Below are 112,294 nucleotides of genomic sequence, written 5' to 3'. Positions count from 1 at the left end.
CCCTGGCCCCACATTCCTGAGAAAGGGCTTATGCCTAAAACGTCGACTTCCCTGCCCCTCATTTGCTGCCTGACCTACTGTGCTTTTCCAGCACTTTTCAACTCAACTCTCCAGCATTGCACTCAATGTCCTAGGCCTGTTCAGATGTCTGGTAACAGCGGGGAAGAAGCTGTTCTTGAATCTGTTAGTACGTGTGTTTAAGCTTTTGAATCTTCTGGCTGACGGAAGAGATTGGAAGAGTTCATAACTGGGGTGGGAGAGGTCTTTAATGATGTTGGCTGTCTTTCTGAGGAATAGATTGAGTCAATGAATGAAATGAAATCAAGTAAATGAGCACATAACAGAAGTGAGATAACCTCTCGGGCCCATCTCTAAGAGGTTTGTGAATTCTGAACAGTGTTACTTTGAGGATCATTTAAACACCTCAAAATGACATTTAGGTGAGGATCCACATTATGACAAAGCAAAGTGCCCTGACACATTCCCACAAATGAGCAGTGTTCAGGTCGGAGAGATTGTTTACAATGAGCACAGCTCTTTATAGAGAATAGAAAGATGGTCTGCGTTAAGATAGAGTTCCCTAATCACTCGTGCTCAAACTGTGAAATACTGCACTGAATTACTGTCACATGAATGAATGTTTTGCTCCGACTCAGCACATCTGCTACCAGACCAGTAATCCTCAATACCCCACCTCTGACATGTGTTTTACAGCTTGCTAAGGCAGGCTGTCTGTTAAAAATACAAGCCGGATAGGCCCCAGGTTAAGGCCATGTTAAGTGGCCCAGCAAGGACAGCATTATTGACTGTCTAGAGAAGAAAACCCATCAGTCCTTGTAGTAAATTCTGTATCCAAGAGTAGAATGGGGATTATGGACAGAAGGTCTGTCAGTAAGAAGATTGGGCCACAAATCAGACACAGACTGCTGGGGGAGACATGGAAACAGTTAGCATTGCTACACAATGCTGGAAAGTGCAGCAGTTTGAGGGCAACAGGCACATTTTCAAACTTCTACATGAGGAGTTTGATTGGGGTCCCTCACCTCTCGTCAGGGACTGTTGTAACATTACTGATTGATTGTGGCAACTGGTCAGCAGACTTCATGATCCGTGTACCATAGAACTAGCAGGTCAATTATGATGCAAAAACATTTTTCATCTGGCAGTTCCCCATTTTGTACATTAATGTTTTAGCACTGGAATGTGGACATGCAGCCCTTTACTGAGGATGCAGATGATATAAGTTTTATGTTGCAGTTGTAGTGTGTGGATTGACAGAAACTGTCGATTCTCCTGCTTCCTGACCTGCTGTGCTTTCCCTGCACCACCCTTTTCGACAGAAACTATTCAATGGTCCTGTTCAAGCACCCCAGAAATGACAGTGCATCTGAGGTCTGCTATTGAAGGGCTGTATAAAACATGCACCATATATTCTGCACCTTCTGTCCATCACACCCTCTCCTTTTCAGGTTTGGCTGGAGAATCTCCTTGAGAATTACTGTGAGACAGCAGCCCCTGTGGAACAACCAGCAGTTAATGTACTGACGTTTCTGTCGATAGAGAAACATCCAGGGGTTTTCACTCCAGTGTGAGATTAAAGAATGGGTTAGCATTTAAGATGAACAGGCTGTTCTTTTCCTTCCACTTGTAACTCCCCTGCAGGAAAAAAAATTCAACTGGAAACTCTGGACAAAATTTCACACAGACTCGGTGATGTTAAGTAAACGGTTTTATAATACACAGTTTTAAACAAAATAAGTGGCCATTGTAAAAAGCAATACTGCAACTTACACAACCCTTACGCCAGGATTTACATCTCTCAGCCCCAGGAACACTGGCAGTCTGACCCAGTCTCTCACACAGCCCTTCCTCCAACTAGAAGGGGTACTCACTCCACACAGAGGCTACTGTAGCCACTTCGCCGCTCATGGGAACTAAAGGCAGGAATGGTGTACAGTCTGAGACTATCACAGCGACATCGGTACTGGACTCCAGCGTGCCTCAGACATCCCGAAACTAGCCAGCAGCCACGTGAGAGGCTAGGTCAATTTTTGCAAGCTATTCAACCTGGGGGAAGCAACACACACACACATACGCACACCTCTCTCTCACTCCACATTAAACATACAGGGTGGGGAAATTTCCCAGTACGTTCAGCCACACTGTTGTATTGAAAATAACTGTTCCTCGCAAAACTCAATCGCAACCTTCTCCCTTATCTCCACGTTGTTAATATTAATTTAGGGTACTGAAACAAGTTTTTAAAACAAGGATAAAAGCCATCGTCTGATGTGCACATGTCCCATTAAGAGGTTTTGAAGCTTGGATCAGTGACTTGCGCCCGTTTGTATGAGACATTTCCCTCAGTGCTGGCAGCATGGGAGCCAGAGCAGCCTGTTCTGCACATACTCAGCTTTCAAATGTGGTACAGTAAAGACTGGGTCTGAAAGGGGAGAGGACACAAAATGCCAGAAGCCACTGCCTCAGTACAATGGAGCCACAGGACTTTGTATCTAGGAACAGCACTGGGATTTGAAACATCGAGCTATTCATTAAAGCTCAGCAACTGTCAATTTTCAATCATATTCATTCCAACCATTCTGGAGCTCCCTCCCAAACAGCTGGGTGTCCCTATCACACATGGACAGCAACCATTCAAGGGCCATGCCCACATCCCATGAGTGAATAAAAAAAATTCTATCTCAATCACTTTCTAGGGCCTTCAGGCTACAAAATAAGCTGTCTGCCATGACAGAGCAACTGTATACTGGACAGGAAGTGGAGATCCTGAAAATAGAGCGTGGCACTGAACACTTGGAACTTGAACTGTGATCAATGTTGTAGCCTCACCAACTAGGATTCACCATTCTCTGTCAGGAATCTCCAAGAGGGAGCAGCAGAGCAGGTCTGTCTGTGTGATGGTGCAGACCAACCCCAGGGAAGTTGGTGGGGAACCACAGCATAGCAGCCTGCACTGACAAGAGTGTGGGCTGAATTATGTTACACCACTCCCTCAAAAACAAGGCCCCATTATAACATTCAAAATATACTTTCACACAAAATAACGTACAAATCCCACCATGAACATCACTCTGGGTGACTGTGAGTCTGTCGGAAAGTTAAAGGAAGCAGCAAGTTTGTTTGCACAGATGTTCTGGGACACAGGGCCAGAGCATTAACTTTTAGCACTGAGCAGATCCAGGCAGCAACCTACTACCAGACTGAACCCCACCATCATCACTGGCCGGTCATTATAATAACCTGGTCTCCAAGGACCAGCTTGTTGGATCACTCTGTTTTGTCCTCTTAACAGAGACAGAGGGGTGTTTCCTGAAATGGCACCTGAAAATGCGTGAGAGTTCTCCAAGTGATAGACATTCTGGATTTTATGGTAATACTGGAGTGAGATGTTCAATCAGAGGCAAGACAGAAAGTGGCAAACAAATCAACAAGGAAGGAAGGGAGGCATCTTCCAGACGGATTATCTACAGCAGGAACTATTATTCAGCTTGCTTTATGTACCCTGGAGCCGGTGTTTGGAAATAATAGACTCAAGAAGGGAGAATCATCAACCTGCAGAGATCCAGGCCTGTAATCACCCATCTTTACCCACAGCAACGCCTCCTTCCACACAAGTATAAACACACAGCTGTATTTACAAACAAGATCCATCACTAACACTCCCCCTCTTAAAATAATAAAGCTGCATATAATTAGAAATCAAGGTGAAATCAGCAGAGCTCATTATGAACCCCACCCAATTAATAAATGCATCCAAATACAGATAAAAACACATGATGTGAACAGTACCTTGGTGTCTGCTCAACTGTGGACAGTCATGAACAGAAATGGGGAAGGCTGACACAGACACTGCACAGCGATAAGCGGCTGTGAGGCAGCTGTATGTCCCCTGGCTCTCTTCATGGAGAGAGACAACAGTCAGCTGCCTCACTATCGGACTATCACTGGGCTACTTCCTGCCCCTCTCGCATATTGCTATACGCCAGGAACCCCGTGACATGGCCCTCTGCCCAACATAGTGACTAACAGGCAGGACTGCACAAGCCCGACAATTATCACGCACAGGCCTTCCCGTGACCATTTACGGGGACAGTGAAAGAGCATAGCCCTGCCTCAGCCACCAGGGAACACACAGCAAAGGTAACCTCACGGACAACCAGGATGGATGCATTTGCTGATAAAGTTCTGCTCTATTGGCCACTAGGAGCTGAACTGGACAGAGCAGAGTCAGGCACACAGCTAGCGATGGGCACAGACTTGAGAACTGCCAGCTTTGTGTTGTAGGATTCCCATTGAACCCCCTTCAAATAGCTGCTGCCTGAGGCCCTGGGCTGCACAGAGTCTAACCTCAGCATCTGCTGCCCAGCGAGAAGAGATTATAATGGATATCTGGATATTAGGAATAAAATCTGAGTAATTTCTCAGTGCTTCACAACTGTCACTATCCTCGGCAGTAAGGCTCCACCAACGGACCAATCAAGTTGCTAAGATAAAATAGGCACTAAAGCAGTGACGTTAGCCCTTGGGGTTAGAGTTCATCACTTTCCAGACTTCATGTAGGAAGGAATGGCTCCACGGGCAGTCAGTCCTTCAAACCGTTTGTAGGTGTAGTTAATGAAGACCCAGTCCTTGTTCTTGTAGTCGGTCTCTGAGTGGTTACTCACTGCAACTGGAGTGAAGGAGAACGTTAGGAATTGCACACGAGAGAGAGCGCTTTCAGATTCCTGAAGCAAAATGCACTCCAACTTATATAGTCGGTACATTCCACCTGAACCCCGGTCCTCTCAAAAGTGCTCACTCCCAAGCAATGACAGCTGCACTCAGCAAGCTCCAGTTAACAGAACAATCCATACATCATGCAGCCCCACCCCGGAAATCACACCCAAACAGAGCCCTCAAGTGGATTATCGCGCTCAGTGTTGTCACTGGGTCTATTTAGTGAAACTACTTAACAGGGATAATTAATTAAACTAAGCAAAGACTCGACAATCTTTTGAAATTGCTCGCTTTTATACAATGTGGAGCCTTGGGTACTTGGGGCAGCACACGCCCAGCAGAGGGCCAGCACTGTGTACAAACCTGCCTGAAGCAGGGTAGGAGAGAGGCCAGCTGCACACTCACAGCCATTTCCATTAAACGGCACCAAGTAGCAGAATAAGGTACCAGCATATTTTATAGCATAAGTTGTCTATTCAAGTGCTCAAAGCAAACGTTCTCCTAGGATTTACACTCCCGGAATAAAACTTTATCTTGGGATTTAACACTAATGAAATCCCAGTGACAACACTGATTCAGCGAAGAACAAATGTGTAAGTTTAGAACCAGAAGCTGATAGAGATTAGTTGTTCCTCTGGATACTGGCAGCACCAGTAACTGGTCCTTACAGACAGAGCTTAGAAAGCAGTGAAAAGAAGCCAAACCCAGAAACTTGCTGATCACGTTAGGACAGACAGTGGTTCCAGACTCATTCAGCAGATGGGGAGAGTCTCTCTGACTCTTGTATGCTATAAATTACTTCTCGGTTTCCCCTTTCACTGACAAATGATTTGCAAACTAGAGCACTTGCACAGGTCAACCACTCCTCGCTGACAACACCCGCAACCACCTTGTCATGTGGGAGAATCTGGCCCTCTGCTCCCTGACCATGACTTATCAGACAAGAGGCCAGTCCAGGAGCAGCAGACAGCAATGCTAACCTCCTGGAAATGCCTCTCCCAGTGGAACAGCATTGTCAGGGGTTTGGTTCACTGTACTTCCCCATTCTCCAAAACACAGAAGGAGATTGGACCCTCTCTCTGGGCCTTCCCTGCACTTGGTCAGAGGGCAGGTGCAGGTAAACCCTGCTGAGGGTGGCCCCAAGGCAGCACGATGGGGAGAAGCAATGGATTGTCCTGCTTTGATTCGATCCCTGCCCTGTGGGGAGCAGTGCTGATATTTTAGTCACTGAAGCAACTGCTACTGTCAAGAGACTGGTCTCAGAGGATGCACTTCAATAACAATAGCTAATGGAAAAGTCACGGGATTGGAATAGGGCAGGGAAGATTTATTTAAGTATTGAGGGAAGGGAAAGGAAGATAGCCAGACATTAACTAAATTGCTAAGTTCAAGGATCAGATCTCTTCTACAACTCAAAAACCAGAGAAACAAAGAGTTATAACCCAGCTTCCCCCCAGATGGAGCCAGTGTGAATGTAAGAAAGCGTAGGACCAGGAGAGTTTAGTAAGGGATGAGGGGAATAAAATGCAGGTTACCTGTCTTTGAGGACAGACACTTCTTACCACTACTTTCTAGCCCTGCCTGTGACACTCCTGAAGAAGAACATCAGAAAACACTGCGTCACATTCAAATACAACAGCTTCATAGAAAGACACCAATCCCAGGGTGGACTCTCATAACAGGCACAGCTAGTAAAACACTTACTGCAGCAGCAGGTAATACACAGTCCCCTCCACCAGCCATAGAATTCATTCCACACACACTCTCACTGAACTCACTGACAAGGCAAAGGTAAGACATGGGCATTGCCAGTGACACAGACAGTGTGGGTTCAATTCCCACACTGGCTACAATTAACCTGAAGAATTCTCCTTCTCAATCTCTCCCCTTGTCTAAGGTATGGTGACTCTCAGGGTTAAACATCACCAGTCATCTCTGTCCAACAAGAGAGCAGCCTGGGAGGACAAGGAACTGAACAATGAGGTAAACTGGAAAACTGCAGTGACTAATGGGGGAAAAACGCAATGGGTCAACTTCCTCTGTCTGAGAAGTTCTCACAAACTGTAGTTAGAAGGGGCACTCCAACTTCTCCCACAGCTGTGGAACTGGAGCTCAGCTTCTGTCGCAGTTACAATTGGGACAGCAACAAGGTTTCAGTGTGCCTCCCATCAACAGGCTCTCAGTCCCCAGACAGTGCCTGGGACAGTGTAAAGTAATGAGAGACCACTACCTTCCCAGTGACAGAAATGTCACCTCCCTTTTAGTGTCTTCAACACCAGTGTGAAGGAATCGTGTTCAGTGCAGACTAGTCAGACACTGACACTGGCAAGATAAGGCAATCTGTAGACAGGCAGTGAATCCGACTGAGACACACAAGCTGCCAATCGCTGTGGTGCCCCCTCCACCTTGTGCTTACTCTCTAGCCCTTCTACATTTTGCTGTGACTGATCGTCTCCATCTAGGACGCGGGGTTAGGATGTTAACTGAAAGTGGAAGACGGGGTTTGGAGTCACTCTGAGCCGATGTTCCAAAGTCACCCTTCAATAACCCAGACAAGAAAGTGCATGTCCAAGCAGTGATCAGAATGAGCCTCCCCTGATGTCAGGAAGATAACTCAACACTAAACTTATCCCAAACAGATTCATCGTCACATGGACTGTGCGTCTAACACTATCCACTGTAACGGACGGCTTTTAACTAAATAATGCTCTGTTGAAGCAGGAACAAATAACAATACAAAAAACTCAGAACCCATCTCCTGGGAGGGAACTGACTCCCTCCCTAAAGGACTGCTCCTTACCTGGCTGTAAGATGTCCGAATCAGGGAATTCATCAAAGTTCGATGTATCATCAATACTCTTTATTTCAATGGAGATGGCTGCTGGCCTCTCCCTGTCAGAGGGGAGAGATCGGATTAGAAACTGCAAACTGCTCAAAAAAACCGGGACACAGCGATCAGAAACCACAGAGAACAGCACAGCAAAATGTCAGCAGGTATGTGGCAGCTTCATCAGACACAGCAGAGGTGACCCAAGGCCAGCAGTACGCTCCTCGCACTGACCCGGGCATTCCCCACAGGGACCAGGGTGTGCAGCACATCCCAGCAGCCTGCAGGGACCAGTGCGTACCCTGCACCCCAGCAGCCCGCAGGGACCAGGGTGCTCACCGCACCCCAGCAGCCTGTAGGGATCAGGGAGTACCCTGCACCCCAGCAGCCCTCAGGGATCAGGGTGTTCCCCACACCCCAGCAGCCCGCAGGGACCAGGGTGCTCACCGCACCCCAGCAGCCCGCAGGGATCAGGGCGTTTCCTGCACCCCAGCAGCCTGCAGGGACCAGTGTGTACCCTGCACCCCGGCAGCCCGCAGGGACCAGGTCATTCCCCGCACCCCAGCAGCCTGTGGTGGAGGTATAAAGGAGCAGTGAGTGCACTACAAGGGAGCCAAATGCTTCTGCAAATTGAAAGTTGACAGTGGTGGTGAAGTCAGAAACAAGACAGTCTCTCCAGGAAAGCGAGTCAGAGTTCTGGAGCTGGGCTTGCACAAGTTAAACACTCTCCCACCTGATGTGCTCCCAGTCGACACCTTCAAAGAAGAAGTTGCTCTTCACATCTTCCACTCCATTGGCCCCAATTCTGGTCTCCGACTCACAACAGAACCTAAAAAGATCACAGGTCAGAGGGGGACATGTAAAACACCCACATCAAACTGCTCACAATGTGGTCTCCTCTGCACTGAGGAGCTGAAACGCAGACTGGGCAACCGTTTTGTAAAATACCTGTGCTGTACCTGTGAAAAAAAATCTCTGAGCTTCCAGGTGCCTACTACCTCAACATACCATCACATTCCCTAACTAACACCTCTGTCTCAGACTTACTGCAATGCTCCAGCCAAGCTCAGCACAAGCTAGGAGAATAGCACCCCATTTTCTGCTTGGGAACTCATCGCCTTCTGGGTTCAACTTTGCATCAAACATTTTAGGGCCTGAGCACCTTCTCCCATGTCCTTACCCCAATCTCCACCCACCAGGCCTTCTTATCACATGGACTGCTACCACACACAACCTATTCTCACTTCATCGGCCCCACTGGCAGCTCCATCGGCCCCACTGGCAGCTCATTACTTATTCCTTTCTTTGCCCCATTGCTGTTCTCTCTCTGGGCTCCACTTCCATCCTCTCACTCAGTTATCCCACATTCCGACCCAGTCTGAAACATATACCCCACTTTTCCCTAGCTACAATCAATCCTGAAGAAAGGTGAATGGATCTGAAACATTAATTCTGCTTTCTCTCCACAGATGCTGCCAGACCTGCTGAGTTTCTCCAGCATTTTCGGTTTTTCTACACTCCCTAAGCCAGGGCAAAATCACCGCTGGGGACAGAGTGTAGACAGGCAAAGATCAGTTCAGACCCATAAGGCAACAGCCTCCGAGCCACATCTCACTAATGACTATTCCTCACAGGAATCAATACAAGGGCTATTGCACTACAAGAGTCATAATGGCCAGTCTACCCCATGCTCACCTGACATCGCGCACATTGTCCAGCAGGGGTCAAGAGCATTGATTAGGACTGTTGAACCTACCCCAGGTAAACCCAGAGACCCTGTGACAAACTACAGCAGCATCAAGCTTTGGTACTGGCTTCATGAGAATGGGCAGCAAGGTGGCACAGTGGTTAGCACTGCTGCCTCACAGCGCCAGAGACCCGGGTTCAATTCCCGACTCAGGCGACTGACTGTGTGGAGTTTGCACATTCTCCCCATGTCTGCGTGGGTTTCCTCCGGGTGCTCCGGTTTCCTCCCACAGTCCAAAAACGTGCAGGTTAGGTAATTTGGCCATGCCAAATGTGTTAGGTGAAGGGGTAAATGTAGAGGCGGGTCGCGCTTCGGCGGGTCAATGTGGACTTGATGGGCCGAAAGGCCTGTTTCCACACTGTATGTAATCTAATCTTAAAAAAAAACCCTGTCTGTGCAGGGTGACAGCAGAGGTGCACATAATGGGAGAAAAAACACCAACTCAACAAGAGGGAACTGGCAGCATACATAGGCAATTCATGCACGTTATTGTGGTTCTGCTCGCCGAGCCGGGAATTTGTATTGCAGATGTTTCGTCCCCTGTCTAGGTGACATCCTCAGTGTTTGGGAGCCTCCTGTGAAATGCCGGAGGAAACATCACAGAAGCGCTTCACAGGAGGCTCCTAAACACCGGGGATGTCACCTAGACAGGGGACGAAACGTCTGCAACACAAACACCCAGCTCGGCAAACAGAACCACAACAACGAGCACCCGAGCTACAAATCTTCTCACAAACCTTGAACAATTCATGCATGTTGGAGCACAAGATAATAAACAGGTCATAGCTTTTTGCTACAGCACGTGGTAACTTTAGATATTCCTAGGGAGTGTTGCTGAACAGAGAGACCTTGGAGTGCAGTTTCATAGCTCCTTGAAAGTGGAGTCAGAGGTAGATAGGATAGTGAAGAAGGCATTTGGTATGCTTTCCCTTATTGGTCAGAGTATTGAGTACAGGAGTTGGGAGGTCATGTTGTGGCTGTACAGGACATTGGTTAGGCCACTTTTGGAATATCGTGTGCAATTTTGGTTTCCTTCCTATCAGAAAGATGTTGTGAAACTTGAAAGGGTTTAGAAAAGATTTACAAGAATGTTGCCAGGGTTGGAGGATCTGAGCTACAGGGAGAGGCTGAACAGGCTGGGGCTGTTTTCCCTGGAGCGTCAGAGGCTGAGGGGTGACCTTATAGAGATTTATAAAATCATGAGGGGCATGGATAGGATAAATAGACAAAATCTTTTCCCTGGGGTAGGGGGAGTCCAGAACTAGAGGGCATAGGTTTAGGGTGAGAGGGGAAAGATATAAATGAGACCTAAGGAGGAAATTTTTCACTCAGAGGGTGATGTGTGTATGGAATGAGCTGCCAGAGGAAGGGGGGAGGCTGGTACAATTGAAACATTTACAAGGCATTTGGATGACTATAGGAAGGGTTTGGAGGGATATGGGCCGGGTGCTGGCAAGCGGGGTTAGATTGGGCTGGGACATCTGGTTGGCATGGACAGGTTGGACCGAAGGGTCTGTTTCCGTGCTGTACATCTCTATGACTCTATATTCTCAATAATCAGACAGGTCTCCATCAAATACTCCCAGGATAGGAACAGCATGGTGTTAGATACAGAGTAAATCTTCCTCAGAAGAAGGTGTACAGTCAAAGCCTCAGTGTTATTTCCGGTCATCTTTACCTGAGAATTAAATCCTTGGCTTTCTCTGAAATGGGAACCTCTGGTGGGAATGTCAGGGTCTCCCTCCAGTTCATCACTTTCTTATACGTCTCCTGGGGGGTCTCTGAGCAGAAAGGTGGGTAGCCTGAAAACAAACAATTAGCAGGATTTAAGGCAGGGCTGGGTTAGCGAGGTGAAGCAGCTTCAGGGCCAGCATCCAGCCTCTGGGATATGAAACAGTGGTCACACGTGCCTCCCTCAACTGGCCCTCAGTTACATCTCCCCTCAGACTGGAGGGACCCATTCAGCATCAATCTCCTGAAGCAACCGGGTCAGCAGTCACTGGGCAGGGCAACAAAACGTTTGATTTGGCAGCTGAACGGTTTCAAAAGAAGGCTGCAATACATATGCACCTCACACACCAGTCACCGTATGGCTAGATTACACACACTCACATTACCATGCAGTTACACACCATATGGTAATTGCAAACACAAATTCCTTCATGAAGCTACACCACAGACAAAACAACACTGTCTTTCCAGTAAATCCCCCACACCACACACAGTGCTGCTAGCAATACCCTCTGGTTCTCAAACTGACATGCAAGACTGGTTGATTATAATGCTCTCACTGTGCAGCCATTTCTCAAGGATGGAAAAAAGCAACAAAAGGAGGAATGAAGTTCTCTTCCTGTGTCGGACCGATCAGTTATGCATCGTAGACCAGAGCAACCTTACCAATCAGCATCTCGTACATGATGACTCCAAGTGACCACCAGTCGCAGAGTTTGTTGTAACCGGTCTGCATGAAGACTTCTGGTGCGATGTAATCTGGGGTGCCCACAGTGGAGAAGGCCTGAAGGTAGGATGAGAGAAACACAACAATCCATGCATTGGGATCTGAACTGAAAGCAATCCTTAGCTCTGGGTCTCCCAGCTGCCAGGTAACACAGTCTGAGTTTCACACGTTTGGGGCACACAAGGCTATCAAGTATGACAGGCTGGAATTATAAACTTTGTCGTCAATAAATGATCCACGGGTGACAGACCAATCAGCTGCTTGCTGCCAGACAAAGCTCCATTGGTACAGAGCTCCCTCCTGGCTCCGGAGACTGGAGTCGCACTACTGCTTGAACAAGCAGTTGGTTAAAATTGTACTTCCAGTAAGCGTTAGGTGACTTGCTTTTTGTAAAAAAAAAGAGTGCAGCAATTCTTGGTTTTTAAAACAATTTTCTTCCCATTTCAGTCCACAGTAAAAAATACAGAAAAGTAAAAATATATAGCTAGTGTCACGCACATTTGCTACGTCTTGGAACAACAACCCATTGAGGCTGCCTAAGTTGTTAGGTGAAAGATCCAGCAATGTTATAAACCGGGCACAAGAGCCAGTTAATTCAGAGATGCCAGCTTGTGGACTAAATGAACGATAGCACGCCCACAGGACGGAGACAAAATACTACAGCAAGCACATCTGCTATTCAGTCAGCACTCCCAACTCACTGATGCTGGAGCACATACACATCACTATCAAGGTACTTTACATTTGAAAAGGTTAAAACACTCACAAAGTGGCTCTAACAATAAGCATTTTATTTGGGAAACTCCAAAACATGACCTTGAGGCCACACTGGGTGTTTAATAGAACCTGTGGACTCCTGCTGATTCAGACCACAACTGCAACTAGAATTCAGTGTTCAACCTGGGATATGCCACGGCAAGGTAGGATTAACTAGCTGGCAACCTGAGGGGGGTGAACAGGCAGTTGCGCATTAATCCCGGATGTTTTAATCCGATGTGACAGCATGACTTGGGACTCTCTTATTCACCTCACTGAAGAGGGCCTGAACCCAGCCCGTCAGGAGTACACTCTGTGGGTGAAGTGTCAGCCCTCAACCGTAATGCACGAGTCTGGGGTCACGTTCCCCTCCTCTTCCCCAGGCTCCAAGTCCCCCAAGCAACTGCCTGCACTCACCAGCTGCCGGCGGTTCCTCTTCCAGGTTTCCGCTTTTCGCTTTGAGTTCATGTTCTGGAAAGCTAAGAGAGGGGATAGTTTAGAACACACATTAGCTGATCACAAGCATTAAGGCAGCATTTACTCCCTCAGTAGCACAGCTTAAAGACATGGCACATCAAGCTGATGTTGCTCTGATATCAGACAGAGTACAAGCTCCTGGCTTCCATTCCTATTAAACCTGCTTTTCGAGTAAATCTTTTCAGGAATGTTTTTCCACACCTCTGCAGGTGTTGAGACTTGAACTCAGGCCTCCTGGACTAGAGGTAGGGTCATTACCATTTCACAAGGTACAGCATTACCAGACTGACGTGTGAAGTACTTGGAGCTAGCCCCTATTCCTGTTTAACTCTGTTCTAGATGGGCACCAGGAGCTGCACTCGGGATCCGGGAAAGGGACAATCAGGCAGGGTCCATACTGTTCATTCCCTATCCAGGGATTCAAACTGGACAGCGAGAGAGAGCGCGCATTAAAGGTCAGACTGCCAACATTCCCCAACTGACTCACCCAGGATCAACCTTTCTCTTGTTGTACAAAAGGTGGGAAAAGGTCCGGTAAACCATTCACAGCAGCAAATGTAGGCCATTCGGTCTGTTGAGTCTGAACATTATTCAGCGAGATCATGGCTGATCTGATAATCCTCAACTCCACTTTCCTGTATTTTCCTCTTACGCTCGATTCCCCTTACTGATTAAAAATCTGTCTAAAGCAGCCTTGAATAGACCTAACATCCCATCCTCTAGACCCCTCCGTAGTAAAGAATTCCACAGATTCACTACACTCAGAATGCTGCATGAAATGTGCTACCTCCCACTGAGATTTTGCCCTCTGGTTCTGAACTCTCCCATCGATCCTGTTAAGGTTACCTCAGAATCTTGTGTGCTTCAATAAGGTCACCTCCCATTCTTCTAAACTCCAATGAGTACAAGCCCAACCTCTCCTCACATGACAGTCCCCTCATACCTGCGACAAACCTTCTCTGGTCTGCTGCCAATGCCAGTTTATCTTTATTTGGATCAGGGTTCTAAAACTGATCACAATATCCAGCTTGGTTTAGTAATGAGAAGCATGATTTAATCGGTCAATCTTCCAAGCAGCCAGCACAGGGAGGATGGGCAGAATGTTCTCCTGTGCTGGATCAGCCCATAATGCAATAAATAGCTCCTGGGGTATTTGCTGACACCTGCAAAGCCATGGCCACTGAGAATCCCAGGAGGGGCAATGGGAGAAAAACAAATCCTTAACTATTTTCTCTTTTGTATAACCCTACCCACCTTCCTCCTCAAACACAAAGTCCCACAAAAGCAGCTAACATCCCTCTCTGGTAGCCACACTGTTCCATACCACAATTCAAATAATGGCTTTTTGCAAAACTCCACCTTGGGTGTTAATCCTGATTGCCAATCCTTCACTGAATGTACACTCCTTGTTCACCGTCATGGAACTAGTTACATGGCAAATATTCATTCCAGTTTTCAAATTTGCAGTGGTCTCTGCCAATCACTCTACGTCAAAGCTTTCGCACTCCAACAACCAAGAATACCAATGTTGAGTATTGTTTAAATGGAGAATGACTGCAGAATTCTGAAGTGCAGAGGTCCAAAGGGATTCTAGTGCATGAGTCACAAAGTTAGTACAAAAAATGATTAAGGCGGCTATCCGTTATTACAAGAAGAATTGAACGTAAAAGGAAGGATGTTGCATTCGAGTTGTAAACAGTGTTGCTGCGGCCACATACTGAGTGCAGTGTTGGCTTCCCTATTTCAGGAATGGTGTAAATGTGTTGGAGATGGCCCAGAGGAGGTTTACTAGGCAGACACCTGGAATGACCGTGCTATCTTATGAGAAGAACTTGGTCGGGCTGGGCTTGTGTTCACCTGAGTTTGGAACAGTGGGTGGGAATTTGATTTAAGTTTACGTGATCCTGAATGGTCTTGACAGGTGGATAGGAGGCTTCCCTTTGTGGGCGAGGGGGTCACTGTTTGAAAATTAGGAGTCTCCCTATTAGGGCAAGGATGAAGAATATTTGCTTTCACTCAGAGGGTGGTGCAACTGTGGAACACTCTATCTCAGAAGGTGTGAGATTATTGAACACTTTTAAGACAGAGATAGATTAGCAGGGGAATCAAGGGTTATCATCAGAATGTAGAATTCAGTGTATAAACAGATCAGCCATGATCTTAATGAACAGCCAAATATAAATGTCTGCTCAGTCTGTAACTTTATAACATCTCTCCTGTTACTGAGGATTTACACTGAAGATGTGAATCAGTAAATTCCCAACTATAAGAAGGGTCCATCCAATAGGACCCAGTGCACGAAAAGGGGGTGTCACCACGTTTTTGCATCTCTTCCATTCCACAAAAATCCACAATTGCGGATATTCATCAGGGCAAGGAAATCTGCCATCCTCACCTTGTCTGGCCTACATGTGCCTCCATACTCTCAGCAACGTGACCGACTCTCAACTTTTGTGGGCGGCACGGTGGCACAGTGGTTAGCACTGCTGCCTCACAGCGCCAGAGACCTGGTTCCTGACTCAGGCGACTGACTGTGTGGAGTTTGCACGTTCTCCCCGTGTCTGCGTGGGTTTCCTCCGGGTGCTCCGGTTTCCGCCCACTGTCCAAAGATGTGCGGGTCAGGTGAATTGGCCATGCTAAATTGTCCATAGTGTTAGGTAAGGGGTACATGTAGGGGAATGGGTGGGTTGCGCTTCGGAGGGTCGGTGTGGACTTGTTGGGCCGAAGGGCCTGTTTCCACACTGTAAGTAATCTAATCTTCTCTCTGAAATGGCACAAGCAAGCCACTCAGTTCAATGGCAGCTGAGGACAGGCAATAAGTGCTGGCCAGTCAGCGACACACAGGTCCCATGAGTGAATGAAAAGGCCACAGTAAGATGGATGCAGTCAGTGTCCTCTGATGCCCAATACCGGGTACTGCCTTTGTAAATCTCCAGCTAAATAGGGCTGAAGGAATTAAATGGTATTCGAGCCATACTAGGGAAAATGTAACTATCCAGGTGGTCAATTCCATAGTTTAACCTGTTAACCACAGTGATTCCACCCGTTAACCTATTAACCACACTGATTCCATACATTAACCTGTTAACCAAACCAGCTACTTACTGAAATCACTGGGCAAACTGTGACTGAGGTTGCGGTAGAATTCTGTTCTATGAGCCTTCTTCAGTCCCGTGCACAAGCCAAAGTCTGACAGTTTAACGTGACCCTAGAAAATACAAGGTAAACTCAGTCATCCGAGGGCAGAAATCTTTTCCCCAAAAGGTACAGGAGGCTGGGTCTTTACAGTTTTTTCCAAGGCTAAGTCAGGTAGATTTTTGATTGACAAAGAGTCAAAGGTTATGGAGCACAGGGAAGGGGAGAGAAGGCAACAATCAGACCTGCCATTGCCTTACTGATCGCAGGAGAAGACTGGAGGGGCTGAATGGCCAACACCCCATTCCTACACTGCTACATTGTTACAGACGAGTCCCAGATCCCACAGGCCGAGAGATTGATGAGATTTTGTACAGCTACTGCAGCACGTCAGCAAGGATGGAGTGTCAAACTGAGCAAAGACTGCAGTCAGATGGGGGAAGCTCAGAAAACAAACTCAGAAGTTCCCGGAGACTATAGTCGCAGATTTGAGAAGGTACAATCCTGCAAACCAGATTTTCTGCAACCATTACACTGCCAAACTCCAGTAGAGGTAGTTTTCCTATAACACACGTTTATTAAACACTATTTGTGAATTGCTGTACTTTCTTTTTAATAAAGCGAACTCCCATTGACCTTTACATGATTCTCATCCCCAGCACTAGGATGATTGGACGCCGTGTCGGCATCACATGATCAGTCAGCTCATTGTTGTGGTTCTGTTCGCCGAGCTGGGAGTTTTTATTGCAAACATTTCGTCCCCTTTCTAGGTGACATCCTCAGTGCTTGGGAGCCTCCTGGGAAGCGCTTCTGTGCTGATTCCTCCGGCATTTATAGTGGTGTGTCTCTGAGTCAGCTCATATGCTTTCTCGTGAAGAGTTTTGTGAAAGGTTTGTGCTAGTGGACTTGGAAAAGTATCTTTGAAATGTCCCTACGGCCTGAGGACAAGAAGCTGGGAGCAATCTGTTAATTTCTAAACCTAAGGAGTTGAGAGGAGAGTGAAATTTCACTGGAATTGACTGACAGTAAAAGGACCGTGTTGAGCAGCAACTTGACTGTTGTTTATATTAAGAGCTTTGCTCCCCCCTTTTGTTTAAAAATATGTTTAGAGTTAAAGAATATCTGCAGACTCACGTGAATCTGTTTCAGCGATTAATCACTATCGTAACCAATCGCAACAAAAATACCAGTACCGGGGTGAGGCCATGGTCAGTCAGCTGCTCAGAGTGCAGACCCAGGAAACTCTGCACATAGCAGGTGGGAGTGAGAAAGGCGGGTGGCACAGCATTACCTTTGCTGCGTGTGGGGAGATGTCCTGAGGCAGTGAGTGGGCTGTGCAGAAGAGATTCAGGGTTAGTCAGGGTCAGGTGCTAGCGAGGATGAGTGTGAGTGGGAAAGATGTTGCAGGAAATGATGGGTACAGTAGCAGAGAGGATACAGTGAGTGAGAGATATCAAAGAATAGATGGTGGCATTTTCACTGCAGAGTGGAGAAGGGCATCGATCTTCTTCCTACACTCTGTACATTCCTTCAGGTGGTTGAGACTGAACTGGCCTGGATGGTAACCCTAGTCCAAGTTGGCGTGGTTCCTGTAGAATGGCGTCCTCTGTTGGTCTGGGAAAAAAGGACATCCAGCCTCTGCATCACCCCATCCCCACCAGCAGCATCTCCATGTCAATGTCCCTGCCCATAGCCGAGCAGAGGCTGATAGCTAAGTTCGGTACCCATAGGGAGAGCCTCAACCGGGACCTTGGGTTCATGTCACATTACAGGTGACCACCATTGCACTATACACACACACACACACTCTCACATATACATGGACACAGGTACACACAGACACACACACAGACACCCACACACATCCTTATAGACACACACTCCCACATGCACACCCTCAATGACTTAAGACACTCTGCACTCACTACACACACACACAACCCCCAACCAAGACAGACAGACACACACAGACAAAGACCCACATGCACACATATATTTTGTGGGTGAATTTGTACTTGCAGAGTTACATTGTACTTTGCTCAAAAACTGCATACATTCATGTAGAACTCTGAGCTCAAAAACTACATGGATTTATGTAAAACTCTTGTTATCTCACTTTTTAGATTAGAATCAATCTAAACATTAGGTCATAGACAGAGAACACAGGGGGCTAACACCTTCAACATATTGTCTAGCTATCACCATTGTTAACAGCTAACCCGAGAATGCAACATTAAAAAAAGGGTTTTGTGATTTACACATGAAAGAAGTGAAACTATCACTGTATTCTAACAGATAATGTATAATTTCAGTTACATTACTCTGTAAATTTTTGCTATAAATTCTGTGTTAGGATTGAGCCCTCCACTATCACCTGAGGAAGGAGCGTCGCTCCGAAAGCTAGTGTGCTTCCAATTAAACCTGTTGGACTTTAACCTGGTGTTGTGTGATTTTTAACCCTGCCCACAAAGAAAGGCATCGATTTTGCATTGGCCCTGGACTTGGCAGAAAACATCAGGAACCATGCAGGGCAGCTCTGGGCTGACAGCTCTTGTCTGAGTGCACAATATCTTCTTACAGATGGTGGTGCACCATGGGTGTTGGTCAATTCTGGGATTTCCAGGAAGTGGTGAGTTGCTTTGCAAATGGCACATGGTACATGGTATGATGGGGCTAGAATGTGAGAGGGGGCACTGTAAAGTGATGCAGGCAATAAACCAGGTGGTAAAAACAATGACTGCAGATGCTGGAAACCAGATTCTGGATCAGTGGTGCTGGAAGAGCACAGCAGTTCAGGCAGCATCCAGCGAGCAGCGAAATCGACGTTTCAGGCAAAAGCCCTTCATCAGGAATAAAGGCAGTGAGCCTGAAAGCGTGGAGAGATAAGGTAGGGGTGGGGGAAAGTAGCATAGAGTTGCAGTGGGAGAGGGACTCCCTGAGATTCTTGTAGAGAGAGGAGGAAAACTTCTTCAAGGCAGGCATCCTCGCAAGAGGATTCGCAGTAGGGTTAAAATCAACGAGATAAAAACAATGACTGCAGATGCTGGAAACCAGATTCTGGATCAGTGGTGCTGGACGAGCACAGCAGTTCAGGCAGCATCCAACGAGCAGCGAAATCGACGTTTCGGGCAAAAGCCCTTCATCAGGAATAAAGCCTGATAAACAGGTGGGTTTTGTAAAATAAAGTGACAGATGTTCCCAAACATCATGATGTGAAACCCTCTGAAAAACTTGACAAAACTGACACTTAAGCGAAAGAAAAAATTAAGGTTCAGCCCTTGATCAGTCATTCATTCTGGGATCTGACTTGTGCAGTGTTTTCACAGGATGGGATCAGAAGACTGGTTAGTCTGTAGTGCAGCAGGTACAGTTGCCAATCATGAGTAATCAGCTGAGTACCATACAACAGGTCAAAATTTACTTAGACTGTGCTATCGTTTTGTGTTAGGCTAACTACTACTTTTGTTTCAAGTTTTACTGGTAGTTTTGGTGGTTCACCCCTAATTTTTCCCATTACATGATTTTCTATATCACAGCGTCACACAGGAACGCAACTACGGCATTAAAGGAGGACTATCTGGAGTCAGTTCAAGAGATGCAATTTGTGAACGGATATAAACAAAAAAAATAATAAACACCTACAGACTAGAATTCATCATTCAGTAAAAACCCAGGAGCTCTATTCGGTACCTTGCTGTCCAGCAGGAGATTGTCTGGTTTGATGTCCCTGTGGATGAAGCCCATCTGGTGGATGGAGTCGATGGCCAGTACTGTCTCTGCAATGTAGAACTGAGTTTCCTCTTCACTCAGTGTGTCCTTTTTCATCAGCAGCGTCATCATATCCCCTGTGAACAGAGACAGTCCATTCAACAACCCATTGGAGTCCAGGGATCACAGAAAGGGTCAGGTAACTGGTCAACCACTTGGACAGCACCCATCTACATCAAGCCAGAAACTCGACAGTGAAAATGGGAAAGGGCATATCTCAGAGTACAGCAGGCTAGTGCAGGAAGACAACCCATTTGGGAGTAAGTGGACACCTGATTAGTGTTTCTATTTATTTCCCCATCATTTACTCACTCTGTGTCCAGATATGAAGCATCATTTACCCACAAGATGTCTGGAGCAGACTCTAAATAACGGTGATCCACAGCTTGACCCTCCTGGAAAGGAGCTGAAAATGTGTTGCTGGTTAAAGCACAGCAGGTCAGGCAGCATCCAAGGAACAGGAAATTCGACGTTTCAGGCCAGAGCCCTCTATCAGGAATGAGGCCTCATTCCTGATGAAGGGCTCTGGCCCGAAACGTCGAATTTCCTGTTCCTTGGATGCTGCCTGACCTGCTGTGCTTTAACCAGCAACACATTTTCAGCTCTGATCTCCAGCATCTGCAGACCTCACTTTCTACCCTCCCGGAAAGGAGCCAGGTCTATACCATTAGGTTTGGGAAATGCACACAGCAGATGCAACATGTAAGTCAGTATGAGCAAAAGAGAATTGTGCTCAGAGACACGATAATAATAATGTTATTGCTAACAAGAAACACTGTCGCAGCCCAAGGGCCAAATTGCAGTGTGACTGACATCAAACTGACCGAGGTAAATTAAAAATATAAAATTGTGGGAAAAATCATATAGCAACAAAGAGACAATTTCAGTAGACAGCAACAGACGCTGTGGTAGGATATTAATGAAATTTAATGAATGAAATAAAATTGTATCAAAATCTCAGAGCATCATCCCTATACTGGCAGACCAAGGAGGCACACAGACTCATGGCAGTGATAATGTTAGCAGAGGCCAGATGGTGCCAAAGAATGGTGACATGGTGGCAGCGTGGTTCCAGCTCATGGCTGAGCCCGGGTACCTGACGGCAGAGGCAATAGCATCCCAGCTGTGGCAGTATGTGGAGAATGGGGGTACCAAAGTGTTTACAGAACGGGGAGCGGGCTGCATTTTTCTGGTGGCGAGGACTTTCCTTTTCTTTCGGCTGTTGCTTTTATTTCTGCTTCTTGTTTTTTTAGCCTATCATTCGTATTCTGAGATGGCACTGGAGGACGGGACTGTGTATACTTTTCACTGACCTCAGAGACTCGAGTACACATGACAATAACATTCAAATCTACATTACAGGCATGTAATTACGTAGGAATTTCATCAGCTAGATATTTTAGCAAGGTCCTAAGCCATGTAAACAATGGGCCACCCACCCATCTACATCTTGTGGGGATGAATGGAGTTGAATCTCTAAGCTGGTTTGATGGTTCTGGTGACGAGGAGCCATGAAATGGAGTGAATGGCACAAGGCCTTTTCCTCACACTTCATGGCGATGTTAACTCGGTTTGTTGACAGACTTTCTGATATTGAACTCATACAACTGAGATCAATATCAACTCTGTGTTCATTCCATCTGGGCAGCTGGTGTGTGGGAAGTCAGGAGTCAGTGCCACACAGAGACCTAGGGCCAGATGTAGTCAGGGTAAATTGACAAGTCACAGATGAAGCCTCAATAGAATAAGGAAGCTGAATGGTCATCAGTTTGTTCGGTTTTCTTTAGCAAACGGCCCACCTGACCCTCCCACTTCAAGTCAACTCAAATAATATAAATCCGAGATGTTCTGAAAGAAGGGGTCACATACTGATAACGCTTCCTAGGTCAGCAAATGAAAAATGTATCCCCTGCATGTGCTGCTCATTCAGTGTAAAATGAAACTGGTTAGAGGTTGCTACAAATCTTAAACTCCACGAATATGATGGATCAGCTATGCTCAATTTGCCCTGAGCACAGGAGATCAAGTGGTGATCTGGTTAAGGGGCTTCAGATGATTAAAGGGGTAAAATAGAGAAAAATAATTTCGTCTGGTGGGACAGCCCAGTACAGGGACATACAAGCTCCCAGTTTGAGATGGCCATTTCAGGGGCGATGTCAGAAAGCAGGGAGAGGTGATGGCCTAGCCGTATAATTGCTGGACTGTTAACCCAGAGACCCAAGGTCATGTTCTGGGGACCCGGGTTTGAATCCTGCCAAGGCTGGTGGTGAAATTTGAATTCAACAAAATTCTGGAATTAAAGAGTCTAACAACCATGAACCCATCGTCGATTGGTGGAAAACTCCATCTGGTTCACTAATGTCCTTCAGGGAAGGAAACTGCCATCCTTACCTGGTCTGGCCTACATGTGACTCCAGACTCACAGCAATGTGGCTGACTCTTAACTGCCCCTAGGCAATTAGGGATGGGCAATAAATGCTGGCCTACCCAGCAATGGCCTCATTCCATGAATGAATAAAGAAAAAAAACACTTGCCCACACAAAGGAGAGTGGAAAGCATATACATCACCCAAACAGTGGAGGTGGCCAGAGGTCAAGTGAAAATTTCAAAACTGAGATTAGATTACTTACAGTGTAGAAACAGACCCTTCGGTCCAACACGTCCACACCGACCCTCCGAAGAGTAATCCACGCAGACTCATTTCCATCCGACTAATGCACCTATCACTATGGGCAATTTGAGCATGGCCAATTCACCTAACCTGCACACTTTTGGACTGTGGGAGGAAACCCACGCAGACACGGAGAGAATGTGCAAACTCCACACAGACAGTTGCCCGAGGCTGGAATCGAACCCAGGCCCCAGGTCCTGTGAGGCTGCTGTGCTAACCACTGAGCCACCGTGTGAGTTTAGAGTTTGAAGCCAAGGTGGAAATGACAGAATTAACACATGGAGAGCTTCAACAATTACTCCTGTCCCTGGAAGCAGCTAAACCGTTATCAGATTGAAGTAAATACACCTCATACAGCAAGCCTGAGATTACACAGAGCCAGCACATACCTCCCGGGAGGAACTCCATAATCAGGTACAGGTTGAGTTTGTCTTGAAAGCTGTAGAACATTTTCACCACCCACTGACTATCAGCTTCCACAAGGATGTCTCGCTCTGCACGGATGTGGCCCACCTGAAACAGAAAGGTACATTAAACAAACCTGGGCATGTGTGGGGTGTTGCCAGACAGGATCACATGATGGATCTTTCACTCTTCATTGTGTTCTAACTGCTCCACTCCTGAATGCTAATGTCTAACGCAGACAAGGAGAGAATGGGCAAACTGCACACAGATAGTCACTCGACGCTGGAATCGAACCTGGGTTCCTGACCTTGTGCTAGCCACTGAGCCACCATATCACCTTCATTAGGTCATCTGGTTACAATGCACTGACAAGATAGTTAGCACACAATATGATTGACCACTGTATTATCTGGCAGTACCATTAACAGGGGAGTTTGGGAGCATGAGACAGGACACTGCAGTCACATACTAAAACACACAAGATTAAACAGAATTCTGCAAGAAACCACTTTCCCTCGTTGCACTCCCCAAAAGTCAACAAACCAAAAGATTCTGCTGTTTCAGGCAGCACACTACGATCAACCATTGGACAGGAGAACAAAGAGCGGGATGCAAGAGAAGGTTATAAACTAGAGTGTGCAGAGGACCCACACTGGGCCATTCCTGCCCTGTCACAGCACAAGCAGAATGGCTCAGACAGCCCACTCATCAGGACAAAGAAAGAGCTTACACTCACACCACTCTATATTCCCCCAACCTGAACACAACCCAACACCTTTCCCATCCCTCAACAGGCTATACAAAGACTTGTGAAGCACAGCCAATCCCCTGTTGTTACCTATTCACTGCCTCATTTAATCTCATTGTTCCCAACAACAGTGACCTAGACAGAGGCAGGTGAATTTCATCTTGACTTCAGAGGTCCACACACACATCCAGATCTGACCAGAGTGAGCAAGCACAGAGCCCAGATGTGTTCTGCTGCACGCTGACACTGCTCCAGTGGATACAATTTGGAAACTTCATTCCTCCCTCACCGCTGCACCCCGTCTCCTGCCCCAAGTGGTGCACACTCCAACAAGAAGCTGCTTGCTCTCCCTGGTCAGAAGAGAATTTGAGTTCCTGCTGATATTTGTGAAACATTACCAAACATGGAAGCACTGACCCACACCTTTGTCCCAATCCAGCCACATTGAACACAGTCACGTTCAGTGCTAAATCCTCAAACAGCCTTTACAATCAGCCATGGATGGGTCAGGAAGAGATTAGATTAGATTAGACTTACAGTGTGGAAACAGGCCCTTCGGCCCAACAAGTCCACACCGACCCGCCGAAGCGCAACCCACCCATACCCCTACATTTACCCCTTACCTAACACTACGGGCAATTTAGCTTAGCCAATTCACCTGACCCGCACATCTTGTGACTGTGGGAGGAAACCGGAGCACCCGGAGGAAACCCACGCAGACACGGGGAGAACGTGCAAACTCCACACAGTCAGTCGCCTGAGGCGGGAATTGAACCCGGGTCTACAGGCGCTGTGAGGCAGCAGTGCTAACCATTGTGCCACCGTGCCGAAGAGGAGCAGGCTTTACCTCCGGAGAGGAATGGAGAACCTGCCTCAGGCTCCTCCAGGTTTGGGATGAAGTGGAACACCAATCAGAAAGGTAACAAACATGGCTCACCTGCTCCTTTTCCAGCATGTCGGATTTGCGCAAAATCTTCATGGCATAGATGTGACCTGTGTCTTTCTTCTGTACGAGGCGCACCTATAAAAGGCAAACAGTACTTCCCACTCAGTCACGTTTTATTCCAATAGCCATTTACCTGGTTTAACCAGCTTTAGGTAGCACCCTTGCCTGGGTGTACATCTCACTTCAGATTCAAGTGTATAATCTGGCTCGCCCAGTGCAGTACTATGGGAGTGCTACAGAGTGCGAGGTGCTGTATTTGAAATGCAAAGTTGAATGAAGCCCCCGACCACCTTCTATAGTGGTGTCAAAGAGAACATGGGACTATCTTCAAAAAAGCAGAGGAGCCTCAGTTGCTAGTTCTTCCTCAACTCGCATTCCTGCAAAAAGTTACCTAACTATTGATTTGCTGTTTGTGGGAGCTTGCTGTGTATAAATTGGCAGAACAGCTTTCTACATTACAACTGTGAGGACAGTAAAACATTTCTTCAGGAAGTGGAAAGCACTTTGAGACATTCTGACTTGGTGGAAGAGCCTTCAGAAAGGTAAGCCTTCCTTTAAACTGAAGAACCCAGCAAACTTGAGCAAGTGTTATCTGTCAGAGTGACAAAGTAACACCATCTCACCACCTACCAGACGTCTATTCAAAGTCACATGCACATTGATTCTAGCCATAGAATGTGTTGAAGATTAAAGAGGAGTTTTGGAATCCCAATGATGCCCTCCCAATAAAGGCTTCACACTCCACAAAGGTGTTGATCTTTCTCCTTCTGAAAGTATCACATGGAGACTGACTCAGTGTCCAATTGGGGAAGTACATCTTTCATCAACCTTACCTCCCCAAATGCACCCCGACCTATGACCTTGAGAGATTCAAAATCATCCAGCCCCAGCCTGGTTCTCTTGAGCCGTAAGAACTCCGTCTCCTTCCTGGCGTGTTGGGATCTTCTCATCTTCTTCTAAAATCAACAGGAAACACTCAGTCAATGCCATGCACAGAGAAACTCCTCGATATCCTACACTGTACACTGTTACTCCTGCAGCAATCTGAAGAAACAATCAATCAGGAATCTGAAAGCGCCCTTCCTAAACAAGCAGCTTCTATCATGTAGAACAAGGGCCGCAGGCATATTAGATGAGCACAACCTCCAGATTTCCCTCCAAGTCTCACTCCATCCTGCCCTAAAAAAAAAGTCACCTGTGCTCCATCAGCACTAAGTCAAAATTAACTCCCGCCCAACAGGACTGTGGGAGAAACTTTACCACATGACTTGAGCAGTCGAATGAAGCGGCTCAATATTGACCTCTAGACAGCAACTAGTGATCATCAATAATTTAAAAGGCACCTGGATGGGTACATGAATAGGTAGGGTTTAGAGGGATATGGTCCAAATGGGACTAGACTAATTTAGGATTTCTAGTTGGCATGAAAGAGTTGGACCAAAAGGGTCTGATGTTCGTGGGGTATATCTCTATGACTCTGACTCTAAACATTACCCTCATCAATAATAGCTCATCCCAAAAGTTAATGAAGACCTGTGGAGAGAATTCTCAGTCATTCACAAGTTGAAGTGATTGAAAGAGAAGAATTGATTACTAAGAAAAGGTCAGTAGACGGTCATAAAGGCCTCATCTCTACGAGTCAGTCAATGTGCTAAGCACATTGGATCGTAGACCCTAGTGAAGAAATGCAGCAGAAGCAGGGCCCCACACAGTCTGAAACACAGGTCACTGCATCTATATAAATCTATACAATCAAATCTCTGTTATTTTAAGCAACTACATTAGATCACCATGACAAGGGAAGAATGGATGTTGAGATTAGCTGCAATCTGACTAAAATGACAGAAAAGGCTCATGGGTCTGAAAAACTCACTGATAGCCATAACAACGTTAATCTGGTACCATTTACAAACCAGGTCACAATCAGCCAGAGTCGACCACCTGCCCTAGCCACAGCTGGAATCCCACCAGGCCCTGTGTGAACAGAGTGTCACATCAGTGTCACAACTGAGCCGAAAGGTTTCTGCTCAGGTTTGTTTCTCTATACAACACAGTTGGAAAAAGGAAATCTGATAAGTGAATGCAAATCTAGTATAATCTTATAATCACATTGTTTAACAAGCAAGAAATATGCTGAATCTCTCAGTAACATGGCTCAGCCAATAGCACTATCAGTCATACTGCATCCAACGATCAGCTACTGCTGTGCTCTTCCAGCACCACTGATCCAGAATCTGGTTTCCAGCATCTGCAGTCATTGTTTTTACCCTGTCAGAGTCATATCCTACTGCAAAGCGTACAGCACAATCTTGAGCCCGCTACTTCTGGCATTACATTGGTACAACAGCCATCTTTTGGGTGAGATGTTAAACTGAGTTTAACCCCATGACACTCTTTCAAAGAGCCGATGGGAGGTAGGAGTGTGGGCAGGCAGCAGCTTTCCCCCTCTCCTCTCTTGGTAAATACTTTCCTTAATATCGCAGAGAAACCACCTGGACATAGTCACACTTCTCTTTGTGGGAGGGTTATTATATGCAAATTGGCTGCCACATTTCTTACATGACACGAATGATTACATTGAAGTATTGCAGTCACTGTTAAATACGCTTGACTGTCAATTACATTGTGAATAGTACAACAGAAATGGATTTTTATTTGTCACATAAGCCCGACCAGCCTTTATGCAACAACTAATCAGATTTCTCGTGAAAGAACATCAGGACCACAGGGGTCTTCATTTCATCTGAGCTCTCTCAGACAAAGATCAGAAGAGGCAACTTAAACACAATTACCTCATCATCTCCTAGGCCTTCTTCTTCCATTACTTTTTCCAACTTCCTCTGCCTAAAAGAAGAAACAGAAAGTCTCCAGGTAAATGAAACTCAATACTCAGTATATTGGCAGCATTTTCAGAATGGGACAGATTTAAAAAGGTAGCCGGGGTAGGGCAGAGAGAAAGTGTGAAATATTCAAAGCAATCAAATTGAAAATCACTTTGTGGTTACATTCTAATTACTCCTTTATGGGTAGTGCAAAGTTCTGGCGAGATAGCACTAACATTGGCTGTACTGAATCAATGGTTATGCATGAGATTTAGTACACAAGGAAGCCACTGTCTGCCTTTCCATTTCCCATATAGAATGCTTCTTCATGCATCAGTATCATTCCGTAATCAGATTCAAGGTCAGAGATTATGCAGCATTTAATCTTCCTGATTAGTAAAACACTCAAGCAGCTCTCTGCTATTCAGGACAGCACCCATAGGATCAGCTTAAACATGCATCCCTCCAGCAGCAGCAGCAGTGTGCACCACGGACAAGAAGCCCTGTAGGAACTTGCCAAATCTTCTTTAACAGCACCTTCCAAACCCATGATCTAAGCTAAAATGGCAAGGGCAGGCAGTTTATGGAACAACAGAAGTTCCTTTCCAAGTCACACATCTGCTCCACTCCAAAAAGGTCTAAGTCAGCCCTTAGGGGCCCTGGCAGATTTGAAGGGAGCCACAGACTGGAAACTGAGAGTAGGGGAACCCCAAGGGTTTCTGGGGGCCCCAGTAACTAAACCGATGAACAACCTTCATTGGAGTCAATAGTTTCCCTCCTATCTGTAATACAGTCTATGAGTCATAGAGATGTACAGCATGGAAACAGACCCTTCGGTCCAACCTATCCATGCCGACCAGATATTCCAACCCAATCTAGTCCCACCTGCCAGCACCCGGCCCATATCCCTCCAAACCCTTCATATACCCATCCAGATACCTTTTAAATGCTGTAATTGTACCAGCCTCCACCACTTCCTCTGGCAGCCATAATATCTTTCTATTTATAATAGAATCCATTCAAAGCACAACCTACCCAAGTTGAGGCAGAAATTCAAGAGAGGTTGATTGATCTTCAGACTGATATAACTGCATGTCGTCAGCTCAGTCAGTTTCAAAAAGATTTTTGGATCAAGAGTGATCTGCTGAATATATTTACAACACTGTGGGAAAAGGCCCAACTCTTTCTTATTGCCTTTCCCTCAACACAATGACCTCTGACTGTCATTGTCTAATTTGGAGCATGAAACGTGCAGAAAAGTAGCAAGCTCAGGGATCCCATTAGGGCCTGATAAATGTTTAATTTCATACAGTCTTTTATTAAGTTTTGTCCAATATGTCGGAATGCTCAAGTTTTCTTGGTGTTCTATGATAAATGACTTTCTGTCTGATTGTGTTGTCTCCCTGTTTGAAAGGGGGGGGGGCCCTGGAACCTCAGAAGAGCTCTTAGGGGGTCCGTGGCCAAAAAGAACAGTTAAGAATCTGTAGTCTAGATGGTGAAGGAGAACGTGAGAACTGCAGATGCTGGGAGTTCAGTGTCAAAACTGTGGTGCTGGAAAAGCACAGCAGGTCAGGCAGCATCTGAGGAGCAAGAGAGTTGACGTTTCGGGCATAAAGGCCTTCATCAGGAAGGTGGGAGGGGATTCCCTTGGCCCCACCACGCCATTCCTGATGAAGAGCTTATGCCCAAAACGTTGACTCTCCTACTCCTCAGACACTGCCACAGTTTTTAAAATGGTGAAGCGGATCCAATTTTAGGATACTTATGCAAGTTTCAGTTTGGATTTAGACCTCCCAACTCAAGAACATCAATCACAATTCTTTTCTATTGATAGGAGCACAAATAAATCCCCACAGACATATGCAATTAAATACAATTGCCACCATTACCATGGTAGACACTGTGAGCAAAGCCAATTAACATCTATTCTTAATCTGTCTCAAAAGTGGTGCTGAATGACTGCAGGTTGAGAGAAGATATACCCCACAATGCCATAAGGGAGGGCATTCCACAACATTGACCCAGTGGCAGTGAAGGAACAGTAATATATTCCCAAAACAGGATGATGATTGGCTTGGAGAGGAACCTGCAGGTGGTGGTGTTCCCATGGATCTACTGCCTTTGACCTTCTGGCATATAGTGATTGTGGGTTTGGAAAGGGTTGTTGGAGGAGACTTGCTGAGTTGCTGCAGTGCATCTTATAGATAGTACCCACTTCTATCACAGTGCATCAATGACTGAGGAAATGAATGTTTAAGATGGTAAATAGTGCCCCAGCCAAGCAGCTCAAGTCCTGGAACGGTGTTTAGCTTCTCTCATGCTGTTGGTGCTACACTTACTCATTCAGGTAAGGGGAGAACTTCCAGACTTGTACCTTTCAGATGGTGCACACAACCCATGATCTATTCTAGTGGTGATGGCATTTATGGGGTTGCACCACTGCCTGGCACCCATGAAATTAGGATATTTAATGACAGCAATGTCACTGAATGCCAAACAAAGGCGCACAGGCTCTCAGAAATGGCCGTCATCAGGAATCTAACAAGTTTAGGAGTTTTATATTTATGTACAATAAATAACAGTGCAGATTACAGCACTAATCCTTCCTCCTCCTTTAAACAGTGGCCTAAATGCAACTGGACCCAGATGAACAATGACGGGAATACGTACCGTATGTACATATAAGAGATACATGTGCACTTTCAACATGCACCACCAGAGAGTGCCATTCTGCAATGTTACCAGACAGTACACAGGCTGGTTAAACACAGCCAGATCACACACAGCACACAAGGACTGACCAACGTGTAACCACATTTCACACATTTAAGACCATAAGACCATAAGACATAGGAGTGGACGTAAGGCCATTCAGCCCATCGAGTCCACTCCGCCATTCAATCATGGCTGATGGGCATTTCAACTCCACTTACCAGCGTTCTCCCCATAGCCCTTAATTCCTCGAGACAACAAGAATCTATCAATCTCGGCCTTGAAGACATTTAGCGTCCCGGCCTCCACTGCACTCTGCGGCAATGAATTCCACAGGCCCACCACCCTCTGGCTAAAGAAATGTCTCCGCATTTCTGTTCTGAATTGACCCCCTCTAATTCTAAGGCTGTGTCCACGGGTCCTAGTCTCCTCGCCTAATGGAAACAATTTCCTAGCATCCACCCTTTCCAAGCCATGTATTATCTTGTACATCTCTATTAAGTCTGCCCTTAATCTTCTAAACTCCAATGAATATAATCCCAGGATCCTCAGCCGTTCCTCATATGTTAGACCTGCCATTCCAGGGATCATCCGTGTGTATCTCCGCTGGACACGTTACAGTGCCAGTATGTCCTTCCTGAGGTGTGGGGACCAAAACTGGACACAGTACTCCAAATGGGGCCTAACCAGAGCTTTATAAAGTCTCAGTAGCACATCTTTGCTTTTATATTCCAACCCTCTTGAGATAAGAGACAACATTGCATTCGCTTTCTTAATCACGGACTCAACCTGCATGTTTACCTTTAGAGAATCCTCGACTAGCATTCCCAGATCCCTTTGTACTTTGGCTTTACTAATTTTCTCACCATTTAGAAAGTAGTCTATGCTTTTATTCTTTTTGCCAAAGTGCAAGACCTCGCACTTGCTCACGTTAAATTCCATCAGCCATTTCCTGGACCACTCTCCCAACCTGTCTAGATCCTTCTATAGCCTCCCCACTTCCTCAGTACTACCTGCCTGTCCACCTAACTTCGTATCATCGGCAAACTTCGCTAGAATGCCCCCAGTCCCCTCATCCAAATCATTAATATATAATGCGAATAGCTGTGGCCCCAACACTGAACCCTGCAGGAGACCGCTCGTCACCAGCTGCCATTCTGAAAAAGAACCTTTTATCCCAACTCTCTGCCTTCTGTTAGACAGCTTATCCTCAATCCATCCCAGCGGCTCACCTCAAACACCATGGGCCCTCACCTTGCTCAGCAGCCTCCAGTGTGGCACCTTATCAAAGGCCTTTTGAAAGTCTAGATAGACCACATCCACTGGGTTTCCCTGGTCTAACCTACTTGTCACCTCTTCAAAGAATTCCAACAGGTTTGTCAGGCATGACCTCCCCTTACTAAATCCATGTTGACTTGTTCTAATCAGACTCTGCTCTTCCAAGAATTTAGAAACCTCATCCTTAATGATGGATTCTAGAATTTTACCAACAACCGAGGTTAAGCTAATTGGTCTATAATTTTCCATCTTTTGTCTTGATCCTTTCATGAACAAGGAGGTTACAACAGCCATCTTCCAATCATCCAGGACCTTTCCTGACTCCAGTGACCCTTGAAAGATCTCAACCAATGCCTCCGCTATTTCCTCAGCCACCTCTCTCAGAACTCTAGGGTGTATCCCATCGGGGCCAGGAGATTTATCAATCTTAAGACTTTTTAACTTTTCTAGCACTATCTCTTTCGTAACGGCAACCATACTCAACTCTGCCCCGTGACTCCCTTTAATTGTTGGGATATTACTCATGTCTTCCACTGTGAAAACTGACGCAAAGTACTTGTTAAGTTCTCCTGCTATTTCCTTATCTCCCATCACTAGGCTTCCTGCATCAGTTTGAAGTGGCCCAATGTCTACTTTTGCCTGTCGTTTGTTTCTTATGTACTGAAAGAAACTTTTACTATCATTTCTAATATTACTGGCTAGCCTACCTTCATATTTGATCCTCTCATTTCTTATTACACTCTTTGTTATTCTCTGTTTGTTTTTGTATCCTTCCCAATCTTCTGATTTCCCACTGTTCTTAGCCACTTTATAGGATTTCTTTCAAAACATTTTCTATGAAGCCAATAGTTCTTCTTACAACTTAAAATTGGTAACTTCCTCCCCTTCTGGCCTTGCCCATATCCTGAAATGCCTGACTTCTGAAGTATAATTGTACAAACTTCAGTGAGAGCAGAGAGCCTGCTGTTCACAATGACTATACAGTAACCTCAGGAGGCATGGCTCTGGGTGAGTCCATGAGCAAGCAAGAGTATACAGAGAGGATGGAATGGCACTGTAGTCCTGACATTCTCAATCAAAGCTAACAAATATACATCCACACCAATTTATATCAGGTACTGGAGATCAACAGGCCCATTCAGTTTCCTAGCAAGCATTCAACTCTCTCCAGACCAGGACTAGTGCTACGAGCTTGGTGGTCATGGTCCTCTGAAACCACGTGTCACCCCTTCACTGATCGACACCAGAGCAGCAATGCCCTTTGACAATCCCTGAAAGAGTGGTTAAGACTCACTCAATCCCAAATTATGAACTCACCATTTTATCCAGTTTGCACCATCAGACTGCAGTGCATTAGACCAGCAGCCAGAACCAAGGGGGACACAGCTAGCCTCAGCATCACTGTATTTGGGAGGACACAGACTGGCGGGTGTGGTGTGGTGCATTGAATAGTGGACACAATCAGATATGGTGCTCCTTGGTTCAACCACCCAGGCAATCAGGTGAGAAAGGGCCCTGTGCAGTCTTTACAGAGGGGATGACAACAACACCTTTAACAGTGCACACTCACAGCAGGAGGAAACAGGAAAGAAATCCACAAAAGTGAGCATCAGGAACACAGTATTTTAATGAAAGATTGTTGTTGGGCCATGAACTTCCTTCTATCAGTGCTGAAGTAACAAAGAGCTGCTTTATGCGTGGTTATGCTGTAAATGTTATCATTCATCTCAAATTGTACCAATTAACCAAATTCTAATGTGGAGTGTAGTGAAACATTTGCATGGTATAACACCAGCCAAGTAACCATAGCTTCCCTGTTGATAACTCCGCAAACCTCAATCGTGAGCTCTCACAGACTGTGTACGTGTGACAACAACGGCCTGGGAAGAACAGTCTCTCACACTTTTTATAAAGATTAAGAAACGTCTGACACAGACCAGACGTGTGGGATTTCACCTATGCAATGGCACAGGTCAACTCTTGCTCTGAATCAGAGTTTTGGCAGCTCCTCCCGTCTATAGCCACAATTGAACAGCAAAAGAACAAACAATTGGTTTCACACAGGCTCTTTGTCAAAAGGGGAAAGAGAAAATAGTTCCAAAATTTGACAGGAAATGTATTGTACAGTTGAAATATTATGAAAGAACCTTTCTCAAGGCAGCTTTCAAGCAGGAAATGATTTCTAGCCACAAAACTGACCATCCCTTAGCACCAAATACCTTTATATAAATAGGGCAGTGCAGAATCCCTTACAACAGGAAAACTGGCCACTCTGCCCAAAACAGAGTTTCTGAACCCCTACTCCTATGTACCTTCCTTCTACACGGCCACACCAGATCTCCAGCTCATTGGCAAGTTTGACATTCCAGCTCAGTATTGAGTGCACGCTGTCTTCCAGGCAAGATATTAAGACATGGGCTGCCTCGACAATAAAGATCCCAACCTTACAGTTTAAGCCGCAGGGAGTTATCTCCACATTCTGGGCAATCCAGTCAGTATCACTAAAACAGGTCAACTGGAGCATTTATCTCACTGCTGTTTTATTGGACTATGTCATATGCACATTACAGTACTTGACTGGCTATGAAGCACTTTGGGATGCTCTGAAGCTGTGTTAAGGGTTATATAAATGGGAGCATTTAGTAACCTATTCTTAAGTGTTGACATAGATCCACTTCAGTCACCGGCTCTGACAGCACATTCCAGAACCTTAATCTCTCGTAAAACATTTTCCTGCTGTTACATTTAATTCATTGTGCAGGCATGTGTAGTGTCATATTAGAATGTGTGCAGAAACAAATACACAATGTCACTTTGAGTTGTGCACAATTTAGTCTCCTTGCCTCAGCAAGGATACACTGGCCCCAGTGGAATGAAAGTTCATTAGATTTATTCCTGGGATGAGGGAACTGATCTTTGAGGAGGAATTGAGTAGATTGGTACTTTTTTATCTGGAGTTTAAAAAGAGATAATTTAATTAAAACAAAAAATTCCTTAGAGGGTTTTACAGGTAGATGTTACACAACAATTTTGCCTTAGTTCAGAACCCAAAATTAAAAAGGAACTTCAACCGCAGGATAAAGGCACTGAGATGAAGTTAATTCCCTTCACTGAAAGGGGCTGTCTGTGAATGTCTCTACTCCAGAGATCATAAGAACTGAAGAGGAGCGGGAGTCGGCCATCTGGCCATCGAGCCTGCTCCACCATTGATGATGATCATGGCTGATCTTTTCATGGACTCAGTTCCACTTACCCACCCACTCACCATAACCCTTAATTCCTTTAGTGCTCAAAAATCTATCTTTGCCTTAAAAACATTAAAAGAGGTGGTGTCAACTGCTTCACTGGGCAGGGAATTCCATAGCTTCACAACCCTCTGCGTGAAGAAGTGCTTTCTCAACTCAGTCTTAAGTCTGCTCTGCCTTACTTTGATGCTATGTCCCCTTGTTCTAGAGCATGGACAGATTTGAGTATATATTTGAGACAGAGACTGGCCGATATTTGGACTAAGAGAATCAAATAATGTAGGGACAGTTGGTGGAGTTGATGTTAGCCATCTTATTTCACATCAGTGCAGGACGGTTTCCAATGGTTTCCTTCTACTCTAATTCCCATTAGGACACTTTTATATTGAACAAGCCCCTGCAATACTTTACCGGTGCTCACATATTTTGGGGCATTCTCTTCTTCGGTTACACTTCTTTTTTTGTGTTTTCTCACAATTTTCATTCCAATAACCTTCACATGGCCTTCTCCTTAGTTTAAATTTTCCAACCTCAAACTTTAAATTATTTCTTTTTTTAAAAAGGCTCTGAATTATTCCACACATTCCATTCACAATTTTAAAAAAAATCCTACATTACACTTTACATCTCAATTTCTCTTCCCAGAAGAGGTTCTTATCCAACCTGGCCTCTGTTTCTTCAAATCTAAAATCACATTGTGGTCACAGCTCTGGAGGTGCACACCATGAGGAACAATAGAAGGTCATTCAGCCTACAGCCTGTTCTGCCCCTCAGTTGAGAGTGACCGCGGTTATCAGTGGAGACACAATAATGACAAGACACTGAGAGTAGTGGCCTCTAGTAAATGTCAAGGAGCTTTATTAATGAACAGCACCGATAAACTCCCTACGTTACAGATTGTGACTAAAATCAGGACAGTAGTCAGTACTAGGGTGCATTTAAAATATTAATTTAATTCAAGAAGCTTATTAAAAATCCCGAGCTTCTGGCTTTGGAGAGAGTGCAACATAGATTTGATTCCTGGGAACGCAGGAGTGACAGATGAGGAAAGACTGGATCAGTTAGGACTATAATCACTGGTTCTTAGAAGAATGAGTGGGGATCTTATAGAAACCTATAAAATTCTAACGGGACTACACAGGGTAAACACAAGGAGGACGTTCCTGATGACAGTGGGGGTCCAGAACCATGGCTCACAGGCAAAGGATCTGAGATAGGCCATTTAGGACTAAGATGAGGAGGCATTTCTTCACCCTGAGACTGATGAGCCTGTGGAATTCTCTACCACAGAAAATGGGGGAGGCCAAAACACGGAATGTTTTCAAGGAGGAGTTAGATATAGTTCTTAGGGCGAATGGAGTCAAGGGGTATGGGGAGAAAGCAGGAACAGGGTATGGAGTTGTATACTCAGCCATGATCAGACTGAATGGCAGAAAAGACTCAAAGAGCCAAATGGCCCACGCTGGTTCCTAGTTACTATGCATTCTTGGTGCCTGACACTATACCAAGGACAAGACATTTTTTATTGATGCGTGGAATAGAAGGCAAAAGCAGGAGTTAGTGTCTGATTCAGGCTAAGAACGCAAGTTACCAGATAGGTGGGAGGAAGTATACTGCCACCATCACCATCACCATCACATCCCCCCCCGCCCACTGCTTACCTCATTTCCCTTTCTTCGTGCTGTGCAATCAAGTTACTGTAGAAGTTTTCAAGGGTGACCTTTGTAATGGTGACCCGCTCCTTTGTGTGGTTGCTCATGCTGGAGTAAGAGGTGGTCTGTCCAGTCATCGCCATGACTATCTGCACAGGAGCAAAATATCCAATGTTAATGATGCAGTCTACAAGGAATATTTGACTTTCACACACAATGACACAGGATTCCTGCAGCAATGAACACCAGTGCTGGGCCCTCAGCATATCTGACTCAACCTCCAATACCCACAACTCCAACTTTTCCCAAAGATGGAGGGACATCTCTGAACGTTAATCACAATGCCTTCTGATCAAATGTGACAGTGGTGGTATGTTCACTTCTGAGGTCAAAGGTTGTTGTCCAAGATCCACTTCAGAGACCAGAGTGTAAAAATCTAGACTGACATTCCATTGCTATACTGAGGGAGTGCTGCATTGTCATCAAGGGCTATCTTTTGGATGGGAGAGTAAACCTAGACTGGCAAGGGGAGGAGGAGGAGGGGTTAGGAGTGTTACTTACTTCAGCAGGCTGGCTGGCTGGTTGGTTTACAAGACAGAGTGACACCAACAGCACAGGTTCAATTCCCACACTGACCGAGGTTACGGTTTTGGTCCACCTTTTCAACCTCAGCCCTCGCTGCCTGAGGCATGGTGACTCTCAGAAAAACTACCGCCAGTCACCCCTCTCTAATGAAAGAACAGCCCCTTGGGACTGTGGCAACTTTAACTTTCAGCGTAAAGGTCTGGTCACATGGACATAAAAGCTCCCAAAGCACTACTGTAAGAGAAGGGAGCTTTTGCTAACACCCTGGCCAATATGTACCATGCAGACTCAATCAGCATTACTAAAATCAATCTGATCATTAGCATGTCACCGTTCGTGGGAGCTTCCTATGCACAGATTGGCTGCTGCTTTTCCTACATTACAAGAGGGACGACTTTTCCAAAATGATTGCATTGGCTGTAAAGTGCTAGGAGATATTCTGAGGTCACAAAAGTTGCCAAATACTTTGCCAGGCTTTCATTCAGGTTGGATTGTCTAAAAATGGCAAGTTCGGTTATCAGTACCATGAGAGCAAACAGGTAAGGCAGAGTGTGTGCCAACTCAACCCAGCTTTGCTCTGATATTACCCAAAGTAGCACTGCCTTTATTAGAGAGCTCTGACAGATTGGTTTACTCAGGATACACAAGCTTCATCTTCATCCATCCTCGGCATCTCTGATAGTCCCAGTCCCAAGGTGGCCCTCCCTCAGTCACTGGGTTGTGTTATAGTACTGACCATGTGAGCTCTCCTCCAGTTACAATGCCCCATCTGGTGGAGGACCCCTTCTACATCCTGAGTTTTAAGAAAGCTTCAGATTCTTTCTATTCAAAAGATCCCACACATTTGAACAAAACCAGACAGTGCGTGTGTGGGCCAGCTGTTTCAAATTGAAAGGGAGCTTATCCAATGGTCAGAGGTCAAGAACGTGTCGACGATTCACCCAATGTTTCTGAAACTGATCGTCACAAAGGCTGATAAGAAAACATTGCAACCGTTCAATGAAAACGCAAAGAAAATCACCTAGAAGGCACTAGCGTGGAACAGCAAGAAGAGAAAGCCCAGGAAAGAAAATTGCTCCATCTGCGTCTATCAAGTGATGAAGCAGGTTCACAATGAACTGGTATCTTGAAAGCCACAAGCGTCATGGACTTGTTCGTCGAAGGTACGATCGGCCCGTTTGCAGGGCAGGCTTCTCGCCTGACCCATTACAACAAGTACACCACTATCAGTTGCCGGAGATGCTGATATCTGTGTGCCTGTTGCTGCTGCCTGGTGAGTTGGCCAAGCATGCCACAAAGACAGTGGCCTAGGACATCAACTCAGACCGACAGAAAAGGTCTGCCTCAGTGGAAGGTGAGCTGATGATCTTGGTTCCTCAATTGCATCTTTCTATTCTTATCATCCTCCCCAGCTCTCTCCCACAATCGTTCTCAATTCCTCCTGCAGCAAGAACAGCCATGAGGGGAAACAGTCCAGGCTTTCACTTCCCTTTTCATTCTTTGAGTGATAGTTTCCTTGTTTAATGGTTTACCAACTCTCCAGAAATACTTACTCTCAAAACCTGTCAAACTTTGATGGCCTTGGATCTGCTCCATAAACGTCCGTGCTCTGATTGTTCTAATTCACATCAGTTTTGCGTTACTAGAACATCTCATTTCTAGTATTGCTTGTGACCCTTCATTTCACCCTTTCCATAAATATGAACAATCATTAACAGGACCCGGAAGCTACTGGTTCACTTTCTAATTTACATCCTTGTTGATTATTAAACTGCCTGGGCGGTTAGCCAAGGACATCACATACTGCCCTGGTTTGTGGAGGGCAGATTCAATCTATTAACAACAGTTTCACACCGGCCCAACAGAACTCCAGCTCTACACTGCAACTTGCCTAAACAGGGTAATAACTGCAACCTACACAGACATGACATTCTCGCCACTGAGACCACCACACACACGGGAAATAACTGATAAAGCACAATGCTGCTCCCTACCTATAACACAAACCGTTTACCAGAGGAAGGACAGAACCACATTCTCTTGGAAATCATTCCAAGGCACAATGTAGGAGTATAATTCGACAAGTGACTCAACATTTGGTCAAAGAGAAAGTCTTTAAAAAGCAATTTAAAGGTGAAAGAGACACACACAAACACCATGAAGTTACCGATGGGGATCACAGATGTGGGGGCTCTGACAACTAACCAAAGAGAACTCCTTCAGGATGGGAGACTGGGTGACAGTGCATCCCAACTCTCTCCTCTCTTCTGCGAATGCTCACCAGATGTCAGCCCACCATGCTAATTACACTGAGGATCTTTGCAGTGAAAATACATATGAATTAAGCAATTAAAGAAAACTTGGTTTAAACAGAGGGACTGGATGGCTGAAGATAACGTGGTTTGATTTTTTTTTGTTTTTGTGACTGCAATCTTGTAATTATCACTTCAATGGTGATCTGTAGTAATTTGCAAATACTCTGAGGCCCCTTCAATGGGTGGAATTATTAGGGCACAGCAGAACAAGATTGAGCAGACCTACAAGACAGGCTGGAAAATCATCTCTAAGGGCAGAATTTCACAGTTAAAATGTGGGAGTTCTGTCATCATCAGAAAATTCTCATCGTTGGAAACCAAAAACGTGAATTGCCCCAGACAGACTAACACCTCACAGGTGACACAAAAAGGAAAGGTTAGCCATTGTGAAAAACCCGTATAACTGAGCTGCAAACACAAAAAGAATGTCATCGGTTCATTCCTCAGCTGTGTTCACAAGTAGGGAGATGTTAGAAGCAACTGCCCCAAAGGTGTGGTCTCAACCAAAGGGACGATACTGACCGAGATACAGCTAAAGTTCCCTCGTCCTTGCTGCTTTGGCAGCCAGAGGAGTCGTTCTGATCCAGTCAGGTCCTGTTTGCTGAACTCTCAAATGGTTAGAGCTCCAGAACAGATCAATGAAAGCACTATGGACACAATCAGAAGCTCTCCTAGGAGCACAGCAGAACTAACATTAAATGACGGGAAGCAGCGCACAAGATGATTCCAAATACTGACAAATTAACACTTTAATAGACAATTGACAATAGGTGCAGGAATAGGCCCTTCGGCCCTTCGAGCCAGCAACACTATCCATTATGATCATGGCTGATCATCCACAATCAGTATCCTGTTCCTGCCTTATCCCTATAACGCTTGATTTCACTATCTTTCAAAGCTCTATCCATCCCTTTCTTGAAGATATCCAGAGACTTGGCCTCCACTGCCTTCTGGGGCAGAGTATTCCATATATCCATCACTCCCTGGGTGAAGAAGTTTCACCTCAACTCTGTTCTAAATGGCCTACCCCTTATTTTCTTTTTAAACGGTGTCCTCTGGTTTGGGACTCACCCATCAGCGGAAACATGCTTCCTGCCTCCAGAGTGCCCAATCCTTTAACGATCTTATATGTCTCAATCAGATCCCCTCTCGGCCTTCTAAACTCAAGGCTATACAAGCCCAGTCGCTCCAGTCTTTAAACATTTGATAGTATCACCATTCCGGGAATTGACCTCGTGAACCTACACTGCACTCCCTCAATAGCCAGAATGTCCTTCCTCAAATTTGGAGACCAAAACTGTACACAGTACTCCAGGTGTGGTCTCACCAGGGCCCTGTACAGCTGCAGAAGGACTTCTTTGCTCCTATACTCAATCCCTCTTGTTATGAAGGCCAGCATGCTATTAGCTTTCTTCACTGCCTTCTGTACCTGCATGCTTGCTTTCATTGACTGATGTGTAAGAACACACAGATCTCGTTGTACTGCCCCTTTACCCGACTTGACTCCTTCCTGTAAAGTGGATAACCACACATTTATCCATATTAAACTGCATTTGCCATGCATCCATCTTAGTCTGTACAAGTCACCCTGTATTCTCATAACATCCTCCTCACATTTCACCCTGCCACCCAGCTTTGTGTTAACAATAAGAAAGCTCAGTTACAGAGTGAGAAAAGGAAGAAATTTCTGCACTCCAGGTCCCACTGCCTCACAATATTTTATTTCATGTACCCAAAACTCTGCAAGGCAAGAATGAGCTGTTCAGTCACATAGAGACTCACGATTCAAACTTGTGGTCCTAACTAGACACCATCCTTCAATCAGGATACAGCCGACAAAAGTCAACCTTTTCTCTAATAAAGGCATACACTTGAGTTGAATGGTTTACTTTTGTCAAAGCAATTCAAATTATTAAGCATTCTTTTAATCCTCATTATAGGCTGATTGTAGAAATTCATTGATATTAGTCTATATTTTACCAGCATGACAATCCCTGTATTAGTTTATATATGAAGCCAATATTTAATGCCTGGATTGTCTTAATTGGATAAAAATAATCAATACAGAGTTTAGGGAGCATGAAGTCACTCCATAAATGAGATAAAGAATAAAAGTTGCATCATATTGCATAGGACATGATACATTGTACAGCGTACATTGCAGCTTTTGGTTAAACTCCATGACATCAGCTCACTGTCCAGATACACCTCCAGGGTGTGTCAGTGAGATGACTGCAGTGTGAAGGGAAGGTAGGAGTGGGAAGGTGGGAGTGGGAAGGTGAGGCCCCTTAATGAGATGTTAGATGAAGGTGCTAATCTCACGATCCAGTGGGCCATGAGGTTGTTCAGGAGCTGCATGTTGTGTTTGGAAAGAGATCTCCCAGGACTTTGGCCAAGATTCCACTTTTGCCCAAGGCCACCGCTGAAGGCAGCCATTGTTGTTTGCAGGGTGGTTGGTGACACAACCAGACAGGCTTTCCCCATTAGAGGGATAGGGGAGATGTCAGAGGTAGGTTCTTTACGCGGTGAGTGCGTGGAATGCACTGCCAGTGATGGGAGTAGAGTCAGGGACATTAGGGACAGTCATGTGACTGTTGGACAAACACATGGGCAACAGTAAATTCAGGGGTGTGTAGGTTAGGTTGAAAAGCCTGTACTGTGCTGTACTGTTCTATGTCCTATTACTTCACCCACTTAACTGTGTTTGCCTAGTAACCAATGTCACAAAGCTAGTCCCTTTTTTTTCCCCTAAAAGCTGTTCCTTGGCTCAAGGAGACTCAGTCCTTGATTTTATTTCAGAGGGGTAATAAACCAGACCAGGCTCAGGACTGCCTGGTTTGGTACAGAGATTAAAGGGTATTGAGAGGCCTTTTTGTTTATATGTAAACAGATGAGATTTCAGGCCAAAGTGGTCATGTTTTAGAAGTGACCTGTATAATGAAAGGAGAGCGTATGAGCCGAGCTGAGCAGTTTCGTTCAGTCCAGAACTGGCTGGGACTTCAACAGTGAGCTGTGTGAAAGTGCTCTCGCTCACTCACTCTCTCTCTCGGCCCTTCTAACTTCAACGTGTAAGCATGTGTTCTATTTGTACTGGCTTTTAAGGAGGTTTGCTTATTGGGACCATTGTGTATATTCATAACAGCATACTTAAGTCTAGTTTGGATAGACTGAGTTCTGCAGGGGTTCTTTATTCTGTTTTTTGTGTTTTGTTGTGCCATTTGCGAATACATTTTTGTCTGTTTTAAAATCTAGTAGTCAACCAAGCTACCTTACTCCGGGTAATTTTCACCGTACACTTAGCAAAACAAATTGCAAAGTTACGGTTTGTGCTGCCTGCTTAAGAATGTTTTGAGTTTTGAGTGGTCTGGCCTTGTCCATGACACCATCACTGCACTGTTATGATCCTATTAGGGGCTAATCAACTTTTATTTTTAAAGTGAAATTCGAAAGACTTTCTAACACAATAAAGCCAAAAAACTGCAGTTTTCAACAAGTTAAAACAGTAATCCAAGCTAAAGCATGTGAAGAACTTAATCGTAACACCCAGAACTAACATGCAGCTCAAATGGATAACAGACAGTGATTGAACACCTTATAGCAAATGTGATCAGGATCAATCCCATGGATTTCTCAATTACTCTCCCTAGATATTAATGACACTCTAGATTACCAAGGATTATTACAATTCACAAGAGATCACTATTCTTCATTTCCATTGATTCAGCCTTAAAACTGCCCACCATCAACCCCTCCACCATGAACTGCCTCAGTGCGTGCTCCTGTCCTCTTCGATCACCAGCCAGACCTGGACCCTGAAACTTCAAGCTTAAGCTGCAGAGTTAGCTGTCTACTCACTTCTAGAAGTTGGCCTGAGTACTTACCACACAAATATACAACTGCTCTTGAGACTCGCTATCATCTACACAGAATTCATTTATCTCCCTTACCTTCCTTACAATTCACTTAAAATCAACACTTCTGTTATGGAGTCTACTTTCCATTCGCATCATTGACCTCCAGTCCAAATCAAATACCTTTTGGACTGTTTAGTGATCTCCGAACTGTCCTGAGTAACTTGTTGAAACATTGCAATAAGCTTGCAAATGCCCATCCCTGATGAAGAGCTTATGCCCTGGAAAGTTGATTCTCCTGCTCCTTGGATGCTGCCCGACCTGCTGTGCTTTTCCAGCGCCGTGGTTTTTGACCCTAGTTGAAATAACCTTGCCCCACACTGGTCTTGGCTCAGTAAGCCATCCAGGAAATATCAGCACGTGGCTCTATCACTGAATCCACAGGCCCAAAACTAACCAAAACAAATGTAATCAGATCCTTTTTTCACACAGGCTTCAGCTATCCCAAAGGATTCATTAAATCAGACTACACCACAAAGCACAAAGGTTCGCATCAAGTCAAAGTCGGAGATTGGGAACCAAATTCAGCTCTGAAAGTGGCAAGTGTCTTTATCTTCCAGCATAGGGCCGATGCACAGTCAAAACAAAAATATCCACTAGCTGGCTTCTAAATGGATTAGATTAGATTAGATTCCCTACAGTGTGGATACAGGCCCTTCGGCCCAACTTACCCCCCCCCTACGTTTACTGCTAATTAATCCATCTAATACTACGGTCAATTCATCTAACCTGCACATCTTTGGACTGCGGGAGGAAACCGGAGCACCCGGACGAAACCCACGCAGACACGGGGAGAACGTGCAGACTTCACACAGACAGTTGCCCGAGGCGGGAATTGAACCTGGGTCTCTGACGCTGTGAGGCAGCAGTGCTAGCCACCGTGCCACCCCAAGTTAATGGAACTTTGAAATAAAAAAGGGGTTTTAGTTTTGATTTAATGGTGATACAAAGAGGTAATAGCGAGCTACACAATTACCGATTCAGCCTCAGTGACTATACTGTGATTTGTTTAGAACTCCTTACTTTCAGGATGTAAAGGCCATGAAGAAAACAGAAGTGCTTTTGTTACAAGAGCTTGGAGATACTGGACCTTTTCTTATTAGAATAAAGGAGAGAGATAAGGTAGCTAAACTCCCAACTCCTGTACTCAATACACTGACCAATAAAGACTAGCATACAAAACATCTTCTTCACTGTCCTATCTACCTGCGACTCCATTTTCAAGGAATTGTGAACCTGCACTACAAGGTCTCTTTGTTCAGCAACATTCCTCTGGACAGTGAGAGCAGATGATGCATAGACATAAAAAGGGCAGTGAACAAAAATACTGAACAAACAACAAGGTTTGGGCAAAGTTCAAGGGAATAGGTGTAATTTCTTGTTTTTTTTAAAAGATCCCAGCACAGACCCATCAGGTAAAACAACAAGGAAAGGACAATGGAACAGGTCTTCGTCAATTGTTCTCTCCGATGGCCCACAGGACTCAACAGAGTTCTCCAATTTTAAATAACCTCCGTTCCCATCCCCCAACTCCCTTTCTAGCCCCTCCCTGCAACAAACCGGATTCATTCCTCCCATTAACCAACCAGCCAGGTCATACCCTCTACCTGTCTTCACCCAACTCCACTTCACCACCATGCCCTGCACCCCCTTTATCTGCAGTTCCCCCCCAACCCACGCCCAGTCCTGAAGGGTTACACACAAAACATTGACCTCTCCACCTCCTGACGCTGCCTGGCTTGCTGTGTTCTTCCAGCCTCCTGCCTGTCTATTTTGGATTCCAGCATCTGCAGGTTTTTTTCCCTCACAGATACACAGTGGACAGAACAGCCTTTTATTGGAGCTGCAAAATTCAGCACTGCTATTCTTGATGAGGACTTGAGAATGTCATCTTTTACAGGAGTACTTGGATATACAGCACTGAAACAGACCACTCAGTCTGTGCTGGTGTTTACGCTGTAGTTCAGGCACCTCCCAAGATTCTCTGAACCAAATCTGTCCCTGGGTAAATGTAGATTAGTAATTACCTTGAACCTAGAAAAGACGACAGACGTTGAAGGCCTGACAAAGGTATTTCAACAACTTTACCAGTTTGAGATTGAACCATTGAACTCTGCTGCCATTCTTCCTCAGCAACCCCACAAGTTATAACCATTGTACACTGCAAATCCAGAACGCTCCATGTACAGCAGCTGGAAGCCTGAACAAACAAAACTGTTTAGAAGAACGTTTTGAAAATGTTGCAGAACGGGTTTATACAACAGCATTGAGTTTGTGCCTACATCATAACCTTCAGTCACCATGAGGAAATCAGCTCCTCCAATCTGCTGCACGTCTGACTTTCTCCTCTTTAATTGGTTACTTTATTCATCTAGATTATACAAAAACATCTCTCTTCACATCACATTCTACTAAAACAAAAAGATTGTATCCACCCACCTTGTAATCAAAAACACATCTCACTCAGGCGGAAAAAAACCTCAATGAAGTGCTGCCACAAATATTAGGAATTCTGAAGTGATGGTTCAGACAATAACATGGCAGGAAGATAAAACTAAACAAGCACTGCACAGGGACAAAATGCTTCTCATAAGCACTAGCACAGGCTTATTGGACTGAATGGCCTGTTTCTGTGTGACATATCTTAAGTATTTGTATTAAAACTCTGAGGGGCCCATCTCAAATTTTAACATTGCATCCTGCTGAGTTTCAGAATAGAAGGAACTGTTTCCCTCGACTTACCTCATCAAGCCTTAATGTTAATCACCTCATTTAGATCACCCCAGGTTAAAGTGTATAAACATGCGCTCTAAATGAGAGCACACCAGGAGAACTGGTTGCCAATCTCGCCTGCCAGCTCAGCCCATTCCTTCTGTTCTCATAAAACAGCCTGTGAGCCACCATTATGCTCCACAGCCAAACTATTATTAAAACCATGTGCACTCAGTCTGACACAAAGTACACATCGGGAAATATATAGGAACAAATTATTGCAGATGGTGGTATCTGTACTGAAAATCACAGCAGGCCAGACAGCATCCATGGAGAGCAAGCCAACCTTTCAAGTCTCGATGACTCTAGGATTGAACAGGCTGCAGATACAAGTCAGTCCTCACATCTTTCTTGGCATATCAACAATAAACCTTGTGCACAGCTTTGATTCCAACAATAGTCAGTTATTTATAAACAGAAACCTAAAAGAACCAGAGGCACTGACAGCTATTAGTGAATGGCAGACAGAAGTCTGTCCACAAATCATCCTGGGAGCACTCACTTCACGAACACAAGAAATGCCCCACAGGAATTAGCAAACTACCAGAGAAGGAACGTTCAGGACAGCAACCTCTCTGCAGCTACTGTGTAATTCGGTGTGTTGCCTCTCTGCTAGTAAAACTTGCGGATCCAGCTAAGCCTCTGCCCAAGAATTCCCACCATGTTCTTAACAAGGAAGATAAGATCGTCTGAGAGATTTCTGATAAGAAGTAGAATCTCAAAGGCCCAAGTGGTGAATCATTTTAATTATATGAACCGTGAAACTTGTTGGCTCAATTTCCCTCTGCATCTCAGTGGATAATCATGAGGAACAGTGAAGGATTAAAGCAAGTCTGTCAGTAGAATACTGTTCTTACCATGCCAGTAATCCAGATAGCTGGATTAACACTTCAGTGATACAAGTTCAAGTCTATCACAGCACTCGGGGGAATTTAAACCAAGTTAAACAAATCGCAATAGAAAATTACGATCAAGAAAAGTGAGACTGCCATTCGTTAAAAATCACACAACACCAGGTTATAGATTTTTAACTTTGTACACCCCAGTCCAACACCGGCATCTCCAAATCAAGATTGCCATTAGTACTCAATCAGGCTCACAAGTGTCCTTCAGTGAAAGAAATCTGCCATTCTTACCCTGATCTGGCTCCACTTAACTCAAAACAGGGAGGTACTGACATATTAGTAACACCACTAGATTAGTAATCTACAGGCTCAGGCGAAGGCTAAGGCACTGCAGTTGGCAAAATTTAAATTCAATTAATAAGTTTGGAATATGATCACAACTATCACAAGAAGAAAACCTGCCATTCTTACTTGGTCTGGCTTGCGCATAAATACACTCAGCCATATCAAATCCATCATGAAATTTCATCACATTGACTGTCATGGTTTACCATTAGCCCTTCAATGGTAAATAATTACTGGCTTTGTCATACATACATCTCATCAGAAATACAAACGCTCTGGTGACACAGTCATGTCATTCAAGGTCAGAGTGCTCACTGTGGTACAAGTTAAATATCTAACAATCAGCATTTGGAATATTGCCCTGTTCCATCCAATTCATGTACCTTTCTTTAAGTGCTCAATGCTCTCTGGTGTCAGGTGCTGTCTGGTATGCCTCCCCACCACCCCCACCACTCCCCCCACCCCCTCGCGGTATTGGCTCGGGGTTCAAAGCTGCTCCTAAGGTTTGTACAGTTAGCGTTGAGTGGGGTTCAAAGCAAACCGTTAGAATGAGCAGATCTCAGACAGGCCTTGCCTAAGAGCAGCAACTGAGAAACTCTCCATCCCTTTAGGACTGTTGGCTTGGGTTCAGTGGAAAACCTGTCTGTCACCTTTGTGAAAAGGTCATGGGTTCTAGTTCCAGACCAGGGAGTTGAGTTCATAAATCACGCCCGCACTCCGTGCAGTACTGAGATTGTGCTGTATTGTTGCAAGAGACATTAAACTGAAGCCTAATTAGCCTTTCAGATGGGGGTTTTCAGTGGTCTAGCTAAAGGTAGCTCACATCTACCGTTACAAAATATCACACTGATGCTTGTTGAATCGTGTTAAGCAAATGCTGACCTGTTGTACTATGAAAAGTAATTAACTGGCTGCAAATCTCTCGTAGACAGGCAGGAGGCTGGAATAACACAGCAAGCCAGGCAGCATCAGGAAGTGGTGAAGTCAACATTTCAGATGTAACCCTTCTTCAAGACTGGGGGTGGGTCTAAGGGGAGTTGCAGATAAAGGGGATGGAGGGGGCAGGCGGTGAGGTGGTGATAGATGGAGACAGATAGAAGATATGATCTGGTTGTGTCAGGGGGAGGGATGAATCTCTTGTGCCAACCTGAGATTGTGAAAAATGCTACATAAAGACAACTTCTTCTCAGAGACAACTCATCACCCACTGAGCCAGTTCTCTAAGCTGTTCTGTTTATGGAGTCTGGCTGCTAGTTTTTTCCACAATGATCAGTGAGGAACTCAAGGGACATATTTAACTGATGACCTCAGTTCAGGAATAATAAAGTAGTGAACAAGTTTCAGAGGTTGTTCCAACTAACAACTTTGGAATTTCACTTTATAGAAGTACTGCATTTTGGAAAAACAAATCAGGGCAGGACTTATACACTGAATGGTAAGGTCCTAGGGAGTGTTGCTGGACAAAGAGACCTTGGAGTGCAGGTTCATAGCTCCTTAAAAGTAGAGTCACAGGTAGATAGGATAGTGAAGGTCACGTTTTGTAGGTTTGCCTTTATTGGTCACTGCACGGAGTATAGGAGTTGGGACATCATGTTGCAGCTGTACAGACATTGGTTAGGCCACTTGCGCATTTCTGGTCTCCCTCCTATTGGGAGGATGTTGTGAAACGTCAAAGGGTTCAGAAAATATTTACAAGGATGTTTCCAAGGTTGGAGGGTTTGAGCTATAGGGAGAGGCTGAATAGGTTGGGGCTGTTTTCCCTGGCGCGTCGGAGGCTGAAAGGCGATCTTATAGAAGTTTATAAAATCATGAGGGACATGGATAGAGTAAATTGACAAGGTCTTTCCCTGGGGTGGGGGAGTCCAGAACTAGAGGGCCTAGGTTTAAAGTGAGGGGGAAAAGATTTAAAAGGGACCCAAGGGGAAACTTTTTCACACAGAGGGTGGTGCGTGTATGAGCTACCAGAGGAAGTAATGGAGGTTGGTTCAATTACAACATTTAAAAGGTATCTGGGATGGGTATACGAATAAGAAAGGTTTAAGAGAGATATGGGCCAAGTGCTGACAAATGAGACTAGATTCATTTAGGATATCTGGTCGGCATGGATGAGTTGGACCGAAGGGTCTGTTTCCGTGCTGTACATCTGTGACTCTGTTTGACCGTCTAGGAGTTTTTACAAAATAAGAATCATGGGTGCTGAAAATCTGAAAACACTCAGCTATTGTCACAGCATTTGTGGAGAGCAAAACAGATTTAACATTTCGGGTCCAGAGACCCTTCTTCAGAACCGTACTCTTCCTAACTTCAATTTGCTTCTGTTACCTTCTGCGAGTACTTGACTGACATATTTACACATTGAATTCTTTAATCTCAGTGACACCAAGGACTACCTTTCTCCCCCTTTGGGATGTGTGTTTTATTTAAAAGCTGTAGTACTGATATCAGATCTAAGTCACACATGTCACCCAGCTATAAAACAAACCAAGTAACCATAATGCTGCTACCAATCTTTCAATTCCTTCATGAATACTGTGAAAATAGCCTCTCTTTAACTGTTACAGACCAAGCAACAAAGATGCCCCCTTCAGTGCTTTTGAGTAAGGGGAATTCAGGATTCTATAGAGAGATGTAGGAGGGACAGTGATCCAGGTCCAAGTCAAGGCTTGGAAACAGGAACTTTCAGGTAGCACGACATTGCATCTTGTAGATAGCTAACAGTGAAGCCACTAAGCTCCAAAGGTCAGTCAGGTGGATATTTTGTCCTGAATAGTGTATAATTTCTGATGTTGCTGGAGCTGTGCTCATCCAGGCAAATTCAGAATCTTTCACTGCACATCTGTCTTGTGACTTGTAGACATGGCCAAGCCTGGACAGAGACACAAGCTAATAAGCCAGGGATCTCCATAACTGTCAGTCTTGCTTACCCACAGCTTTGTAACGAAGCCACTCGCATTCCAAGGAAATAAAAGCAGTGAAGTTCTTTTCATGCCCCAATAACTTTGAATAAAAGTTTCTTCAGCATGGATCAGAGATTAATATCTAACTCCTGGAGTCTCTAGAACAATCGTAGAAAGATGTTAATCCGGTGGTCCGTCGCTAAGGTAAACAAGTTGAAGGTTCACGTTGAAACTGTGACACTGACACACTGGGTATAATACTTCACTTCGCTCTGCTCCAATGTGTGGAGTTAGTTTCCAGGCCAGGTCAAAGTACATGCAGAGTCTCTTCTTGTGGTGGATCTGCAAATACCAAACAGCTAACTATCTGGGACCACGTATTCACTCTTTATAGCTAGTTGGCAGGGACTCTTTTTCCTCAGGCATTTTCAGGAATGTAATTTGTAACTAGTGATATGTCACAGGGATCAATGCTGGGGACACAATTACTTACAATATATATTAATAACTTGGATTAGGAAAGCAAATCTACTAAAACCAAGTTTGCAGATGACCAAAAAAGGTAGGCAGGTGGTGAAGATTATACAAGCAATTAGTAGAGGAATTATAGACAGTTAAGCGAGTAGGCAAAAACTTGGGGAATACAATGTGGGGAAATTGGAGGTTATGCATTTTGGCAGGAAGAATAAAAATGCTGAATATTATTTAAATAGAGGAAAACTACCAGAAAGCGAGGTGACTGAGGGATTTGGGAGTCCTCATCTTTGAGTCACAAAAAAGCTAGGACAGGTCATTCCACTATAACACGTGTTTTGTTAATGCAAATCTACTGTAACGTGATTGACGTGAGCAAGTGTGTAAGGTATGAGCAGGTAGGGAAAGAGTTAAGTTTTGGGTTGTATAACAAAGGTGCAGCTGGCATGACTGGCATGGACGGCACGGTGGCACAGTGGTTAGCACTGCTGCCTCATAGCGCCTGAGACCCGGATTCAATTCCCGACTCAGGTGACTGACTGTGTGGAGTTTGCACATTCTCCCCGTGTCTGCGTGGATTTCCTCCGGGTGCTCCGGTTTCCTCCCACAGTCCAAAGATGTGCAGGTCAGGTGAATTGGCCGTGCTAAATTGCCCGTAGTGTTAGGTAAAGGGTTAAATGTAGGGGTATGGGTGGGTTGCGCTTCGGCGGGTCGGTGTGGACTTGTTGGGCCGAAGGGCCTGTTTCCACACTGTAAGTAATCTAATTTAATCTACTTGGATTAGATAAGAACTTGCAGTAAACGATGAGGTGCTGGAGGCAAGGGTCATGGGTGGATAGGTGAAAAAGCTTTCATTATGTAAAGCCATTTAACAAGATAAAGAAGCATTCATAATGCAAAGTCAGTTAAACAAGGTGAAAAACATTCATTATGTGAAGCCAGTTAAGGCGAAGAACATTCACTGTGTAACACCAAATGGCTTAATCTCTTCTACTGACACTCAATGATTGTAACGGTCACCCAAACAATATAGGTGGTGCCTAATTTGGAGGCTGCTCCCTAGAGGTGACTATATAAATCTATAAGAATCTGCTGTTCAAGAGAAGACCAAGAACTCATGTCTCTGTGCACATGGGCAATCATTCTCTCTCCCTCCAGGGCCCGGAATAAAGATGAAGGAGATAAAACTTTACTGTCTCAGAGTTTTGGTTCAAATGAGGGGGGAAATGGGACAACAGACAGATTGGGGACATTTTGTTTCTAAAGTGCAAACTTTTAAAATGTGTTGGCCATAACGCAATTATATTTAACTTTAAGTGCTGTTTCTAAAGCATATTTTTCTACTACACAGGGTTGCACAAGAATGCAACCATTGCATTATAGAAAAACCACCTCTATCCAAGTTCAGTGAGTAACAGGGCAGGCAAATGGAATATTGATCAATATTTCAAACAGAATGGAGTATCAAAGTAGGGAACTAAACTTTCCCACTTACCTCCTCCCTCCTCACTATCCAAGGCCCCAGGCATACTTTGCAGTTGAAGCAATGTTTTACATGCACTTCACTCAATTTTGTTTACTGCATTCATTTCTCAATGTGGTCTTCTCCATGCTGGGCAGATGAAATGCAGTCTGGGGTGACTGCTTTGGAGAAAACTTACTCTGACTGTAAAAATGACCCTGAGCTTCCAGTTGCCTGCCATTTCAAGTCACTGTGCTCCCACACACTCATTTTGTCTCTCAGGTCTGCTGCAGCACTCCTGTGATACTCAACCCAAACTGGAAGAACTCATTTTCTACTTGGGATCAGTACAGGCTCAAGACTCAACACCAAGTTTAATAATTCTAAAGTTTGAACATATCCTTCCATGTCTATTACCAGCCACTGCCCCCTCCACCCACCAAGACCGCAGTTCCTATCACAAGGTTTGCTTTCTGCACAGCCAACTCATTGGCCCCATTCTTACCCATCTGGCTTACTGTCTCTTTGTTTCCTTCTCTCTCTGGGCTCCCTCTCCACCTATCCACTCATTCCTCCCTCCCCACTCCTGTCATTAACATAAATACCATCTTTTTCTTGGTATTATCAATTCTGAAGAATGGTCACCAACTCTAAATGTTATCTGTTTTCTCTTCACAGATGCTTATATCAGCGACAGGGAAATTATTGGAGAAGATGATTAAGTAAGGATTTAAACACATTTTGAAAAGAATGTACACATTACAGAAAATCAGCATGGCGTCATGCAGGGGAAGTCTTGTCTTACAAACTTGATTGGAGTTTTTAAAGAAGAAATCATGAAGATGATTTAAAAGGGTACAGCAGTGAATGTTGTCTACATGAACTTTACTAAAGCATTCACCTTCTTTGATCAGACCTTTGAGTATTGGAGTTGGGACTTCATGTTGAGGTTGTACAAGACATTGGTAAGGCCTCGACTAGAGTACTGTGTGCAGTTCTGGTTTGCCCTGCTATAAGAAGGATATTATTAGAGAAGGTTCAGACAAAAGATTTACCAGGATGTTAGAAGGAATGGAGAGTTTAAATTATAAAAATAGGCTGGATAGGCTGGGATCTTTATCACTGGAGTATAGGAAGTTGAGGAGTGATGTTAGCGGTTTATAAAAGCATAAGGTGAATAGTAAGGGTCTTTTCTCTAAGATGGATGAGTTCAAAACTAGGGAGCATCAGTTTCAGGTGAGATGAAAAAGGACTGGAGGGGCAACATTTTTGTTTACAGAGTGGTTTCTGTATGGAACAAATTGCCACAGGAAGTGGTGGATGCAGGGACAGTAACTACACTTAAAAGACATTTGGGCTAGTCGATGAGTGGGAAAGGGTTGGGGAGATATAGGCCAAACACAGGCAGGTGGGACTAGTTTAGTTTGGGAATATGGTTGGTGTTGACTAGTTGAACCGAAGGGTCTGCTTCCATGCAGGGTGATTCTGACTATGACGTGAAAACAATGGTAGAGCAACGGACGGTGAGAAAGGTTGTCAAAAGGATACAGCTGATACAGATCAATTGGAAAGTTGGACAGAGAAAAGACAGATGGGAGATTAATGCAGACAACTGAGGTAATGCATTTTGGGAGGTCAAATGCAAGAGGACAGTATACAGAAAGTGAGACTAGCCTTAGGAGCACTGATATACAGAGGGATCTTGGGGTGCAAGTCCATTGTTCCATTGAGATGACAATATAATTGGATATGATGGTAAGGGCAGCATACAGTATGCTTGCCTTCATCATTTGGGGCAAGCAGTATAAATATTGGCAAGTCATGTAAGCCTTCAGTTAAGCCACATTTGGAGTACTGTGTGCAGTTCTGGTTGTCACACTAGAGGCAGGATGAAGCTGCTTTGGAGAGGGAGCAAAATACATTCACCAGGGTGTCTGTGTATTAGCTAGGAGAGGCTGGACAAACTTGGATTGTTCTCACTAGAGCATCAGACACTGAGGGGCGACCTAATAGGAGTATATAAAATCATGAAAGGCACAGATAGGGTGGATAGTCACGAGTCTTTTTCCCAAGATGGAAATGGCAAATACTAGGGGCATAGGCTGGAGTTTAAAGGAGATGTACAAGATAAGCTTTTTTTTAAAAACAGGAAGGTGCTGGAATGAGCTGCCAGGAGAATTAGTAGAAGCAGATCTGACAGAAACATGTAAGGAGGTATACAGAATGAGTATCTAAGAGGTACACAGATATATGAAGAGATAGGAAATAGGGGGAAACAGACTATGTGCAGGCAGATAGGAGGAGTTTAGAGGGGCATCATGGTTGGTATAGACACGGTGGGCTAAGAGCCTGTTACAGAGCTGTACCATGTTCTGTGCCGCCAGTCCGACTGAGTTTCTCCAGTAATTTCTGCTCTTCCATGTTTCAGATCTCCAGCATTAGCAGTCTAAGTTTTATTACAATAGAAGCTTCTGCTAAAGCTACACAGGCACTAATCAGACCACAACTGTGAAGAATTCTTTGCCCCTTACCTAAGGGAAAAAAAAGTATCCGGGCATTGCAGACAATCCAGAAAAGGTTCACTAGGCTAACAGCACGTACAGACTGTTACGTATGGTGCATCTCAAGAATTGTGCTGCCCTAACTGCACCAACCCAAAATTATTTCAATCAATTATCAGAGCTACCAAAGCCCACTAAAGACATAAGCCCTTTATGTTCCAGTTTGCAAACTTGATCATAAGAAATCGGAGAAGGAGTAGGCCATTCAACCCCTCAAGCTTGCCCCACCATTTCATAAGATCATGGCTGATCTGCCAGAGGCCTCAACTATTGTGATTAATGTTGGTGATTCTGCAAGTTACCACATCCATTGCTTGAATTACTAGCATGTTACACTTTAGACAGTAGTCATGATTTGGAGGCGCCGGTGTTGGACTAGGGTGTACAAAGTTAAAAATCACACAACACCAGGTTATAGTCCAACAGGTTTAATTGGAAGCACTAGCTTTCAGAGGGGGGGGGATCTGTGCACATCTGATGTTGTCAGTGCAGTAGTTTCACAAGGTGCACACAGATATTTGTAGTTATTAGGTTGTTTCACTTTATACATGCTCTCCAGAAACACCATAATTTGTCATACACCTAACACCGAGATCTGTAATCACAGTTGCTTTCACAACACAGCATACTTAAAGTACACAGAGGAGGAAATAAATGACCAGGACTCACCTGCCTTAATTACAGGAATTTAGAAGTCAATCATTTACAGACTCTGAACTTGCTCTATCATTCAGACAGACTACAGCTGAACTGTATTGTAACTTCACTTGCCAAGCAAGGTTCAATAACCATTAATATCTTTGCCCAATAAAAAAATCTAATCAAGCTTTCTGATATGTTTAATTGACTTAAGACACAATTGCTTTATTGTGGTTGCTATTACCTTGAGTGTGAAGAACCATTTCCTGATATCACCCCAAATAGCCAAACCAATATATACTTCTGAATCTAACACAGAAAGTGAAAACGGAGAGAAAAGCCTGCAGTTTATAACCAATCCCACACTGCGTAAAGAAAGAATTGATAACATATGGAAATAGGATTATCATGGGATCTTTTAGTACCACCTGGAGGGAAGATGGTGCCTTTGTTTGATGTCTTACTTGAAAGATGACAACAATATGATAGTGCAGTGCTCCTGCAGTACTGCACTGGCAGGTGTCTGCCTGCATTATGTGCTCTCTACAGTTCACTTTAAATCCTTAACCTTTTGTCTCAGAGAGATAGGAATATTATCACTGGAACATAGCTGCCACTTCACTGACTTGGTTGATGTTGCCTGAAGCCAGTTCACATGGTGTTAGGGAAGGAAAACAGGCTGTGATCCTTTCAAATCACCCCTTACAGATCTCAAGATAGCAGATATCTGAGGAAACGAAGTAAGCCTGCTTTACTGACCACGCAATCCAAATCCAGGTCAGCATATTCCACAAAACCAGGCTCTTTTCCTACTCTTCACAGTAGGGTGGAAATGAATCAAGCCAAACCAATAGCTCCAATATTGAAAGTTTGTAGCTCTGGTGCTCATTGTTGTGGTTCTGTTCCCCGAACTGGGAATTTGCGTTGCATACATTTCGTCCCCTATCTAAGGGACATCCTCAGTGCTTGGGAGCCTCCTGTGAAGCGCTTCTGCGATGTTTCCTCTGGCATTTATAGTGGTCTGTCTCTGCCGCTTCCGGTTGTCAGTTCCAGCTGTCCACTGCAGTGGCCGGTATATTGGGTCCAGGTCGATGCGTTTGTTGATAGAATCTGTGGAGGAGTGCCATGCCTCTAGGAATTCTCTGACTGTTCTGTTTTGCTTGTCCTATAATAGTAGTGTTGTCCCAGTCGAACTCATGTTGCTTGTCATCCACGTGTGTGGCTACTAAGGCTAGCTGGTCATGTCGTTTCGTGGCTTGTTGGTGTTCATGGATACGGATCGACCTGGACCCAATATACCGGCCACTGCAGTGGACAGCTGGAACTGACAACTGGAAGTGGCAGAGACAAACCACTATAAATGCACGGTGGCACAGTGGTTAGCACTGCTGCCTCACAGCGCCAGAGACCCGGGTTCAGTTCCCACCTCAGGTGAGTGACTGTGTGGAGTTTGCACGTTCTCCCCGTGTCTGCGTGGGTTTCGTCCGGGTGCTCCGGTTTCCTCCCACAGTCCAAAGATGTGCGGGTCAGGTGAATTGGCCATGCTAAATTGTTCGTAGTGTTAGGTAGGGGGTAAATGTAGGGTTATGGGTGGGTTACGCTTCGGCGGGTCGGTGTGGACTTGTTGGGCCAAAGGGCCTGTTTCCACACTGTAAGTAATCTAATCTAATCTAATCTAATCTAAAAAGAAGTGCTTCACAGGAGGTTCCCAAGCACTGAGGATGTCACCTAGACAGGGGACGAAATGTCTGCAACACAAATTCCCAGCTCAGCAAACAGAACCACAACAACTCCAATATTGAGCCCAGAATTCTCCTTTGATATAAACAGTTTCCTTTTATTTCAGCCCAAGAAGTCCACTTTTACTCCACAAATATATTCATTCCTAAACAATGCATTGTGCTGGCTAGTTTGTCAATTCCATTGGTAAGCAGTTCATGTCAATAGTCAACAGGATGAGATCTCATGAAATAAATCACCAGACTTCCACTGAGAAAAAGTGTGAATAGATTAATATACCTGTCACTTTCAAAGAGAAGCTCTAAATTCCAGATTCAATTCCAGGTTTACGTGGCATTTACTGCTTGCCGACAAGGTAAGGTTAGGGATGCCAGGAGTGATCTGTGCCTTACAGTGAAGGATAGGAATGGGACATGGCTTTATGAAAAATGCTGACTTGACACGGCTGCATTGTGTGGTGGGTAAAGCAGGATTGCTCAATTTTCCCAGATACATGTTATCCCAAGATCTGCTAGGAAGATTTGAAAGGATTGTGAATTCCTAGTTAAGACTGTGTGAACCAACTTCAGGCAACCTCAAATACTTTGTCCCCCTCACAGGCTGCTCACTTTCACCACTCTGCCGTCTTCAGTCATTGCCCCTGTAAACCTGGGCCATGTCTGTAATTCCAGAATTAAAGGGCAATGCTATTCTGACTGAGTCCCAATGTTCCATCTTCCACGACCTCAAGTTCATCGGAGCTTCTGACACTCATGTAAAAGTCATCATTCGTAGAGTCCCATTCACTAAAATAATAAGAGCCAAGTTCTGTGGATGTTGGAAATCTGTAATGAAAACAAAGCACTGGAGAAGCTCAACACATCCGGCAGCATCTATGGATGGAGAAACAGGGTTGTTGTTTAGAGTTCAATAAGTCTTCTGATTTGCATCTTCTTCACAGATGCTGTCAGACCTGCTGTGCTCCTCTGGCACTTCCTGTTTTTAATTTTCCATTCACTCCCACCCCTGTGCTCACTGACCTAAAATTCTCATTCTCGTGCCTTCAAGGCATCCCTTAAAACTCTGACCAAGTTTTCGGGCGCTTGTCCTGTGGAGAGAATCAGGTTTCTGGCTCGGAGCTGTGCTTTCTGGCTTCGAGCATGCCTTCTGTGAGAAAGTGCAATTGTGTGGATAGGGCTGGACTCGGCTGTCACTTTCCACACACGAAACAAACAGATTCTTGGTGAGGTTTGCACATTAATATCGAGCGGTCGAGGTGAGGGACAAGACATTTGGCAGCCAGACGACTGTTAGCAAGCTATCACTTCAAGGAGGAGGAGGAAAATGAGCAGCAAATACAAAGGCTTATGAAAACAACAAGACTGAAGGAGACTGGGCACAACATTTTTGAACTGAGGACCGAAGGGACACGTCTGTCAAATTAATTTCCTTTAAGACCAGAGCAAGCTGCAAATGTAGCGAAGTGGTCAGAGCTGGGAAAACAAGGGACCAACCAATGGGGAGGGCCAGGGGTCAGGTTACATCAAAATATGAGAGCAGAGTCCTTCCAGCCATTGCTCTGAACCCAGAGATTCCTAATGGTCTTTTCAACAAGATGCCCCTTAAAATAATTAAAACACATTTGGCAATTGTTTAACATTACTCTTACCCTTAGGTTGCTGGTTCACGACGCTGTACCATGTGGCACTGGGTAGAACAGATGTGTAACAATGCAGGACCACCTGCTCACTTTATTCTCGCACACAGTGAAAAGCTCAGCACCGTCTAACTGCTACCAGGAGGAGGCTGAAAGGCGACAGTTGAGCATTGTAACCTGAGATGGGACGTAATCCTGTGCCAAGTGGAAACGCCCGTCCAACACAACCAAACAAAGCCAGTCTGCACTCTACACAGGGGTCACCTGCCCCAGAGCAATTAAAGAGAATGGAGGCTGCAGCTCCGAGGACACAGGAAGATAATAAACATCACAAACCACATACTCAAAGCAACAAATTTCCTGTTCCACATAAGCAGGTCTGGTGTCTGATGATTACACAGCGCACTTTCCCTTCAGTAAACTGTTGTAATTTAAGGAGGAGTCAGCTCCAATTGCTCCTGTTTGTAGAGTACCTACTCTAGCCCTGGCTTGTGTTGACAGCTGAGCGCCAACAAGAGCAACAGCAGACATTAGCTCCCTCCTGCATTTGGGATACTTTAAACAGACAGCATTTTGTGGAACTCCAATATTGGTATATTAACAGGCAAACCTACATTTTTGTAGCGCCTCATGCCACCTCAGGAGATTGCAAAACACAACTTCTTTTGGACTGTAATGTAATGAACTATTGTAATGTAGGAACTTAAGTAATGTGTGCACAGGAAAATCCCACAGAGAGCAGGTAATGATTTGATTATCGATTCTAATTATAATAAAATTTGAAGGTTCAATATTAACTGGGACAGAGAACTATACTTCAACAGTGAAATAATATTGTTGGTTCCTCAACAGCCATCTGAAAGGATGGCAGCTTTGGCTGGTCTCTCATTCAAAAGGCAGCACTTCCAACAGTATTTAACTCCAGATACAGCAGGTAATTTAAACCTTGGTAGTACAGTTGTCAGAGAACTCAATTGTCAGCTGTCTTCAGTTGCTCACTGGTAAATTGAGAGCACCTCGAATGAAAGCAGCTTTGTCAGAAGCACAGGTGGTGAAGAAAAGCTGCTGTTTCTTCCAGTTAACACCGCGAGAGTTCAGCGACGTGAACACCGCGGGGGCTCAGCGCCGTGAAGGTTAAAGTAATAGTGGGAGATAAATCACATTGAATAGTTTTAAAGGAGTTAAGCCGTGCTTTCACACACACCGAATGGCTAAAGCAGATGGAGTCACCCTGACCATACTGTGATCCAAAACAATAACCACTCACCAGTGTGACTAATTCAGAATCCAGAATCCTGATATAACTAAATTATACTGCTGATTGATAAGTAGTCACTGATTTAATGTTCATTCATAATGTCTGGATGCAAACATTCACCTTTTAATGAGTTTGTTGATAAAGTGGGGGGACAAAGACCCAGTATATAAACATTTGAGCATGGCAAGCGCTGCACTTCCTTGATTTACTAATTATTAGTTGTTCGATAAAATAGGGTATAACAAAGATGCGGATTCTAGACTTTGGAATGGTGAAACTCCTCGAATGAAAAAAAGACAGATGGAGGGAAGGTAGGGGAGTGAGAAGACAGAGAGGGACATGCAGGAGACCTGGAAGGTGAAAAGGGATTGAGGCGGGGGGGGGGGGTGGAATAAGAGGTCAGGGTGTAGCCATGGGGTAAGAGTACAGTGTAGGAAGTGGCCAAGGTGAATAAGGGAAGTGGGTGGCAGGAGGAAAGTAGAATAACATTTAAGCTTGGTGTGTTCCAGCTTGATGTCAAAAGGACAGAACATTGTTGAATATTGGTTCGGCACTCAAACATTCAACCTACCTAACAATTTCTTTTCAAATGATTCAAGTTCCAAGAATTACGACGACTTCAGGGATTCTATTCTACTAAAAAAGCACTTTTTGAAAATAAACCTTAATATTTTTAATTGATGAGGTTTCCTGTTTGTACTCTTCTTTTGGTTTAATACGTTGCTTTTTAAATGACATATTCAATGTTAGTTAGCTTGGGAGTACAAGCATGAGAGAGATTGTATTAGTTATATCTAGTGTACGGCTAAACAGCGAGGAACTTTTATTAGATAGATTTCCACCTGATTGAAGTATAATGTTCCTTTGTGTACTTCATACTGAATCAGCATGATCAGATGTTAAGCAAAAAAGAACAAAAGAAGTCTGGAGTAAGCCCAACTTAAAGCTGTGACCAACCTGTAGAAAACAGGGTTGAATCTCCACTTTCTAAACAATGGTTGAGCAAAGACCTTGTGGTGAAATTTTAGCATCCCCACCTCTCGGCCATATCATCGCAGTTCAAGTTGCACCTTAGTACATGATGGCAGACAGAAGTGTTGTAACACATCAAAACAAATTGATTTTAAAAAAATTAGGGTTCTGTGTTGCAATCACAGTCTCCACACCTGAAACTGAAGATCCAAGTGCAAGTCCCATAGCTTAGAAACAGGACACAAGTCTGAACAGTTGTGTAAAAATAATTATAGTGATATTGAGAGGTCTTAGGGTAGTGTTCTCAGCCAGAATGTTTACCAAGCTGATTCCTGGGATGGCCAGACTGACATGTAATGACAGACTGGATTGGTTAGGACTATATTCACTGCAGTTTAAAGAATGCGGGGGGAGTCTCACAGAAACCTAGACATTTGTAACAGGACTAGACAGGGTAAATGCAGGAAGGAAGGATGTTCCCAATGAGCGAGGCATCCTGTACCAAAAGATCACAGCCTAAGGACACAGGATATGCCATCTAGGGCTTAGATGAGCAGAGTGAGGGGAGCCTGTGCAGTTCACTAATGGAGAAAGCTGTTAAGGTCAAACCATTGAATCTTTTCAAGAAGGAGTTAGATACAGTTCTTAGGACTAAAGGGATCAAAGACCATGGTGAGAAAACTGGAATGGGGGTACTGAGGTGGATGATCAGCCAGGATCATACCGAATGGGACAGCAAGCTGTAAAGGCTGAATGGCCTCCCCTTGCTCCTATATTCAAGGTTATAAAGCTGAAGGTCGAGTGCACCTGCAGCAGAGTCGTGTCATGCATGTCTGATCAGGTTGATTAAAAATATCTATAACAATGGCATGCTTGAAAAACCCTAACTTCCCCTTGCCCACAGAACACAAACTTGCATTTACATAGAGCCTTTTATAAGCAGACCTCTCAAAGAGCATCATAAACAATCAAGTACTTTCTAAACAAAGTGTAGACATTGCTGCAATGCAGAAAACACAGTGATCAACGTTCATTCAGCAAACGGACAACAGCAACGCAATAGTGACCAGACTATCTGTTTTTGAGATGTTGATTAAAGGGTAAATATTGATCATAACACTGAGGGTAATTCCCATTTTCCTTCAAAACACTGTCACAGGAGGTTTCACATTCTCCCCAGCAGGCAGGCAAGGCATGTATTTAAATGTTTAATCTGAATGATGGCATCACTGACACTGCAAGGCTCCCTTCATACTCCTGTGGGGAGTATTGGAGCCAGAACTTTTGTGATTAAGATGCCAAATATGCTCACTTGAGCCATGGCTGATATGCACATAACAATATATATCAAAGGAGATGCAATCTGGCACACATCAGAATTTTGCTCAAACCAGTACGAATGAAGCCTCTGCTCCATTATCTATCCCCAAGTCCAATATAAATAGCACACTGTTACGGACACAGCAAAAAGAGCCTGCACTAAGTCCTTATTTGCTGTTCAGACAGGCCTTCACCCTATATAAAAGAAAGGATCCTTATTCAAAGCACATGCCGCCCTCCCACACCATCACCCCAAAATAGAAGCCTCTAGAAGCTTGATGCAGTGATTAGACACCAGTAACACACCAACTGACAGCATGTGTATAAAGAAAGACCACTTGGATGAGGTAACTGCAAAGTCAATTCCCCAAGACTGCGTCACCACGTAATCGAGCCAGTTCCAAATATTTAAACTAATAGGTTATATAAACAAGCTGAGGCAATGAATCAACTAATAGGCACAAGTAACTGATTATATTCTCCATGGATACAAAAGAGCCTTTCTTTAGGTTGCAGACCATGAGGCAATTATTAAAAATAGGCACACATTCATTCATTCATGAGCAATGAATAGGCATCAACATTTAAAAATGCCCTTCAGTATTCCTTGCAGTTGTGATGTTAATCATGCCCATGCTATATCTGTAAAGCAAACATTGGATTACATCACTATTGTTGCGATTTTCACATTCAGTCGGAGTACAGTGCCGTGGAAAAGCACATTTCACTTTCCTCTCTTAATGCAGGCAGTCAGTAGCTTCAGAAAGCCAGGCACAGACTACAGATAACAGTCATCAACCCCTCTCACCGTTTGGCCACTGGCACCCAGCTACCCTGCCTTCGGCCATCGCCACAACTGCAGCATCACATTCACACCAAAAGTGACAGGTAGTGGGTTCTCATCTACTCACCATTTGTTGGTGCATAAGTCCCATTAAAATGCATTCCAACAGCCACTTATCTCTCGTCTACCAAACACCCCTACAGTGCAACTCAAGGTTTCAGCAGGGAATGAGGAATTTCCAATCTAAAACTGGGACAAGCAACTGCAAAGTAAAAATGGCAACTAACCTAAGCTGCTGAACAGTAAAACATAGCCAATGCACAACATTAGAAAGAAAGCGAGATAGATAAATGTTCAATCATTCAGAATCCAATGGACCAGATACTGGTTATCTAGTATTAACATTTTCATATGAATATTTAGTACCTATTCAACCAGGCCATTCAGCCCAAGTAGTCTGTGCTAGTGTCCAGAATCACACATCCTCTATTCATGTTGTTTTCCACTGATTTTGGTCAGAGGCAGGGAGTCCGGTTCGTGCTCCCAGCGGTGGTAGATGGAGGGGAGTGTGTGTTCCTGCGCTCACAGAGTGAGGCAAGTTTGGGCCCAGTGCTCGGTGTGAGCCCTGACAACTCCAACGGTGACGACATTTCCGAGGTCAGCCCAGGGTGGCCAGTGGCAGTAATGTCGTCGGTACGGGCAAGATGGCACCAAAGAATGACAATGTGGTTTGGCGGGAACAGTGTGGCGAAAGCTGGCTGACTGCTTCGTGCTGGTGTTGGTCTCAGCATCAGGGTGGAACAGCCTGGATCCAGGCCCATGGCTAAGCACTTAAGGAGGACTCTAATGTTAAACTTTTAACTTTATTTTTCTATTTTATACCTAGGATTTTGTACCTATGTTTTTATGTATCTCTGTTCCTATGTACCTTTTTTACCTAAGATGACCCCAGGAATGGTCACGTGGCACATTTTTCACTGTACTCCTGCATCTCTGTCCATGAGAACACAAGAAAATCTAATATATCTGGTCATTAGCTCAGAAACAATATATCAATACAATGTTATAGAAGCATTGAGTGGGGCAGGGTTGTAGGTTCTGTACACACCTAGTCATAAGAAATGCAATGAACAAATTGGCAAAGGGGTGAATCAATTTACAGTCATCAAGATCAAAGGCACATCATGTAGTGAGGCACGTGAATACACATCACTCATCTTGGAAGTAAACCAGCTGTTCAATCTCAGACACACCTCAGCATTGGGAGTTAATCCTCTGAAATACCAGGTAGACAGACTGGGTAAAGACAGATCACCTGGAGGATATTAGAAAAAGCTGGTGGTTCTCAACAACAATGCAACAGATTTTTCTAACTTTTAATTGTTAAATGGTTTCATTCAACAAATAAATCAAATTTATTGCGCTCAGGTCTACAAAGTCCATGGTGAAATTTAACATTACAAAACTGGGTTCTCAGTCCACCGAATCAATGTGAAGAGATATTAGAAGAAGAAGACATCAGGAGACCATTCAGCCCACTGAACCTGTACTGCCATTCAATATGGTCAATTTCACATCCACTTCCCAATCCCTCAATTCTGAGGCTAAAATGTCTCTCTCAACTTGAAATATATTCAATGAAGTACTCATGATCCTCTGGAGTATAAAATCTCAAAGATTCACAGTCTGAGTGAAGGAATTTCTCCTCACCTCAATCATCAATAAACAGCCCTTTATCCTGAAACTGCTCCCCTTCATGATCTTGAATATTTCAACAATATCACTCCTCGTTCTGCTAAACTCAAAATTCAATTCAACTTGCTTAGCCCCTCAAAAGGGCAACCCTGTCACAGTGTCATAGAGATGGACAGCACCATCCACACCAACCAGAGATCTGAAACTAATCTCTTCCCATTTGCCAGCACTTAGCCCATATTCCTCTAAAGCCTTCCTATTCATATACCCATCCAGATGCCTTTTAAATGTTGTATTTGTACCAGCCTCCACCACTTCCTCTGACAGCTCATTCCATACGCATACCACTCTCTGTATGAAAAAGTTGCCCCTTAGGTCCCTTTTCTATCTTTCCCCTCTCCCCGTCTGCCCTCTAGTTCTGGACTCCCTGACCCCAGGGGTAAAAAAAAATTTGCCTATTTATCCTATCCATGCCCCTCATAATTTTGTAAACCTCTATAAAGGTCACTCCTCAGTCTCCGACACTCCAGTGAAAACAGCCCCAGCCTAGTCAGCCTCTCCCTATAGCTCAAAGCCTCCAACTCTGGCAACATCCTTGTAAATCTTTTCTGAACCCTTTCAAAGTTTCACAACATCTTTCCGATAGGTCACCCCAGAATCAATTGAGTAAACCTCTGCTGTGCCACCTCCAATACAAGTACATTCTTAATTAAAGGTATGTCTCATCTTTCTCGAAAGATATCATCTTTGACAATGCAACACAACCTTAGTAGTGCTCGGGCTGTTTAAATAGACTGCATGTTGAACGCTTACTATGGTGTGACCTCAAGCTCAGTAGTGCTATTAATTGGATCAAGCTGTCCAAACACGTAAAAAACTGTCCCCCACCTCCATGTCTTCCATCCTGAAATGTAAACACAGCACGGTGAATCTAGCAAGATATCTAGTCAAGAAATGTCAAATTTAAAATTGTTATTGTTAATTTCAAATCTCTTATCACTGTAACTTTCTCCAACCTTACAAGCCTCCAAATTCTTCACATTAGTCCAATTTGAAGTCTTCAGCAGCTATGATCTCCTTTGTCCCAACACTAATGTTTTCTGTTATAGAGTCATAGAGATGTACAGCACAGAAAAAGAGATCCTTCAGTCCAACTCATCCATGCCGATGAGATATCCTAACCCAGCCTCTTCACGTTTGCCAGCACTTAGCCCACACCCATCCAGATGAGTTTTAAACATTACAATAATACTAGCCTCCACTACTTCCTCTGGCAGCTCATTGTATACAACCGATCAGAAGGATGTTGTGAAACTTTGAAAGGGTTCGGCAAAGATTTACAAAGATGTTGCCAGGGTTGGAGGATTTGAGTTGTAGGGAGAGGCTGAATAGGCTGGGGCTGTTTTCCCTGGAGTGTCGGAGACTGAGGGGTGACCTCATAGAGATTTATAAAATGATGAGGGGCATGAATAGGGTAAATAGACAAGGTCTTTTCCCTGAGGTGGGGGAGTGCAGAACTAGAGGACGTAGGTTTAGGGTGAGAGGGGAAAGATTTAAAAAGAATCTAATGAGCAACTTTTTCACTCAGAGGGTGGTGCATGTTTAGCCGGAAGCTCCGATTTCTCCCTTAATCCTCTTCACTTTTGGAATTGACCTGAAAATGTGTCCTTTTTGCTAAAGCCTGTCCTAACTTCTCCTTTGGCTCATTATCAATTTCTGGTTATCCTTCAGTAGAACTCCTTCAGACACTTTACAACATTAAACACCATATAGTTGTTGGCATTACAATGCATTGAGTGCACAATCCTACCTTTCTGGTGCTCTGTAACAATGCCTGATAGCTGCCTACTTAAATTGCTGTAAAATATCCATAATCATGACTTGAAGAGGAAAAGGAGAGGTATCCTGATATCCTGAACAACACTACCTCAAATCAAAAAGAACATTCACTGGCCAATCACAGTCTGTAGGACTTCGGCTGGTGCCAAATGTTTTGGTCTGCACAATTGAGTGCAGACACTATTAAAGCATTATTTAAATGCAAAATATATCTCTTCAAAGTCTCAATTTTTTTCTCAAAACAGGAAGGCACTAAAATTTGACAATTTGCAAGAACCGTACATCAAGATTACAGCAGCCCACAACGTATCTAAACATTCACAGTCTCAATTTGGAGAAGTATTTTATTCCTGTTGCAACAGATAATTGACGCATGCTAAACTCCATTTCCTACGTAGCTGTTTATCACATTTGCGGAAAAAATAGCAAGCACACGAGGTGGGGGGTATTGTACGACGCAGCATCAGAAGCAAAACCGCCACTCAGACTTAAATGTACTGCCTTTTATCTAGTGGGAGCTGTTCTGTCTGCTCACTCAAATGAACATAAAGGAATCCCAAGCAGTACTTCCACAAACTTCAGCATTTAATAGACTAGAAAATAAATACCTGTAAGTAGACAGCACTTTCACAACCTCAGGACACACCAAAGCATCTTTCAGTGAGTGAAATAGTTCATTAAAAAAGGTTTAGCCATTGAATATCAGAAAGCAGCAGCCTATTTTGACACACTAACCTCCACAATCTAACCAGCTCTGAGCATGACCAGAAACACGCGTTTGTGACGTTAGTTGAAGAATAAATAATGACGAGGATATTACCAAGAAAGTTCCTGTGGAGTTTCAAGCAAGGCAATGGAATCTTTTGTGTTACAAGGGCAGGCAAAGCCTTTGCTTGACACACTGTTTGAAAGGCATCCCTTCTGGCATTTCAGTTCACCCAAGGAAGAATTAATATAGCAGTAAAACAACTCAGCTGGCGTATACAGTCGACAGGTACACAACAAGTGGCCACGGGGGTTAAACTGTGCACACAGTCATATCCCAATGTGAATCAGCTGCCGCAGGAGGAAGAGAACAGATTCTTCTGTTTAAAAAGCAATCCGATTCACCCTCAACTAAATCTTTGGCAGAGACTCCACTGCTTTTGATTTGGCAGGAAGATAAATACCCCAACGTGTGATGCAGAAGTGCAATGTAGAACATAGTCTGCGCACTGTTATGTGCTTTCTCATTCTGTTTGTCTTGGCAAACCTTACTGCACACGTGGCAGCCCTTCAGTGTTTGATCAGGAATCACACCCACATTCTTTAACTTGATGCACCTCATTTAAAATGCTGTTTGCCAACATACACAATTGATTTTTAGTACAATTTGAATATTAGTTGAGAGCTTAAAGATGAATAACAAAGTCCTACCCTTACTGATCAGCCTAAGTGCGAATGGTGTTCAACTCCTGCTGCTACACACCGTTAACTAACCAACGACTAATTACATACGAACTGGAGGCTGCTGCCGAAATATCCCAATCCTAAATCATGGGGGAGCTCAGCACATCAGCGCAGAGGACAAAGCTGAAACATTCAGAATATGCAGCCTGGAGTACTGACTGGATGATCCATCTCGCCCTGCTCCAATGGCCCTGAGCATCTCAGGTGCCAGGTCTTTAGTCAATTTGGTCCACTCCACGTGATATCAAGAAATGGTCAGAGGTGTTATAAAGACTTGGGCTCTGACAACATGCTCCAGAACTAGATGCAACCCTAGCCAGGCTGGCATCAAGCTGACAACACCATCATCTACTCAACAATTACGTCCTGTGCACAAAACGCAGAACAGATCCAACCCGGCCAATACCCACCCCAACTGTCTAAACTCAACCATTGGAAAAGGATTGGAAGTAGTCTTTGAAGGGGCTAGAGGACAGAGAACAGGCCCTTCGGCCCTCAATGTTGCGCCGACCTGTGAACTATTCTCAGTTCGTTCCCCTACACTATCCCAAAATCATTTATGTGCTTATCCAATGATTGTTTAAATCTCCCTAATGTTCCTGAGGTAACTAGATTGGAAGGCAGGGCATTCCATGCCCTTACCAGTCTCTGAATGAAGGACCTGCCTCTGACATTTGTCTTAAATCTATCACCCTGCAATTTGTAGTTATGCCCCCTTGTACAAGCTGACATCATCATCCTAGGAAAACATCATTCACTGTCTACCCTATCTAATCTGATCATCTTGTATGTCTCTAACAAATCCCCTTTTAGCTTCTTCTTTCCAATGAGAACAGACCCAAGTCTCTCAGCCTCTCCTCATAAGACCTTCTTTCCAGACCAGGCAACATCCTGGTAAATCTCCTCTGCAACTTTTCCAGTGCTTCCACATCCTTCCCGAAATATGGCGACCAGTACACAATATTCCAAGTGTGGCCACACTAGCGTTTTGTATAGTTGCAGCATAACATTGCAGCTCCAGAACTCAATCCCTCTACAAATGAACTGCAAATGTGTTGCTGGTCAAAGCACAGCAGGTTAGGCAGCATCTCAGGAATAGAGAATTCGACGTTTCGAGCATAAGCCCTTCATCAGGGCTTATGCTCGAAACGTCGAATTCTCTATTCCTGAGATGCTGCCTAACCTGCTGTGCTTTGACCAGCAACACATTTGCAGCTGTGATCTCCAGCATCTGCAGACCTCATTTTTTCCCTCTACAAATGAAGCCTAACACACCGTATGCCTATTTAACAGCACCATCAACCTGGGTAGCAACTTTCAGGGATCTATGTACATGGACTCCAAGATCCCTCTGCACACCCACACTACCAAGAATCTTTCCATTGACCCAGTACTCTGCCTTCCTGTTATTCTTCCCAAAGTGCATCACCTCACATTGAGCTGCATTGAACTCCATTTGCCACCTCTCAGCCCAATTCTGCAGTTTATCCAAGTCCCCCTGCCACCTGTAACATTCTTCCAAACTGCCCACTACTCCATCGACTTCAGTGTCACCTGCAGATGTACTAATCCATCCACCCACGCCTGCGTCTAAGTCATTTATAAAAAGGACAAACAGCAGTGGTCCCAAAACAGATCCTTTTGCCACACCACTAGTAACCAGACTCCAGGGTGAACATTTTACATCAACCACCACTCGCTGCTTTCTTTCAGAAAACCAGTTTCTAATCCAGGCTGCTAAATTACCCTCAATCCCATGCCTCTGCATTTTCTCCAACAGCCTCCCATGTGGAACCTTATCAAAGGCTTTACTGAAATCCATGATTACCACGTCAACTGCCCTACCCACATCTACACGCTTGGTCACCTTCTCAAAAAACTCAATGAGGTTTGTGAGACATGGCCTGCCCTTGACGAAACCATGTTGATGGATGATCTGAAATCAAATTGTTGCTTGCTAGATGGTTATAAGTCTCATCTCTTATAATCCTTTCCAAAGCCCTTCCTACAACAGAAGGAAGGCACACTGGTCTATAACTATCTGGGTCATCTCTATAGACAATAGGTGCAGGAGTAAGCCATTGTGCCCTTCGAGCCTGCACCATCATTCAATATGATCATGGCTGATCATCCTTAATTAGTATCCTGTGCCTGCCTTATCTCCATAACCCTTGATTCCACTATCCTAGAGAGTTCTATCCAACTCTTTCTTAAATGAATTCAGAGACTGGGCCTCCACTGCCCTCTGGGACAGAGCATTCCACACAGCCACCACTCTCTGGGTGAAGAAGTTTCTCCTCATCTCGGTCCTAAATGGTCTATCCCGTATTTCTAAGCTGTGTCCTCTGGTTCGGCACTCACCCATCAGCGGAAACGTGTTTCCTGCTGCCACAGCGTCCAATCCTTTCATAATCTTATATGTCTCAATCAGATCCCCTCTTAGTCTTCTAAACTCAAGGGTATACAAGCCCAGTCGCTCCAGTCTTTAGCGTAAGGTAATCCCGCCATTCCAGGAATTGACCTCGTGAACCTACGCTGCACTCCCTCAATAGCCAGAATGTCTTTCCTCAAATTTGGAGACCAGAACTGCACACAGTACCCCAGGTGTGTTCTCACCAGGGCCCTGTACAGCTGCAGAAGAACCTCTTTGCTTCTATACTCAATCCCTCTTGTTATGAAGGCCAGCATGCTATTAGCCTTCTTCACTACCTGCTGTACCTGCATGCTTACCTTCATTGACTGGTGTACAAGAACACCCAGATCTCTTTGTACTGCCCCTTTACCTAACTTGACTCCATTTAGGTAGTAATCTGCCTTCCTGTTCTTGCCACCAAAGTGGATAACCATACATTTATCCACATTAAACTGCATCTGTCATGCACCTGACCACTCACCTAACTTGTCCAGGTCACCCTGTAATCTCCTAACATCCTCATCACATTTCACCCTGCCACCCAGCTTTGTATCATCAGCAAATTTGCTAATGTTATTACTAATACCATCTTCTATATCATTAACATATATTGTAAAAAACTGCGGTCCCAGCACTGATCCCTGCTGTACCCCACTGGTCACTGCCTGCCATTCTGAAATGGAGCCATTTATCACTACTCTTTGTTTCCTATCAGCCAACCAACTTTCAATCCAAGTTAGTACTTCGCCCCCAATACCATGCGTCCTAATTTTACTCACTAACCTCCTATGTGGGACTTTATCAAAAGCTTTCTGCAAGTCCAGGTACACTACATCTACTGGATCTCCCTTGTCCATCTTCAGAGTTACCTCCTCAAAAAAATTCCAGAAGATTAGTCAAGCATGGTTTCCCCTTCATAAATCCATGCTGACTCTGACCTATCCTGTTACTACTATCCAGATGTGTCATAATTTCATCCTTTATAATAGACTCCAGCATCTTTCCCACCACTGAGGTCAGAATAACTGGTCTATAATTTCCTGCTTTCTTAAAAGGTGGTATAACATTAGCCACCCTCCAATCCGCAGGAACTGATCCTGAATCTATCGAACTCTGGAAAATGATCACCAACGCATCCACGATTTCTCCAGCCACCTCCTTCAGTACTCTAGGATGTAAACCATCAGGCCCCGGGGACTTATCAACCTTCAGACCTAACAGTCTCTCCAACACCAATTCCTGGGAAATATAAATTCCCTCCAGTTCAGGTCCTTCAGCCACTGTTACCTCAGGGAGATTGTTTGTGTCTTCCCCAGTGAACACAGATCTGAAGTACCAATTCAATTGTTCTGCCATTTCTTTGTTCCCAGTACTATATTCCCCTGTTTCTGTCTTCAAGGGCCCAATTTTAGTCTTAACCATTTTTTTTGCATTTCACATACCTAAACAAACTTTTACTATCCTCCTTTACATTAGTGGCCAGTTTACCTTCGTACCTCATTTTTTCTCTGCGTATTTCCTTCTTAGTTATCCTTTGTTGTTCTTTAAAAGCTTCCCAGTCCTCCGTTTTCCCACTGAGCAAAGATATGTTATACTTTTTCTCTTTTAACTTTATATGTTCCTTAACTTCCCTCGTCAGCCACGGCCACCCCTACCTCCTCCTAGGGTCTTTCTTCCTTTTTGGAATGAATTGATCCTGCAACTTCTGCATTATACACAGAAATATCCGCCGTTGTTCCTCCACAGTCATCCCTGCTAAGGTATTGCACCATTCAACTTTGGCCAGCTCCTCCCTCATAGCTCTACAGTTCCCTTCATTCAACTGAAAAATTGTCGCTTCCGATTGTACCCTCTCCCTCTCAAATTGCAGATTGAAGCTTATGGTATTATGGTCACTACTTCCCAATGGCTCCTTCAATTCGAGGTCCCTGATCAATTCTGGTTCATTACACAATACCAGATCCAGAATTGCCTTCTCCCTGGTCGGCTCCAGCACCAGCTGTTCTAAGAATCCATCTCAGAGGCACTCCACAAAGTCTCTTTCTTGAGGTCTAATACCATCCTGATTCTCCCAGTCTACCTGCATGTTAAAATCCCCCATAACAACTGTAGTAACATCTTTGCGATAGGCCAATTTCAGCTCCTGATTTAACTTACATCCGACATCCAGACTACTGTTTGGGGGCCTGTAGATAACTCCCAAGAGGGTCTTTTTACCCTTAGAATTTCTCAGCTCTATCCACACTGACTCTACATCCCCTGATTCTAGGTCCCCCCGTGCAAGGGACTGAATATCATCCCTTACCAACATGGCCACCCCACCCCCTCTGCCCGTCAGTCTGTCCTTACGATAGCACGTGTAGCCTTGAATATTCATTTCCCAGGCCCTGTCCACTGAAGCCACGTCTCAGTTAGCCCCACAATATCATATCTGCCAATTTCCAAAAGAGCCTCAAGCTCATCCATCTTATTTCTAATGCTTTGGTCATTCATGTATAGTATTTTGCATTTGTTACTGCCCTCACCCTTCCCATCAACTCCTATTTCACTCAACCTTACAGCATGATCCCTTTTTGAGTTTTCTGCCTCGTTTATACAGTTGTCTTTCTTGACTTCCCTTGTTCTAACTTTCCCTTCAATTTCCTTCTTAAACATCCAGTTTGTCCCCCCCCCCGCCCCGCTACTTAGTTTAAAATTAGCTGTGTTGCAGTAGCAAACCTGTCGGCCAGAATGCTGGTCCCTAACCTATTAAGGTGCAAACCGTCTCTCTTGTATAATTTATGCTTCCCACAAAACATACCCCAGTGATCCAAGAACTTAAATCCTTGCTTCCTGCATCAGTTCAAGTCCATTATCTCCCTGTTTCTGGCCTCACCAGCCCGAGGAACTGGAAACAAACCGGAGATAACCACCTTGGACGTCCTGCTTTTCCGTCTTCTTCCTAGTTCTCCGAAGTCCTGCTGTAGTATGTTCCTCCTCTTCTTCCCGACATCATTTGTGCCGACATGTACCACCACCTCTGGCTCTTCACCTTTGTCCTTGAGGATTTCCTGCCCTCTGTCTGTGATGTCTTTAACCCTGGCACCAGGAAGGCAACACCCCATCCTTACATCCCGTCTGCTGCCACAAAAACCCCGGTCAGTTCCTCTCGCTATGGAGTCCCCTATAACCATGGCTCTGTGCGATGTCCGACTCGTCCGCTCTGTCTCCACGCCAACGTTTGATTGACAGACCTGGCCGCCTCACGGACTGGCAGTGTCATCTGTCTCTACAGTTTCCAAAAGATTCAACTTGTTCCTGACAGGTACTTCTCCCGGGGTCTCTTGCACCTGTCTCCTCTCTGCCTTCCTCATCGTCTGCTCTCTTCTGGTACAATCGGTGTAATAACCTCACTGAAGGTCTTGTCCAGAAAGATCTCATTCTCTCAGATGAGCTGAAGGTCGAGTTCTTTCATCAGTGCTGCAATATGCTCGGTCAATAGCTGAATGTGCACACACTTTCCACACTTATACGAGCCAGACAACCAGAGTCGTTGACCTCCCACATCAAGCCCGTAGCACACTGAATCAGCTTGGCAGTCATGTCTTCACCCTCTTCAACTGTGGCGTAATCACTTCACTCAACCTCCTTGTCAAAGACTCCTGGGCTAAAGCCTCACTCTTCAATCCACAGGAACTTCCTTGGACCCTCTTTTTGGGGCAAGTCTGTGTTAGAGGAGGGAGGGAAGCCCTACTTTGTAGGATCTGGGGTCTAGAACACACCCACTCAACTAACAATCACTTATCTTCCCAACCGCCTTTGTGCTCTGCCTTCACTTCCGCCCAGCTCCCGCTGCTCTCGGATGCGAAAAGACCGTTGGCATGAGGTAAGTTCTTAAATAACTACTGCCCTTGAACAAGGGCACAACATTTGTAACCCTCCAGTCTTTTGTTACTAAACCTGCAGACAATGATGACTCAAATATTAAAGCCAAAGGCTCTGCTATCTCCTCCCTAGCTTCCCAGAGAATCCTCGGATAGACCCCATCTGACCCAGGGGACTTGTCTACTTTCACTCCTTCTAGAATTGATAACACCTGTTTATAACTAACCTCAATCCTTTCTAGTCTAGTATCTCACACCTCATTCTTCTGCTCTACAATATTCTCCTTTTCCTGAGTGAAAACCGATGAGAAATGTTCATTTAGCACCTCTCCAATCTCCACAGGATCCACAATCAACTTCCCACTTCTGTCTTTGATTGGCCCTATTCCTACCCTAATCATCCTTTTATTCCTCACATACCTACAGATAGAATAAAGGAGAACCCTAAAGCTATTTGCTAAAGACTGCTCATGTCCTCTCTTTGCTCTTAACACTCTCTTTAAATCCTTCCACGCTGATCTGTAACTCTCCATGGCCTCATCTGAACCATCTTGCCTCATCAACATATAAGCTTCCTTCTTCTGCTTAACAAGAGATGCAATTTCTGCAGTGAACCACAGTACCCTTACCTTATCGCTTCCACCCTGCCTGACAGGGACATTGCTTGTCCTTGATAAGTATATCTGTTCCTTAAACCAGTTGCACATTTCCACTGTCTGCATCCCCCGCATTTTGCTCCTTCATTCTACGCATCTTAATTCTTGCCTAATCGCATTATAATTGCCCTTGCCCCATCGTTAACTCTTGACCTGTGGCATGTACCTATCCCATTCCATCGCTAAACTAAACATAACTGAATTATGGTCACTCTCTCCAAAATGCTCACTTACAACTAAATCAGACACCTGGCCTGGTTCATTACCAAGCACCAGATCCAGCGTGGCCTCCCCTCTTATCACCCCTTCGACATACGATCAAGCAGTATCCTCTATGCTGGGGAGACAGGACGCCTACTTGCAGAGCACATCTTTGAGACACTCACACTAAACAACCCCACCACCCCATGGTCAAACACTTCAACTTCTCCCTCCAACTCCGCCAAGGACATGCAGGTCCTGGGCCTCCTCCATCGCCAAACCCTTACCACCCGATGCCTGGATTAAGAACACCCTGTCTTCCACCTCAGGATCCTCCAATCCCGCGGCATCAATGTGGATTTCACCAGTTTCCTCATTTCCCCTCCCGCCACCTTATCCCAGTTCCAACCTTCCAACTCGGCACCACCCTCATGACCTGCCCATCTTCCTTCCCACCTATCCGCTCCATCCTCCTCTCTGACCTATTCACCACTACCATCACCTCCATCCACCTATCGCACTCTCAGCTACCATCTCCCCCACCCCCACCCCCCCATCCCATTTATCTCTCCACCCCTCAGCTCACAGCCTCATTCCTGATGAAGGGCTTTTGCCCGAAACACCGATTTCCCTGCTCCTTGGATGCTGCCTGACCTGCTGTGCTTTTCCAGCACCACTCTAATCTTGACTCCGATTTCCAGCATCTGCAGTCCTCACTTTCTCCTAGTACAGTTTTATGTCAACAGTTTAGAATTGCATCTGTAGTTTGACTATTTAATACAAACAAATAGATTTGTTAAGTACAGAAATCTGGCCCATGCTTTCTGTGAATCGGAGTTTAAAGGACATGAAAGGTGGAGAACGCCACATACTTTTAAATCTTTAACTTGTGCGATGACTTCAATAGTAGCGGGGTTTGATTTTCAGCGCTTCATCCAGTGAGGTATAACACACTTCTCACAGTCTGTGTTAGAGTGCAACCTCACTAATCAGAGGCTTGTTGCTGCACTGTTGCCTCTGGTACTCACCATTGGCACCAACTTTAAAGCCAATTAAGATTGTCTATAAACAACGCTGCCCTGAACACACACACTGGCAGTGCCGCGTCATCCTCAAAAGTAGCATTGTTACATAGGAATTAATTAGCTTCACTTGCTTTGCAAAGCCACAAACAAATCCTAGAATTTCTCCCTTTTTAAATGCAGGGCCCATTTTTGTCCTTTTCCGTTCCTACTTCAATAAAAGTGCTCTTTACAGACAAAAGGGAGGTCAAGGTGACTTCTCATTTCATCATGGCAGCTTGTGACCGCACATTGCGGTCAAGTGCTCTGGACTATCAGAGTCAGTGAAAATCTTGACCAAAATTCCCCGCTGGTTGGAGACATACCTGGCACATAAGGAAGATGGTTGCTGTTGTTGGAGGTCAGTCATCTCAGTCCAAGAAATCTCTGCAGGAGTTCCTCAGGGTAGTATCCTTGGCCCCACCATCTTCAGTTTCTTCATCCATGACTTTTCTCCCTCCATCATCAAGGTCAGAAGTGGTGATGCTTCCCGATGATTGCACAATGTTCAGCACCACTCATAACTCCTCAAATACTGATTCTGTCCGTGTTCAAATGCAACAAGATCTGGACAATATCCAGGCTTGGGCTGACAAGTGGCAAGTAATATTCGTGCTACACAAGACCAACCACCTCCAATAAAGAGAGAAGCTAACCAATGCCCCTTGACATTCGATGGTTATTACCATGAATCATTCTCTATAAAAATCCTGGGATTACCACTGAACAAAAAAAGTGGCTAAAAGAGCAGGCCAGTAGTTCGGAATCTCGCAGCGAACAATTCACTGCCTGACTACAAAAAGTTTCTCCATCTACAAGGCACAGGTCAGGAGTGTGATCAAATATTGCCCATTTGCCTGGCTGGGTACAGCTCAAGAAACTTGACACAATCCTGGATAAAGCAGTCCACTTGATGGAACTCCTATTACCACCTTCAACATTCACTAACACACATTGGCAGCAGGGTGTATACCTACAAAAAGTAGTGCAGTAATTAATGAAGGTTTATTCAATAGCACCTTCAAAATCATTGACCTCTATCACCTTGCAAGACAAAAGCAGTAAATGCCTGGGAACAGCACCATCTGTAAGTTTCCCACCAAGTCACACACCATCCTGACTACAGCTACAGCCCTATGGCTATAGCTACACCACATGGATGCTGCAGCACACCAAGACTTTGCCTAGAACATTGAAGGATGGGCACTAAATGTTAGCTTAGCACATCCCAAGAATATATCTAAGGAATTGAGAAAGGCATTGAACAGTGTGCATCGTCTGGGACCTTCCTGGTGTGTATAACATATGCAATTGAGTCATTGTAAAGAACAACTGTATTTACCAAGGGTGATCCTTGTGAGATTAATTCAACTGTTCACGCCCCCCAACAGACCCCACTGTCACTATCCCCACCCCCCAGAACCCCAAGGGGAACACTACCCCTGCTCATGACTCCACCCCCATTCCCCTACCATCACACCCACTCCAGTTACTGGCTCTGATCCCACCCCCAGCTCCACACCCACACCAGATCCCAGCTCCCAGCCCTGCCGAGTTTTCACCATCCCTCCAGACCTCCCCCTCACTGAGGACGAACGATCAGTCCTCAGCAAAGGACTCACCTTTATCCCCCTCCATCCACGCATCAATGAATTTAATACATGCCGTGACGTCGAACAATTCTTCCGTCGCCTCCGCCTCCGAGCTTACTTTCACAATCAGGATTCCTGCCCACCACCTTCCGAGGACCCCTTCGCCCACCTCCAACACACTGCATCCACCTGGACACCCCGTGCTGGCCTATTACCTGCCCTCGACCTCTTCATTTCCAACTGCCGCCGGGACATTAACCGCCTCAACCTGTCTACCCCCCTCCCCCACTCCAACCTCTCACCCTCACAACGTGCAGCCCTCCAATCCCAACCTCACCATTAAGCCAGCAGATAAAGGGGGCGCAGTGGTAGTCTGGTGCACTGACCTCTACACCACTGAAGCTAAACGCCAACTCGAGGAACCTCTTCCTACTGCCCCCTCGACCGTGACCCCACCCCCCAATCATCAAACCATCATCTCCCAAACCATACAGAACCTCATCACCTCAGGAGATCTCCCACCCACAGCTTCCAATCTCATAGTCCGTGAGCCCCGCACTGCCCGGTTCTACCTCCTTCCCAAGATCCACAAGCCTGACCACCCTGGCCGACCCATTGTCTCAGCATGCTCCTGCCCCACTGAACTCATCTCTACCTACCTCGACACTGTCCTATCCCCCCTCGTTCAGGAACTCCCCACATACGTTCGAGACACCACCCACACCCTCTACCTCCTCCAAGACTTCCGTTTCCCTGGCCCACAACGCCTCATCTTCACCATGGATATCCAATCCCTCTACACCTCCATCCGCCATGACCAGGGCCTCCAAGCCCTCCGTTTTTTCTCTCCAGACGTCCCCAACAGTACCCTTCCACCGACACTCATTCGTTTGGCCGAACTGGTCCTCACCCTTGACAATTTCTCCTTCGAATCCTCCCACTTCCTCCAGGCCAAAGGGGTAGCCATGGGCACACGTAAGGGCCCCAGCTATGCCTGTCTCTTTGTTGGCTACATAGAACAGTTGATATTCCGTAATTACACCGGCACCACTCCCCACCTCTTCCTCCGCTACATTGATGACTGCATTGGCGCCACCTCATGCTCCCGCGAGGAGGTTGAGCAATTCATCAACTTCACCAACACATTCCACCCTGACCTTAAATTTACTTGGACCATCTCTGACACCTCCCTCCCCTTCCTGGACCTCTCCATCTCCATTAATGATGACCAACTTGACACTGACATTTTTTTTTACAAACCCACCGACTCCCACAGCTACCTGGATTACACCTCTTCCCACCCTATCTCTTGCAAAAATGCCATCCCGTATTCCTAATTCCTCCGCCTCCACCGTATCTGCTCCCAGAAGGACCAGTTCCACCATAGAACACACCAGATGGCCTCCTTCTTTAGAGACCGCAATTTCCCTTCCCACGTGGTTAAAGATGCCCTCCAACGCATCTCGTCCACATCCCGCACCTCTGCCCTCAGACCACATCCCTCCAACTGTAACAAGGATAGAACGCCCCTGGTGCTCACCTTCCACCCTACAAACCTTCGCATAAACCAAATCATCCGCCGACATTTCCGCCACCCGCAAAAAGACCCCACCACCAGAGATATATTTCCCTCCTCACCCCTTTCCGCCTTCCGCAAAGACCATTCCCTCCGTGACTACCTGGTCAGGCCCATGCCCCCCTACGACCCACCCTCCCATCCTGGCACCTTCCCGTGCCACCGCAGGAACTGTAAAACCTGTGCCCACACCTCCTCCCTCACCTCTATTCAAGGCCCTAAAGGAGCATTCCACATCCATCAAAGTTTTACCTGCACATCCACCAATATCATTTATTGTATCCGTTGCTCCCGATGTGGTCTCCTCTACGTTGGGGAGACTGGGCGCCTCCTAGCAGAGCGCTTTAGGGAACATCTCCAAGACACCCGCACCAATCAACCACACCACCCCGTGGCCCAACATTTCAACTCCCCCTCCCACTCTGCCGAGGACATGGAGGTCCTGGGCCTCCTTCACTGCCGCTCCCTCACCACCAGACGCCTGGAGGAAGAACGCCTCATCTTCCGCCTCGGAACACTTCAACCCCAGGACATCAATGTGGACTTCAACAGCTTCCTCATTTCCCCTTCCCCCACCTCATCCTAGTTTCAAACTTCCAGTTCAGCTCTGTCCCCATGACTTGTCCTACCTGCCGAGCTCCTTTTCCACCTATCCACTCCACCCTCTCCTCCCTGACCTATCACCTTCATCTCCTCCCCCACTCACCCATTGTACTCTATGCTACTCTCTCCCCACCCTCCCCTAGCTTATCTCTCCATGCTTCCAGCTCACTGCCTTTATTCCTAATGAAGGGCTTTTGCCCGAAACGTCGATTTCGCTGCTTGTTGGATGCTGCCTGAACTGCTGTGCTCTTCCAGCACCACTGATCCAGAATCTGGTTTCCAGCATCTGCAGTCTTTGTTTTTACCTTGTCCTTAGACAATGGTAATGGCAAGAGCTAATTCATTCACCCAGTGGATACAGAAAGTGCTGGGAGTATTCAGAGTCAAAGCACAGTCAGAGGCAGCATCCGAGGAGCAGGAGTGTCAACATTTTGAGCATAAGTTCTTCATCCTGACTGGCTGCACTCTTCCAGCACCACACTTTTTGACTCTGATCTCCAGCATCTGCAGTCCTCACTTTCTCCGAACTGCAAGTACCCAACAGGCCTGCAGGTTGCTGAGACACAGGCTTATGCTACTGGCTGGGTTACATTTCAAATCACAAACCTGCCTTTCCAGAAATACCTGCCACCCTTTGTGCTCTTTCTTACAGCACAGGAGGCTTTCTGATCCATCGTATGTATGCTAACAAGGGGCCTGGAAACCCACAAAAACCAAAACTACAGATGCTGCAAATTAAAAACAGAAACAAAGTGCTGGAAAAGCTCAGCAGGTCTGGCAGCATCAGTCAACCTTTCAGGTCCAGTGATCCTTCCTCAGCTCCTGATTTCTCTTCACAGGTGCTGTCAGACCTGCTGAGTTTTTCCAGTAATTTCTGTTTTTGTGCCTGGAAACCCAACACTATCAGCAGTTTCACAGGTGGTTACACACTCAATCCCACAGTCATCATTCCTGAACAGCGAGACCAAAACCTACACTGAGGGCACCCAGTACCATCCTGAGGCACTATCGGAAGGGTCATCTTTCAAATGGGACATTAAACAAAAGTCCTGTCTGCCCCACCTCAGATGAGCATAAATGATCCCATAAAGACTTCTTCCTCGAGTCCTAATCAATATTTATCCTTCAAGCAACAGCACTAGAAAAGATTAATTGATCATTAGTCATATTGCTGTTTCTGGGAGCTTCCTGTATACATATTGGAAGTGTAGGAAACGAGGCAGCCAATGGTAAATGTACTTCAAAATTTACAACCTGATTGGCTGCCAAGCACTTTTGTGTTTTTCACAGGCACTATGTAAAAGCAACACTGTGTTCTCACCAATATATACAAACCACAAGGTTCCAGCCACATCCCCGGTCTCTGCCAAGTTAGCCTTTTTAGTTAGTTAGGTAGCCAGTAACAAATACACAGGGTGCCAGTTCTTTTCATTCTTATAAAGGCCATTCTCATCTTCAGAACAGTTCCCCAAAATCACTCACAGTGACCCCAGGCCCAAGGGACAGATGGAGCTTCAGTTTAAGGTCTCCACTGAAAACTGTGATAATATCTGTTACCTCAAGCTCACAGGGCAGCCACAAACTTTGGATTTGATCATGCTTTCCTTCCCCTCCCCTTCAGGAGCTGGATATCACAGTCGCTCAGTAGTCAGGTCAGACAAGACTGCCCACACAAGGAAGTATGAAGAATTCCTTTATCACCACTGCGTGGGACACAGTCAGTCAATACCAGTTAACCTTTGAGCAATTTACAAGTACACAGTGCCAGGTCTGGACACACCCACAACATCTGTGTACAATTAACTGTTAAAGACTGTCTGAATAACCAAGCTCTTAGCTCCATGTGCATGTGTAATTAGCAGAACGCTATATCCACGGCATCATTCTGGCCATAGACTACTCAAACATGAGGTAATGTCTCACCTAATTCCAGTCAGGCAGAAAGAGGCCATTCAGCCCATTGAGCCTCCCGATAGTATCCATTCAGATCTTATCACTGTAATCCATCTAACTTGCACACCCCTGGATACTATGGGCAATTTAGCATGGCCAATCCACTTAATCTGTACATCTCTGGACCGTGGGAGGAAACCGGAACACCCAGAAGAAATCCATCCATCCATGGGGAGAACATGCAAACTCCACACAGGCGACCGGAGGCTGGAACTGAACCCTGGTCCCTGGCATGTGAGGTAGCAGTATTAACCACTGGGGCACCATACCACTCTGTCCTGTTTGGAGTAGTCATATGAATTCAGATCTTAAAGCCAATTTACAAGTGATCCCAGCTGCAAGTGACACAAGTACTTTGTCCTTAACTATAGTTCTTGCCCACACCTCACCCCCCAAAAGGTGACAGTAGACAGTGAAACTCTCCCCCAAGATGGGTCTTGAAACATGCAGACAATATTACAACACCAACAGCACCTCCCTGACCTTCCCTGCGTGCCTCTCTCTGAAAGGCTCACCAACAAAGCAGAAACTCACCATGTGTCTGCACTGGCTCTAAGTCACTCATTCCCCTGCTCTACCATCCCACAAGCCTTACATTTTTCTCTTTCAGGTCTATGTCTGATTCCCCTTTTGAAAGATCCTATTGAGTGTGCTCCTGCAGTTCTGTCAAACACTGCATTCAGGATCACATTAACTCACTTCTTCTGATGCTTCTGTTAATGTTTCCCTTCTGCTTAATGAAGCTTGTACCACTGGAAAGTTTTGCTTCACTTATTCAATACCCTCAAAATCGCGAATCTCACTTTCACTTTCTATACATTGGAAAGAACATTCTCATTTTCTTTAATGTCTCCATATACCCGAAGTTCTACATCACTGGTATCATGATTAGTGTGGTACTGGAAATGCACAACAGGCCAGACAGCATTCCAAGGAGCAGGACGAAGGGCTCCTGCCTGAAATGTTGATTTTCCTGCTCCTCAGAAGCTGCTTGACCTGCTGTGCTTTTCCAGCACCACTCTAAATCTTGACGGTAATCTCCAGCATCTGCAGTTCTCACTTTCGCCCATCATTCCAATATAAACCCCTGCTTTTTCTGAGGCATCAACTTGCTTACAGAGTCACACTGTAGTTTATCATAGTGTGGGGGGAGGGGGGAAGCACGGTGGCTGGGCATGATTACATTTCCAAGGGAAATATTTTTGATAAAACTGATATCATATACCACCATGCTAACTTGCATCAAATTCCCTTTAGTAATCACCCTCATTCACTGAATATTGGCCCTCCAGAATATCTGCTTTGAGTGATAAGAAGGCAGATATATCATCTGAACTAGCCCTTGAAATCAACTTTTAAAGTACAGTCACCCACTTTTTAAAATTGTGACACATGAATTAATGAGGATCTACTAATACAAGAAGTCTCAGACTTCTTTTTGATTAGGCAAACAGTTTAAAACATACCAAAGGTCATTTAACAGACAGATGATGTTCAATACTGTACCACTTGACAACGGTACATGGTCAACCATGGACAGATTGTCAGTGACATGCAAGGCCTGACACAGTGGGCCCTGTGACATATATCCAAAATCTAACACAGACAGAGACAATTCCCAGAGTTCCAGAAATCCAACACAGACGGAGACTGGCAGAAAAGAACAGCTGGAGATTGTCATTTCTGGTGTGTCACCACTTTACAAAATGACAGAAATGTTTAAGATAAAAATGAGGCACTACGTTCAAGGTCCAAACAGGAGCTGAGAAACTGGCTCACATCTCCTTCGGCTTGGAGAAACAGCTCAGTAAACACAGTGCAAATCAGAAAGCTGCAGGACATCGCAGAGTAACTCACACCAATCACGTACTTCTGAAATTTATTTACTGTTGTAAACATGGTAAACATGGCAGTAGGCCACACCCTCAGCCCCAGCCTAACAGCAGCACTGCATTCCCTCAGCAATGACGCACTGTCAGCGTGATGCTCCCTCTGCACTGATGCTGTAGCAGCACTGCGCTCTCTCGGCAATGCAGCACTGTGCTGACATGGCAGACACTGGAGTATGACTTCAATCCGTGACTTTCTGACTGAATGAAAGCATTAGCCTCTGAGCCCCAGACTGCACTTCATTTCACAGAACCTTTGCGTTTCTGTTGTAAAGTAGACAGTTTGAATTTAGTGACTGCATATTATTTTCTGTCAATGATTCTACCAGGGAAAGAAGGTACAAGTTTAATAACCAACAGGACATGCTTGCAGTAGACAGGGCGATGTCCAGTCTTCGGGGAATTACAAGTATGTTGAGCAATTACCCAGATTTGGATACTTTGTCCCCCTTCTAAACCTGGGTGCCCAGGAATCGGAAGCCCTTATGGAACTGATTCTCTGGGGAACAAAGTTATCCAACAGGATCTGGAGTTGCACATCTTGTTGCTCTTTGGTAAGGTTAGCGCAGAGGCTGGTTACAGTGAGCTGGGTTTACTCCTCTCAATAAGAAACTGGACCAAACTACATCAACATTGCTGGTGGGGTTATGGAACATCTGATACAAAAAGAAACTTATAAAGGAGGGCACTATATACTATGGCAGAGGGGAATACCCATCAGTTCCAACAAAGACTCCAGTTAATCACAGCAGAGGGGAATTCTGTAAGGGGGCAGATACCCAGTTCTCGTTTTGATTCAGCACTACTCATGATAGTTAACATACTCACCTTTCCCAGGAATGGCTCCTTCTGTCTGGTGGCCAGGGTTGAGGGATGGTGAAGCAGTACCCTCTCAGGAGTTCTGTGACCGTGTAGTGTCTAAATGGCTTTAAAGGCATGTGCACACTGAAAGGTGGCAGACTTCAAAAGTGCCTTGCTGTGCAAGCGATTTTTTAAAAAACTGCTCTGACAAACATTTAAACAGAGCAGTGAAAGCCTGCTCCAGACATGCCTTATGAAGGGGCCCCCAATTCACATTTTACTGGATCCAACCCAAAGAAGAGGAATTGCCAAACATTTCCATTTCTGTGGTTCAGGAATCTGCAGAGAGGTAATTATATTCCTCTTGGGTCACTAAAAATAAGCTCAGTTCTGTTCTTTCCCAGATATCATTACCAGGTTTTATGGCTGTGGCTTCCTCAGTGACTTATTCTGGGAAACGCTGGGACCAGGGCTTGGTCCAAGTCCCTTACGCAAGCTGCTAATGAAAAGAAAGTAACATTTCAAACTGCGCCTGCTTGGGGTAAAAGTAGAGCAAGCTGCAAACACGCTCCCCAAAGACCTATCAAGACCATAAGAATGGTGCGAGCGATTGCAAACACTCAAGCACAGTTTTGCTAAGAGAACTTGCAAGTCTGCAGCTGAGAACTACTCCAGCAGTTCCCATGGCTAGGAGACACAGGCAAAGATCTTCGCAGTCTTAAGATCAACAGGAATGGGCAATGGCAGGTCAAGTGGCCCCAGGAAAAATGGGACTGCCGACAGACCTCCCTCCACAACTCTGCAGACAGTGGCACTGCTTCACTGGTGCAGGAACATTTGGGGAAGTTGGCACCTGGGGGAGAAGCAGAGCTGAATACTAACTCTTAACCAGGCATACCCGAAAGCAGACATTTTTACAGGCCAATATACAGGCATGTCCTTGACTTCAAAGTTTTAAACGTGTATCCTTAATCTCAACAATACAGCAACATGGGCATCTGCTCTGATGGGCTAATACTGGGAAGGGCCATGTGAGAAGAATGTACATTGAGGTGAAGCAAGAGGTGAGATTACAGCAGATGGTGACTTAACTCTCCAGCCAGTTTAAAACTTCAGTTTGCAGGTCTGACACATTCCCAAAGGGCAAGACAAAACACTGAGCTGCAGTAATTTTGGGCTCCATTCCGCCAGCTCTTAACAACAGTGTAAGCCTGAAGACAATTATCAGCACCCAAAGTAAAAATCTGTGTGTTTTGGGGAGGATGGGGGAACAGGAGATAGCAGTGTGCATTCAAGAGTAGGAAGAAACTCAACAACATCTATGTAACAATATGAACTTACTGTTGCTGCATTTCCACAACAGTGGCTTCAATTAAGCGATTCAGCCTATCATACAATAACGGTATACACCCGGTACAGAATGCCCATGGCAGGGGTGCAGTACACACCCAGTGCAGAATGTCCGCAGCAGGGGTGCGGTATATACCAGTGTGGTACACCCGTAGCAGGGGCACGGTATATACCAGTGTAGAATGTCCGGAGCAGGGGTACGGCATATACCAGTGTAGAATGCCTGTAGCAGGGGTACGGTATATACCAGTGTAGAATGTCCGTAGCAGGGGTGCAGTATATAGCAGTGTAGAATGTCCGGAGCACGGGTGCGGTATATACCAGTGTAGAATATCCATAGCAGGGTGCAGTATATACCAGTGTAGAATGTCTGTAGTGGGGTACAGTAAATATACCAATATAGAATGTCAGTAGCAGGGGTGCGGTATATACCATTGTAGAATGTCCGTAGCAGGGGGACAGCATATACCAGTGCAGAATGTCCGTTGCAGGGGCGCGGCATATACCAGTGTAGAATGTCCGTAGCAGGGGCGCAGCATATACCAGTGTAGAATGTCCGTAGCAGGGGCGCAGCATATACCATTGTAGAATGTCCGTAGCAGGGGTACAGTATATACCAGTGTAGAATGTTCGCAGCAGGGGTGCGATATATACCTGTGTAGAATGTCCGTAGCAGGGGCACTGTATATACCAATGTAGAATGTCCGTAGCAGGGGCGCGATATATACCAGTGTAGAATGTCCGTAGCAGGGGCACAGTATATACCAGTGTAGAACGTCCGTAGCAGGGGTGCGATATATACCAGTGTAGAACGTCCGTAGCAGGGGCACAATATATACCAGTGTAGAATGTCCGTAGCAGGGGCGCGGTATATATCAGTGTAGAATGCCCGTAGCAGGGGTGTGATATATACCAGTGTAGAATGTCCGTAGCAGGGGTACAGTATATACCAGTGTAGAATGTCCTTAGCAAGGGTGCGGTATATATCAGTGTAGAATGCCTGTAGCAGGGGTGCTGTATATACCAGTGTAGAATACCCGTAGCAGGGTGCAGTATATACCAGTGTAGAATGTCCATAGTAGGGGTGCAGTATATACCAGTGTAGAATGTCCGGAGCACGGGTGCGGTATATATCAGTGTAGAATGTCCGTAGCAGGGGTGCGGTATATATCAGTGTAGAATGCCCGTAGCAGGGGTGTGATATATACCAGTGTAGAATGTCTGTAGCAGGGGTACAGTATATACCAGTGTAGAATGTCCGTAGCAGGGGTGCGGTATATACCAGTGTAGAATGCCTGTAGCAGGGGTGCGGTATATGCCAGTGTAGAATACCCGTAGCAGGGTGCAGTATATACCAGTGTAGAATGTCCATAGTAGAGGTGCAGTATATACCAGTGTAGAATGTCCGGAGCACGGGTGCGGTATATACCAGTGTAGAATGTCCGTAACAGGGGTGCGGTATATACCAGTGTAGAATGTCCTTAGCAAGGGTGCGGTATATACCAGTGTAGAATACCCGTAGCAGGGTGCAGTATATACCAGTGTAGAATGTCCATAGTAGGGGTGCAGTATATACCAGTGTAGAATGTCCGGAGCACGGGTGCGGTATATACCAGTGTAGAATGTCCGTAGCAGGGGTACAGTATATACCAGTGTAGAATGTCCTTAGCAAGGGTGCGGTATATATCAGTGTAGAATGCCTGTAGCAGGGGTGCTGTATATACCAGTGTAGAATACCCGTAGCAGGGTGCAGTATATACCAGTGTAGAATGTCCGTAGCAGGGGTGCAGTATATACCAGTGTAGAATGTCCGGAGCAGGGGTGCGGTATATACCAGTGTAGAATGTCCGTAGCAGGTGTACAGTATATACCAGTGTAGAATGTCCGTAGCAGGGGTGCGGTATATTACCAGTGTGGAATGTCCGTAGCAGGGATGTGATATATACCAGTGTAGAATGCCTTATAGCAGGGGTGCGGTATATACCAGTGTAGTATGTCCATAGCAGGGGTGCGGTATATACCAATGTAGAATGTCCCTAGCGGGGAACAGTATATACCAGTGGAGAATGTCCGTAGCAGGGGTACAGTATATACCAGGTAAAAAATGAGGTCTGCAGATGCTGGAGATCACAGCTGAAAATGTGTTGCTGGTTAAAGTACAGCAGGTTAGGCAGCATCCAAGGAACAGGAAATTCGACGTTTCGGGCATAATGAAGGGCTTATGCCCGAAACGTCGAATTTCCTGTTCCTTGGATACTGCCTAACCTGCTGTGCTTTAACCAGCAACACATTTTCAGCTTCTACAGTATATACCAGTGTAGGATGTCCGTAGCAGGGGTGTGATATATACCAGTGTAGAAAGTCCGTAGCAGGGGCACAATATATACCAGTGCAGAATGTCCGTAGCAGGGGTACAGTATATACCAGTGTAGAATGTCCGTAGCAGGGGCACAGTATATACCAATGTAGAATGTCCGTAGCAGGGGTACAGTATATACCAGTGTAGAATGTCCGTAGCAGGGGTACAGTATATACCAGTGTAGGATGTCCGTAGCAGGGGTGTGATATATACCAGTGTAGAATGTCCGTAGCAGGCGGGGTGCGGTATATACCAGTGTAGAATGTCCGTAGCAGGGGTGCGGTATATACCAGTGTAGAATGTCGGTAGCAGGGGTGCGGTATATACCAGTGCACAATGTCCGTAGCAAGGGTGCGGTATATACCAGTGCAGAATGTCCGTAGCAGGGGTGCGGTATATACCAGTGCAGAATGTCCATAGCAGGGGTGCGGTATATACCAGTGCAGAATGTCCGTAGCAGGGGTGCGGTATATACCAGTGTAGAATGTCGGTAGCAGGGGTGCGGTATATACCAGTGCACAATGTCCGTAGCAAGGGTGCGGTATATACCAGTGCAGAATGTCCGTAGCAGGGGCGCGGTATATACCAGTGCAGAATGTCCGTAGCAGGGGCGCGGTATATACCAGTGTAGAATGTCCGTAGCAGGGGCGCGGTATATACCGGTGTAGAAAGTCCGTAGCAGGGGTGTGGTATATACCAGCGTAGAATTCTTTATAGCAGGGGTGCGGTATATACCAGCGCAGAATGTCCGTAGTCGGGGTACAGTATATACCAGCGTAGAATGCCTTATAGCAGGGGTGCGGTATATACCAGTGCAGAATGTCCATAGCAGGGGTGCGGTATATACCATTGTAGAATGCCTTATTGCCGGCGTGCGATTTATACCAGTGTAGAAAGTCCGTAGCAGGGGTGTGATATATATCAGTGTAGAATATCCATAGCAGGGCGCGGTATATACAAGTGTAGAATGCCCGTAGTGGGGTACAGTAAATATACCAGTATAGAATGTCCATAGCAGTGGTGTGATATATATCAGTGTAGAATGTCCGTAGCAGGGGCACAATATATACCAGTGTAGAATGTCCGTAGCAGGGGTGTGATATATACCAGTGTAGAATGTCCGTAGCAGGGGTACAGTATATACCAGTGTAGAATGTCCTTAGCAGGGGTGCGGTATATACCAGTGTAGAATGCCTGTAGCAGGGGTGCTGTATATACCAGTGTAGAATACCCGTAGCAGGGTGCAGTATATACCAGTGTAGAATGTCCATAGTAGGGGTGCAGTATATACCAGTGTAGAATGTCCGGAGCACGGGTGCGGTATATATCAGTGTAGAATGTCCGTAGCAGGGGTGCGGTATATATCAGTGTAGAATGCCCGTAGCAGGGGTGTGATATATACCAGTGTAGAATGTCCGTAGCAGGGGTACAGTATATACCAGTGTAGAATGTCCGTAGCAGGGGTGCGGTATATACCAGTGTAGAATACCCGTAGCAGGGTGCAGTATATACCAGTGTAGAATGTCCATAGTAGGGGTGCAGTATATACCAGTGTAGAATGTCCGGAGCACGGGTGCGGTATATACCAGTGTAGAATGCCCGTAGCAGGGGTGTGATATATACCAGTGTAGAATGTCCGTAGCAGGGGTACAGTATATACCAGTGTAGAATGTCCTTAGCAAGGGTGCGGTATATATCAGTGTAGAATGCCTGTAGCAGGGGTGCTGTATATACCAGTGTAGAATACCCGTAGCAGGGTGCAGTATATACCAGTGTAGAATGTCCGTAGCAGGGGTGCAGTATATACCAGTGTAGAATGTCCGGAGCAGGGGTGCGGTATATACCAGTGTAGAATGTCCGTAGCAGGGGTACAGTATATACCAGTGTAGAATGTCCGTAGCAGGGGCACAATATATACCAGTGTAGAATGTCCGTAGCAGGGGTGTGATATATACCAGTGTAGAATGTCCGTAGCAGGGGTACAGTATATACCAGTGTAGAATGTCCTTAGCAGGGGTGCGGTATATACCAGTGTAGAATGCCTGTAGCAGGGGTGCTGTATATACCAGTGTAGAATACCCGTAGCAGGGTGCAGTATATACCAGTGTAGAATGTCCATAGTAGGGGTGCAGTATATACCAGTGTAGAATGTCCGGAGCACGGGTGCGGTATATATCAGTGTAGAATGTCCGTAGCAGGGGTGCGGTATATATCAGTGTAGAATGCCCGTAGCAGGGGTGTGATATATACCAGTGTAGAATGTCCGTAGCAGGGGTACAGTATATACCAGTGTAGAATGTCCGTAGCAGGGGTGCGGTATATACCAGTGTAGAATACCCGTAGCAGGGTGCAGTATATACCAGTGTAGAATGTCCATAGTAGGGGTGCAGTATATACCAGTGTAGAATGTCCGGAGCACGGGTGCGGTATATACCAGTGTAGAATGCCCGTAGCAGGGGTGTGATATATACCAGTGTAGAATGTCCGTAGCAGGGGTACAGTATATACCAGTGTAGAATGTCCTTAGCAAGGGTGCGGTATATATCAGTGTAGAATGCCTGTAGCAGGGGTGCTGTATATACCAGTGTAGAATACCCGTAGCAGGGTGCAGTATATACCAGTGTAGAATGTCCGTAGCAGGGGTACAGTATATACCAGTGTAGAATGTCCGTAGCAGGGGTGCGGTATATACCAGTGTAGAATACCCGTAGCAGGGTGCAGTATATACCAGTGTAGAATGTCCATAGTAGGGGTGCAGTATATACCAGTGTAGAATGTCCGGAGCACGGGTGCGGTATATACCAGTGTAGAATGCCCGTAGCAGGGGTGTGATATATACCAGTGTAGAATGTCCGTAGCAGGGGTGCAGTATATACCAGTGTAGAATGTCCGGAGCAGGGGTGCGGTATATACCAGTGTAGAATGTCCGTAGCAGGGGTACAGTATATACCAGTGTAGAATGTCCGTAGCAGGGGTGCGGTATATTACCAGTGTGGAATGTCCGTAGCAGGGGTGTGATATATACCAGTGTAGAATGCCTTATAGCAGGGGTGCGGTATATACCAGTGTAGTATGTCCATAGCAGGGGTGCGGTATATGCCAATGTAGAATGTCCCTAGCGGGGAACAGTATATACCAGTGGAGAATGTCCGTAGCAGGGGTACAGTATATACCAGGTAAAAAATGAGGTCTGCAGATGCTGGAGATCACAGCTGAAAATGTGTTGCTGGTTAAAGTACAGCAGGTTAGGCAGCATCCAAGGAACAGGAAATTCGACGTTTCGGGCATAATGAAGGGCTTATGCCCGAAACGTCGAATTTCCTGTTCCTTGGATACTGCCTAACCTGCTGTGCTTTAACCAGCAACACATTTTCAGCTTCTACAGTATATACCAGTGTAGGATGTCCGTAGCAGGGGTGTGATATATACCAGTGTAGAAAGTCCGTAGCAGGGGCACAATATATACCAGTGCAGAATGTCCGTAGCAGGGGTACAGTATATACCAGTGTAGAATGTCCGTAGCAGGGGCACAGTATATACCAATGTAGAATGTCCGTAGCAGGGGTACAGTATATACCAGTGTAGAATGTCCGTAGCAGGGGTACAGTATATACCAGTGTAGAATGTCCGTAGCAGGGGTGCGGTATATACCAGTGTAGAATGTCCGTAGCAGGGGCGCGGTATATACCAGTGTAGAATGTCCGTAGCAGGGGCGCGGTATATACCAGTGCAGAATGTCCGTAGCAGGGGCGCGGTATATACCAGTGTAGAACGTCCGTAGCAGGGGTGTGGTATATACCAGCGTAGAATTCTTTATAGCAGGGGTACAGTATATACCAGCGTAGAATGCCTTATAGCAGGGGTGCGGTATATACCAGTGCAGAATGTCCATAGCAGCGGTGCGGTATATACCATTGTAGAATGCCTTATTGCAGGCGTGCGATTTATACCAGTGTAGAATGTCCGTAGCAGGGGTACAGTATATACCAGTGTAGGATGTCCGTAGCAGGGGTGTGATATATACCAGTGTAGAATGTCCGTAGCAGGCGGGGTGCGGTATATACCAGTGTAGAATGTCCGTAGCAGGGGTGCGGTATATACCAGTGTAGAATGTCGGTAGCAGGGGTGCGGTATATACCAGTGCACAATGTCCGTAGCAAGGGTGCGGTATATACCAGTGCAGAATGTCCGTAGCAGGGGTGCGGTATATACCAGTGCAGAATGTCCATAGCAGGGGTGCGGTATATACCAGTGCAGAATGTCCGTAGCAGGGGTGCGGTATATACCAGTGTAGAATGTCGGTAGCAGGGGTGCGGTATATACCAGTGCACAATGTCCGTAGCAAGGGTGCGGTATATACCAGTGCAGAATGTCCGTAGCAGGGGCGCGGTATATACCAGTGCAGAATGTCCGTAGCAGGGGCGCGGTATATACCAGTGTAGAATGTCCGTAGCAGGGGCGCGGTATATACCGGTGTAGAAAGTCCGTAGCAGGGGTGTGGTATATACCAGCGTAGAATTCTTTATAGCAGGGGTGCGGTATATACCAGCGCAGAATGTCCGTAGTCGGGGTACAGTATATACCAGCGTAGAATGCCTTATAGCAGGGGTGCGGTATATACCAGTGCAGAATGTCCATAGCAGGGGTGCGGTATATACCATTGTAGAATGCCTTATTGCCGGCGTGCGATTTATACCAGTGTAGAAAGTCCGTAGCAGGGGTGTGATATATATCAGTGTAGAATATCCATAGCAGGGCGCGGTATATACAAGTGTAGAATGCCCGTAGTGGGGTACAGTAAATATACCAGTATAGAATGTCCATAGCAGTGGTGTGATATATATCAGTGTAGAATGTCCGTAGCAGGGGCACAATATATACCAGTGTAGAATGTCCGTAGCAGGGGTGTGATATATACCAGTGTAGAATGTCCGTAGCAGGGGTACAGTATATACCAGTGTAGAATGTCCTTAGCAGGGGTGCGGTATATACCAGTGTAGAATGCCTGTAGCAGGGGTGCTGTATATACCAGTGTAGAATACCCGTAGCAGGGTGCAGTATATACCAGTGTAGAATGTCCATAGTAGGGGTGCAGTATATACCAGTGTAGAATGTCCGGAGCACGGGTGCGGTATATATCAGTGTAGAATGTCCGTAGCAGGGGTGCGGTATATATCAGTGTAGAATGCCCGTAGCAGGGGTGTGATATATACCAGTGTAGAATGTCCGTAGCAGGGCTACAGTATATACCAGTGTAGAATGTCCGTAGCAGGGGTGCGGTATATACCAGTGTAGAATACCCGTAGCAGGGTGCAGTATATACCAGTGTAGAATGTCCATAGTAGGGGTGCAGTATATACCAGTGTAGAATGTCCGGAGCACGGGTGCGGTATATACCAGTGTAGAATGCCCGTAGCAGGGGTGTGATATATACCAGTGTAGAATGTCCGTAGCAGGGGTACAGTATATACCAGTGTAGAATGTCCTTAGCAAGGGTGCGGTATATATCAGTGTAGAATGCCTGTAGCAGGGGTGCTGTATATACCAGTGTAGAATACCCGTAGCAGGGTGCAGTATATACCAGTGTAGAATGTCCGTAGCAGGGGTGCAGTATATACCAGTGTAGAATGTCCGGAGCAGGGGTGCGGTATATACCAGTGTAGAATGTCCGTAGCAGGGGTACAGTATATACCAGTGTAGAATGTCCGTAGAAGGGGCACAATATATACCAGTGTAGAATGTCCGTAGCAGGGGTGTGATATATACCAGTGTAGAATGTCCGTAGCAGGGGTACAGTATATACCAGTGTAGAATGTCCTTAGCAGGGGTGCGGTATATACCAGTGTAGAATGCCTGTAGCAGGGGTGCTGTATATACCAGTGTAGAATACCCGTAGCAGGGTGCAGTATATACCAGTGTAGAATGTCCATAGTAGGGGTGCAGTATATACCAGTGTAGAATGTCCGGAGCACGGGTGCGGTATATATCAGTGTAGAATGTCCGTAGCAGGGGTGCGGTATATATCAGTGTAGAATGCCCGTAGCAGGGGTGTGATATATACCAGTGTAGAATGTCCGTAGCAGGGGTACAGTATATACCAGTGTAGAATGTCCGTAGCAGGGGTGCGGTATATACCAGTGTAGAATACCCGTAGCAGGGTGCAGTATATACCAGTGTAGAATGTCCATAGTAGGGGTGCAGTATATACCAGTGTAGAATGTCCGGAGCACGGGTGCGGTATATACCAGTGTAGAATGCCCGTAGCAGGGGTGTGATATATACCAGTGTAGAATGTCCGTAGCAGGGGTACAGTATATACCAGTGTAGAATGTCCTTAGCAAGGGTGCGGTATATATCAGTGTAGAATGCCTGTAGCAGGGGTGCTGTATATACCAGTGTAGAATACCCGTAGCAGGGTGCAGTATATACCAGTGTAGAATGTCCGTAGCAGGGGTGCAGTATATACCAGTGTAGAATGTCCGGAGCAGGGGTGCGGTATATACCAGTGTAGAATGTCCGTAGCAGGGGTACAGTATATACCAGTGTAGAATGTCCGTAGCAGGGGTGCGGTATATTACCAGTGTGGAATGTCCGTAGCAGGGGTGTGATATATACCAGTGTAGAATGCCTTATAGCAGGGGTGCGGTATATACCAGTGTAGTATGTCCATAGCAGGGGTGCGGTATATGCCAATGTAGAATGTCCCTAGCGGGGAACAGTATATACCAGTGGAGAATGTCCGTAGCAGGGGTACAGTATATACCAGGTAAAAAATGAGGTCTGCAGATGCTGGAGATCACAGCTGAAAATGTGTTGCTGGTTAAAGTACAGCAGGTTAGGCAGCATCCAAGGAACAGGAAATTCGACGTTTCGGGCATAATGAAGGGCTTATGCCCGAAACGTCGAATTTCCTGTTCCTTGGATACTGCCTAACCTGCTGTGCTTTAACAAGCAACACATTTTCAGCTTCTACAGTATATACCAGTGTAGGATGTCCGTAGCAGGGGTGTGATATATACCAGTGTAGAAAGTCCGTAGCAGGGGTGCGATATATACCTGTGTAGAATGTCCGTAGCAGGGGCACAGTATATACCAATGTAGAATGTCCGTAGCAGGGGTACAGTATATACCAGTGTAGAATGTCCGTAGCAGGGGTACAGTATATACCAGTGTAGAATGTCCGTAGCAGGGGTACAGTATATACCAGTGTAGAATGTCCGTAGCAGGGGTACAGTATATACCAGTGTAGAATGTCCGTAGCAGGGGTGCGGTATATACCAGTGTAGAATGTCCGTAGCAGGGGTGCGATATATACCAGTGTAGAATGTCCGTAGCAGGGGCACAGTATATACCAGTGTAGAACGTCCGTAGCAGGGGCGCGATATATACCAGTGTAGAATGTCCGTAGCAGGGGTACAGCATATACCAGTGTAGAATGTCCGTAGCAGGGGTGCGGTATATACCAGTGTGGAATGTCCGTAGCAGTGGTGCGGTATATACCAGTGTAGAATGCCTTATAGCAGGGGTGCGGTATATACCAGTGTAGAATGTCCGTAGCAGGGGTACAGTATATACCAGTGTAGAATGTCCGTAGCAGGGGTGCGGTATATACCAGTGTGGAATGTCCGTAGCAGTGGTGCGGTATATACCAGTGTAGAATGTCCGTAGCAGGGGTACGGTATATACCAGTGTAGAACGTCAGTAGCAGGGGCGCGGTATATACCAGTGTAGAATGTCCGTAGCAGGGGCGCGGTATATACCAGTGTAGAATGCCTGTAGCAGGGGTGCGGTATATACCAGTGTAGAATACCCGTAGCAGGGTGCAGTATATACCAGTGTAGAATGTCCATAGTAGGGATGCAGTATATACCAGTGTAGAATGTCCGGAGCACGGGTGCGGTATATATCAGTGTAGAATGTCCGTAGCAGGGGTGCGGTATATACCAGTGTAGAATGCCAGTAGCAGGGGTGCGGTATATACCAGTGTAGAATACCCGTAGCAGGGTGCAGTATATACCAGTGTAGAATGTCCATAGTAGGGATGCAGTATATACCAGTGTAGAATGTCCGTAGCAGGGGCGCGGTATATACCAGTGTAGAATGTCCATAGTAGGGGTGCAGTATATACCAGTGTAGAATGTCCGGAGCACGGGTGCGGTATATATCAGTGTAGAATGCCCGTAGCAGGGGTGTGATATATACCATTGTAGAATGCCCGTAGCAGGGGTGTGATATATACCAGTGTAGAATGTCCTTAGCAGGGGTACGGCACATACCAGTGTAGAATGTCCGTAGCAGGCGGGGTGCGGTATATACCAGTGTAGAATGTCCGTAGCAGGGGTGCGGTATATACCAGTGTAGAATGTCGGTAGCAGGGGTGCGGTATATACCAGTGCACAATGTCCGTAGCAAGGGTGCGGTATATACCAGTGCAGAATGTCCGTAGCAGGGGTGCGGTATATACCAGTGCAGAATGTCCATAGCAGGGGTGCGGTATATACCAGTGCAGAATGTCCGTAGCAGGGGTGCGGTATATACCAGTGTAGAATGTCGGTAGCAGGGGTGCGGTATATACCAGTGCACAATGTCCGTAGCAAGGGTGCGGTATATACCAGTGCAGAATGTCCGTAGCAGGGGCGCGGTATATACCAGTGCAGAATGTCCGTAGCAGGGGCGCGGTATATACCAGTGTAGAATGTCCGTAGCAGGGGCGCGGTATATACCGGTGTAGAAAGTCCGTAGCAGGGGTGTGGTATATACCAGCGTAGAATTCTTTATAGCAGGGGTGCGGTATATACCAGCGCAGAATGTCCGTAGTCGGGGTACAGTATATACCAGCGTAGAATGCCTTATAGCAGGGGTGCGGTATATACCAGTGCAGAATGTCCATAGCAGGGGTGCGGTATATACCATTGTAGAATGCCTTATTGCCGGCGTGCGATTTATACCAGTGTAGAAAGTCCGTAGCAGGGGTGTGATATATATCAGTGTAGAATATCCATAGCAGGGCGCGGTATATACAAGTGTAGAATGCCCGTAGTGGGGTACAGTAAATATACCAGTATAGAATGTCCATAGCAGTGGTGTGATATATATCAGTGTAGAATGTCCGTAGCAGGGGCACAATATATACCAGTGTAGAATGTCCGTAGCAGGGGTGTGATATATACCAGTGTAGAATGTCCGTAGCAGGGGTACAGTATATACCAGTGTAGAATGTCCTTAGCAGGGGTGCGGTATATACCAGTGTAGAATGCCTGTAGCAGGGGTGCTGTATATACCAGTGTAGAATACCCGTAGCAGGGTGCAGTATATACCAGTGTAGAATGTCCATAGTAGGGGTGCAGTATATACCAGTGTAGAATGTCCGGAGCACGGGTGCGGTATATACCAGTGTAGAATGTCCGTAGCAGGGGTGCGGTATATATCAGTGTAGAATGCCCGTAGCAGGGGTGTGATATATACCAGTGTAGAATGTCCGTAGCAGGGGTACAGTATATACCAGTGTAGAATGTCCGTAGCAGGGGTGCGGTATATACCAGTGTAGAATACCCGTAGCAGGGTGCAGTATATACCAGTGTAGAATGTCCATAGTAGGGGTGCAGTATATACCAGTGTAGAATGTCCGGAGCACGGGTGCGGTATATACCAGTGTAGAATGCCCGTAGCAGGGGTGTGATATATACCAGTGTAGAATGTCCGTAGCAGGGGTACAGTATATACCAGTGTAGAATGTCCTTAGCAAGGGTGCGGTATATATCAGTGTAGAATGCCTGTAGCAGGGGTGCTGTATATACCAGTGTAGAATACCCGTAGCAGGGTGCAGTATATACCAGTGTAGAATGTCCGTAGCAGGGGTGCAGTATATACCAGTGTAGAATGTCCGGAGCAGGGGTGCGGTATATACCAGTGTAGAATGTCCGTAGCAGGGGTACAGTATATACCAGTGTAGAATGTCCGTAGCAGGGGTGCGGTATATTACCAGTGTGGAATGTCCGTAGCAGGGGTGTGATATATACCAGTGTAGAATGCCTTATAGCAGGGGTGCGGTATATACCAGTGTAGTATGTCCATAGCAGGGGTGCGGTATATGCCAATGTAGAATGTCCCTAGCGGGGAACAGTATATACCAGTGGAGAATGTCCGTAGCAGGGGTACAGTATATACCAGGTAAAAAATGAGGTCTGCAGATGCTGGAGATCACAGCTGAAAATGTGTTGCTGGTTAAAGTACAGCAGGTTAGGCAGCATCCAAGGAACAGGAAATTCGACGTTTCGGGCATAATGAAGGGCTTATGCCCGAAACGTCGAATTTCCTGTTCCTTGGATACTGCCTAACCTGCTGTGCTTTAACCAGCAACACATTTTCAGCTTCTACAGTATATACCAGTGTAGGATGTCCGTAGCAGGGGTGTGATATATACCAGTGTAGAAAGTCCGTAGCAGGGGTGCGATATATACCTGTGTAGAATGTCCGTAGCAGGGGCACAGTATATACCAATGTAGAATGTCCGTAGCAGGGGTACAGTATATACCAGTGTAGAATGTCCGTAGCAGGGGTACAGTATATACCAGTGTAGAATGTCCGTAGCAGTGGTACAGTATATACCAGTGTAGAATGTCCGTAGCAGGGGTACAGTATATACCAGTGTAGAATGTCCGTAGCAGGGGTGCGGTATATACCAGTGTAGAATGTCCGTAGCAGGGGTGCGATATATACCAGTGTAGAATGTCCGTAGCAGGGGCACAGTATATACCAGTGTAGAACGTCCGTAGCAGGGGCGCGATATATACCAGTGTAGAATGTCCGTAGCAGGGGTACAGCATATACCAGTGTAGAATGTCCGTAGCAGGGGTGCGGTATATACCAGTGTGGAATGTCCGTAGCAGTGGTGCGGTATATACCAGTGTAGAATGCCTTATAGCAGGGGTGCGGTATATACCAGTGTAGAATGTCCGTAGCAGGGGTACAGTATATACCAGTGTAGAATGTCCGTAGCAGGGGTGCGGTATATACCAGTGTGGAATGTCCGTAGCAGTGGTGCGGTATATAACCAGTGTAGAATGTCCGTAGCAGGGGTACGGTATATACCAGTGTAGAACGTCAGTAGCAGGGGCGCGGTATATACCAGTGTAGAATGCCTGTAGCAGGGGTGCGGTATATACCAGTGTAGAATACCCGTAGCAGGGTGCAGTATATACCAGTGTAGAATGTCCATAGTAGGGATGCAGTATATACCAGTGTAGAATGTCCGGAGCACGGGTGCGGTATATATCAGTGTAGAAAGTCCGTAGCAGGGGTGTGGTATATACCAGCGTAGAATTCTTTATAGCAGGGGTGCGGTATATACCAGTGCAGAATGTCCATAGCAGCGGTGCGGTATATACCATTGTAGAATGCCTTATTGCAGGCGTGCGATTTATACCAGTGTAGAATGTCCGTAGCAGGGGTACAGTATATACCAGTGTAGGATGTCCGTAGCAGGGGTGCGGTATATACCAGTGTAGAATGTCCGTAGCAGGCGGGGTGCGGTATATACCAGTGCAGAATGTCCGTAGCAGGGGTGCGGTATATACCAGTGTAGAATGTCGGTAGCAGGGGTGCGGTATATACCAGTGCACAATGTCCGTAGCAAGGGTGCGGTATATACCAGTGCAGAATGTCCGTAGCAGGGGCGCGGTATATACCAGTGCAGAATGTCCGTAGCAGGGGCGCGGTATATACCAGTGTAGAATGTCCGTAGCAGGGGTGTGGTATATACCAGCGTAGAATTCTTTATAGCAGGGGTGCGGTATATACCAGCGCAGAATGTCCGTAGTCGGGGTACAGTATATACCAGCGTAGAATGCCTTATAGCAGGGGTGCGGTATATACCAGTGCAGAATGTCCATAGCAGGGGTGCGGTATATACCATTGTAGAATGCCTTATTGCCGGCGTGCGATTTATACCAGTGTAGAAAGTCCGTAGCAGGGGTGTGATATATATCAGTGTAGAATATCCATAGCAGGGCGCGGTATATACAAGTGTAGAATGCCCGTAGTGGGGTACAGTAAATATACCAGTATAGAATGTCCATAGCAGTGGTGTGATATATATCAGTGTAGAATGTCCGTAGCAGGGGTGCGGTATATACCAGTGTAGAATGTCCGTAGCAGGGGTACAGTATATACCAGTGTAGAATGTCCGTAGCAGGGGTGCGGTATATACCAGTGTGGAATGTCCGTAGCAGTGGTGCGGTATATACCAGTGTAGAACGTCCGTAGCAGGGGCACAATATATACCAGTGTAGAATGCCTGTAGCAGGGGCACAATATATACCAGTGTAGAATGTCCGTAGCAGGGGTGTGATATATACCAGTGTAGAATGTCCATAGTAGGGGTGCAGTATATACCAGTGTAGAATGTCCGGAGCACGGGTGCGGTATATATCAGTGTAGAATGTCCGTAGCAGGGGTGCGGTATATATCAGTGTAGAATGCCCGTAGCAGGGGTGTGATATATACCAGTGTAGAATGTCCGTAGCAGGGGTACAGTACATACCAGTGTAGAATGTCCGCACCAGGGGTGCGGTATATACCAGTGTAGAATGCCCGTAGCAGGGGTGTGATATATACCAGTGTAGAATGTCCGTAGCAGGGGTACAGTATATACCAGTGTAGAATGTCCTTAGCAAGGGTGCGGTATATATCAGTGTAGAATGCCTGTAGCAGGGGTGCTGTATATACCAGTGTAGAATACCCGTAGCAGGGTGCAGTATATACCAGTGTAGAATGTCCGTAGCAGGGGTGCAGTATATACCAGTGTAGAATGTCCGTAGCAAGGGTGCGGTATATACCAGTGCAGAATGTCCGTAGAAGGGGTGCGGTATATACCAGTGCAGAATGTCCGTAGCAGGGGTACGGTATATACCAGTGCAGAATGTCCATAGCAGGGGTGCGGTATATACCAGTGCAGAATGTCCGTAGCAGGGGCGCGGTATATACCAGTGCAGAATGTCCGTAGCAGGGGCGCGGTATATACCAGCGCAGAATGTCCGTAGTAGGGGTACAGTATATACCAGCGTAGAATGCCTTATAGCAGGGGTGCGGTATATACCAGTGCAGAATGTCCATAGCAGCAGTGCGGTATATACCATTGTAGAATGCCTTATTGCAGGCGTGCGATTTATACCAGTGTAGAATGTCCGTAGCAGGGGTACAGTATATACCAGTGTAGGATGTCCGTAGCAGGGGTGTGATATATACCAGTGTAGAATGCCTGTAGCAGGGGTGATGTTTCTACCAGTGTAGAATGTCCGTAGCAGGGGTACGGCGTATACCAGTGTAGAATGTCCGTAGCAGGGCTACGGCATATACCAGTGTAGAATGTCCGTAGCAGGGGTGTGGTATATACCAGCGTAGAATTCTTTATAGCAGGGGTGCGGTATATACCAGTGTAGAATGTCCGTAGCAGGGGTACGGCATATACCAGTGTAGGATGTCCGTAGCAGGGGTGTGATATATACCAGTGTAGAATGCCTGTAGCAGGGGTGAGGTTTCTACCAGTGTAGAATGTCCGTAGCAGGGGTACGGCATATACCAGTGTAGAATGTCCGTAGCAGGGGTGTGGTATATACCAGCGTAGAATTCTTTATAGCAGGGGTGCCGTATATACCAGTGTAGAATGTCCGTAGCAGGGGTACAGTATATACCAGCGTAGAATGTCCGTAGCAGGTGTACAGTATATACTAGCGTAGAATTCTTTATAGCAGGGGTGCGGTACATACCAGTGCAGAATGTCCATAGCAGGGGTGCGGTATATACCATTGTAGAATGCCTTATTGCAGGGGTGCGGTTTATACCAGTGTAGAATGTCCGTAGCAGGGGTGTGATATATATCAGTGTAGAATGCTTTATAGCAGGGGTGTGGTATATACCAGTATAGAATGCCTGTAGCAGGGGTGCGGTATATACCAGTGTAGAATGTCCGTAGGAGTACAGTATATACTAATGTAGAATTTCCGTAGGAGTACGGTATATACTTGTGTAGAATTTCTGTAGTGGGGATGCAGTATATACCAGTGTATCACAATGCCCACGCACAAGGTCCAATATTCCACATTCAAAAGAGCCATTATGAAAGCTCTGTGTGGAGTCAGGGTGAACAGTAACTAAATTATTTTCAAACCAGAGTTCATACAAATACACCACCTTACCAACCTGCCTCAGTGATGGAAAGGTGTTATTTCCAATATTACAGCACCCAAAGAGCACAGGAACTGCTGGCCATGAAATCAGACAGCCACTGGAGCCCCTGACCTGGAATTACTCTGCTAACATCCATGACCTGTCTGGTTTACAACTGCAACCCTCCACACATACTACAGAAATAGGAAGATCCTGCAGAAGTGCCCACATCCAGTCCAAGTCTCCACTGCCTGCTTTCCTCTCATCTTCCCCACACAGATACCATCACTCTATCATTACATGGGATATAACTAATACACTAGCACATTCACCACTCATTTACAACAGGTATGCTGCATTGTCCATTTTCCCCAAACTGCAAATATTATGCATGGTGGGGAGAAAAAATACCACTCAAGCCAACATTGTTGGAAATTGCAGCATTTCATCCTTTTCCACTGTCTCCCATAAGACGTGACACACAATGGCTTTAACCAGTGCTGCTCCACCCAGTATCGACGAAGAGCACTGAACTAACATTGAGCCACATCTATTGCATCCGCTGCACCCGATATGGCCTCCTCTATATTGGGGAGACGGGCCGCTTACTTGCGGAACGCTTCAGAGAACACCTCAGGGACGCCCGGACCAACCAACCCAACCACCCCGTGGCTCAACACTTTAACTCTCCCTCCCACTCCGAGGACATGCAGGTCCTTGGACTCCTCCACCGGCAGAACATAACAACACGACGGCTGGAGGAGGAGCGCCTCATCTTCCGCCTGGGAACCCTCCAACCACAAGTGATGAACTCAGATTTCTCCAGTTTCCTCATTTCCCCTCCCCCCACCTTGTCTCAGTCATTTCCCTCAACTCAGCACCGCCCTCCTAACCTGCAATCTTCTTCCTGACCTCTCCGCCCCCACCTCACTCCGGCCTATCACCCTCACCTTGACCTCCTTCCACCTATCACATCTCCATCGCCCCTCCCCCAAATCCCTCCTCCCTACTTTTTATCTTAGCCTGCTTGGCACACTCTCCTCATTCCTGATGAAGGGCTTATGCCTGAAACGTCGAATTTCCTGTTCCTTGGATGCTGCCTGACCTGCTGTGCTTTAACCAGCAACACATTTTCAATTGAGCCACATCCAATATCATTAAAAGGTTATACAGATAGGTCCTCAGCATCATGTCTGTTCAAATATGCACTCAACTCTGACCCAACATCATAGATCCTATCTTGACCTCAGCCAGAAGCAGAAAAGACCAAAACACTCCTAATGTGTCACGAGTGAGCTGCAGCTCACCATTGCTGCTGGGGAGGGCTTATCAATGGCTGCACTGAAGTATCACAACTTTGGTCACTTTCCTGCAAATACAAACCCATAGACACTTGTCACTGGAAGATGAGCTCCACCCTACTGCACAAGTAGCAAGATGCCAGTAAGTGATAACCAGGCATCTCGGTTTACAACAGTGTTACCTACTCTCCCTTGCAAAAGTCAAGGAGTAAAAGCCATTCTTGCAGAGTTTGACACATATTGCATTTCGGGCCTTATAACCTATTCTATTCATTGAGTTGTAAAAGTCATATTTACATGCATAAATATATGCATGAGGTAATTTATGTAATTTTTTTTCTTGTATATTGTCTTACTGTTCATTTTCACACAGCAGGAAACCAAAATTTCACAGTCCATCTGGATGTTGACAATTGTAACGTCCAGCTGATATTGCATTTGAGAAAAACCAAATACTATAAAAACTGGAAAACAAAAGCCTGCGAGCAGTAAACATGCCTGAGCATGAAGCTGCTCCACTGTCAGAAAAACTGAACTAATTCCTTTCAAGATATCTTTTTTCCAGGATAGCCCCATCTTGTAAGTGCCTCCAAAGTGGCCTGTGACAAGTCACTCAGGCATGTCAAATTATGACATGCAGTAGTTCAGGAAAAAAAGGCTAAAAAAAAAATCACACAGCACCAGGTTATAGTCCAACAGGTTTATCTAGAAGCACTAGCTTTCAGAGCACTGCTCCTTCATCAGGTAGCTGATGTCATGGTGTGATTTTTAACTTTGTCCATTACAGTCCAACACCGGCTCCTCTCCATCAGGAAAAAGGCTGAACACCACCTTCTCAGTGAACTAGAGGTGGACAATGAATAAACAGCTTTGCTCATGAATCCCAACCCCCCCACACAACATCAAAATGGATCGTTTCTCTCCACAGCTTTGACCACAGCCATGACATGAGGAGAGCTTGACAGAGTCTTCAAACAGCTGGCATTCTTCCCCCCCATCATCCCCAATGTTCCTTTTTAGAAGTCAAATGAAGCCACAGTGGCCTCAAGAAGGCACACGTCACTGAACACACAATGTCTACGGCAGCAGAGCGAATATGTGACTAGATAAATAATCCACCAGCTTAAACAGTTGCTCCAGAGAGTTCCAATCTCATCATGACAGCTGGAGAAGTTACATTCAGTTAACGATATCAATCTGGAATAAAAACTAAAGGTGACGACATATGACGCGTTATAAAAACCCACCGAGTTCAATAATATCTTTTTAGGGAAGGAAATCTACCATCCTTATCTAGTCTGACCTATATGCGATTCCAGGCCGACAACAATGTAGTTGACTCTTTAACTATGCAAGGATATTGAAACAGGAGGAGCAGAGAATTCAGCCGCTCTAGCCTGCTCCACTAGTCAGTCAGATCATAGCGAGTGAGACCACACAGGACTTTTCCGGTTGCCCTCTATAACCTTGGACTCCTTGGTCAATCAAAAATCTGTCTAAACCAGCCCTGAATATATTCAATGACCGGAGCAGGTCCAGTGCTTTTCGTCATTTACAGAAATGATTTGGATATGAACATAGGAGGTACAGTTATCAAGTTAGCAGGTGACACCCCAAGTAGTGGTCAGCAAAGAAGGATACCACAGATTGCAACAGGAACTTGATCAGATGGGCCAATGGGTTAAGGAGTGGTATGAGGCATCTAATTTAGATAAATGCAAGGTGTTGCATTTTGGAAAAGCAAATCAAAGCAGAGCTTGTACACTTAATGGTAACATTCGGGGGAGTGCAGGTTCATAGCTCCTTGAAAGTGGAGTCGCAGGTAGATAGGGTAGTAAAGGTGGTGTTTGGTATGCTTTCCTTTATTGGTCAGAGCATTGAGTACAGGAGTTGGGAGGTCATGTTTTGGCCCTACAGGACATTGGTTAGGCCACTTTTGGAATATTGCATGCAATTCTGGTCTCCTTCCTATTGGAAGGATGTTGTGAAACTTGAAAGGGTTCAGAAAAGATTTACAAGGATGTTGCCAGGGTTGGAGGATTTGAGGGAAAAAATCAACTAGGAGAAAGTGAGGATTGCAGATGCTGGAGATCAGAGCTGAAAAATGTGTTGCTGGAAAAGTGCAGCAGGTCAGGCAGCATCCAAGGAGCAGGAGATTCGATGTTTCAGGCATAAGCCCTTCTTCAGGAATGAGGAAGGTGTGATAAGCACCTACTTGCGGAACGTTTCAGAGCCACCTCCAGATAGATCCCACCACCAAGGATATATTTCCCTATCACCGTTCTGGAAAGACCACTCCCTCCACGACTCCCTCGTCAGGTCCACACCCCCCACGAACCCAACCTCCACTCCCGGCACCTTCCCCTGCAACGGTAAGAAATGCAAAATTTGCGCCCATACCTCCCCCTCACTTCCCTTCAAGGGATCTTTCCATATCCACCACAAATTCACCTGCACCTCCACGCACGTCATTTACTGCATCCGCTGCACCCGATGTGGCATCCTCTATATTGGGGAGTCAGGCTGCCTACTTGCAGAACGTTTCAGAGAACACCTCTGGGACACATACACCAACCAACCACCCCATGGCTGAACACTTTAACTCCGCCTCCCACTCCACCAAGGACATGCAGGTCCTTGGCCTCCTCCATCGCCAGACCATGGCAACACGACGCCTGGAGGAAGAGCGCCTCATCTTCTGCCTAGGAACCCTCCAACCACAAGGGACGAATGCAGATTTCTCCAGCTTCCTCATTTCCCCTCCCCCCACCTATCTCAGTCCCAATTCTCGGACTCAGCACTGCCTTCTTGACCTGCAATCTTCTTCCCGACCCCCCTCTCCAACCTATCACCCTCACCTTAACCTCCTTCCACCTATTGCATTCCCAACGCCCCTCCCCCAAGTCCCTCCTCCCTACCTTTTATCTTAGCCTGCTAGGCACACCTTCCTCATTCCTGAAGAAGAGCTTATATTGATTCTTCTGTTCCTTGGATGCTGCCTGACCTGCTGACCTTTTCCAGCAACACATTTTTCAGCTTGGAGGATTTGAGCTACAGGTTGAGGCTGAATAGGTTTGGGGTTGTTTTCCCTGGAGTGTCGGAGGCTGAGGGGTGACCTCAGAGGTTTATAAAATCATGAGGGGCATGGATAGGGTGAATAGGCATGGTCTTTTCCCTGGGATGGGGGAGTTCAGAACTAGGGGGCATAGGTTTAGGGGGAGAGGGAAAAGATATAAAAGGGACTGAAGGGGCAATGTTTTCACACAAAGAGTGGTAGGTGTATGGAGTGAGTTGCCAGAGGAAGTGGAGGAGTCTGGTACAATTACAACATTTAAAAGGCATCTGGATGGGTATATGAATAGGAAGGGTTTGGAGGGATATGGGCCGGGTGCTGGCAGGTGGGACTAGATTGCGTTGGAATATCTGGTCGGCATGGATGGGCTGGACCGAAGGGTCTGTTTCCGTGCTGTACATCTCTATGAGTGGATGGAGAATTCCAAACATTTCAATCTCAGAATAAATTTATGGTTTTCGTTGTCTTAAATTGGTCTGAAATGGCCCAGAAAGCTGCTCAGGTATTGGACTGACAAATAAGTGTTCATGTTGTCACTTGTTCCTGGAAAGCCATGAATTTTTTTAAATATGAGAAAAATGGCACCAAGTATTTTGCGAAAACAAGTCTTTAGTGGAAATAAGCAAGTAACTTGGAGAGCACCCTGAATAATTTCTTTGCCACCTTTCTTGAAAACATCAATGCACATTGTTGTGGTTCTGCTCGCCGAGCTGGGAATTTGTGTTCCAGACATTTCGTCCCCTGTCTAGGGGACATTCTCAGTGCTCCTGTGAAGCATTTCTGTGATCTTTCCTCCGGCATTTATAGTGGTTTCAATCTGCAGCTTCCGATGGTCAGTTCCAGCTGTCCGCTGCAGTGGTTAAACCACTACAAATACCGAAGGAAAGATCACAGAAGTGCTTCACAGGAGGCTCCCAAGCACTGAGGATGTCACCTAGACAGGGGACAAAACATCTGCAACACAAATTCCCAGCTCAGCGAACAGAACCACAACAACGAGCACGCGAACTACAAATCTTCTCACAAACTTTGATCAATGCACATCATCCATCGGTGCCATACACCTTTTGGTATCTTACTGAAGCCGAGACGATATCACGGGGCTATTATCTAATAGGGAGGCATCACAACCAGGCAACATTCACCCTGTACCCAAGATACACATTCATACAGTTTCTATTGAATATATAGAATATCTGAGAGCAGGAACTCATCTTGTAACACTGGGGACAAATCTCCAAGATCACTTTACTCAGCAAAGAAGTGGGATTTCAACAATGCGGTCTCTGCCTGGGGAGGTTATACAATCAATTTTGAACACATGAAGTCTAGCATAACTCATCATAGCTCGAGAAATGAATGGTGTGGCTGGGTCAGCAACATCCAAACACAATACAAAACATTTAAACATGGAATAAAAGATCCTGAACAGGACCTTAAATCAGATGCTAATTGACACAAGTTCACATGAACAGACATGAACCAAAAGGTTGCTCAAGGAGATAGATGTAAAGAGGTACCTGGAAGGAGGGGGACTGAAGAATTCAGGAATCTTCAACAAACAGGACTGACCCCAAAACCTTCACAGGACACAGGGCCATCTCAGGGCAGGGGCAGGGGCTGGGGCTGGGGCTGGGGCAGGGGCTGGGGCAGGGGCAGGGGCAGGGGCAGGGGCTGGGGCAGGGGCAGGGGCTGGGACAGGGGCAGGGACTGGGGCAGGGGCAGGGGCTGGGGCAGGGACTGGGGCAGGGGCAGGGACTGGGGCAGGGGCAGGGACTGGGGCAGGGACTGGGGCAGGGACTGGGGCAGGGACTGGGGCAGGGGCAGGGACTGGGGCAGGGACTGGGGCTGGGGCAGGGACTGGGGCAGGGCTCTGATCCTCACTCAAACACCCAGATCATCACTAACCCCCACCCCCCGGGGGGGGGGTCACTAACCCCACACCCACACCACCCCGACCCCCGGCGTCACTAACCCTCTCCCGGCCCTGTCCGTGTCCGTGTGGGCCCCCAGCCCCGGGGAAAGCTCCCCCCTCTCTCCCGCCGCCTCCATCCCCCTGGGCCTGGGCCCGGGCCCGGGCCCGGTCTCGGTCTCGGTCTCGGTCTGACCCCCGGGTGGGAGTCCCCGGGATCCGGACACAGCAGGAGACGCTCCCGCCGACCACGACGGGATCGGGATCAGGCCCGGAGCCCGGGCCCTTACCTGGGTGCTCCCGGCTGGGCTGGCCCCCGGCCTGGCCTGGTCCCTCTCCCGGTCCCGGTGGGTGTCGGTGTCGGTGTCTCTCAGAGCCGCTCCCGGGCTCCGTGCGGGCCCGGATCCACTTCCGCCGGAGCAACACCACAAGCCCCCTCCCCTAGACAGCCCATAATACCCGGGCCCTAGCAACCAGACAGACCATAATACCCGGGCCCCTAGCAACCAGACAGACCAGAATACCCGGGCCCTAACTACCAGACAGACCAGAATACCCGGGCCCCTAGCAACCAGACAGACCATAATACACAGGCCCTAGCAACCAGACAATACCACCCAGCCCCCTCCCCTTGACATACCATAATACCTGGGGCCCCAAGCAACCAGTCAGACCATATTACGCAGACCACTAGCAACCGGACAGACCATATTAACCAGGCCCCTAGCAACCAGACAGACAGTAATACCCAGGCCCCCTAGCAACCAGACAAACCATAATACCCTGGCCCCTAGCAACCAGTCAGACCATATTACCCAGGCCCCTAGCAACCAGACAGACCAGAATAGCCGGCCCCCTAGCAACCAGACAGACCAAAATACCTGGGCACCTAGCAACCAGACAGATCATCATAACTGTGTCCCTAGCAACCAGGCAGACCGTAATACTCAGGTCCCTAGCAACCAGGCAGACCAGAATACCAGAACCCCTAGCAACCAGACAGACCAGAATACCCGGGCCCCTAGCAACCAGACAGACCGTAACAGCCGCCCCCCCCCCCCCCCAGCAAACAGACAGACCATAATACCCGGGCCCCTATCAACCAGACAGACCGGAATACCAGAGCCCCGAGCAACCAGACACACCGTAACAGCCGGCCCCCTAGCAACCAGACAGACCATAATACCCGAGCCCCTAGCAACCAGACAGATCGTAATAACTGGGTCCCTAGCAACCAGACAGACCATAATACCCGGGCTGAAAATTTGTTGCTGGAAAAGCGCAGCAGGTCAGGAAGCATCCAAGGAGCAGGAGAATCGACGTTTCGGGCACAAGCCCTTCATAAGGCATCTGTAGACCTCACGTTCTCCATAATACACAGCCCCCCAGCAACCAGACAGACCATAATACCCAGGCCACGAGCAACAAGACAGACAGTAAAAGCCGGCCCCCTAGCAAACAGACAGACCATAATACCCGGGCCTTAGCAACCAGGCAGACTGTAATAACCGGTCCCTAGCAACCAGACAGACCATAATATCCAGCCCGCTAGCAACCAGACACACCATAATACCCAGCCCCCCAGCAACCAGACAGACCGTAATACCCGGGCTTGTAGCAGCCATTCAGACCGCAATACCCGGGCCCCTAGCAACCAGACAGACCATAATATTCAGGCCCCTAGCAACCAGACAGACCATAATACCCACGCCCCTAGCAACCAGACACACCATATTACCCAGGCCCCTTGCAACCAGACAGACCATAACACCCAGCCCCCCTAGCAACCAGCCAGGCTACAATATCCGAGCCCCTAGAAGGCAGATAGAACATAATACCTGGGCCCCTAGCAACCAGACAGACCATAATACCCAGGTCCCTAGCAACCAGACAGACCGTAATATGCGGGCCCCTAGCAACCAGCAGACCTTAATAGACGGGCCCCTAGCAACCAGACAGACCTTAATACTCGGGCCTCAAGCAACCAGACAGACCGGAACACCAGAGCCCCTAGCAACCAGACAGACCGTAATACCCAGGCCCCTAGCAACAAGACAGACTGTAAAAGCTGGCCCCCTAGCAATCAGACAGACCATAATACCCGGGCTCCTAACAACCCGACATACCATATTACCCGGGCACCTAGCAACCAGACAGGTCGTAATACCTGGGCCCCTAGCAACCAGACAGACTGGAATACCAGAACTCCTAGCTACCAGACAGACCGTAATACCCAGGCCCCTAGCAACAAGACAGACCATAATACCCAGGCCCCGACCAACAAGACAGACAGTAAAAGCCGGCCCCCGAGCAACCAGACAGACGGTAATACCCAGGCCTTAGCAACCAGATAGACTATAATAACCGGCCCTTAGCAACCAGACAGACCATAATACCCACGCCACGAGCAACCAGACACACCATATTACCCGGGCCCCTATCAACCAGACAGACCATAATACGCAGCCCCCCTAGCAACCAGCCAGGCTACAATACCCAAGCCCCTAGAAACCAGACAGAAATTAATACCCGGGCCCCTAGCAACAAGACACCCTGTAATACCTGTGTCCCTAGCAACCAGACAGACCATTATACCCGGGCCCCTAGCAACCAGGCAGACTGTATTAGCCGGGCCTCTAGCAACCAGACAGACCTTAATACTCGGTCCCTTAGCAACCAGACAGATCATAATACCCGGGCCCCTAACAATTAGGCAGACCGGACAACCAGAGCCCCTAGCAACCAGGCAGACCGTAATAGCCGGGCCCCTAGCAACCAGACAGACTGTAATACCCGGGCCCCCTAGCAACCAGACAGACCGTAATACGCGGGCCCCTAGCAACCAGGCAGACCTTAATAGCCAGGCCCCTAGCAACCAGACAGACCTTAATACTCGGGCCTTAGCAACCAGACAGACTGTAATACCCGGAGCCCTAACAAGCAGACAGACTGTAATAACCGGTCCCTAGCAACCAGACAGACCGTAATACCTGGGCTCTAGCAACCAGACAGACAGTAATAGCCAGCCCCCTCCCCTTGACATACCATAATACCTGCGCCCCTAGCAACCGGTCAGAACATATTAAGCGGGCCCCTAGCAACCGGACAGACCATATTACCTGGTCCCCTAGCAACCAAACAGACCATAAAACCCAGCCCCCTAGCAAACTGCCAGACTACAATACCCAGGCCCCTGGCAACCAGACAGACCATATTACACTGGCCCCGAGCAACCAGACAGACGATAATACCCAGGCCCCTAGCAAACAGACAGACCAGAATAGCAGAACCCCTAGCAACCAAACAGATCATAATACCCAGCCCCCACTAGCAACCAGACAGACCGTAATACGTGGGCCTTAGCAACCAGACAAACTGTAATACCCGGGCCCCTAGCAACCAGACGAACCCTAATACCCAGCCGTCCTAGCAACCAGACAGACCATAATACCCGATCCCCTAGCAACCAGATGGACAGTAATACTCGGCCCCCTAGCAACCAGACAGACTGTAATAACCGGGCCTTAGCAACCAGACAGATTATAATAACCGGTCCCTAGCAACCAGACAGACCATAATACCCGGGCTACTAGCAACCAGACAGACAGTAATACTCGGGACCCTAGCAACCAGAGAGACCA

General features: G+C 46.0%; 1 protein-coding gene across 6 annotated transcripts; it reads right to left on the bottom strand.

Annotated features, from left to right (window-relative positions):
• Window positions 1–1,716: 1,716 nt before the first annotated feature.
• LOC132828466 (serine/threonine-protein kinase 38) lies at window positions 1,717–109,120 on the bottom strand. Of its 6 annotated transcripts, none has more exons than XM_060845618.1 (15): window positions 108,944–109,120; window positions 36,395–36,534; window positions 27,469–27,520; window positions 25,510–25,632; window positions 24,668–24,751; window positions 22,967–23,090; window positions 19,828–19,982; window positions 16,108–16,210; window positions 12,943–13,004; window positions 11,709–11,826; window positions 10,990–11,113; window positions 8,298–8,393; window positions 7,538–7,629; window positions 6,273–6,329; window positions 1,717–4,690 (listed from the first exon to the last, which is right to left on the bottom strand). In XM_060845618.1, the coding sequence occupies exons 2-15, from the start codon at window positions 36,526–36,528 to the stop codon at window positions 4,560–4,562; spliced, it is 1,455 nt and encodes a 484-aa protein (XP_060701601.1). In that variant the 5' UTR covers window positions 36,529–36,534; window positions 108,944–109,120; the 3' UTR covers window positions 1,717–4,559. The 6 variants fall into 6 exon arrangements, with proteins under 6 accessions (XP_060701601.1, XP_060701607.1, XP_060701604.1 ...); XM_060845624.1 differs by lacking the exon at window positions 108,944–109,120 and adding an exon at window positions 67,256–67,277; XM_060845621.1 differs by lacking the exon at window positions 108,944–109,120 and adding an exon at window positions 67,044–67,159.
• Window positions 109,121–112,294: the final 3,174 nt, after the last annotated feature.

This window comes from Hemiscyllium ocellatum, chromosome 26, assembly GCF_020745735.1.
Source record: "Hemiscyllium ocellatum isolate sHemOce1 chromosome 26, sHemOce1.pat.X.cur, whole genome shotgun sequence".
Taxonomy (NCBI): Eukaryota; Metazoa; Chordata; class Chondrichthyes; order Orectolobiformes; family Hemiscylliidae; genus Hemiscyllium; species Hemiscyllium ocellatum.
This window is presented reverse-complemented; position numbering and strand designations above follow the sequence as displayed.

What these genes read in the sequence shown, in the direction of transcription:
- LOC132828466 (XM_060845618.1), bottom strand. Translation starts at nt 36,528, where the DNA reads ATGGCGATGACTGGACAGACCACCTCTTACTCCAGCATGAGCAACCAC. An exon ending in ACATGCTGGAAAAGGAGCAG is followed by an intron (nt 23,091 to 24,667) that starts GTGAGCCATGTT and finishes TTTCTGTTTCAG; the next exon opens with GTGGGCCACATCCGTGCAGA. An exon ending in TTCGGACATCTTACAGCCAG is followed by an intron (nt 6,330 to 7,537) that starts GTAAGGAGCAGT and finishes GTTCTTCTTCAG; the next exon opens with GAGTGTCACAGGCAGGGCTA.